Source organism: Canis lupus, chromosome 18 (genome assembly GCF_003254725.2).
Source record: "Canis lupus dingo isolate Sandy chromosome 18, ASM325472v2, whole genome shotgun sequence".
In the NCBI taxonomy this organism is placed as follows: Eukaryota; Metazoa; Chordata; class Mammalia; order Carnivora; family Canidae; genus Canis; species Canis lupus.
The window spans coordinates 47,080,726-47,201,089 of record NC_064260.1 but is presented as its reverse complement, the minus strand read 5'-3'; the positions used below and the strand labels follow the sequence as shown (position 1 = coordinate 47,201,089).

Genomic DNA, 120,364 nt, shown 5'->3' with positions numbered 1-120,364 from the left:
AACCCACCAGAAATCCCCTTTGCCTTCAGATTTGCTGCTCTGAGCGCTGAGGGCTGGGAAACAGAACTCTGTGTACAGAAAGAGATAAAAGGTCTTACACAGGGGCCTGCAAGGAGGGAGAACTCGGGTGCGGCGCTTCAGCCCAGGGTCTGGAGCAGGTGGCGTGGCTCCCTGACGCCCCTCACCTTTGCTCTCACCCCCCACTGAAGCCTGAGAAAAGCACAGACTCGGAGCTGTGCTTCCTCCCACGGGAGGGGCAGGAAGGGGAACACCAGGCGGCTCTCCTGGGGTTGGGGCGAGAACCCTGTGAGCCAGCGCATGGGGAAGGACTTGGAGGACAGCCTGCTCCGCACTTACCGACAGTGCGCAGGCTCCGGGCCATCCTTCCGCCCGCCTGCCCCACCGCCAGCTCCCCCTGCACCCAGAGGGTCCCTACAGAAGGAGCGGCGGCAGCTGCCCCTGCCCAGCCTTTCTCCAGGGGCTCAACCACACAGCGTCACCCTCCTCTGTTGGCTCACGTGGATGCGCGCCTGCCTTTCCCCTTTCTTCGTGCAAAGATGTAACGCACATAGGATAAAGTGCATTCACTTGAAGGGCGCCCTGGCACATGCTCTACATTCGCCTGCACCTGTGTGATCGGATCTGACCACAGGGTATCCCCAGTCCCCGGAAGGAGCTGCCTGCCCCCTTTCACATCCCCCCATCAGCCCCCGCTGCCAGGCCCCGGAGGTCACCGCTCTTCTGCTGCTAGTGCAGTGAGTCTTGCCTGCCCTTGGAGCTGCTACAGATGGAATCACATGGGGTAGGATCCAGGGTCTGGCTTCCTTCACGTGAGAGCATGACGTCGAGGCAGGCGTGTGGCTGTGCTGGCTTCTCTCCACGGCTGCGCACTCTTCGGTTGCCTGGCTGCGCCGCAATTCATCCCTTCTGCTTTTGACAGACACTTGAGTCGTTTCCGATTTTATGTTTCCTATGTTTGAACAGTGCTGCTGGGAACGCTGTTGTGAGTGTCTTTGGGGGAACATAAATGTTTTGTCCCCGGGAGAGCCATCTGGGCTGCAGTGCACGGATGGCCCATAGGACACACGACGCTTGGTGCTGAGGGATGCTTCCCCCAGGGGTCGGACCACCAGCACCCCATCCCACGTGAGCACGTGCCTACTGCTTCACCTGCACATCAGCATGTCATCTCTCAGCCCCTGGAATCTTTGCTCCTGGGGGAGGTGTCCTGGCTCATGGGGGGTTGTATCTGCATTTTTCTGATGACTAATGATGTTGGGCACATTCTCACAGGTCCATTGGTCACGCTGCTCAAGTCCCCTTGGTCAGTCATTATCCTGATGGGTTTGTGAGTGTCCCTCACATACTGTGTCGTCGTGAATGTCTTCTCCCTCATGGGAGTAGCTACTTCACTCTCTTGGTTCCCTGGGATAGGAAGAAATGCTTAATTTCATTGGAGCCCAATTTCTTTTTTATTTGTGCTAGGAGCCTCCTTTGTCCTGTTTAAGAAATCTTTGCCTTAACCAAGATCATTCCGTTACTTTAAAAAAAAAAAAAAAAGATTCTATTTATTTATTCATGAGAGACAGAGAGAGAGGCAGAGACAGGCAGAGGGAGAAGCAGGCTCCCTGTGGGGAGCTGATGTGAGACTGGATCCCAAGACCCTGGGTCATGACCTGAGACGAAGGCAGACGCTCAACCACTGAGCCACCCAGGTGGCCCATTCTGTTACTTTTTAAAAGGATTGTATTGGTTTTCATTGTACATCTCATTTTTTGGTATGAGGTGAGTGGGAGTTGATTTATTTTTTCCCCATGTGGGTATTCGTATAACCCAAAGACTTGTCTATTACTTAATTTATTAAAAATTTTTTATTGAAAAAGCCCCTGTCCTTTCTTGACCACCTTATCACCTTACAGTTCACCTAGACATGATAAATCCCTTTATTGTTAAGACTCTTTATCTCAGAAATATTTCGTAGTTTTCAGTATACAGAAAGTGTTATATGTTCTTAAATTTTATTCTGAGTGTTTTGTGGTTTTATATGCTTTACTAATTTGTATAAAAATCTTTATTTCCCTTTTTTTGGCTAGGATAGGAATATACCAGGTTTTTGCATATGGACCTGGTGACCTGTAATCTGGCTAAAGTCATTTAATAGTTCTTGTAGCTGTTTTGCAGATTCTGTTGGATTTTCTACATACACGGTTGTGTCATGGGTGTTCCCAGATCACCCTCAGGTTCCAGGACTCCCCAGGAGGACTCACGGGGGTTGGCACATAGCAGTCAATGGATATAAATCAAAGTCAGTGAAAGAAGAGGCACACGGAATGTGGGAGAGACCAGGGGAGACCAGATGTGAGCTACCTCCTGGTGAACAGGAAGAACAAGCTGAGCCCTGCCAGCAACGGGTCATGGCGACACCACGAAGGCGGCCACCCAGGGAAGCTCGTGAGGGACTCAGTGTCCAGTGTTTTTGTTGAAGGCTGGTGACATACACAGCTTTTGCTTGGCACGTAAGCAGAGTCCCAGACTTCTAGGAGGAAATGTGTCCAGCAAAACCCATATTTCATTCTACCAACAGTTTAGGTGCAGCCACTCTTATCAGAGCGCTGGGAGCCCTGCCCAAAGCTAAGATGTCACTCTCAGGCCATATCTGCAGCAGGCTTTCCAGAAGGAGCCGTCCAGGCTACTGTCGTAACTCTCTTCTGCACAACAATCTTAGGAGTTGTGCTAATCTACTTAACTTTCTCCAATCTGTGTATTTATTTTTGTTCTTGTCTTATTTTAATCTCTAGGATCTCTAGTATAATGATAAATAGAAGTGACAGTGGCCGGGACACCTGGGTGGCTCAGTGGTTGAGCATCTGCCTTCAGCTCAGGTGTAATTCTGGAGACCGGGGATCGAGTCCCATATCGGCTCCCAGCAGGGAGCCTGCTTCTCCCTCTGCCTGTGACTCTGCCTCTCTCTCTCTCTCTCTCTCTCTGTGTGTGTCTCTCATGAATAAATAAATACAATCTTAAAAAAAAAAAAGTGACAGTGGCCATTTTGACCTTCTCCCTGATCTTATGGGGAAAGAATTTAATATCACACCATTAATCCTGATGCTGGATGTAGGGCCTTCCTAGATGTATTTTATCTATTCCCAGTTTGCCAAGAGTTTTTGTCATGAACTGGTGCTTTATTTTGTCTATTTTTTATCTGTATATTGATATGATCAAATGCTTTTTCTTCTTTATTCTGTTAATGTGATTGGTTTTCAAATGTTAAAACACTTTAGTGATCCTGGAATAAAACCTAATTTGTTGGGATGCCTTAGCTATTGCTGGGCTCAATTTGTTAACCTCATGCAAGGGGCACATTGTATCAGGTGCTATAATTTTCTTTGTTGCTGTTGTCATACCCTCATCAAGTTTTTTTCCTGAGAGTTACACTGACCTCCGAAAACGAGTTGTGAAGCGTGCTCTCAGTCCCTGTGGTGTGAGAGATTTGGTGTAATAGAGGTATAATTCCTTTAAAAGTTTGATAGAATTCACCAATCAACCTCATCTCGGGTCTGCTGGTTTTTTTGTGGGAATATTTTAAAATTAAGAATCCAATTTCTTTAACAGATAGAGAAGCTAGTCAAATTTTTGGTTTCCTCTTGTGTCCGCTTTGGTAAATTGTGTTTCTCCAAGAACATCTACTTTTTCTTCTAAGTCACCAGCACTGCTGACAGTGAGCCAGGGCACCCAGAAGGCTTCCCACACATGCGTCCTTTCTCTTGGAGACTTCTGTCCTCTCTGCTCCATCCAGTGTCTGAAAACCACTGACTTATATATATTGTAAAGTTTCAACTCAATCAGAACTGAATTTTTTTTAAGTATTTATGTATCTATTTATTTATTTATTTGACAGAGAGAGAGAGATCATGAGCATGTGGAGCAGCAGAGGGAGAGGGAGACTGAGCTACCCAGGTGACCCTAAAAATTTATTTTTGCTCTTTTTTTCCTGACCTAATAAGAACTCCTGGAGAGGCAGGAGATCCTTCTGGAAGCAAGGGAAGCACTCTGGGGCTCCCTGTGCCAGGATCCTCCACCTTGCAGACCTCCCCCTCCTCAAAGGGTGCTTGTGACCAAGTGTGTGCTGCTGGCTGCAAACCACCGTGCCGCACTCTCAATCCGCGTGCTCTTTTGTCACCTGCAAGTGCAGGGCACCAGGCTGTGAACATTTCTCATTTGCTACAACTTTGAGTTCCTGGAAAATGGGCTTCCTCCTCCTGCCACCTGCTGCCAGGCTTCTCGCGGCTTGATTGTTGGAGCAGGACGGGGTCTTTCTGGCTCCCTTTCCTGATTTCCTGCCATGTGGATTCCAGTAGCCAATCACTAAACATTCCCCAGCCCATTGATTAAGGGCCAGGGACTGAGCCGGTGCTTCACCCACATCAGCTCACCAGGGTAAGGTGTGCGTTCCTTCCATGGGGGAACGGAGAACGTGAGGTCACTGTCTCACGGTCGGAGGCCAGGGTTGGGAGAGCCCATCAGAAGTTGTTCCTCAAAAAAAAAAAAAAAGAAGTGGTTCCTCATCTGGAAAAACAAGCCTTTCATAGTCCAGAGCTTAGCTCCACTGAGCCCATGTCCCTCCTGTGGGAGAGGCCTAGAAGCCTCGGAGCATGCAGGCCAGGCAACCCTGGATCCGGTAACAGGCTTCTGCCAGGGGAGGCTGAGTGCTGTGCTGTCAGGTGCTTCTCCAGCGCAGTGACCCTGACCCAGTGTCTCCACTCTGCCCCTAGCCTATTCCAGGAAGGCCAGGAGTTTCTCGGTGAGACCTGTGTGCATGCCCTGGGGTCCCCAGCCCGCCCCCCTACCACCCCTGTGTCTCCTCTCGTGCTCTGGGGGCCACCCACACTGCCCACACAGAGCTCCCCGTCAAGGCCTGCAGCACCGCAGCAGCAGCCTCCTACACCCCAAGCAGCCCAGTCCATGGAAGCCCAGTTAGCATTGTCGACAGGGGCATTTCCAAAGCCAGAGCCATCAGGGCCTTGGCCTCCAGGCTTGGCCAGAGAGGGTCCGGTAGCAGAATTGCCACCACACAGCTGTCGTAGCAGCTCTGGTTCTGGCCACGCTGTCCTCCAGGGCTCCCGTGGGCCTTCCCTTCAGACTCGGGCGTGAGAGGGTCCCTGTCTTTTCTCTAACTCTGCATTCACAGACACAACTGCAGATTTGGAGCGGGAGTTGGGATGAAAACAGCTGTTTTTACCCTAAGTCTTGGAGGAAGGGCAGCAAAGGTGTTTTCAGGAGCCCTATGCTGTGTCTTCCTGGTCCCAGGGGCAGTGAGCTGCACCAGGGGGCACGACCCTCTGCGCCTCAGAGCACCCCCCAAGTGCCAGAGGAGCCCAGGACCTGACGGAACGGTGCCCCCCCACACATACACACACCATGCACACGGCTGCAAGTTCAAGGCTGTGCAGCAGATGGAAAACACTGGGGACAGCTCAGTGCGAATCCAAGCGTGGCGCAGAACAGAGGGTCTGGTAAGCTTTCATGTGTTTTTCCAAAAACGGATCCAATCCATGTGTTTGAACACACCCAGAATATCTCCGGGAGGGCCACACAGCAGAGGGGCACCAGGTGGCGGGGACCAGGGGCAGCCATGTGACATATTGCCTATTTTTTTAAATCAGCTTTTTGCTTTGAGATAATTGCACATCCACATACAATTGTAAGAAATCGTACAGAAGGACTTTAGCCAGTTTCTCCCATGGAAGCACCTTGCAGATCGGAGGACAGAGTCCCGGCCAGGGTTTGACACTGACACAACCCGCCAGGCTGGCCCAGATTCCTGGTGTGCACGTGCATGTGCGTGTGTAATCCTAAAAGATTGTGTCACAGTGCAGGCTCGTGTGTCCACCCCCACCCACAGGTGGGCTACGGAACCCTCACTATCTCCTCTAATCCCAACTCCCTCCAACCCCCGCCCCCCCACATGCCATCCCATTGAGGGTTAGGGTTTTAACATACACATTTGGGGCGACAAAGACATTCAGTCCTTGGCCCTGGAGTATGGACGGACCCGCTAGTTCAACTGTTCGCCAGGGAAAGACTTCTGAGTTATTTCTGATTTTCAACAAGTATGAATAAAGTTGTAGTGAACATTCATGTACATGTTTTATGCAAACATAATTTTTTATTTCTCTGGGATAAATGTCCAAGTGTGAGCATATTGCCTATTTTAAAGCATTAATAATGGAAAATAGTGCTGTTCAGAAACGAACAAGGTGCCCCCATGGATCCTGCCTGGAGTAGGTGCTCTGTGCAGCGGGGTGCTGCAATACCGCCTCCCTTCCCCTGGCATCCAGCCTGCCTCCCGTGGAGCCTCTTCCACAAACATTATCATGATCATCTCTGACCTTGATTTATGTTTTAGGATTTGCAATGTTCCTTCTCCTGCAATTGCCTGTGTCTGGCAGGGGTGGGGCCCAGGCTTGCCTGCAGTCTCTGTGGCCTCCCACATTCTTACTTCACTGGCCCATTGCTTGTCCCTAGGCTGCTTCCTTCTCTTAGCTCATCAAGCAACACACCTTCACAAATACCTCGCTGTCAGGCCAAAAGGCAGAAGCCAGGCGGGGGCCACCAGCAATAATGCATCTGGACCCGACACAAAGGACTTTGGTCAGCGGAAGGTCTGCTCTTGCCTTGTAGCAGAACTCTACCACCAGCCAGATCCCCCAGTTTTGGTGGATCCCTCCTCCCCACGGGCCTCTAGGTGTCCTGCTGCTCGTGTCCTGTGTAGCTCCCTCCCACATGGACTGTGTAACCAGAGGGAGGTCACAGGAATGATGAAGCACGGCTCCCGAGACTCTGCTATATGTCTCCTGGGTCGCTCACCCAGGAGGGGTGAGAGGAGGCCGACCATCCTGCAGCAAGGATGCTCATGCAGCCCCATGGAGTGGTCCATGTGGGGAGACAGCCAAAACCACCCAGCTGAGCTGTCTCTGTGTCCCTGAGCCTCCAAAATTGTCTGAGATCATGTTTATTATTGGTTTACGCCAAGCAGTTTGGGGGTAACTTGTAACACCCTTCCCTTCTGGGAGGATTTCATGACCCACAGGTGGGCTGCCATCCATCGTGTGGAAAGCACTGTTGGAAAGCTTTCCATCTGCCCACCCCGGCATCAGGACACGGCCTTCCTGGTTATTTCAGCGTCCCCTGAGCAACCACCTGACCAAGCTCCACAGAAAGGTGGTTAAGGGCAGATATTGAATCCCGGCTCTGCAGTTGATTAGCTTAGAACCTCGGGCAAGTCCCACTATTGATCTGTGCCTCAGTTTCTCCACCTCTAAAGCAGGGGTGGTAACAATAGTGCTTGCCACTGGGATTATTGTGAGGATCTGCTGGCACACGTCACGTCCTTGCGACAGTGCCCCACGCATTTTGGGAGTGTAGAGCTGGGGACTGATGTGTGGCAGACTGTGTTCCGAGGCTGGGGATGCACCAAAGAGCAGAGTCATTAGAGGGTGGGCCTGCCTGAGGTTGTGTCTACGTCTTTCCTGCTTGCATTTCATTGAAAACTTTATTAACCATACGTGTCGGTTCCGGGCTGAATGGGAAGGCTGTGGAGGAGGAAGATGCTGAGCTCACCTCCTCCCACGGACACACTAGGGCTGCATATAGCTACGTATAGAGTACTCCTTTCCAGGAAGAACCTGGCAGCCAGCAAAACAGGTCAGCTGCAGTTGAAGAAATGCAGAGGAAACCACATCCATAAGGGTAGCGAGGGCAGAGACGCAGGCCCTCGGGAACCAAACCCCCAGCATGGGGACCTGCATGTACGGGTGATGCCTCAGCATTGAGGTCCTCCCTCGAAGGGTTCAAGCCCCAACCTGAGGTACCCCTCTAGGTATCTGTACTGGAAAGATGAGCCCCCATAATGTCTCACTTTGAAAATCAGCAGGACTTAACTCTGGGAGAGCCAGAGGTCTGCAGGAATCGAAGACCCCAGGCCTATAAGGCCAGCGTGCTATGTCACTGTGTTCAAGACCCAGCACCGGAATGCCTGGGTGGCTCAGTGGTTGAGCATCTGCCTTTGGTCCAGGGCATGATCCTGGAGTTTCAGTATCAAGTCCTGGGTCGGGTTCCCTGCATGGAGCCTGCTTCTCCCTCTGCCTGTGTCTCTGCCTCTCTCTGTGTGTGTGTCTTTCATGAATAAATAAAATCTTAAAAAAAAAAAAAGACCCAGCACGGAGGCAGCAGTCTGAAAAGCACCTAGGGCTGTTCACGAAGGGCATCGATATATTGAGTGATTTTAGGACGTGTGCTGGAGGAGCAGGGATCTACAGGAACTTTCTCCAGGAACGAAGCAGGGGCAGTCACCATATCCCTTGCTGGCCCTGCCCGCCCTGCCCTACCGTCCCTCTGCAGACCTGTCCCATCCAACTTGCTCACCCCTGCCACCCTCCCTGCAAAAAGCAGCTCTGCCCTGGAGGATGGGCATCCCCACCCACCTAGTAGGCCTGCTAGGTGGCAGCCAGCCCCACCCATCAGCACACCTGCAGCACCTGAGGACTCAGTCACAAAAGGAGGACTTGAGAGCCCACACAGGGGACAGTTCCGGAACACCTGCTACTGGCGACAACACTTGAGACCCATGGGACACCTTCATGGCACACCTTCCACGGCAGGCCACGACCTGCAGGGAGATGTGGCTACCTTCCTGATAACAGAAGCAAGCAAGTCGGCCACAATGGGGAGACGGGAGGTTATGTTCCAAACTGAAAAAGAAGACACCACCATAAAAAGGGACTTGAGGAATCTGTGGAGCTGACTTCACGAGTCAAACAGTATTTATCTCTTCAAGTTCCTGCACACGCATGTCGAAACCGCCCTCCAGAACGCTCACGTTGTTTGTGCGGAGAGTGCTGGCCTCCTCCTGACCTTGACGGCACTCGGACCGGCATTTTGCTGACATCTGCCTGTGGGGTTAGCTTTTATTCCTTGAATCGATAAAAACACCAGTTTCTCAGATCCTCCTTGGTCACCTGCAGTTTTTATTAGCTGCCAGGCATGCTGTGTGCTTATCCGTGTCTCTGAGAACATCCTGGTCATTTCACCTGTTATAGACAGCAAGCCGTGGTCAGACGGCCGCATTGCAGATTTCTTCCTTAGAAATCGAGGTCTTAACTCAGCACCTGGGGTTTAGTTTAACAACAGGATTATTGCCTTAGTAGTGAATACAGAAGAAAAAGTGAGCAAGGCTTGATGGAGCATGTGGTGCCTGAGGTGGGGGGGGCCAAAGACATCCCCAGCCTAATCTGCAGAACCTGGGAATGTCGCCGGCCCAAGGCACTGCCTGCGTGATTAGACCAATTACCTTGGGGCCAGGGATTCTCCAGGTGGCCCCGTGTAATCACAGGTGGCCACGTGAGGCAGGGCCCACGTGGCTGCAGGATGGGAAGCAGGGGCTGGAGGGACCGGGCCACCAGCCTGGGGATGCCAGGAGCCGAGAGCTAGAAGACGGGGTAGGACCCTCCCCAACAGCCTCCAGAGGAGCGTGGCTTTGCCGACCGATGCCTTCATTTTAGTCTTATAAGACTCATTTTGGATTCTTAAATCCAGAACTGTGATAAAATAAATTGATGTTGATTGGTCACAGGACTGGAAGCAAACGCCCCTGGGTTTGAATGCGGCCTCTGCCTCTTGCTGGTTGCATCACTGGGGATGAGTTGCCTCAACCCCTGAGCCTGTTTCTTGGCAGGATCAGCCTCTGGAAACAGGGCCAGCAGCCTGCCAGCCCTCAGAGGGTGAAGGTGAGTGCCCACAGAGGGCGTTCTCTGACTAGAGGTCAGAACGCAGGCTGGGCTAACATTTCATGGCACGCTGCCGGAGCCAGTAGGATGGGCTCTGGGAGAGGGGCCGCTGCCTCCCAAGGCCCAGCGGGGAATGGGATGTGCTACGTTTAAGCTCCTCGTGGGCAAGGACCTATCTGAATGTGGCCACGCAAGTTCCTGCGCCAGCCCTGTCCCAGGGGCTGCTGACAACTGGCAAGGCCCAGAGGACAGAAGGAGCCTTTCCCAGAGTGGCACCACCTTCCCGCCCCCCACTGGCCACGAGGCTTCACCATCTCTGCTGTGCTGTCCCTCCTGGCTCTGGGGGTCCAAGCAGCCCCTCTCTCTTGGGGAGGAGGGAAAAGGCAGGCCGTTTGCCCAGAGGCCCAGGGTCTGTGGCTTCACCCTGCCCTGAGAATTTCTAGAACTTTGTAACCAGCACCTCACAGAGGCCTCAAAGGTCCTAATCTCACTGTGCCCGGAGCTAGGGCTCTTGGGCTCATCTTGGTCTTGCCAGAAGTGAGCCTCTCCTGCACAAAGTGGGGGCAAGCCTGGCTTGCATTTGCTGAGCACGCTGCATACAAGTGTCAACCTGCAGCCCTGCCCAGAAGTGCTAACACACACATACACATACAACTGGGCTCGTGGACAGACAGATCCCAGGTGTGGACACACAGCTCTTCTACAAATTCAGCCTGAGGAAGCCCTCTCAAAGCAAGGCAGGAAAATAATAATTGCCCTTCCTTTTCAAATGGGAAAAGCCAAGGCACAGAGAAGGCAAGTCACCGGATCTAGGTCCACAGCTGTTTGGTGGAGCCAGGGCCGGAGCTCACAAGCAGCACCCTCCAGTGTCCTTGAAATGAATTCACTTGGTGTCAGAGAAGGAGAGGTGCACTCTACTCAAGGCCATCCAGGGCAGTGGCTCTCCAGGCTGGTCAGTATTCCAGTCACGTGACTTGTGACAAACACAGATGCCTGGGACACCCTCAGCGTGGGGGCTGGAATGAATGGGCAAGAGAGCAGCAGCCTGGGTGAGGCCCGTGTTCTCATCCCACTGGGCTGTACAGCCAGTTCCTTCTGGAAGCAGGGGAGGTGCTGCCCGGCACCGCCCTCCCTGCCCACAGCTCGCTCCTCCCCAGTCTCTGCAAGCAGAAGGCAAGGCTCACTGCTACCCAGCATCTCTGTTCACTGCCGCAGGCAGGCAGCCAGGCAGCCAGGCTGGGATTTCTTCCTTTGGTGAATGTGATCGACGTCCACTCCCAACCCAAGAATAGCCCCAAGAGCGGGCAAATGGTGGGGGAAGGCTGGCACCGGTCCCCTAAGTCCCCTGGGGAGCATTCACAGCTTTGAAGCAGTACCCAAGCAGCTCTTCAAACGCATCTTGGGCACCCCCTCTATGTACCAGAAACCGAGCCCTTACGTGCAATCAGGCCCAATCGAGAAAGAGAAGTTTGATCAGGGCAAGTTTAATATAAAGAATTATCAAGTCTACTAAGGCAATAATGTTCAAAGAGAACTCTCAAGAAAACCCTAGGGTTAACGGCAAATGCCCAGGGTAAAAAAAAGTTCACTTGAAAGGTACCCCCTCCTGGAGGCTGGGATTCACATCTTGCTGGAGAAGGCTCCCTGGACAGCACACAGGTTTGCTGGGCTGCCTGAGCCAATGTGTGCAGTCACCAGGCAAGCGGGATGCACCCCACAGAGGGGTGGCAGGCGAGGCTGGCGGCCGGACGCTCAGAGGGTCAGACCCTGGGAGCTGCGGCCCATGCTGGGACCTCTGCATGCTCTGGGCAGGCACCTTGGCTGTCTCCTCACTGCAGCCCTGCAGACGTGAGCAACAGGGAAGGAGATGTCACTGAAACCAGAAAGAGAAGCCCCCTCGTCCGTGCAGTGTCCCTCATATATAACATCGTGCATACAGCAAAGAAGAGATGTCCACAGGGTCCGGCTCAGGATCACAGAGCAGGTAAGGAAAGCGCATCTGGGGCCGAAAGGCAATAAATTGGTAATTGGAGCACCTGCTATATCCACGTCCCCCCTTTATTTCGTGAGGATGAGTGATAGCAAGCAGGTGTCTGCTCCAGGTTGGACACCAGCATGTCTGGTTCCCAACACACAGGAGAGACACAGGTCATCGTTGGGGGGGGGGGGGTCAAAGGTGAGCAGGCCCTCCACCTGCCCGCGGATCACTGCATAGAGGAATCTGCTCGCTTCTGCTGCCAGGGAGGCAGGTGGCACGAGCCCTAAGGACTCCCCTGGGGCCAAGGGGGAGCAGCGCATCCTGAGCACCAGGCTCATTCCATTTCAGATGAGGGACTGGAAGCTCCTGGGTGGGGGAGGGCTGCCAGGAGCCCCAGCAGACCAGCCTCATGTGCTCTTCACCGCCCCTCACGGCTCCTCCTACCAGGGGACGGTGCTTCAGAAGATCCCGGGCAGCAGGCGGTGGGGCACGGCAGCCGTGTAGCGCTTCCAGTCACTGCCGTACTTGTTGGCGCAGCGGTGCTCATCCCGGAGGCAGCGGTGGGTCAGCAGGATGGTCATGTAGATGATGTAGAAGTACGGCAGCAGGTGGCCCCCGCCGCAGGCCAGGCAGTAGGCCAGGCTGCCCATCAGGTCGCCCGTGTAGTTGAGGTGGCGGGCCACGCCCCAGAAGCCCGACACCAGGAGCTTGCTGTGATGCTTTTGCCCATCTGCCGACGTGTACATGCACTCGATGACCTTGGGCTTCCTGCCCCAGATGAGGCAGCGGCCGTCCGTGCGGCGGAACAGATCCTTCTGATGGTTGGCCATCCGGAAGATATAGTAGCCGAGCAGACCCAGCAGCAGGATGCCGGTGGCATGCAGGGTGGACAGCTGCACGGGGTGGTAGACCAGGTACAGGCCCTGCAGGGCGACAGGGAGCACGGCCGGGGTTCCGATCCCACTCTGCCCCAAACAGCTGCCTACCCATCCCGTGTGTCTGCAGGGCGACAGGGAGCACGGCCAGGGTTCTGATCCCGCTCTGCCCAACTAGCTGCCTACCCATCCTGTGTACCTGTTTCCTCCTTGTAAGCAAAAGCACCTGTGTCAGAGGGTGGTTGTGGGGGTCAAGTGTGCACAAGAGACAAATCTTTGTATCTACCTGCCTTCCTCCCTTTCCATGTACCTATATACATGTGTCCACATACACACATGTATGTCATATGTGTAGCGTAACTGTAACTTACAACACAAAAAAAATATCATCTGAACACAATTTCATAAAAAAAAAAACCCACAATTTTATGATGGTTGACTTTATGTCACCTTGGCTAGGTCACATACCCAGACATTTGGTTGAACAGTGGTCTTGCTGTCAAGGCATTTTTTTAAGATAAAAGTAACACTTAAATTGGTACTTATGAGAAAAGCAGTGTATCCTCCACCATGTAGGTGGGCCTCATCCAATCAGTTGAGGCTTAAAAAAAAAAAGGTCAACCTCCCTTCAGAATGAGAGTGGATTATACCAGCAGATGGCCTTCAGACTCCAGCAGACCCTGACATCAACTCCTTGGACCTCCAGCGTGCTGGCTGCCCTAAAGATTTCAGACTTGCTGGGCCCCCCTGATCACATAAGCCAGTTAATATTTCTCTCCTCTGTGCATGTGTGTATGTGAATATGTATGTATATATATACAGATATATACACACATGTGTACGTAGGTTTATATGAGGCCTGGAACACAGTAAGAGACACGTGGGTATGATCCCACGTGTGATCTACTGTGTAGGCGTGTAGCTATATACCGACAATCCACTGCTATTGGCTCATGTGCCTGGAGCATGGAGCTCACAGAACCAGGGAACCCAGGGCGAGCAACCAGCCAGGTGGAGAAGCAGGTGCAGGTAGACCATGGCGGGACTGGGTCCCAGAGCCCCAGGCCAGGGCTCTCTCCCACGCTTGCTCTGCTGTGACTTTCCTGCTTGGGGACACTAGGCGGGGCTCCACCAGCCCAAGTCAGCCCCTGTCACTGCCTCATGCAGGACTGGCTGCCACCACTTGGCCCCCATGCAGGTGACCAGGCCTTCCTACACAACTGCCCAGGCAGCCGCCCTGCTCACTGCCAGCGAGGCCAGAGCCCTGGACTATGCTCTCTTCCCTGTCCCCAGCCTCCTTGCTCACTCATGGAATGAACAGGTGGCGTCTGGCCAACGCCTTCCAAGCTGCCACACTCAGCACGTCACGGAGCAGGGGTTCTTGTAGGAGTTAGGAGAGCATGGGAGCCCGATGACGAGGCCTCCCCTAATCCCCTACTGCCTCAGACACCCCGAGGCAGCTCTGCATGGAGTGCAGGGTGAGTGGGCAGCAGCAACCGGCCACCTGGCCACATCAGTCAGATGCCCCTCCATGGCTTCGTCCAGCCCTGCTGAGGGGGAGCTGCCCTAGTTTTCCAGAGGGGTCTGGGGCTGTGCTCAAGGCTGCCTCCCCTAACTGGTGTGAACCCAGGTCCCTGTGGCTCCTTCAGCCAACTCTGTGACACCTGAATTCTGTGGGGCAGGCCAGGGCTCTCCTGAGGACCCCAAGCCCCTTCCGAGCTGCCTCCTCTGAGCCCTGAATTCTCTCACTAGTAAGACTTAGCAGGGGCCGGTCCACCTGTCTGGAATATTCTCAGACCCAGCATCAGCACTGCTCTCAGCCCAGCTGTAATGGGATCTCTCAATGCGTCTGCCCACCACCCTAGGCAAGTCAGGGGCTCCTCCTGGGCCCTCTCTCGGAAGCCAGCACCCCTCCCTGCACCAGGCTGCCTTTCCCACTGACTGTGAGCCCTGAGGGGCACAGCCCACGCCCGTCTCCTTTGCTTCTGCATCTCCAGCACGTGCTGGCACTACACAGATGCTCATCACGAGTTTATGGAACAAACAAAGGTGAGAAGGAAAACCTCTCATCCTTCAACCACTAAGATTTGATATGAATATAAATACCCCCCTCCATCCACCCAGCTCAGCCAAATTATTCCTTTTAACCCAAAGTCTATACCATGTCATCTTTAAGTGTCACACGCTGTGTCCCCCAAATTCATAACTGGAGCCCTAACCCTGAGGACCCCAGAATGGATCTATACCTGGAGATGGGGTCTTTAGAGTGTATTCAAGGTAAAATGGGGTCACCAGCATGGGCCTGAGCCAGTGTGACTGGGGTCCGTATGAGAAGAGGGGATCAGGACACAGACACACATGAAGGGACAACACCTTGATGACCCAGGGAGAGCATGGCTGTCTACATACACACAGAGAGGCCTCAGGAGGACCCCACCTGCCCACACCTGCATCTCAGGCTTCTAGCCTCCAGGACAGGGGGACAGTGAGCATCTGTGGCCCAAGCTCCCCTCCCAGTCTATGGTATTTGTCACGGAGCCCAAGCTGACTAATACACCAAGCCTTCCCTTCCTCCTGGAAACAGGGAGTGGCTCCCCTGTCCTGTCTCTGCTGTCTCCCAAGCACAGCCCATGTGTGGGAGTGGAGCTCAGTATGTGCTCGGCCGTGTCTCCGAGGGCAGCCCTGGGCATGCCTAGGGCCCTAACAACTGAGTGTTCCACTGGGCCGCGCACCACATGGCTCCTCACCTGCAGTGTGTAAAGGTACGGCAGCCAGACACAATCCCCCCAGCCCAAGTACCACCCAAAGTGGTCGTGGCAGATGTCGATGGTCTTCAGGTACCACGTTTCATTCCAGAAAAAGTCCAACACGTAGATGGCCTGCAAAACAAGGAGAGCCGTGGACTGACCCAGGGGCACCAAGGGGCCCTCAGGAAGACCACATTTTCATAGATGAGGAGGTGGCACCTGGGGTGTTTCTGAGCTCCTCGGCCATGCACTCCACTGGGCTGCTTCCATGTTTCCACCATGCCTGGGACACAGGGGGCAGCTGGAGAACAGGTCAGGGGGCCCTATACGCAGAGAATCTGCACAAGTGGGGCACCCAGCAATGCCCTAGGAGATGCCACCTGGGCTGCGGAGCTCAGAGAAGACCAAGGTCACTCCAGCAGAAGAGCTTGGGACAGCCCACAAGGAAGGAGCACTGTATGCCAGAATCCATGTCAGCTTGGAAGCCCTTTACCCATGGGTACCCCAGGACATGCCCTGCCAGCTGCCCCTGCAGCTGCCCCAGCACCTGCCCCAGCCAGGTGACCTGTGTCCTTCCACACAGATGGAGAAAAGGTGGAAATGGATTACCGTCCCTCCTCCCAACCTGAGACCCACGGGGAGACCCGTATGGGAACACACTTCACAGACCATAAACTGTGAATACAGCCAGGACCAAGGAGGTTAACAAGTGTCCCCTGGGAAAGAGGCCCTGCACCAAAGGAGTCCCCAGGGCCAGCGTGACACCTGATACACTGTGATTGAATCTGTCCCCATGTGCTCCCTCACCCGCTCCCCAGAGATGCCCAGAAAGGGGCTGACTCCCTTCTAAATGCAGTGGGTTAAGGTTTTGCAAAAACTATCTGGCTTCCAGGTTTCCCTGCACCCAGCAAGCATCAGTTCTTCCACCCCTGTGGCTGCAGACAGGCTACCTGCAGGATGTTGACCAGGACCATGGCGTTGGTCACTTGGCCGTGGAGCTCCCGCTGCTTGGCCGCAAAGGACAGGTTGATGAGGGTCCAGGCAACGATCCCGGGGCGTCCGTTGAAGAACAGCTTGAAGTCAAACCACTTCCCAATCCGGGGGTTAAACTCAATGCCCATCATGTAGTTGTAAAAGAAATTGCCTGTGAATTTGCTTGAAAATAGAAAAAACACATACATTTAGCCAAAGAGCGTGTCTCACGCACAGGGCCTGTGTGTGCGCATGGACACAAACACCCCGCCTAACCCTGGCATCAGCTGCTGAGGTGCAAGCAGATGACACACCGGTCCCTTCATGTCCCACCGGCTCTCACTGGACACTCAGCTCCAGCTTGGCAGAGTCATCATGAGAAACAGGCACCTGGGCTGCCTGCTGCCTCCCTGGGAAGGTGGGCGGGGGGGGGAGGTCTTCCCTTGAGCTGCCAGGTTTCTCCCCACCCTCCTCCAGGCCCCCCTTGAGGCACGGCCCGCTGAGCTGCATAACTGGCTGCATAACTACATGAAGATCTTATTTTGCAGTCAAGCATAGTTGGAAAGTTGCAGTCAAGGTTGGAAGTGACTCACAGGGTGCTCGGGCCCCCACGGGCAAGTCAAATGACAAATCATGCCCAGATCTCTACCTGGGTAAAAGCAGCATGCTCAGAACCAGGTGCCTGGCTCCAGCTTCCCGACCCCAACCCTTGCTAGTCATTTGTTGCCCTGGTTCCTGACCCCACAGCCCTCTCCAGGGGTGACGCAGAATCAGCCAAGATGAGTGATATGGAGACCTTCCTCAGATATAACTTGTAGACACATAAGGATTTCTGTGTTAATGAGATAAAACATTTTCATGTTTGTTTCCCTCAGGATAAGTATTAAAAAAAAAAAGCAAAATATATAAAGTCTACAACAGGTGATTAATTAGAAAGCACTGAAAATGACTCACAGAAGACTAGCCTCATTACCTAATTACCACACAAGTCACAAAGCACCATCATCCAAAGATGTTTCCCAAGAGCAAGAGTTAAAAGAAACATATTTTGGGTTTTTTTGGGTCCCTAAATGTACGGGGGACTAAAATGTAGGCACCCAAGCACAAGGGTCTCATTCATGACTGCTTACATCCATCTATTGGAGGAACCCAACCAACATCTATTGGTGGAGGTAGAGATGGATGGAGGGATTGAGGGAGGCAAGGATGAAGGACGGGGGTTGGACAGGTAGATGAGTGGGTGGGATGAATGGAATAGGGTTGAATGGGTAGATGGGAAGATGGGTGGAGGGTGGGTTAAATGGAGGGATGGATGGGTAGATAGGTAAATGGGTGGGTTAAACAAATGAGTTGGTAGGTAAGTGGATGGATAGATGAATGGATGGAAGGATGCAGGGGTGGGTGGGTGGATGGATACATGGAAGGACGGGTGGGTGGGTGGGTACATGGATGTATGGATGGAGAAAGAGCTAGATGAGGAGATGGCTAGCTGGAGGGCTCACAACTCTCCAACCCAAAGCTTCCATGAGAAGGCACCAACCAGTAGGGCTCTCCCTGGGAGGCTCTCACATTAAAACTACTGAGATAACAATACTCCTCACTAAGGTTGTTTCAGGCCAGACTTATGTTCCAGAGATGGAGGCAATGGGCTGCCTTTTCCACTTTCCTGCTCCCATGATAGCCCTATAGGTGATGACTTGGCTAAAGATGGACTTGGCCATCTTCCACTGCATTCTTCCTAAGGCAGAAGAAGACCTCTGGACATTCAGAAAGGATGTTTCCCAGAATCAAACAAGATCTGTTAGGCATCTCCTTCAAGGATTCTCCTTCTTCAGGGCTTTACAACCTCCTATCCCAAGGTCGTAGAGAAAGGCAAGGGGTGGAAAGGCCACATTCCACTTTAGGCCTGACCAGCATGCTAAAGAACGTACCAGTCTTTGGCACTGGTGGGGAAGAAATAACCCTTGATCATGGCAAAGGTGGAAACCGCATAGCCGAGGATGTTGGCGCACCACAGCAGTGGTATCCAGTTGTCGAAGATGATGGTGGGAGAGAACCAGGACAGGACATGAGAGTTTGCAAACCAGAGAAGGTGTGTAATGAGCCACGCTTGCAGGCCATTGATTTCATACTTGTTGACAATCCCTGCAGACAGAAGATTCAACAGTCAAAGTGTTTTCCTGACTGAAACAGCAGCTGGTGCAGACCCTCCCTGCTTTGTGGGCCTCGGCTGCTCCGGGCCTGTCTGGGACACCCAGGTCACAGCCCTGAAGCTGCACAGCTTCTGCTATAACATGGGACCCCAGGTCAAAATGCCAGTAGCACACACCACACAGTCCAGGAATTAACTGCTTGTGCTTTCAGAGTCCTGGGAAGAGGCAAAGGGCTCAGACTAGTCCTCTGGTTCTGATTCTCCTTAGCCAAGCACAGGCTGGGTCACCGGCCTGTAGTTTGCTGGAGGGAGAGGATGCCTCCAAGGTACTTGTCGGGAAGCACCACAGCCTCCCTGCTGCCCTGGGAGCCCCATGCAGGCAGGGACAGGGCGGATTCCACCTGTGTTCTCCCTGCGGGGCTCCCCGGGTTCTCAGTGACGGTGGGGAATGCACGGACCAGGCAGCTCTGCAGGCCCCTAGTCCCCCTGCCTGGATGCCAGGGGCCAAAGCAGTGCTCTGGGTCGGGAGACGCTTCAGGAGCCCCAATTATGTCAACCAATTGCGAGGGCCAGGGCCAGTCAGTTTCCTGTCCGCTGAAGAATGGGATCTCCAACCTCGGGCCGGGTCAGCCCTAGGCTGTGGCAATGTCCCAGCAAAGTTCACTTTTATTTTGTCAGTGAGCACACTCCGGAGTGGAAGCAGCAGGGGATGGACAGGCCCCATGAGACAAAGAGGCAGGGAGAGAAGAAGGACCCACGGGCTCAGCTTACCTGCGGGGGTCACGGCACCCTCTTGAACACCTCCCACGTAGCCCGGCAGAAACTTATGGCAGAAGTCAGGAAGTGCCATGTACAAAAGCACCTGCGGCAGAGATTTTAGGCTGTGTCACTGGTGGCCTGGAGGGTCTGGCTGTTTCCATACAACCTTGCTTTCATTCACTAACATGACCCACGCAAAAGCACCGCATGAACGGCAGAAATGCTGATTTGGGTCGGTCATTCCTTCCAGAAGAGTCCGTGGCCCTGGGAGGGAGTGGAGGCCGCAGGCCTGGTGGGGCTCTGAAGGGAGCACAGCCCTGAGTGGGAAGCTCATTACCACATAAAGCTGTAGAGCAGTCTCCCCCCAGCAGAGCCCACGAGTCCTCCCCACTCACATTTCTGGGGCCATTTAAGAGAGTGAAAGAATTCACATGCCATGCAATTCACCCTTTCAGACCTTTTCAGGCTCATTTCGTACATTCATAGGGGTGTGTAACCACTGCCACCATCCAGTTCCAGAACATGTCCATCACCCCAAGACAGAACCCCAGCCTCGCCATAGCACACATGAGTGCCCCACTCCTTCTCCCGGCTGGGTAATGTTCTGCTGCATGGAGGGACTATGTTTGGTTTTATCCACTTGTCCACTGGCATTTCTACTTTTAGGTCTACTCATGCTGCCCCTTCTTGTTTTTCACCCAAAGGGACCAAGAGACCGGAAATAAGGGTGAGCCTGAAGCCCAAAAGTTGGGACCCTGAGGAAAATCTACTACAAAGGGTTGGAGCTATCCTCAAGGGAAGAAGCCTGGGATGTGAGGGGGGAGCCTTTTCCCGGCTCCATTTCCCTGGATTCAGATAATAAACAACCCTGCCTGTTCACCAGGTTGTTTGTGCCCAACAGCGCCTTCCTGGTGAATGCCTCCTGGTCTCAAAGGCCAGTGTGGTCACAACAGAGGTGAGGCTGTCATTGGCCAGGACTGTGAAGCCACCTACTGGGAACACAGGCTTTGGCTTTGCTGAGTGGTGTCTCTTGTAACAAAGAATATCCTTCTGGGGTCTGGAATGTTCCTTCCCATGAGCTACCTTTTTTTTTTTTTTAAGATTTTATTTATTTATTCATGAGAGACACAGACAGAGACAGAGAGAATCAGAGACGCAGGCAGAGGGAGAAGCAGGCTCCAAGCAGGGAGCCTGATGTGGAAACTTGATCCCATGACCCCAGGATCACGTCCTGGGCAGAAGACAGGCACCAAATCACTGAGCCACCCAGGGATCCCCCCATCCCATGGGCTACTGATGAGAGAAGCTTCCTGTTGTGCACTGGGCTTCCCTAGGCCAGCCCTGCCTCACACCCTCCCACACGGTCTTGTTCCATACGAGTATGCATGTCCCTGCAGGGCTGCACGTGTTCCTGAACTGTGGGGAGGCTCCCACCCCACGTGTGTTAGACACCGTGATGCCACCAGGTGCATTCTATTAGAAAACAAAGCTAAGTGGGTCAGGCTCCAGGTAATGCCCTGCTGGGGCCTGAGAACAATGCCAACCTAAGCCAGGGTCCCGTTTCCCAGAAAAGTAGCCATCCCAGCAGAGGTACACTTGGCACTCACTGTGCCCTGACGACAGTAGCCAGGGAGGGCTGACCTGGAACGTGACCCATAAGGCATACAGCTGGGCTGCTTTCTTTGTCACAGGTGGTGTCTTGGCCCAGATGTCTGAGAGATGAGCACGCCCAGTGGCGACATCCATCACGGGGGCAGTCAGAGAGCAGCTGTACTGGTCACACGCCATGATGAAGTAGTACACAATGAAAGGTGCAAAGAGCAGCAGAAAGATGACGCTCGCTAGCGAAAACCAGTCCACCTCCCTGCAATGGCAGACAACAGACAGTCATGCAGGGCCTGGCTGGCCCCATGACCTTGCAGACAATGTTTTGCGTGTCTGTATGGGTTGCCTTGTTCAAACCGGCCAGTGTCTCAGACAGCTGTTCGCTCTCTGTGCGGAGGCCTCCCTGTTGCCTGGAAGAGCCATTTAACGTGTGTGCTCTACCGTGAGCAGCAGAGAAGTTGATGGCTCTGTGGGCACCCAAAGAAAGCCCAGAGCCCAAAGACCTTTTGCAACCCACAAGGCCAGAGGCTTCCTGGTTCCTGGCAAGGGGGCTGCTCACCCACTCCCAGGTTTCAGGAGAACAGAGACAACAGCGAGCTGCACAGCCAGGGTCAGCCTGTTTTGGGCAGTTTTTCATTTCTTCTTCAACTCCTTACTTTCTAAAAGGGAAAACTGCTTACTTTTCATTAGTCTGGATGATAAAAATTGTATTTAATATAGCCCCTAAAATCCCAGAGGCTGGCCACCTCTCACTAAGACCTCCTTTTGTTTTCTAGCTGGGAAGACTGGCAAGATCCTTACCAGGCACGACCCCACTGCCCTTGAGTCTCGTCCCTGCTGTTGGCGATGCTGCCCGGACTCTTGGTTTTGGGAACGCTGGGTGGAGATTTTGCAGCCATTGAGCCCTGAGAGAAGAAGACATATCCCGCTCAGATCATCCCATGAACAACCACCACATTTCCCTGCCACATCTGTCACTGCTCAGACTCCGCAGGACTCGCCTCTTTCACTTGCCTACTCACTACCTTGTCCTCAATGGCAGATTCCAGGCAGAGGAGAGATCATGGATTGTTCTGCAGCCTTTCCTTCCTAAAATCTGCAATAACTTCCCACGTGGCCCTCCTACTTCTCTTGATTCAGGCTCAGATGGAGGCAGAATGCCCTCTTGCCATGTGAACTAACCCAAGGCTCAGAGCTCTCTTGCAATCTGCTCCTGTCTCCTGTCCTCCCCACTCTCTACTCATACCTTCTAAACCAGACACATTGGGTCTTTAATGATCCTTGAATATGGTTCATCTCATTCATGATTGCTGCAACTTCTGCTTAGAACATGCTTTGCAGGTCTCCTCATTCAAGTCTTTTGTAAAATGTCCCCTCCTTAGTATGACCTTTTATTTTTCCTGGAATTAATTATCACTAATTTTTTTTCTGATTGCTTTTATAGAGGTATCATACGCATTGGCCATTTTTTTACACACTTGAACACAATAAAATTTATCATTTTCATTCTCCCTCTCCCCTATAGCCATTCATCTTGAACCAATCTACAAGCCAATCAGCCAAACCATATTGCCTGCACCCCAAACCCCCTGCCAAGGCACTCTACCTGTTACTTTATTTTCTTAATAACTCTTCACATCATGTAGACTGCTTTTTAAAATTTGAGTGCATGTCTATTGCCTGTCTCCCTCCATTAGAATGCTGGCTCCCCAAGTTCAGGAAACATATGTCCTATTCATTGCTCTACTACCAAATCCTAGAATGTAGTCTGGTTCATACAGTGCATTCAATACATTATCACTCTACAAAAAAAAAAAGAAAAAGGTAGAATAACTGAACTTGTCTATGGGGGAAGCAGTGATATCTACACTTCCAGAATAAGTTCTAATTATAAAGTTTCAAAATATCAGGGATAAGAAAAAATTACTTTAAAAGTTTTTACAGAAAAATCCTGAATTAAGAATCCTACCAGCAGCAAGTTGGATTCTAGAAGACAATGGCGGAAAACTTTAAAAACTCTGAGGGAAACTTTTTTGCAACCTAGAATTCTATCCCTGGATTAACTATTATTCAGAGAATACACAGGATCCAAGAGAGCTGCTTAAAGGAAAGCCCAATGAAAGGACAAAGGGCTGAGAGCTGTGCAGTGCACCAGACAGTAACCAGGCTACACTGGTACAAAATGAATAGCTATAATGGGAAGGAGAATGGAAATGATGAATTTTATTGTGTTAGAGCATGAAAGATTACTGATATGTATGACAGCTCTGTTAGAGTATTCAGAAATAATAGAGATAGATGCATAGAAACTTTATTAAATGGGAAGGAAGGAAGGAAGGAAGGAAGGAAGGAAGGAAGGAAGGAAGGAAGGAAGGAAGGAGAAAAAGAGAGAGAGAAAAAAAAAGTCATATAAGGGGGAAAAAAAACCCAAACCATAATTATAGTACATTATTTGGCCTAACAGTAAATAATAGCAACTTTGTTATAACAACGCAAAATCTGGTTATAGACTGAATACTGGATGTATAGAAGGATACATAAAGTTAGGAATGGCAAAAGCAAATTATTTAAAAATAAGCAGGTAAAAATAAAATAAAATAAAATAAAATAAAAATAAAAATAAGCAGGTAAAAACAACAACACAAAAGTAACTAAAAGAATGAAAAGTAAAAAAGAAAAAAGAATGAAAAGTATTTGCTTCTGGGAGCTGAGACTATAGGATGAATTGGGGAACTGTTTATTCTATATATAAGCCTTAAAACCCATTAATTTGTTTAAAAATGTAAACACGAGTTACTTTAACACAAATGTACATTAAAAAAAGTTTCAGTGACAAAACAATTTTCACTTGTGGTGTGGGAACCGTAGCAACATCACTTAATTTTCACAGGTTAGTTAGTTGGAACATCTATCCATGATGTACAAAGTAGGATGAGCAGTTCTTTATAGACCATCCATCTTTACAGCCCCGAAACAGAATACAGAGCTTGGTGTGTGGCAGTCACTTTGACTGAACATGGTAGAAAACTGTAAAAGGGCCAGAAACATACAGGCTCAAAGCCAAACGGAGAGTGCTGCCAAAAGGAAAAAGTGTATCTTCTACAGATTAAAACAAGCCCAAGTAAATATTTTGAGATTACAGAGTTCATTCACCCAGGAGTCCCCTCTGTCATAAGCATTGAATCTTATAATAAATGTGTAAGTTATATCCTTGGCACTAGGCAGCCGGAAACCTGAGAGAGGGAGGTGCTTAGGGTATATTTCATTTTGTTCCTAAGACTCACAGACAGGAGTAGATGTACCAGCTGTCTTTACCTGTTCAAAGTTAGAAAGTCACTGTCTATGCCCATGAACAACCGTGCTAAGACATGCTTACCTCCAACGTCTTGTCTAAGGGTTTCACAGCAGAATGGAAGTGTTCCTTCTGGAATGGGCCACTCTAAAATCTCTAGGCTCTCTTGATTCAAAAGGCCCACTTTATCCTTCTCAACCCACTGAGCAAAGTCCTGTAGGGACACAAAGATGATGAAGACACTCAGGGAGCTGACATTTCAGGATTGAGGGCAGATAAGGACCTAAATGGCATTTATTCAAGGCTCACTGTTGGAACCAAGTGAGAAGTGCAAGCTCAGCATTTGGGGTTCAAAAGCAGAAGATATGGGAAGCATGGGAGAGGAGGGAGAAGGCACTATTACCACCCAGCTTCTTTGCCTGGCACACACAGCACCAGGCAAATAGTAAGTACTTAATGATACCGGGGGGATTGAATGGAAGTCTTCATGGAGGCGTCACTTGGGCATGAGCCTTGGCACACGAAGATGCAGACCTGACCAGTAGCGATGAACAGAAAGGCGTTTTCTTTGAAGACTTACACCAAGCAGCCACATAGGCATCTGAAACATTCCCTGAAGCTTTATAGTACCACAAGCCTGAATCAAGCCCCTAGAGTTATCACATTCCATTGATACATTCTAGAAGCCAGTAAGAGCCTAAGGACATGAAACAGCAGTGAGAGTGATATGGGCTTGGAGCCTGGCTCTCTGCAGACTTGTGGGACCTAGTGACCTTCCTCCGTGTCTTGGGTCATGAGTGTGTATGCATGGGAGGGTCTGCAGCAGTTGTTAAAGCTGGGTGAGGGAGAGTTAGTGTCCCACATCTGGGAATAAAGACCAGCCAGGGAAGTGGATGGGACTTTCTGGAACCCTGGTCAGGTCCTCTGACTGGTCTTTGAGTACCCCAGGCCAAAGCTAAAGGGACAAGGCCCCTGAGGGTTTGAGGACGACGTAGGAGAAATGCCTGACCCTAAGCTTCTGATTGCCAAGGCATCCCTAGCAAAGACATCCATCTCAAATAAACATATTACCAGCTGCTTGACCTGGCTAACAGCCAAACAACCAGAGAAGGATCAGGCCACTCCTTTCCACAAAAGTCTGCTTTCAGAAAGCCCTCGGTGACCAAGATAGTTGATCGCTGCAGTGATCCCACTTCTTCCTATGCCCTAATTCCCACTCTATGCTTTAAACTGGCCAATAAAGAGTGAACCCATGAAACCCCAGGCTCCCAACCCTGACCCTAATGAAGACAGAGCACCAAGCCCATACACTCTCTTTCTCCATGACCCACTGTGGCTCTGGGCATTCTGTGTACCCTCCAGGACCTGTGAGTAATAAGCCTTGCTCATTGGACCTCCCCAATGGTTGTTGCTGAGGAGCATCCTGCAATCATCCAGACCATAAAGGCTAGGCCAGCCCTGATGGACCTGGGTGAGGGGAACTGGGGGTGGGAGGGTAGGGGTGGTTTGCCACAGTAATAGGAGCCCAGAAGGGTGCCTCAGGCATTCCCAGCCCACAGTATCACCATCTATAGGCTGAGACCCATACAACAGATGACTTACACCCCTTGGTAGCTTTTTAACATCCTGAAAGTTTAGAAGTTTGGGGATGCACTAGATGCCCAGGAGCACAGCAGAGAAATCTGGGGGCTGGCACAGGGACTACCCCACAGGTCCCATAGTCCCCATCAAGGCTCCAAGTTCTCAGCAGGACCAATTCCTGCTGCCTGCATGGAATCCAAGTTGTGGAACCACCTGCTAGGCCTCAGCTTTCTCATCCATAAAGCAGCTATCACCTGCTTCCTCGAGGACACAAGGTCATGGCACCAAGCGCTCAGAGCCCTCCCTGACCACAACAGAGTTCACCTGAAAGAGCCAGCTATCACCAAAATGACTATCAGCACCATCAAGTCTCAGGAAGGCCCAGCTGGGCTCATGCAGGGCATCAGGGCAAGGCTCAGGCTAGCAGAGGTCTAAGGGCCATGCATCTGCAGTGCCCAGGCGCAAGTATTCTGGTTATGCCCTGCAGCTAACCGTGCTGCCACCTGGTGTCTTAAAACAACAGCCTCTTCATCCTCTCTCTCTGCTTCTGTGGTCAGGAATCTAGCTGGCTAGGCAGCTACGGATTGGGATATGCCAGAGCGCCTACCTTCACATAGCCTGTGTGGGCCAGCCTGGGCGTCTTCACAGCCTGGTGGCCTCAGTGCAATGGGAAGAAGTTCAGGAAACCAGTAAGGGTTCCGACAGACCTGACAGAGTTGTAGCGCCCTGTCTGCGGGCCTGAGAAGACTAGTGACAGCACTCCCCGCACAGTCTGTAGGTTACAGGGAGTTCCACACCCACCTCCTTTCCAGGGGAAAGGAGTCAGGCTCCACTCCTTGAAGGGAGGATCGCCAGATACTAGATGAACAGGAGATAGTGTTGGGGCCGTCCTTGGATGATGCAACCTTTACAGACAGTGGCTATTTACTGAGCCTCCACGGAGTTCCAAGTGCACAATATCTTCCTGAGTTCTTGCACCGGCCCTGGAAAGTGGACATTACGATGTCCGTTTTACAGATGAGGTTGACGTGAGGAAGGTGGAGTGCCTTCTCTGCTCACACACCGACCGGCCTGTGGAGATGGAGGTTAATGACTCCTGGGAGTGGGCTGGAGGAAGAAGATAGGCAAGGACCTCCACATTTGACATCTAAACTCGTGTTACAGCGAGCATCTATTTGCAGCTTTTGGAAGGTAGATTCCCCGGAGCCACAAAGATGCAGCTTACTCTTTAGAATCAAGGCTGTGTGAATTGAGGGAGCGACCACCACGGCAAAGGGCCCAGGGGCAGCAGGCGGGGCTGGGGGTGTGTTGTAAAGAAGCGGCAAGTAAACCAAGAATTACCCCAAAGGTCAGTCTCATCACGCCTTGGGGTAATTGGGGTGAGGTAATTGGGGTGAGGGGAGGCACAGATAACTTCCCTGACCCCCATTCGAACCACAAATGTTCCCACGATTGTGGGTCTTAGGATTCCAAGACTTGTTTAAAAACTCTTTCCGTTGTTGCTAAATTATTTTATGTTTTCTGGAAAATAGGAAAAGAACACCTGTATTCCCGTCACTGGGTAGGGTTCCGGCGTAGAGCTTTTCAGTCTTTTTGACGGCAGACTATCTCTTACTGCCCCTTTTGCCGTGCCACGCTTGGGATCGTGTTTCCAGGCTGAGTCGATTTGTTTTCACCGTCTTCACCGTCGCCGCGTATCTCACTGTAGAAGTGTGTCAGTATTTACCCGATCTTCTTACTGATAGTCAGCAGTGGTTTCTGGTGTTTTGCAAGTATATACAGGAAATCACAATGAGAGTTCTTGCATCTGCCTGTTTACACAGCCGTTGGAATATGTCTCAGGATACACTCCTCCAGGTACATGCCTGGTAGGTAGGTAGGTCTACCTGGCTTCTAGGACTGTCTTCATCCCCTCGCTGATTCTGACGGTTAACATTCTTTCTCACCTTGGGTTCAGGTCGACAGGTCTGTACTCTTCCGTTCCTACTACTCTTATATTATCGAACTCCCAAACCAGACCTGAGCCGTTCGGATAAGGTTCCAAGAAAGGTTTCTGCAGTCGAATACTGCTACCTGGCATCGCCCTCGGAAAGATTAGCTGTTCTCATCATAGTTATCTGAATTTTACCACCAGACTTCTCCATGCCCGGTGGTGCTCAGCTCCCCCACCCCAGGCATCCATATATTTTTTGAGAAAATACACAAGCCTACTCGACATTTCATTAAAAAGAAATCCTTCAAATTGCGCTCAGGAGGAGCGGGTCATATTCTGCTCCCAAGAGCACGCAAAAGGTTTTCTTTTCACTCCACTGTGCAGGCCCTGGCTGCCCGCGTCTCGAACCTGGGCACCCATTGCGGCGCCCGGGGTGGGGTGGGGGTGGGGGTGTCTCTTCACCTAAGGAGCTGCAGGAAGAGCTCAGGTGGGCCCCCGCCGTCAGCCCGGGGCGCCGGGGACCAGGCGCTTCTGAGAGCGGACCACCCGCGACCGCGCACCTGCGCGCCCAGCACCGACGCGCCCCGCGCCCACTCACCTGCACCTCCGGCTCCGCACCCGCCGAGCCCGCCCGTCCCGCCCGCTGCGCGCCCCGCTGCCTGGAGGGGCCGCCCCAAGCCCCACCCCCGGGGCCCGGCTCCGACATGACGTGATGCCACAGACGACCAATCGGAGGCGGGCCCTGCGCGGCCGGCGTCCCTGCGCCCTGCGATTGGTCGCCCGCTTCGCCCCACCCCCTGAGCTGACTCCGGGCCACGGAACGGGCCACTCGGCGCCGCTGGGGCGCGGGATTGACGGCCGAGGGCCCGCCCCGCGCGTGGCTGGCGCAGCTACTGGGGGTCCCCGCACCCACCGGAGCGCAGAACGCAGAGCACGCGCGAGGCCGGGAGCTCCATCCACCCGGTGGCCGCATGCAAGCCTCTTCCCCTGAGCCTCAGTTTCCTCTTTGTGCAAATGGGGCTTCCTGAGCATCTGGTACATCAGGCGCTGGGTCCTAAGCAACTCAAAACGGACATCATCCCTGCTCCTAGGGCTCACGTCAGGCGGGAGATGGGGGGAGGCGGGGGAGGCGGAGGGACAAGTAATCAATAAACGATTATCAGATAAGTGGAGTGTCACATAGTGTGCAGAGGAGCAGAGCAGGGTGGAAGAGGTTGAGCGTGAGTGCTGCTTCACTGGGGGGAGGAGATGGGAGTTTCGCGTTGGGATCACACCTGTGCAGAGATAGGAGGGGAAGAAGCAGCAGGATTGGAAAGAGGGTGTTCTACTGCCTTGCAAGCCCTGCTGGGGCCAATGGCATGGGGCAGATTTGGTGATAAAAACTCACAACAGTTGTCCCGCTTGGCAAGAACGCCCAAGCCTACATACTCCTGCCTCAGCCATCAGCCCCTGGACAGGACCATCCTTGCAAGGACATACCTTGGACAGGGCAGCTGTGCTACCCAAGCAGCCCCTGGAGGAGGGGTGATTGAAGGTGTCTGCTGGCCCCACTCCCAACATTTGGGACAAAGGCCTTGTTTGCAGAAGGATCTGGTTGGCACATCTCTGTGTCCCTCAGAGAGATATTTTCCTGCAGTTTTTTGTTTTGAAAGACGTCAAACATAGAAACCTGTTGAATATATACTAAAGTGGGCGCTCAGCGACTGCCAACAGTTGGCCACGTCGAGTTTCTCTTTCCTGCTTTCTCTCTGTATCCACCCTCCACTTTTTTTTTCCTGAACCATTAATTGGCAGCAGGTAATGTCTTCTTCCTAAATACTTCAGTAACCACCTCTTACATTAGCAAAATAAAACACATTATAGTCTGAAAATTTTGCATCAATCCAATGCTATTATCAAATATATTGTTCACATTTGGTATTCCCCAATCATCCCGTTTATGTCCTTTATAGCTGTTTATTAAAAGCCAAGATCCAATCAGGGAACCACACACACCATGCATTAGGTGTCATGGCTCCTTAGCCTTAATCTAGAGCACTGCTGCTCCAGCCTTCCTTTCTTATCTTCCTCTTTTTTTTTTTTTTTTTAAGTTTGTGTTTTTGGCCTTTTGTGACATGACAATTTTGAAAAGTCAAGACTAACTTTTCACAGCTTTTCTCTCAACCTGGATATGACTGTTTACCTCACTTTTGCATTTAGGTAATGCATTCAGGGCAGGATAATGTACTACAGAGATGATGTGATGTCTTTATGCACCATGTCAGAAGGAACATGATGCCCCTTGGTCACATGCTGATGATGAGTTTGATCGAGGGACTTTTGCCAAAGGTCTTCCATTTTTCCTTTGGTAATTAAAAAGTAGTCAGTGGACTGGAACTTTGAGACTGTGTAAATATGCCTGTTCCCAGATAACCTTTCAGCCAGTCATCTTGCATTTAACGATGACTCCTGCCTGAATCACTGACTTCTTTGTGCAAAGGGGTGATTTTTCTAATTTTATCTCTCCTTCCACATTTATTAGTGGGCATTTTTCTGAAAAGAATTTCTCTTTCTTGCAGCACCTGGGTGGCTCAGTGGTTGAGCATCTGCTTTTCAGGTTGTGATCCCTGCTGATCAGACTGTGATCCCAGGGTCTTGGGATGGAGCCCGCTTCTCTCTTTGCCTATGTCTCTGCTGTCTCTGTGTGTCTCTCGTGAATAAATATTTTTTTTAAAGAATTTCCCTCTTTTAATTTTTTTGTCAGTATGGATTAATGGATTTTTTTTTTACTCATTGACTTGTGTTCTATCTGTGCTATTAATCTTTTTTTAAAAGAAGTTAGTATCTTTGCATATTATCCCATATTTAGCCAGTGGGAGCCCCTTTGGCATGATTCCTTTTTAAAAATAACGTATCTCCATCCTTCTTTGAGCACTTCCTTATTTCCTGCGACAACCAGATGTCCCAGGTGTCTTTCTTTCCTGCCCTGGGCCTAGACTCAGCCGTTTGGAGCAGGAGGTCTTTGAGCAGAGACCTGAAAGAACTGAGGGGTCTCTGGGAATGAAACCTACCAGAAGGAACAGTTGAAGCGAGGAGTAATTCAATTAGCACGTGCTGTTCTCAAGTTTCAAACTGTCCATCACGCACAAGTATTACTTTAGAGGCTGGGGAAAATGTCTTTTAAATGTGAGCACGTGTATGTAGCACAAAAGCAGTATCCCAAGTCGGGAGAAAAATACGGACTATTCAAACAAGGACAGTGTGAGTTCCTTATTCGTACAGGAAAAAAATTGGATTCCTACGCCAAATGGACTACAGAATGAACTGTTAAGAAAAAGTGAACACTCGCCTGCAGCAGTTCTCTCCAAGCAAGAAACGTGGCACCAGGGCAGTTGCACACTCGCCTCCTACTGCTCCACTAGACACCTGCAAGGCCTAGGGAACCGCCAGGCGGCCCCACAGGAGACACCTGGTGGCGAGGAAACGGCAGCGAGCGCCCGCGCGTCCGCACTGGGCTGCTCCAAGCCCCCCCGCACTGAACCGGCAGCTCCTGCTCTATTCCCACAGCGCAGCCCTAAACTGCAGGAAAAAGAAATGAAAACAACGTGTGTGACATTACAGGTATAGAGCCGAGGTGCGGAGCAAACCGGGTGCGGTGTGTGGGGAGGGCTGGAATGAATCAGAGGCGCCCCGCCCCACCTTCCTCCTCCTGCTGCTTCCACCGCGCTGCGGGAGCTCCCGCGGCTTCTCGGCGGCGCGGAGGGGCGCCTCCTTCCTGCGCAGGCGCGGCCGCGAGCTCGGGGGGAGGGGCGGGGCGGGGCGGGGGCGGGGCCTGCCGCCGCGGCTCTGCGGCCCGGACCCGGCGGACCCGCGCGGCGACCCGGAAGGGCCCGAGCTGCCGCCGCCGCGATGGGCCGGAAGGTGACGGTGGCCGCCTGCGCGCTCAACCAGTGGGCCCTGGACTTCCAGGGCAATCTGCAGCGGATCTTAAAGAGTGAGTCTGGGGCGGCGAGGTGGGGGCAGTGGTCGGACGGGGTGGGACGGGGCAGGGGGTCGGGCGGGGGGACGGGGGTGCAAGGGGGACGGGGTGTGGGGGAGCGGGGGTGCAAGGGGGACGGGGTGCAAGGGGGACGGGTGCAGGGGGGACGGGGTGCAAGGGGGACGGGGTGTGGGGGAGTGGGGGTGCAAGGGGGACGGGGTGCAAGGGGGACGGGTGCAGGGGGGACGGGGTGCAAGAGGGACGGGGTGTGGGGGAGCGGGGGTGCAAGGGGGACGGGGTGCAAGGGGGGACGGGGTGTGGGGGAGCAGGGGTGCAAGGGGGACGGATCCAAGGGGGACGGGGTGTAGGGGGGACGGGGTGTAAGGGGGATGGGGTGTAGGGGGGATGGGGTGTAGGGGAGCGAGGGTGCAAGGGGGCCGGGGTGTAGGGGAGCGAGGGTTGGGACGGGATGCAAGGGGGACAGGGTGCAAGGCGGACGGGGTGTAGGGGAGCGGGGGTGCAAGGGGGATGGGGTGCAGGGGAGCGAGGGTTGGGGGGACGGGGTGCAAGGGGGACGGGGTGTAGGGGAGCGAGGGTTGAGGGGACAGGTGCAAGGGGGATGGGGTGTAGGGGAGCAGGGGTGCAAGGGGGACTGGGTGTAGGGGAGTGGGGGTGCAAGGGGGACGGGGTGTAGGGGAGCGAGGGTGCAACGGGGACGGGGTGTAGGGGAGCGAGGGTTGGGGGGATGGGGTGCAAGGAGGACGGGGTGTAGGGGAGCTTGGGACGGGGTGCAGGGGGACGGGGTGTAGGAGCGAGGGTGGGGGGATGGGTGCAAGGGGGCGGGGTATAAGGGAGCAAGGGTCCAGGGGATGGGGTATAGGGGAGCGAGGGTTGGGGGATGGGGTGCAAGGGGGACAGGGTGTAGGGGAGCGAGGGTTGAAGTACAGGATGCAAGGGGGGACTTGCATCCGGTACTGTTCAAGGGGAGGGGTTGTGCGGGGGACTACGGAGGGGGGCAGGTGAAGGTCCTTGTGATTCACACACTTACCTGCTCTATGGAAAGTCACAGCCCTGGGTTTGGAGACAAATAAGATGATGCATAATGACCACTCCCTGCCCCCTCAAGTGCTCAGGGCCCCTCCTGATTGCCTGGTGAGGACACTGGAGGTAGGACAAGGATGCTGCAGAGACAGAGATGGAGGTGAGAGGCTGAGGCTTACCTGTCTTCAGATGCCCTTGGGGTCCAGTGTGGCTTAGCTAGCGCTGAGCTGCCTGAGAGTTGCTGAGTTGCCCTGTTTAGAGGCGCTTAAGGGGAGGGTTGGCCAGCCACTGGCGAGGAGGTTGTGAAGAAGTGTCCCACGAAAGGTGGTCTTGTGACCAGACAGAGAACTGGTTCCTAATGCAGGTTCGGCAGCTTGCCATCAACACTTGAGAGACACATGATGAGGGGTAAGGAAAGGTGGCTCTATTCAGGAACCAGGCAACCAGAGAAGATGGTGGACTGACCTGTCAAAGGCCATCTTCCCCGGTGGGGGGGGGGGGGGGGGCAAGTTTTCAAAGAGGAAGTTGCAGGAAGAGGGAGGGTGGCCTTATGCAGGAGCAGCAGGTTTCCAGGCAGGAGGCAGTGGGGCAGGAGGCTGTCGGATGTGACCCTGAGCACACTCAATGGTGCGTCCCCCCAGCTGTTTTCAGATGTAGTGAGGCTCATCTGGGAGAGTTTGGTCCTTCAGTCCTCAACGCCAGTGGTCTGCAGATCTTGGGGAAAGTAGGTTTGTTCTGCTACAGATCCAGGGATTTAGGTCAGCAAGCAAGGAGCGTGTGAGCTTGAAGCAAGTCAGACTTTAAGACAGTGGGAGTGCTGTTAATAGCATCTGTTGCCTAGAGAAAGGCCTGATGGGGAGAAGCCGGCCCCAAGAGGGAAGCAGAGTAAGGGGTGAGCCTGCAAGCTTAGAGACTAGGGTGAGGTTCTAGCGGAACCACCATATAGTGAGCCTTGGCACCAGCTCATCTGTAAGCATGAAAGACCTGACTACTTATACCTCCAGCTACAGCGGGGCTGTCCTGGGCAACCCTGCAGGTGTGCTCACCCCAGGCCATCTTGTTCGGAGCTGCTCCCCGCAAGAGGGTTTGCTAAAAGCAGGAAGAACAGGATGATGCAGGGGAGGGCATGTGCCCCAGACCTCCAACCTCTTTTTTTTGTGACATAAACCTGCTTTCATCTCATCAGAGCGCAAAGTGTATGTAGTTAGAGCGAAGGCGGTCAGTGGCCAGAGCTCGGTCTCCATTCGGGTGGCCTCTTCTCTGCAGATGCACACTGGGGCACTGCTGGCCCAAACCAGAGGTCGCTGGTGCCACTGAAGGCTGTGGTCCTCTGAGTCCTGCTTTCTCTCTGCACTTGTTCTTTCACATCTGCCTGTTAATGAACTACCAGGGTGTGGCTTCCTCCTCCTGCCCGTGCTAAGGGTCAGCCCTGCAGGCTCTGTGTCTTATTGCCTGCAGGGTAAGCAGGGCCTGTGGGAGTGCCTGTCCTTGGCTGCATGGGGTCAGGGAGACCACTGAGTGCTTTTGTTTGTGGTTTAGCTTTTTATCACACCTATTACAGCAGTGTTTTATCTGCCTTTGACTATGTTATAGATGCTGAAATTGCTCTCTGTCTCTCTCTCCCTCCCTCCCCCTGGACCTGTAGGTATTGAAATTGCCAAACGCAAAGGAGCAAGATACAGGCTGGGACCAGAACTGGAAATATGGTGAGAGCAGAACGCACAGACCCCGCAGGGAAGGCAGGTGGAGGGATCCGTGTCAGCTCCCCACCATGGAAAGGCAGGGAAGGGGGTCGGTATGGAGAGGTGCGGATGTGCAGGACTGTTGAGGGGCATCAGAAGCCCCTGTGTGGGCCTGCTTTATGCCTCTGAGCGAGAGTGCCCAGCCAGGCTGGGCAAGCCTGGAGTCCCGTGTTGGGTCACTAAAGTTGCCGAGACTTGCCAGCCGGGGCTGACGTCAAAGCCGTTCTGCTGGCTACCACCCTCCCCAGGTCCTCCCTTTCATGTTTGGCCCACAGCAGGTCTCTCTGGTTGTGGCCTCTCCCCACTCTGCCTTTTCACAATGATAGGGAAGCCAGTTCCTCCTTGTCCCTTATTCAGAATTAAGCAAGAGGCCACCACAGGCAAGTCCCTTACAAGCTATGATTCTTTTGTCACACGTGTCAGCTGCCCTCTGTGCCCTTCTGGGTCCCCATGTGTGCACAGTCCTGGTCATTGGTGGAATCAGAAGTCCCTCCTCAGGCTGTGATCCTGCCTCAGTTTCTGGGCTTCATGTAGACAGAATGTCTCCTCCCAGTGGTCCTCGAGGCTACTCCTGTCATTTTCTTCACTAGCTAGACTTCTGTTCTTGGAATCCTGACTTTTCTTGGGCTGTGTCTCCTGTAATTCCAACAGCATTTGTCCCCTCACTTAAACTGGTCTTCAAGACACTCCTCGGCTAGCTGCCAGGGCCCTGGGGTGTCTCAGTGATCTCTACCATCAACAGCCCAGTCCCCCTGGCATAATCGCTGCTCAGGCACCTCTAGGTTAGGTCTTTGCTCCTTGTCCTGTTCTCTCCCCACACCTGGCCCCCAAATCCGGACCAGTCACTTTAGCTACAGGATCCCAGGATGGTACTTTTGTATCTGTTGATAATCTAAGGAGGAGGCTCACATTTATTATTGGTGACTGTTTGCAGAGAGGAAGCTGGGGCAGGAGGGAGCCGGGCCCATTCGCTGAGCACACCTACTCCCTGTCTCTGGCGGCCAGGTCTCCAGCTCACACCCCAGAGGGGGCACTTGGAAAGGGAATGAGAGGCCAGTGCCACCGGGGATCTAGAGGTCCTTTGCTAGAAAGCCTGGCTGTGTCCTTTGAGCCAGTTCTGTAGACTTTGCAGATGGAAGGCTGCTACCTAAAATGGGCCGGGGGCACTTACAGTCCCTGTTACAAAATGCCCCTCCAGTTGTTGGCCAGCCAAGGGAGCAAGGTGTCAGCTGATGGCCAGATGTCAGGCATGGGACATGTGGCATCCATTGCCATTAGGTATCGTGGGTGGACTGGGAGCTGCCAGGGCATAAAACCTCCAGAACAAGACTCTCAAGACTCTGCCCGTTGGAGAGGAAAGGCTAGCCCAGGTCTTGAGCCCTCAAGGGCGCATCTCCTTGACCTCCTTTGCATCTGAGAACCTGGGCTTTCCTTCTCAGAACTGAAGGCTGAGAGTCATGCTTTCCAGACATTAAACATGCAAATGCCAATTGGGGGTGGGGGGCGGTGGTGCTCTATGTCCGTGTGCACAAAGTTTGCTCAGGACTTGCAGCATTGCTCCTAGGCCGCCGCACAGGAGGAAGGGAACATTTTTGAAGATTTAGAAGTAGTTTACAGTCACTGTGCGTTGTTCCTGGCACACCTGTGCCTGCAGACTGCTGGCAAGCTCGTCTTCACACTTTACAACATCCCAGAGCACTGTATGAGTTTTCTGGGGCTGCTATAACACAATTCCACAAGCTCAGTGGTTTCAAACCGGTGGAATTAACTCACAGTTCAGGAGTCCAGAAGCCCAAAATCAGGGTGTGGGCAGTGCCCTGCTTCCTCCAAAAGCTCCAGGGGAGGATCCATCCTGCCTCCTCCAGTTATCTCTCCCAGTCCCTCTTCCTGTGGCCACATCCCTCTGTGATCTCCCTCTTCACACGCCCCCTCACTGGGTCTTCTCATCCTTCTGTTAGATTCAGGACCTGCCCTCATCATTTGGGCTCATTTCCTCTTTAGATCCTTAATTCCCTATGTAAAGAAAGACCCTTTGCCCAAATATGGTCATATTCATGCATTCTGGGGGTTGGGATGTAGACACACATTTTGGGAGGACACCATCCTGCCTGCTCCCAGCACAAGCATGTGTAGCAAGAACTAAGAGTCGCTCTGTGAGTGGTAATGGAGTGATATTAATGATCATCCTTGCCTGAGGAATGCAGTCTGTGGGTCTAGTTTTGCAGATCTATGTGATTTTGGCTCCATTAAAAGTTTAAAAAAAATCCACAGCCAGACACACAGACAAGAGAGAATTTTTCATAGTAACTGAAAGCTTGGAGAAAGAGCCTGGGGCTGGGGGTTTCTTAATTTCCAGGGAAATGCATCCTCTTCTGTAACAGTGATCCTAACTCTGGTTGCGTGGTGAAATCACCCAGGAAGTTTTGAAAAGACACCAGTGCCTGGTTGCACCCCTGCACATTCTGACCCCATTAGCTCATCGGCCCCTGCTGACCCTCCCCAGGGCTCCTCTCCTCCCCAACTCTGATGTGTCTCTGGGGTTCCCCTAGTACGTATCCAGGGCTCACCTGTCTGCTCCCTTCCTCTGCAGTGGCTATGGATGTTGGGATCATTATTATGAGTCGGACACCCTCTTGCACTCGCTCCAAGTCCTGGCTGCCCTTCTTGAATCTCCAGTCACTCAGGATATCATCTGTGATGTGGGAATGTAAGTGCCAACGCAGGCATTGGGAAGGCAAGCTCAGAAGATAAGGCTCGAGTGTGAGCTCTCTGGTACCATCTGACCCTCAGGGACCTGGAATCCGCACATTCCAAATAGGAAAGACCTGATGTTGAAAGCGGATTTTGTACCCCACCCCCCACCCCCACCAGCCTGTAGACCCTTGAGTCTCCATGGAGAGGCAGCTCTGGGACACAGTTTTTGCAGGTTCCCCCAGAAGCTTCTGCATGTGTGGGAGCACACTGCACAGGTGGGAGGGCAGTGTTCACCTTGTCACACAGATGGCACTTTCTTCCCTTAATGCTAACTCCTGGGACCATATGGTTCTGGATGGTACAGCTTCCACAGGTGCAGGTATATACAGCTTGAGTAAGTGGGGAGGGTATCCACAGGAGCAGGTATATCTGGTGTGGGTATGTAGGGGATGGGGTCCCCAGGTGCAGGTGTATATGGTGCACGTATGTAGGGGGCAGGTCCCCAGGCATAGGTGTATACAGTGCAGTTACACAGGGGGCAGGTCCCCAGCCACAAGTATGTACAGTGCAGGTATGTAGGGGTCAGGTCCCAGACGCACGTGTATATACTGCAGGTGTGTACAGTGCAGATACATAGGGGGCAGGTCCTCAGGCACAAGTATGTATGGTACAGATACATGGGGGGCAGGTCCCCAGGTGCAGGTGTGTACAGTGCAGGTACATAGGGGGTATGTCCCCAGGCACAGGTGTGTATAGTGCAGGTACATAGGGGGCAGGTCTCCAGGTATAGGTGCGTATAGTGCAGGTAAACTAGGGGGAGGGTCCACAGGCGCACATGTGTATAGTGCAGGTACATAGAGGCAGGTCCCTAGGTGCAGGTGTGTACAGTGCAGGTACTTAGGGACAGGTCCCCAAGGGCAGATGTGTATGGTACAGGGATGTAGGGCCAGGTCCCTAGACACAGGTGTGTGTGGTGCAGATGTATACAGTGCAGGTACATAGGGGGGCAGATCCCCAGGCGCAGGTGTGTATAGTGCAAGTGGGTACAATGCAGGTACGTAGGGGCAGGTCCCCAGGTGCAGGTGTGTATAGTGCAGGTACATCTGGGGCAGGTCCCCAAGGACAAGTATGTACGGTGCATGTATGTAGGGACAGGTCCCCAAGGGCAGGTGTGTACAGTACAGGTACATAGGGAGCAGGTCCCCAGGCACAGATGTGTACAGTGCAGGTACATAGGGGCAGATCCCCAGGTGCAGGTGTGTATAGTGCAAGCACATAGAGGCTGGTCCCCAGGGGCAGGTGTGTATGGTGCAGGTATATAGGGACAGGTCCCCAGGCACGGGTGTGTATACTGTAGGTACCTAGGGGGCAGGTCCCCAAGGGCAGGTATGTACAGTGGAGGTACGTAGGGGTAGGTCCCCAGGTGTAGGTGTGTACGGTGCAGGTACATAGGGACAGGTCCCCAAGGGCAGGTGTGTATGGTGCAGGTATGTAGAGACAGGTCCCCAGGCGTAGCCCCTGGGTGGGGTTCCATCACTGCTCCTGTGCGTCTGTGCCATCCCTACAGAGTGACAGCGCATCAGTGGGCTTGTGTATGTTTCCTGTTTGTGTCTTCAGGTCAATTCTACCTGGTGGGAATAGAGCCAGGTGTGCCTTCTCTACCTTAGCACGGCCTTGCGTGGGCCCAGCCCTCTTTCCCACCTCACTGTGACTTGCGTTGATTGGGGCCTCATTCAACAGCACACATACGGGATTTTTAACCCACTTTGTTCACGTTTATCGTGATTCTGACATGTTTCCATCCTATTGCTGCTGTGAGAAATTATTACAAATGTAAGGCACGAAAACACCACCAATTTTTTGTCTTATATTTCTGCACATCAGACGTGAAAACTGGGTCAGCCAGGCTGGCTCCTGGAAGTTCTTGGGGGGATCCCGCTTCAAGAGGCTCCTGCATCCCTCGACCTGTCACCCACCTTCAGAGCCAGCAGTGCTCCCCTGCAGTTCCGCTCCACACTCTTGGCTCCTGCTCTGACCCCCTCTTCCCACATGGAAGACCTTGTGATTACATTGGGCGTCCCCAGGTCGCCCAGGATAATGTCCCTGTCTCAGGGTCTGTAACTCAGTTATCACATCTGCAAAGCCCCTCTTGCCATGTGAGGTAATATATTCACAGGCTCCAGGGGTTAGGACGTGGATGTCCCTGGGCGTCCTGGTGTAGCCACCACGGCCGCTCATTCCGGCTCTTGTCCTCCCCTGCTTCCTTTCTGTGCTCTGCGTTCTTCTCTTGGCTTGGAGTTTATAATCCTATTTTTAAAAATATTTATTTATTTTAGAGAGAGAGAGAGAGCAGGGAAGGGGCAGAGGGAGAGAGAGAAGCAGATGCCTCCCTGAGCGGGGAGGCCGATGTGGGGCCCAGTCTCACAACCCCAGGATTGTTTCCCAAGCTGAAATCAAGAGTCAGGCACTCAACGTTCTGAGCCACCCAGGCGCCCCTATAATCCTATTTTTATTTTTCTACTTCTCACTCTTAGAATGTAAACAACCTGGGGCAGCCCAGGTGGCTCAGTGGTTTAGCACCGCCTTCAGCCCAGGGCCTGGTCCTGGAGACCCAGGATCAAGTCCCACGTCAGGCTCCCTGCCTGGAGGCTGCTTCTCCCTCTGCTTGTGTCTCTGCCCCTCTCTCTCTCTCTCTCTGTCTCTGTCTCATGAATAAATAAATAAAATCTAAAAAAAAAAAAAAAAAAAAAAGAATGTAAACAGTCATATTTATAAAGGTATTTTGTTTTCAAATCTAGCATTTATGTGGACCTCTAAGCTTCTGAATGAAACAGCAATTATGTCATGATGTCCTTGGTACCTGCCCAGCTCTGCCCTGGCAGAGGGCCTGGCTTCCTGCAGACGGGGGGACACGTGAAGTACCATGTGGGAGGGGTCCAGACACAGTGCTGGACTAATGTATTCAGCTCCCCCGCCCCACCCCCAGCCCCAAGACCTGCCTCCTAGAAGGGGTGCGGGTCACAGGTCAGGAGGCGCTCTGAAGGGGAACCTGGAACCAGCACAGGGGCTGGTGCTAGAGGTCACTGGGGATGGAGAGGTGATACAGTGACGGGGCTGTGTGCAGAGGCAGGGGCGGCCCCTGCGAGGTATGAGAATGGTGCAGGAGGAAAGGAAGAGCCCTGAGAGGGAGCGATTGCGCTCCATTTACAAGGGTCTCTCCTGTTTAGAACTTATATCATGGCGGAGGCCCTTTGAGAAAGCCCCAGAGGAACCTTCTGACTCTCTTACAGGCCCGAGGGTGCTTTGTACTAAAACAGACATGTGATTTTGCTGCTCACAGACACACGTGCATGTCCCCTCTCTTCACAGGCCAGTGTTGCACCGGAATGTCCGCTACAACTGCAGGGTGATATTCCTCAATAGGTAGGTGGCTGCTGGGAGGGAGTGCCCAGGTGACACAGGCGTCCCTCCTCCTCCTGGGCTCTGCCCACCACGGACGCCTGCAGGTGTTAGAAGGAGAGAGACCAAAGCATAGGGCTGCTGCCCAGAAGTCGCTCGAGGCAGTCTTCACGTTCCCTGGGGTCCCTGGACCTCAGCCACCCACATAGCACACTTGCTGGGTCTAGTGGCTCTGTCATCATCCACTGGCAGGGGAGGGTGGTCCTGTGGGCTGCTCCTTGTGACCAGGTGTTCATCTCAGGAGCCATCCTGTTTTTCTGCCTGTAGGAGGATCTTGCTCATCAGGCCCAAAATGGCCTTGGCCAACGAAGGCAACTACCGGGAGCTGCGCTGGTTCACCCCGTGGTCAAGGAGCCGGTAAGGCCCTGTGCCTGGCGCAGGGAAGCACAGTTTGAGACTACTGCGTGGATGTTCCGTTCATGTCTTTCCCACGCAGCCTCGGTCCACATCATGGGGGGGATTTGTAAGCATTTGGGACAAGTTCCGGCCATTTAGGTGCAGCTGTCTTGAGGCAACTGGTTACAGTACAGCCAATTTATCACAGAAAATTTATCAACCACTGGGCATCTTGTGTCTGGAGCCATCCTGCAGCCCATTGCTTTGGGCTGTCGTCTGCACGTCCTCTGCGTGGCAGCCTCCCTGGCACCTCCCATTGGTAGTCCATGTGTGACAGCCTCAGATGTCTCCAGACTTTGCCAAGCATCGCCTGGGGGCATGATCACCCTTGGGCAAGAAACCCTGCCTTGTTCTGTTGTGGGGTTACTGGGGCTTATGTACCACTGCTGCTACTACAGGTAGAACTTTCAACATTTTACCTTCAAATGGTCCATATTTTTGCGTCGGAGAACTTTGGGGTTTTCTGTACGCCCGCTTCCTGCACAGTTCTTGGGACTTCTCCCAGTCCTGAGCCAAGCAGCCGCCTGCCTCTCTTTCTCTGACAAGTTGCTCATTCCCTGGAACACGGCTTCCAGTAAATTCCAGAGGTTCCCACCATGCCCTCCTGAGGCTGATTTCTAAATCATGGCATACTCCTCAAGGATATAATCAGGACAGCCAGGTGGGAGAGAGGCACGGGGCAGGCCATGGGGGTGTACCACTCTCCCCAGGTCTCCGTGTGGTCGCCAAACCAAGAGCTCCCCGAACCTCGTTCTTTGCAGTTTTCTGGAAGCTTCATTATAGGGCACGAATGATTAAATCACTGGCCTTTGGCCACTAACTTAACCCCCAGCCTGGCTCTCTCCCCAGGTCTGGAGGATCTTCAACTGCCAGACTCGTGGCTTGGCTGCCCTGGCAACCGTGAGAGCTTTCCCTACCAACATGTATTAATGTAACAACACCTTTGTGGCTTTTATCTCTGGAAAATCCCAAGGGCTTTGGGAGCTCAGTGCCAGGAAGACCAAATGTTTCTTATGATAAATCATAATTTCACACTTTGTAAGCAGCGACCCAAGGAAACTGAATTTTTGGACACCTTCCCTGCCTTCAGATGTCTTTATTGGACCCTTACATGTGATGAATAGTTTTACAGAATTTAAAAAAACAAACAAACAAAAAACCTAGCTTCAAAATAACTTTTGTGCATAGTTTTAAACATATCATTTGAAGGATTGCCTTTGGCTCACGCCCTTGCTGGGGAGAAGCCTGGTACTACTCCATCTTCTTTGCTCTCATCTCATTATTTTCTTTTCCCCAGGGCACATGGAGAAACTTCTCGGTATCCTTAGTGTTTTTCAATTTTGTTATATGGGCCTTGGGTGAGGTCTTCTGTGGCCCCGTAACCCGGAGACCCCAATCCTGTAGTTTTGAGAAAGGTCGTCCGTCCTTTCTAGGAAGTTTCTGTTCTGTTTTCTGTTTCTGAAACACCTCTTGTTGGGGGATTGGACTTTGTAGACTGTCTTCTCTGCTCTTATCTTTCCTTTCCCACATTCTAGAAGATTTTATCATCTTTCTATCTCTACTAAAATTTAAGTTTCTCATTTTCTCATATTTTCTTATGTAAAGCACCTTTTTTGAAGACCCTCATTGATCCGGGCCGCACAGTGGGGTCTGTAGCGCTTAAAGAGCAGGTGGTCACTTGGAGGTGGGAGGTCGAACCCTGACTCTACTGTTTGGCTGGGCCACTTCAGGCCAGCAAAGCAACCTGACTTTCTGCACCTTGGGGACGGTCATGGCAATGATCCCATGGGGTTGTGGTCATGAATGACATGAGGATGACATGAATCTGTGTGTAAAGCGCTGAGCACAGCATCTGATGGATGTTAACATGGCACCCATGTATTTGTGGTCTCTTTAGTTCTGAGAAGAGAGCTGGCAGGTGGTGGGGACCCAGCAAATATTTGTCAAATGCCCAAAGGTTACTGCTTAGGTGTATAAAGGACTCACAAATCAATAAAAACCAGAAAAAATATTCAATCAGAGAAACTCAAACAAAAAATAAAGGTACAAAGAACAATAGAAATTGGATAGAAGTGAAAAACAAATGTGTGAATAGATGCTGAATGTCACTAGAACTCAGGTTGATATAACCTGGCACCACAGCGAGATTTCTTTCTGCGCCACCAGAGTGACAAAATTAAACGGTTGGAGAGCGCCAGGTCCCGGCAAGGATCCCAGGCCAACTGGGACTTTGGAAAAGTTGGGTGTTGCCTTGTGAGGGGCAGCAGTGTCCCCCGTGCACCAGCAGAGTGGGGACAGAGGGGGTCACAGCGAGGCCAAGTGACGGGGGTCACTGGCTGTTGGGGAGCGCAGCCAGTGGCACGGCCGTTCCTCCGCGGGTAGAGCTTCAGCCAAGTGTGGCCTCTACCTTCCTTGTCACATACACCCAGTGGTTTTGAACTACCAGAGGGACTTGAGTTTTGTGAACATTTCTCTTATTTCCCAGTTTCAGAGGCTTTTGTTATTTTGCTGTTGTTGTCCAGGAGCCTTTGCATTCGGGCATCAAGGGTCCGTGGTCTTATGGGTCTTTCCTCTGCTCTCTGCCCACTTACCGCATCTTCTCCTGTGGTTTGTTGCCAACCTGACCTCTGTGCCATGCTCCCCGGGAGACTCTGTCCTGCAGATCTGTGCCCGTCCGGTGTTTCAGACCCTTCTCATCCTATGCAAGCTCCCTTTCTGTCTTTTTATATTCTCTGATCATCTCTTCTTTGAGATCTCCTACTGAGATGTGTTATCTCTGAATTTCCTGGGAGCATTGCATCTCTTGTCTCTGCCATGTGGATGTGTGGGTCTCACGGTGGCTCCTTCAGACTGTGGCTTGTGTGATTATGCCTGTGGAAGGGGTGGCTGCAGACACCAAGCTGGAGCAGCCACCTCATGCTCTGGCACCGTTGAAACGACAGAGATTTTTCCTTCTGAGCGCTGTGCCAAAATGGTCACAATAGTTGGGCATGTTACCATGTCCCTGCCTTAGTAGTAACCACATGACTCGTTCAGGCCTCTTAAGATATTAGAAAAAAATAACCCAGTTCTTGACTGCAGATAATTTAAGAATCTACTCATTTTCATTATGTTCTTAGATGCACCCTGAGATTTAAGCATGGTAAGACGGGGGGCACAGGGGACTCTCGTAGCTCCTAGGGGGCAGAGAAGGCTTTTGATCGACATGGCCAAAACTGGTTTCTTGGCAGGAGTACGCATCTAGAATTTTTCCCAAGGATGTTGGCTGGGAAGAAAGGGCATCCAGCCAGAGAAGGGCACAGGCCATTCAGAGGAGGCGGGTATGGGAACCATGGGAAGAGGTCGGGCCAGCCTGAGGCAAGCGTTGGATGAGAAGGTACAGGGCGGACTTTTACTCATGCTATTCTGGCTCTTGGCGAGCCCTGGCAAAGCTCACCTGCCACATGCAAGGTGACCGCCGGCCTTGGAGCAGAGACTGAGAGCAAAGGTGAGCACATGCTGTCTCCTGGCGTTCTTGCTTTGGCCTGGTGCTCAGTGGGTCTTGGTGGGGGTGGAGGGCAAGGAAAGGAAGGGGCCTTGGGTGGGGGGGGCTCTTCTCTTTAAAGTGAATTTTGACGCAGTGATGTGGCCATCGGCAAACCTGCAATTGATGGATTTGAGGGCTTCCTGTGGGGTGGCGGGGTGGCTTAGAAGTCAGCAGAGTGTCCACATGTCCCCATCCCTGTTCTTAGTGTGGGCAAGAAGGCAGCGTCCTCCAATGGCCCAGCCTTATAGTTATACCTAAGTAAAAGCACTGAAGTCATCCTGGAAGGCTCTTGTGAATTCTGTTTGTTTCTTGAAAAAACAAACATACACAATTAAACATCTCGGCAGTATGTCTTGTAATGGCCTACATGCGGACGGGTCTGTGAACCTTCGATCACCTTCTATCTCTCTGTGCGGCCCCTTGGGAGGCCTTGTACTGTGTGTTCTACTCTGTCCATCTTGTACACTTTGGAGCATAATTCAACCATTTCAGGGATAACGTAGGTTTGTAATTGTGCATCAGGCTAAGGCGGTGTGGTGTGATCCTTTGGACCCAGACATTCCACCTAGATTTCCCCCTGGGGAAGTGTAACCACTGTTGAGAGAATGCCCATGACACATGTCTCAGGAGCCCTGGACACCAGGGCGTGGGGAAGCTGAGGCGGTTGAGCTCCTGGGCACTGTGGTGTCACTGAGTAAGATGCCCCAGAGCTTCATCTGTCCGTCCTGTACGCCTGTTTCCCTGATGTCGATCGCAGTGGCTGGTGTGAGTGCCTGACAGCCCTCACCGAATCATGAGCTTGCAGCCCCCAGTGTGCTCATCCTTAGATCTGTGGTGTTTCCCTCCCCAGGCAAACAGAGGAGTATTTTCTCCCCCGGATGATACAGGACGTGACAAAGCAGGTGAGTGTCTGGATGGATCTTGTCTTCCAGCCAAACGTCACTGCTCTAGGCTAATGGTGTGGCACGTGGAGGAGGACCCTTTGGGGCAAGGCTACCAGAACTGCCCCGGCTGCCGAACAAACAAAACCAAACACAGGGAGAGATTCCTGCATACTGAGGGAGGATGGAACCCCCAGTGGTGGGGGCGCCTCCATTCTCTTGCATCGCAGATGCTCTGCTTGTTCGTGCCTCGCCCTCTCCTCTGGCTCACCCTGCCAGGGTTCCCAGGGGGGCTGGGACTCCCAGGGAGCTGGGGAGGAGTCCCCACCTTGCCTTAGTGGGCTGTTTCTTGCTGGGGCTGCAGCTTGGGCCCAGGGGCCACCCTAGAAGCCAAATTAGCGGGGGCAGGACAGTTCAAGGAAGACTTTACCCCACGGCCTATTCATTCTGTGAAGACCCAGCATCAGAAATCTGTCTTGTCCATTGGACCTGCCGGCCAGGCCTTCAGAGCTTTGATCATCCAGCCTTGTCTGGCGGCCTCGTCCACCATCTTCCTACTGGAAGCTGCAGGGCTGATGGCTGGAACCTTGTTCGACCCACTTCTCATGGGTGCTTGGAAGCTGGGGGCACAGAAGGGGTGTTTTAGCAGGGCTGTGACTTCTCTAGTTTCTGCCTGAGTGCCCATTCTGGTTGCCAAGTGTATTAATTTCATAAGAAAGCACCACAGATGGAGGAGACGTAGTGGAATAACAGATACTTACCTCTTAGTCCTGGAGGCTAAAGCCCGAGGTCCAGGCACAGGCAGGCGGGGTCCCCCTAAGGCCTCTCTGCGTGTGTGTGGATGGCTGTGCTCTCCCTGGGTCCTCATGCGGTCGGCCTCCGGGCATGTCTGTGTGCTTCTCCTGGTAGGGAACCTGGTTGTATGGGATCAGGGCCACCCTGGTGACTCCATTCTTACCGTAACCACCTCTTTGAAGGACCCAGCTCCAGATACGGTCACAAGTCTGAGGTGCTGGTGTTCAGGGCTCCAACATCGGAATTTGAGTGGGATGCAGCTCAGTCCACAACACCAAGTTCTCTCTACCCCTAATTACTACACTACCAGGATTTATAGAATCTCTCCAGTGGCGGAGCTGGCAGGGATTCAGCCGATCATAGGGAGGACTGAGCTGAAACACGGTCCCACTCCCCTGCTTCCCACCGGATTCCGGCTCCATTTGCCTCTTGGCTGTCAGCATCTTCCTCTGTCTCTTCCCTGGAGGACAGTGGCTGCCCTGGCCCCTGGACAGAGGTTACCTCCTCTCAAGAGCCAGACTGTGTCTCTGGCATGGGCTTTGATTTGTGAGCGAGGCTCTTCCAGGGGCCAGCTTGGGCTCAGCACCTTCTCCATGGATAGTCAGGGTCAGGCAGGCTGAAGCTTGGGCAGGGACTCGCAGCCAGGTCTGGTCACCTCCAAGGTGACCTGGAAACTCATCTGACCATGAACTGCAACAGCGAGCACATTTTAATATGGTCCTGACCCAGGATAGACTATGTCTGTGTGTGGATTTCCGTGTGTCTGTGTCTCCTGGGGTGGGGGTCAGGGGGCGCTGTCTCTGGAACAGACCTGTCTGCAGTAGTCCTGAGTGAGATGCTCCCCATTTCATTCCGGGATTGTAGCATCCTACAGACCATCCCAACAGAGACGCACTAAGCTGGTGTGGGACATAGTCTGTGGTTGGAAGGATTTTGCTTGGTAGTTGGTTGAAGCTGGCTGTGTGAATTGGTCCCAGAAACTGGATTAAAGTGTGTCCAGGAACAAGGGACGGACAGCCCAGGACCTGCCATGCGTGTACACTTTAGGCCGGGGGTGGGGTGCGGTCAGTGAGCATGCATTTGGGTCTGTGCTTTACCAGCCTGTTGCTCCAAGCCCTGGCCTTGTCACGGCAAGATGGTGTGTGGAATCCAGCCGTGCCAACGTGCTCAGATTTGCAAGGTGCCAGGCAACCCCACGGTCCCACAGCGGCCAGTGGGGGTCCTGGGTGAGGGCTTTCCTCACAGCCACAGTGAACCGTGAGCTTGTCCTTGGCAGGAGGCATCAAAGAAGAAAGAGCCAGGTTTACACAGTGGTTCTTGCCCTCAGCAGTAAAGGGTGTTGAACTCACACACTCCTGCAGTCATGGAGCCTGACCAAGTGCCCTGGGACACGCGCGTTCCAAGCCTCAGGATTATTTCTTGTCTCATTGTAACTTTGGGTTTAAGAGAGGTGGCCAAGTTGGGCCTAGGACAGCGTGTACCAGAGAGGTCAGCATGCCTGTCAGAGCATTCCACGCCCGCACAGCCAGTCAGCACACGGTTGTCTCAGGGCCTCATCACACCTGTCTGGCAGCCTAGGGAGGGTCCACCCCTGACCCCTGAGCTCCTGCCACTTCTGGCCCTGCCACCCAGGAACTGGTGGATTTTCCTCAGGTTTCTTGAATGAGACTCAGGTCATGGCAGACCTGGGGCAAGGGGTGGGGACCGAACCAGTCAGACTGTCAAAAGCGTGGGTGATGCAGAAAAGTCCATAGTGCCACAGCCAGCGTGGAGTGGCCCTCATGAAATGAAGCTTTTACTCTTTTTTTTTCTTTTTTTTTAGATTTTATTTATTTGAGAGAGAGTATGTGTGCATGAATGGGGGGAGCAGCAGAGGGACAGGGAGAAGCAGGCTCCCCAGTGAGCAGGGAGGACCCCAGGGAGGACCCCAGGACCCTAAGATCATAACCTGAGCCAAAGGCAGATGCTCCACCCACTGAGCCACCCAAGCTTCCCAAGACTCTTTACTCTTAATAACAATGACTATAGGAATGTATGCTGATGGAAACTTCAAGAGTGGAGTGCCATTTGTCACAGCCATAGTGAGCCCTGTGGCCACGCCAGAGCACAGCCACCAGCTAGTGAACGCTGTGACCACAGGCCATTCGTGTTAGCAGAGATGTCAACATGGTGCTGGGCCACCTGGGCTAGGAATGCTCCCAAGCTAAGGAGGGACTCACTAGGGCTGGAAGCAAAAGGGCAGCAAGGTTAGAACACATCCCAGATGGGGCATGACTAAGGGATCTCATGCACCCTATCCTCTGCAGGAAACTGTGCCCTTTGGAGACGCAGTGCTGGCCACCCGGGATACCTGCATTGGGAGTGAGATCTGCGAGGAGCTCTGGACACCCCACAGGTCAGCCCAGCCCCATGCACACAGCAGCACTGTCGGCGTGGCCATGAGCTATGGAGATAACGGGGCTGGGAGGGCAGGGTCAGGCACACAGCCCTCTTCTTCCTGTCAACTGCCTCTGCCCACAGCCCACACGTGGACATGGGTCTGGATGGCGTGGAGATCTTTACCAACTGCCTCGGGCAGCCACCACGTGCTGCGCAAAGCCCACGCCAGAGTAGACCTGGTGACCATGGCCACCACCAAGGTAGGCATGGGGCTGCAAGGTGGCCGCTCTTGCTGGGACAGCACGACTCAGCGAGGTGCTGTGTCGTCTGGTCACTCACAGGATGGGTTTGGGTTCAGCAAAGCCAGGTTTGGGTCTTGGCTTTGTCGTGTGGGGTTTGTGTTCCATGAACCCCCCACCTTCTCCAGTCGTATAAGGCTGCTGGGAGGCGATAATGGACATTGGGCCTGATGCCTGGTGCTTTGGAAGGCCCGGGGGTCCCAGCCCTAGGCCTCCGGCTGTGTGCATGCGGTTTCCCTGCAGGGAGCTATTTATGGCATGGTGGGAGGTGACACCTCTGCTACCGCTCACATTTTCCAGAATGGTGGGATCTACTTGCTGGCCAATCAGAAGGGCTGTGATGGGGACCGGCTCTACTATGACGGGTGCGCCCTGATAGCGATGAACGGCCACATTTTCGCACAAGGGTCTCAGTTCTCTCTGGACGACGTGGTAAGAGCGGACTCGCATGCCTAAGGGAGCGTCTACTCGGTTCTGTGACTGTGCTCTTGCTCAGGACTGTTTCCTCGAGGACCCCCAGAGCCAGGGGGGCTCATGCGGCTCATAGCAAGTCCTGCCTGCTGTGATGGCTCCACCTTGGCCACAGTCAGGAGATGGGCCCCCACATAGCATGCAGCCCAACCTGGACAGATGAGACCTACTGCAGCCTGTGAGTCACCCATGTGCAGCACATGAGGGACCCTAGCCTCACAGAGTCACCTGTTGGGGACAAGCCAACAGGCAGGCGATGTGGCGGGCAGGCTGTGTCGTGAGAGCAGAGTGGGTGACCCCCGGATCCCCCCAGGAAGATGTGGGGTTGGAACCCTCCTTGGGAATAAGCAGGAGCAGGTCCTAGTATGTGCACAAAGAGGGTCCTCATTCACAAGAGTGGAGCGGAGGAGAGCTCAGTGAGGCCCCTTGGGACCCACTCACTCTTCCCACACATCCAGGCACATGCGTGTTAACTGTAGGCTCAGTGCTACCGTGGCCTGAGTCCTGGGAGCCCCATGCTCCTCAGGGGGAGGCCTTGCTCCGAGGGGCCATGTGGTCTCACTGGACACAGCCAGCTGGCTGGGGTTGGTCGTGTCTGCACAGATTGCTGTGGGATGCACTCAGAAGAGGCGTCACTGCAGCCCCGGGGCACAGGGACACGGCAGGGGCAAGGTCACAGTCAAGAGGGCAAGCTGAGAAGCCTGGCCTGTCTTCCCCTTGCTGGGGCACAGGCCTCTGCGAAGCTGATGGAAACTCGCCCCCCCTACAGAGAACATGGGTGTGGGCGCCGTCTGTCCAGTTGTCCGTCTGTCCAGTCGTCCGTCTGACCATGTTTGACACGAATGTCCCAGTGTCCCTCCCGGGGAAGGCACCTGAGGAGAAAGTCCTTGGGGAGAATTGTTTGCTCTCCCTTTTGTTTTGGTTTTTGCTTTTAAATTCAAAACAAAAGGATACTGCTGTTATTGCCAGAAATGGACATGCAGGCCAGCCCCACCGCAGGTTCAGATCATCAGCCCCAGCTTCACGGTGGGCCCTCACGCGGCATTAGCCCCCTATCACTGAATCCACCTGAATTGGGGGGCAGATGGGTAGAAATGCTAATTCATTTTTTTTTTAATTTTTATTTATTTATGATAGTCACAGAGAGAGAGAGAGAGGCAGAGACACAGGCAGAGGGAGAAGCAGGCTCCATGCACCGGAAGCCCGATGTGGGATTCGATCCCGGGTCTCCAGGATTGCGCCCTGGGCCAAAGGCAGGCGCCAAACCGCTGCACCACCCAGGGATCCCCAGAAATGCTAATTCAGAGGCAGCTAGTAGCAGCGCAAGCTCACAGCGTGTTGTAAATTCTCCGTAACTCTAACATCATTCACTTTTTTGTGCTCACGTCAGCGAGGCCAGGTGACGCCTGGTTCCTTCACAGCCTTGCTGGGGTTGTCGTCAGGGACCTGGTTATAAAACCAAACTTGGTTTCAAAGTGGAGCAAGTGAATTCCATGATGATTTCTTACCCGATGGGCAGGAGTTTGGCGGCAGGGACACCCCTGCCATGGTCGCCCAGGCCCTGCTTGCCACTTGATGGCATCCCCAAAGGCCTCCAAGTATTCAGCATTAGCCACAATGAAGACGGAAGGGTTTGACTGGAAAGGTCAAGTTCGTGCAAAAGGCAGTGAGTGTGTCTTCCTCACCCCAGTGGACTGCCGGCCGTCCTTAGGCCCGGTCGGTGTGGCCAGACCCTGGGCTGGGTGTCAGAGACGTGTGCACCTTGCCAGGGATTGACTGGCATGGGTTGAGGGTCAGCTGCACCAGGAGAGCAGGTTCCGGGCCCAGCAGGCCTCACAGCTGGACCCTCGCAGACCTGCATTTGAAGCACACACCCAGGTGTTGGCAAGCACGTCTCCCATTGGGGCCCCTCAGGCTAGAATTCTCTGATCTCGTCCGAGTGTTCGGGGAGGGACGTGGCATCCCTGCCCTGCCACTTCCTACATGATCCAAAAGAATTGTGTGGCACACGGAGCCATCGCACAGAGCCACAGGTCCGTGGACCCTTCCCTAGGACGCGCTTCTTGGGCTCTTTGAACCTCACAGGCTCTCTGACACCGAGGGACACCTCGGTCGGGCGTTCGGGGAAGAATGGAATGGGGCCATCTGCTCATGAAAAGATTCACACCATCTCTGTCTTTTTATCTTTTGTGGCCTCACACTTCCCTTGGTTTTGTCTCGTGGGAAGCACCATGGCTTTGGTGGTCCGTCACTCTGGGAAATGATGAGAGAACTGGAGGACAGATAAGCTCCTTTTTCTCTTTCTCTCTGGATGTGTCCAGCTTGGGTTGGGCCCAGTGCTGACAACGGCAGCTGCCCACAGGCCTCTTGGTGGGAGGGGGTGGCTGCAGCTGCCTCGCATCATGCGGTGCTGCACAGGACCAGCTCTCACTGCCCCCGACTTGCATGCAATGACACAATGTTTTCGTGACATAACTAACGGAGTTTTTTGTTTGTTTTTTTTCATAAAGAAAGGGATCATGTATATGAATTAGAACCTTCTCTTTTTTGCTCTCTATTGAGATTTTATTCTTTTTCTATATTGTGGTATACTTGGACTCTTAATACTCCTGTCTGAGGTTTGAAGACAGTGAAGTGTCACCCGCGGTCACACAGGCAGCACATCCAGGCCCTCACGTGGATTGCCGGGGCTCTGGCTCCACCCACCTCTCAGTTGTACCCCGGCTTGGCCTTCCCCTGCGTGGGCTTGGATTTGGGGTTGCCTCTCCTCCTGATCACAGGGTGGCTGCAACACCTCCAGCTATCTCATCTCCATATAACCACGCATAAAGCAGAAAAGTGGCCCTCCCATGCTTCTTTTTAAGAGGGAGACACTAAAAAAAAAAGAGGGAGACACTGTCTCAGAAGTCTGTGGCAGATATGGATTGGTGGAATCGGGTCCTGTGCCGGGATTAAGGTCCCACTGCCCCGTGTCTGAGTTCACTGGAGGCTCTGGTGGCAACAAGGAGAGGGAAGGGCTTTGGGTCAGTAATGCTGGCTGGACCCCTGGGAACCCACAGGTCCCTAGTCCCTGCCTTAGAAGGTGTGACTTGCATGTGCAACTTGGGACACCTATGAAAACAGCCAAATCACACGTGTGAGTGGGAAAAACAGGAAATCACACTTTCTCTCCGAAACCTCTTCCCCAGGAAGTCCTCACCGCAACTTTGGATTTGGAGGATGTCCGAAGCTACAGGGCGGAGATTTCATCTCGAAACCTGGCGGTGAGTTCGTAAAGACATATGCGGGTGCTCGAATGCCCCGGGGGCTCTTTAAAAAAAATTTTTTTAAGAGAGAGAGCAGGACAGAGGGGTAAAGGGAGAGGGAGAAGCAGACTCCCCGCTGAGCAGGGAGCCTAATGCGGGGCTCGATCCCAGGACCCCGGGATCATGATCTGAGCTGCAGGCAGACACTTCACCGGCCACCCAGGTGCCCCTAAAATGGTTTTTAATGACCACATTGTGGAGCTGTTGTTCCCATGCCCCCCTGGGATTCGGTGGTTTTTGGCACACTCATGGGGTTGTGCAGCCACCAGTACGTCAGCACAGAAGGAACCCAGACCCCGCATCCCCCTCCTGGCCCGGGAACCACAAGCCTGCCTTCCGTGTCTGAAATCACCTGTTCTGCATCTTGCACAGAGACGAAATCAGGTTGGCATCTGGCTTCTGTCGCTGAGCAGAACGTTTACGTGGTCCAGGTTGTAGCAGCTGTCAGGGCTTCATGCCTTTTTACAGCCAAAGAATATTCCATGAGAAGGGTACACCACAGGGTGACCATCCACCCGTCCACTCAGGACACGTGGACGTGTCCACTTGCTCTCTGATGGATGATGCTCTGGAACGTTGTGCAAGTTCTCATGAGGACATTTCCTCTTTGTCTTGGGGGCGCACCTGGGAGGGGAACCTTCTGTGCTTTCATCTTGAAGGGACTCCTGACTGTCCACAGCAGCTGCCCCTACCATGTATGAGGGTTCCAACACCGGTACCATCTGTCTGTCTGACTCCAGCCATCCCGCTGGGAGCGAGGGCACCGCTGTGGCCTCGATGTGCGTTCCTGCTGGCTGACAGAGCAGCAGCCCCCGAGGGCTTGGGGTGCAGGGGCGTCATGTCCTGAATCTCCATCAGGCCAGCCGGGTGAGCCCCTACCCCCGAGTGAAGGTGGACTTTGCTCTCTCATGCCGCGAGGACTTGCTGGAGCCGCCGTCTGAGCCCGTCGAGTGGATGTACCACAGTCCGGCTGAGGAGATCAGGTGGGCTGCCTCTTCGTGCCCGTGGGGGTGGTGCTGCTCCTGGGGCCACAGGGGCCGCAGCAGTGCGGGCAGCTGGTGCCTAGGACCTGCCCGGGGTGGGCGCCCAGTTAGGAGGAAGCCGTGCGGCCTCGGGGTTGAAGGCATGGGTCGGTGCAGCCAGACTGCCTGGCTTCCTCAGCCTGGGGACTTGGGTACAAAGGCTCTGCCCCTCCTTTCCTTTTTGTATCTCAGTTTTTCTGTTTTAAAATGGGGCCAAAGAGATCACCTACCTCCCAGGGCTGTTTGGAGACCAAAATGCATTTATTCACATAAAATGCTTAAAACAGAGACTTGGTGTATTGGGAGGGCCCCCACCACTGGCAGGTGTCCCCAGTGCTGCTCCTACCTTGGCACCTGCCCCCAGGTAAACTGCTGACCAGGTCAGCAACTACCAGACCTCACACTTCCCCTTGCTCCCCAGCCTGGGACCTGCCTGCTGGCTCTGGGACTTTTTAAGACGCAGCCGACAGGTAAGGTTTCCCGCGTTTGTGTCTGATTCTGTGGCAGACTGGTGATTTTTTTTTTTTTTTAAATGCAAGCATTTCTTCAAGCTGCCTCAGTCAGAAGCTTAGTCTACATTAGCCAGAGGCCAAGAGGCACACAGGGGCTTGACTCCGTCTTTGGAGTCTTGTCTGATGACACTCAGAGTGACGAGACACCATCTCCCACTGGTTCTGTGGTCATGACATCTGTAACTTATTGTGGAGAACTAGTCCTAAGTGCTCTTCACAGTGAGAGGTTTCTTTTCCCTCTAGAAAGTCCTTCTGAAACATGCAGGGCATCTTTCTTCCTCCCCATGTTGTGGCTGGAGCTGGGCTAAGTTTGGGGCACACAGCTCCTTCGAGGCTCAGGAGGAACCTCACACCCGCACTTGGTTGGCCCATTGCAGGCCGGGTTTTTCTTGCCCCTGAGTGGTGGGGTGGACAGCGCAGCCACCGCCTGCCTCGTCTACTCCATGTGCCGCCAGGTCTGCGAGGCCGTGAGGAACGGAAGTAGGTGGCATCCGTTGGTCTGAGCGAGGCTCCAGGGGGTGAGGACTGGGCTGGGGGACCCCAGGGTATGGCCATCGTGGGTGAAGGAGGCTGTGCAGATGCGCTCAGATGTCACAGCAGGACCTGGGGCAGCAGGCCATCAAAGTCCTTTCATGGGGCTTTGGGCCAGTGTGGCTGAATCCATTGAATCAGATGCCCACTGCCGCTGTGTGCTGGCAGTGTGGCCCAGTGGGAAGACCCGGGTCAAAATCCTCCCCGTGCACTGTGTGTTGACTATCCCCTTGGTGTGCACTCCAGGAAAGTGAAGGGGATGCTACGTACATGGAGATGTTGCCGGGACGCAGGGGAGGGACTGGGTGCTGAGCACCGCGCACAGTGCACAGCAGCTGGCCACTACCTGTTACTTGCCATCTGGTGGTTTTCAGACCAGGAAGTGCTGGCTGATGTCCGGGCCATCGTGGACCAGCTCAGCTACACACCCCAGGACCCCCGAGACCTCTGCGGGCGCCTGCTGACGACCTGCTACATGGCCAGCGAGAACTCGTCCCAGGAGACATGTGACAGAGCCAAGGAGCTGGCCCAGCAGATCGGAAGGTAGGGGAGGCTGCCGGTGTGGGGCATGGGCAGGCCCCAGCAATGGGATCAGAGCCCACACCCGTGGTTAGATGTGCATGTGGGGGTTGAACAGATTGCTGCAGCCCATCGTGAGCCAGGTTTTAGGGAAACGGCTTCAGGTCCCCCCAGACCCTGGCTCTATTGGATTATCACCCCTCCTCCCTGTCTTCCTTGTGTCCCAGGCAGCGGCCACCAGGGTCATGGGCTCCCCCAGTGTGGGAGCCAAGACCCCACTCACAGCTCAAGGGGGGTGGTGGCGCTGGCTCTGTGACAGCCTGCTACTCTCTCTACCCAGCTGGTTCCCTGTACCTGAGGAAGGTGGAGACGGGGAGACTCAGTCCATTCGGGGTCTTCCATTTGTTCTTCTGCTGGGGGAAAAAATGAGGAGTTGCCTGTCTATGCACTGAGGTCAGCTAAAGCCTGCCCCCTCCCCAGCAGCACTGCTCCTGGGTATGTCCCCAAGGGAACAGAAAGCAGGGGCTCAGATATTTGTGCCCACATTCATGGTGATGCCATACACAGCAGTCTGAGTGTAGAAGCAGCTCGAGTGTCCGGCAATAGATGGATGAGGTCTGTGCACAGAATGGGGTATCAATTGGCTTCAGAAAGGAGAGATGCTCAGATACCTTGTACCTTGTGATAAACCTGGAAAAGTGTTGCTCAGTGAAATATGCCAGGCATCAAGAGGCACAGAGAGCAGGAATGTCCCCATGGGCAACCCTGCAGACAGAGAGTGGGGTCATGGTCAGGGGCTGGGACGGGGGCTGCAGGGCAGGTTCTGGAACTAGACAGAGGGACGGGCTGCATAGCACCTTGAGTGCACTCACTGAGTATGCACTTTCACATGGTAGAAATGGTGTATTTGGGGCTTTGTGTGTTTTACCACACATGCACGCACACACCTTGAACACACCGACCCTGTCCCCTACAGCCACCACATTGGTCTCAACATCGACCCAGCAGTGACAGCCGTCGTGGGGATCTTCAGCCTGGTGACGGGTAAGAGGCCTCTGTTCGCGGCTCACGGTGGAAGCAGCAGGGAGAACCTGGCGCTACAGAACGTGCAGGTGAGCCTCCCAGCCGGGCCGCGGTCACCGCATGGGGCCTCGTGGGCAATGCCGCGGGAGTGCATGCACACGTGTGTGGTTGTGCATGAGCATGAGTGCATACGCGTGTGAGTGTGCGAGAATTGGTGGGTGAGATGTGATACGCAGGTGTGCGTGTGGGGTTTCTGCATCTTCCGGGAGTGGCTCCATATGCCCGCCCTCCCTCCCAGGTTGCTGAGGAGCTGGAGCCCGGCCGGTCAGTGCGGAGAAAGAGGACCCTGGGATCCAGCCGCTGGGCTCTGGCCCATCTCTGTCCCTTTTCTTCCAGCCAGAGTGGCTGTCCATCCTCCGGGGGACAGCCAGCTGTGAAGAGGGTGGAACAAGGGGCCGGGATTTCCTTGCAGCCCCGTCCCATGACTGGAGCTCTTGGCTCCCCAGCTCTGGATCACCCCATCTTTGATACAGGCGCCACTCGCTGAGCAGCTCTTAGGCCAGGAGGACCCTGTTTTCTCTGGATGCTAGAAAGCTCCTACACCACTTGGGCTCCCTTTCTCTGGAGCTGTGCGAGGAGCGGGTTGTCAGTGGGCATGTGCCCCCCTGTGTCCAGCACAGGGTGACATTTCCTGTTGTGTCCCCTAGGCTCGGCTAAGGATGGTCCTGGCATATCTGTTTGCTCAGCTGAGCCTCTGGGCCCGGGGCGCTCGTGGTGGACTGCTGGTGCTGGGGTCAGCCAACGTGGACGAGAGGTGCGTGTATCCGACTCCTAGCACCCAGATCTCCAAGGGTGTGTGCTCCCTGACGGTGTTTCCAGGCCCCAGCCAGTTCTCACTGCGTCTGCAAGACATGGTGTGGGGGTCACATCACCCCACGGCTCAGGCCACGTCTAGCACCCATGGGACATCATTGCTCCAGACCTTCATGATGACTCGGTGTGGAGACAAGTCAACACCACTTCCCTCTGGCGCCCCGCCCACCAGCCCGGCTCAGACCAGCTGCACCTGCTAGGAGCTCTTCCATTGTGCTGGGTCTGGAATCTATCTCCCTACCCCACCTCAGGCAGTTTTGCCCATTTCTTTCTCCTGGGCAATCCCACCACATCCTACATCTAGTTTTCACTCCTAACCAGACAGCTCTCCTCTGATGTGGACCAGAAATACTTTGTCATGAATTCGCCAGTGAAAAAAAACTCAGAGCCTCCCTGTTGTTCCCCAGGTAAATTTCAGCTGACCTTTAGGGTGAACAGTGGAGGCTGGGAGGCTTCTCCAGCCTTGACATCTCCAATTCTCTTAGGCAGGCCCCGCTCAGGTGTTCTCACTGCTCCTTGTTAGCGGAGGGGGGGCAAGAACTTAATCTGTCATTTGTTTATCTGTTCATCTCTACATCAGTCCATCCATCTACCCCTCCATTCATCTGTCTACCAATCCATCCATCCATCCATCTGTCCATCCATCCGTCCACCTATCCATCCATCCATCCATCCGTCCATCTGCCCATCCACCTATCATTCATCTGCCCATCCATCTATCAGCCTATCCATCCACTTGTCCATCCATCTGTCCACCCATCCATTGGTCTGTCCATCCATCCATCCATCCACCCATCCATCTGTCCACCCATCCATCCATCCATCCATCCATCCATCCATCCGTCCACCTATCCATTCATCTGTCCACTAATCTATTCATCTCTCTGTCCATCCATCCATCCATCCACCCACCCACCCATCCGTGCACCCATCCCTCCATCTGTCCATCCATCTTTCTATTTGTAGCTTGAATATCTTGGATCCTGCATGTCTCTCTCTCTCTCTTTTTTTTTTAATATTTTATTTATTCGTGAAAGACACAGAGAGAGGCAGAGACATAGGCAGAGAGAGAAGCAGGCTCCCTGTGGGGAGCCTGATGCGGAACTTGACCCCAGAGCCCAGGATCACACCCTGAACCAAAGGCAGACGCTCAACCATTGAACTACACAGGCGTCCCTCAAATGTCTTCTCTGTTAAATATTACTTTGGACTTTTGGTATTTCCTAATTATGATAATTTGAAATCAGTGCCCTGTAGCTGAGAGAAAATTCTCATGGTTCTCATGCACATCCTGTCAGTTTTCATTCTCTTCTATTGCCTGCGGGGCTTCCATAAGGCAGTGATACGTCAGGAAGGATGTGACGGCTGGTGCATATCCTGAGCCTGATGCCATTGAGAATATGGGTGTGTTTTGTTTTGTTGCTTTGAACAAGAGGTGGACTTGTCATGTGATTATTTCATTGCAACATTTCCCCTCACAACTCTTGTCCGTTGTCTTCTGGGATTTAACATTTTAGCAAAAAATAACGATGATTTTGTCCAGCGTGGGAGTGGGCTTCTGGGTGCTGAAAGGTTTCTAGTTGTCACTTCAGAAAGTAAGTAGTTCTCTCTGCCATTTCTTCACGTACTCACGTCTTTTCATCACTTTTAGCTGCCCACCTTTCCTCATGGGTATTTAGAAGTCTGTCTGCAGCAGCATAAACCTTGCAGTCATGCTTCCTCTGCCGTGTTTGTTTCCTGTTCCCGTAGGAACGGTGGTCACATACTGCACCCCCGTTGCTCACATGCTGAGGTAGAGCCTCAGGTCTACGCACTCTGCCCTGCTGGTTCTTGTGAACAGGTTAACCTCTCATTCTAACTTTGGTCCTGTTGCACTCTGATGTGCTCACCCCTCAAGGAACAGTTGGCTGGGTACCACGTGTCAGCATTGCTCTCGGTGCCATGAACAAAACAGAAAAGCAATTCCTGTTTTACTCTAGTGGGAGGGGGCTGGTAATAGGAAACTAATCATGTGTGTAGGGTGTGGAAAGTCTACGGAGAAAACCAGGGCAAGCACGGGGAGAGTTGGAGAATGTGGGCTTGTAACTGGAATGGCCAGGGACAGCCTTTTTGAGAAGTTGGTTTATAAGGGCCTGAGGAGTCCAGAGAACAGTCTGTGCAAATGTCCTGTGGTGAGAGCTGACTAGGACAGGGAGCCATAGTCATCTGTCTGAAAAGCCCAGTCTTGTCCGAGGGAGATAACTGGGAGCCCAGCTAGGACAGGTTGGAGGAGAGTGGGTGGTGGCTGAGAGGACTGGGGGTCAGCTCTTTCTGGAAGTTTGACACTGCAAGAGAGGGGAGGTACAGCATGGTAGCTCGCAAGAGCAATGGGACAAGGGCAGGTGTTTTAAGGGGCGATGAGAGAGGTCTAGTGGGGCGGGAACAGAGTCGCCAATGAGGCAGGAAGACGTGGCTGAAGAGCTGGTGTCACGGGGAGGTGAGAGCAAGTGGCCAGGCAAGCAGTCGGCTTTACTGGGAGTCCAGCCAACATGTCCATGGCAACAGGAGGCCGCAGAGTAGACGGCACAGATGCCGTCAGGGGTGGTGTAGGGTCAGGGCAGTGACTGTCCTCGGTGAAGCAGGAAGCAGGGTCACCAGCCGAGCAAGGGTGGGGGGCAGGCATTGGATGTTTGAGGGGCGTGGTGACGAGCGAGAAAGATCAGGGAACTAGTCGGGCAGCGCAGATGCTAAGGACACCCTGGGGGTGGGGCCACGCTCTGTCACTCACACGTGTAGTGCAGGGGAGCCAGGCAAGGGTGCTGGAGATAGAGGGGCCCGGGAGCTGAGGAGCTGTGAGGAGAGGTGATCGGGGTGAGCATGAGGCAGGGGACAGGTGGCCCACAGATGCCAGGTCCTGGTGCAGTGGGGGCTGTGGGAATGAGGTGCCCCCCGTATCCTGTGATCTGCTGGGATACAGGACCCAGCATCGGGTGGCACTCATGGCTGCGGTTGACTACAGCTGAACAATGCAGAGCGGGGGCATTCGGTTAGGGGGTGATGGGAATGCCCCCCCAGATCCCTGCTGCCAGCTGAGCCCCAGTCGTGCAACAGGCCTTTCTGGGGTCACTGTGCTCCCTCCTTCCTGCACAGAGCCTGCCATACAGGAGGCCCTGAGGTGTCTGGGAGGGGCCCCCAGCCCCTGGTCACCTACAGCAAGAGGTCAGGGCAAGGTTGGAACCCTGATTGGCCAGGGGCATGTTGGTGGTCAGTGCTGAGTGCAGAGGGGCTGGAGGAGCCATGAGGCCAAGCACTGTACCTCGAGCCGTACCAGGAGGGCAGCCTGTCCCGTCGGAGGGGCTGGTAAGCTGGGAATGCACCATGAGGGGGCACGGAGCATCCCCTCCCCATCTGCAGGCTCCTGCTTGCTAGCTGACCTCCTGCCCCCGCGGGCAGCAAGGTGGCCGGTCCCTGATTCTCCGGTGGCTTGTAAGGTCCAGTCGGGGAGTGTGATGGGGGACCCGCAGCGGGGCCTCAGCTGGTATCCTAAGGACTTCGCCTTTCCCTACATGAGGGGGGACATCCCTGGAGGGTTTTGAAGAGTGGTGCAGCAAGTTCACCTCCTATCAGTCCAGGTCTGGCCTGGCGGGGGCGGCCTGGCAGGGTGGGGCGGGGTAAGGCTGGGGACAGCGAGGCGTGCTTGGCTCCTGGTATTGGCAGGAGAAGCGACAGGATGTGCTGGTGGACCAGACGTGGGGTGAGGACGCCTGGCCAACCCAAGCAACCGAAAGGATGGGCTGGCCTTTGGTGGGGTGTGGGGTCAGGGCCCAGTGTTGGGAGTGTTGGCTCTGACACATCTTCCAGACACCCCCGTGGAGGTGCATAGTAGTAGGCAGTTACACGGGGCCCTGGAGTCTAGCCGTGAGTCACACGCCTGAATCTGGAAGTCCCCAGGTGACACAATGCCCTTTAAAGCTGCGAGACCAGCTGGGACCAGCACGGGACTGAACATGGACAGAGAAGGGAGAGCCACAGACGAGGCGGGGCAGCCAGCGGTGGGAGTGACACTGAGAGTAGAGGCCCCTGGAGCCAGGCAGAGAGGCTGTTCTGGGGCTGCTGGTGCTTGTGCTCAGGTATAGGGGGCCTTGGGGCTGGCCACGGGGCTAGGGGACTCTACAGGAGGGGCCAGGGCAGGAACCTGGTGGCAATGGCTGGAGAGAGAGCAGGAGGGGAATGGGCATGTCCCTGAGAGATTTGGCTTGGGGGGCACGGGGGCATGGGACAGGAGGATGGGGGCCTGGGGCATACTTAGCTCCCGGGAGTGGGAGGGCTGGGGTGGTGGAGTTTGTGAACACGCCTGCTAGCTGACCGTCCCAGTCCATGGGCACCACAGCAGGACAACTCAGAGCCTGGCTCTGGGGGTGCAGCTGGCTGTCCACCCCACCACGGGGTTCCTGGCAGGCCCCCCCCTCCTCGCCTGCAGACGTGCCTTGTCCCAGCGCCCTCCCTCGGCAGATGTGGAGAGCCCTGGGGTCTCCTCTTCTAGTGAAGATGCCAGGCCTATGGGATCAGGGCCCCACCCCAGTGACCTCAGTTAGCCCTACGACCTCCTGAAGACCTACCTCCAAACAGTCGCCTTGGGGGTTGGGGCTTCAACATGTGAATTTGGGGGACACACGGACATTCGGCCCAGGACATGACTCCTTCAGCGCAGCTGTCCTTTGAGTCCGGCCAGCGCACTACCTGGGGCTGACATCTGAGCAGAAGTCTATCCGTCTTTCATGCGTACACGTGGCCGGCCATCTCGAGGCGGCCACCTCCCTTCTGGACTTCTGCACCAAGTGGGTCTCCTAGCTGACCAGGGTGCCGCACCTGTCTGTCCCCAACACCATCAGCTCCTGATGCGTCTCAGTGGCAGGAGGAGGCCTGTGGTAGAACGGAGATGTCGTCTCTCTGGCCGGTAGATCGCTGTCTCCCGGAGCTGCCCCTCCCAACAGGACGGAGCGGCGGGGCGCCCACCCCGGGGTGCAGGAGAGGGGCTCCCGCTCAAGGCAGCGACCAGGTGTTCTCTGCCCCTCTGTTGGTGCCCTGGGGCTCTTAGACCCAAGGCCTTGCTCCCTGGCAGGAGTCTGAAGGGACGAGCGGTTAGTCTTTCTCTTGAACGGAAGGCTGGTTGTGTGGGTGGAGGTTGGATGGGGCCCATGCTGTCGGGGCAGGTGCATCTTCAGCCAGACCAGGCGTAGGACAGCCTGGCGGAGTGAGCAGGTGTTTTGCCGCTGGTGTGGAAGTGTGATCTTGGGAGCAGTGACACATGTGCCTGGCGACACCAGCAGATGCCAGGCCCTGAAGGCCAACACCGAGGAGGTTCAGGGGTGGAGGGCAGGGTTGGGAGTCACCCCGTGGGGGCCAGGGCTTGGGATGTGAGTGGAGACCTGCCATCACCCAGAGGTCCAGCGAGAGAACACGGTGGGTGGAGAGGGATGCGTCCCCTGGAGGGTGTGTGTAATGAGTGCCCAGGAGTTGGTGTCAAGGGCACCGTGCCCGCTGGCAGGTCGGTAGGATATGACTTCGGTATGAATCTCACTGGGCTGAACTCCAGGTGTCGACAGGGCTGGCTCCTTCTGGAGGCGCCACATCCCTCGGCTCAGGACAAAGCCAGTGGGGCCACATCTGCGCCCCTCCCCTGCTCGCAGCTCCTCTGGCTCTGGCCCCCTGCCTCCCTGCTGTACCTCTAAGGACGCTTGTGACTGCATCAGGGGCCCACCTGAGGTCCAGGATAAAAACCTCACCTCAACGACCTTAGCTTAATCGCATCCACAAAATCCCTTTTGCCCTCAGAGTCACCTGTTCACAGGTTCTGGGTAGAGGCTGTGGTATGTTTGGGGCCACTCTCTGCCCACCACAGGACATCTCTGGGAGGGGGAGTCAACAGGCCCGGAGAGGTGGCCCTGCTGCTGCTGACTCAGCATCCACGTGCTCGGAAGTCCGGCCCCCCCTCCTAGGGACCCCACCCCTCGGCCCCACATTCTGCTGTCCCCGGCCCACCCTGCAGACACGCCGCTCCCAGCTGGATGCGGGTCCTTCCCAGATCTGTGTGCTGGTCCCATTGCCTTCTCGGGTATACTGAGTACCTGCCCTTGGTCCGCAGCCTCTGCCTCTTTGCGGACGGCTCCAGTGTGCCAGGCTTCTCCGAAACCCTCCAGCTTGCCAAGCTCTGGCCCCGCACCCTGAGGACTGGGGACTGGGCCACAGGCAGGATCTGTAGCCCTGGGCTCAGCCTCGTTGAAACCACACGCTCTTTCCCTGCAGTCTCCTGGGCTACCTGACCAAGTACGACTGCTCCAGTGCAGACATCAACCCCATAGGTGGGATCAGCAAGACGGACCTCAAGGCCTTCGTCCACTTCTGCATGGAACACTTCCAGCTTCCCGCCCTGCAGCGGTGAGTGCTGCCCGCCAGCCGGTGGCTGCACCCTCATAGCCCCTGCCACAGCTCCCTTCTGGCTGATGAAAACCATCCTGCCCTTTAGTGGGCACATGGGGTCCTGTGACCAGGCTGCCCCCTTCATGCCGGGGCTCCACCAGGCCCCCCAGGAACACTGGGCGACATCTCACAGCAGAGTGTGCTCAGCGCCTCTCAGGTAGGTGCTCTTGGTGGCCCACATGCCCAGGATGGTAGATGCTCCCGGGTGGCCCGCACACCCAGGATGGTAGGTGCCCCTGATGGCCTGCACGCCCAGGATGGTAGGTGCTCCTGGTGGCCCGCATGCCCAGGATGGTAGGTGCTCCTGGTGGCCCGCATGCCCAGAATGGTAGGTGCTCCTGGGTGTCCTGCATGCCCAGGATGGCCCCACAGAAAGCACCACCGGCCCTGAATGTGGGTGGTGCTTTGGTGGAAAAGCCCCGTGTGGTGGCTCCCAGCCATCACCTCCTGCCCCTGGTCCTGAAGTCCCCTGGACATCCAGGTCCCTCTCCCCGAGAAAGCCCAGCACCACTAGCCCTGGCTCGGCAGTGCTGATAGAAGTGTGTTGACAGGGGCGTTGCTGGAGACTGGGACAGTTGGGTTGGGGATTTTCTCCCCAGGCTCATGGGCACTGTGGCAGCCATCATGACTAGCCTCTGTGTGTCTTGGCCACAGCATCCTGGCAGCACCGGCCACCGCAGAGCTGGAGCCCTTGACCGACGGACAGGTGTCCCAGACTGACGAGGTAGTGGTGGTGGCTTCGTCACCATGCTTCTTCCCCGTCCCCTCCTCGTCGCGTCTGTGCTGGGCTCTCCTGCTGCTTCCTTTCTGTCCCGAGCACCTGTGCTCTATCTCCAGGCTCCTGGCCGGGGACCCCAGGGCTCAGTGCCAGTCACAATGCTTTGACATTTCAATTCAGCCTTCTCGAGGCTGATGCCTAGGAGGCGGGGTGAGTGGGGCAAGTCCCTTGCAGGTGGCAGGGGTGTGGCCTCAGAAGAATCGCTCTTGATTCCCCCATCCCATCCCACATTGGCCTACAGCACTGAGGGCTGCTCGGGACCATAGGCTGTGGTGTGCAGCTCTGTGGACCAGGTGGGGTGGCCGTGAGCTGTTGCAGTCTGTGAGCTCCTTTGGTCACAGAGGTTTACCTGTGCTCTTTCCAGGAGTTTATAGTTTTACTCTTAGATTTAAGTCTGTGACCTGGTTGAGTTAGTTGTGGTGTATGATGTGAGGAAGGGATCTAGCCTCGTCCTCTTGCATGCAGAGAAACAGATGTCTCAGCACCATTTTGTCAAAGAGGCGATTCTTTCTCCCACTGAGTGTCTTGGTATCCTGGTGGGAATCACCTGGCTGTAGGTGTGTAGATCCTCTCCTGGACTCTGTCCCGCTGACCCGTGTGTCTGACCCTGTGTCTGTGCCTCACTACCTTGGTCACCACAGCCTGGTAGTAAGTTTGGTTATCGACAAATGTGACTCTTCCAACTTCATCATCCTTTCCAACATAATTTTGGCTGTGCTGGGCCCTCTGAATTTCCATCTGAATTTTGAGACCAGGGAGTCATTTTCTGCTGCACCTGCACCGCCAGCTTGGATTTCCACAGCAGGTGCACTGAGTCCTTAGCTCAGATTGGCAGGTGTTGCCACCTGAGAGCATGAGGTATTCTGAGGCCTGGACATGGCATGTCTTCCTCCCTCCTCACTCCAGGCTTCTTACCATCTTCCAGTGTTTTGTTGTTTTCAGGGTGTGAGCATGCACTTGTCTTGTGAATTTATTTCTAAGCGCAGATAATAATCTGCGTCCAACTGTAAACGGAACTGTTTTCTGAGTTTCCATTTGGGGTGGCTCGTTGGCAGTGTCTGGGAGCACTAGGCTCTCTGCAGCCCCTTCCTGTCCTCTCTTTTCCTGTCCTGCTGCGTGCTCGAGGGTCGGTTTGCGCTTCTCCCCATGTGGCATAAGGTGGAAAGTGAGGTCTTCTTTCTGAATGCAGGGGTTCCCAACTATAAATTCCTCCCCTACTGCCATGCCCCCTGCCCCACACTGTAGGCTGCATCTGCATCCTGCTTCTCCAGGCATGCTCTCCTTTTCCTCGTGGTTTCTCCTTCACCCATTGGTGACTCGAGAGTCTGCAGTTTGATTCTCACACATTTGTGAGCTTCTGAAATTTCTGTCTGTTACTGAATTTGTAATCCTGGTCCTTGGTGGTTGGAGAGCAGATGCTATCGGTGTTTAAAAATTCACGGAGGCCAGTTTCATGGCCCAGCAGTTGGTCTGTCCTGTGCAACGTTCTGGGTGCCTCGAGGAGAATGTGCGCTCTGTAGGTGTGGGCAGAAGTTCTAGAGAGATGTGTTAGATCTAGTTGGTTTGTACGGTTCGCGTTTTCCATCCCCTTGTTGGGGGGATGCATTATTGAAAGTGGGCTATTAAAGCTTCCAAGTATTATTGTTGAATATAGGGAATCAAGATGTCACCCTGGAAAATATCCACCTCATGCAGAAGAAAGCATGAAGGAGGTCCTAGGCAGGACCCACTAGGCCCTGGGGCATGGCCATTTATGTGAGTCCCAGGGACAAACAAGCGGGAAGTAACCATGAGGTCCCCAGGTGGCTCAGAGTGCTGCCCACACGATCCACCCAGGTGACCTGATGATGGCAGTGTCCCTCCGATAAGGGTCAGGACAGGCCTCCTCAAGCTGAGGAGTGAAGCAGGGAAGGCCAGGGTGAGCAGTGGGGAGCAGGAGGGAGGGCCTGGTCACTGGTCACAGGGGGTCCTGCAGACCCTGGTTGGAGGTGAGGGCTGTCCTGTTGTGCCACAAAATGCCAGTGTCACCATCTGTCTCTCTCATCAGGCTCTGACTATATATATATATCCCGGGGCACAGCAGGAGTTGAGCAGGGGTTAGACCAAACACTAGAAATGCACAAAGGGCTGGCTCGTGGGAGCCTCGGTGTGAGGCTGGCATCCTGTGGCCAGCGTGGCTTAGGTGCCTGTGCTGAGCTGTCCACCCTTGAGGATAGCGGGCTCCCTGGGACAGGGCACAAGGCCAGTCTGAGGGGGTGTCGTGCCTGACACTGGTCCTGGCATCCTGGGGCTGCCAGAGCCAAACACTACTGGCCAGCAGCTTAAATGAGAGAACCATACCCTGTCATCGTTCTGGAGGCTGGGAAGCCGAAATCAGGTCATCTGCAGGGCCACGCTTCCCCGGGGGGCTCCAGGAGAGGGTCCTTCATCTAGCTGCTGGGGCTTCCTGGTCCGCGGCTACGTCCCCCTACCTCTCTTCACGGGGGTTCTCCTCCCCATGTGTTCCATTCCGTCTCATATAAAGGCACCCCACATCCAGGGCCATCTCATCTAAAGACCCTTGGCTTCATTATATCTACAGAGATCTTTGTTTTCCCAAATAAGCCCACAGCTTGTAGGTTCTGGGCTTGGAACCTGGAGAGATATCCTGTCGGGTCCACATCGCAGTCCATCACAGCCCTTGAAGCCAGGCTGGTCCCTTTCTCCTGCTGCTGGCTCCATGTCGCCAGGCAGTGACGGGGAGCATGCCCGTGTACCTGCTCCTGGTCCCAAGGGGGGACCTGTCCCTCTCCCAGGTGTCAGGCCCCAGCAGCACTGGGGGCCACAAGCATCCTCCAGCACCATCCCGCTGCCTCTCCTGCAGGAAGACATGGGCATGACGTACGCGGAGCTCTCTGTCTACGGCAGGCTCCGGAAGATCGCCAAGGCCGGGCCCTACAGCATGTTCTGCAAGCTCGTCAACATGTGGAAAGACGCGTGTTCCCCAAGGCAGGTAGGACACACACGGGAGCCGGCAGGCACGGTCCCTTTATGGGGAGAGTTTGGCTGGGAGCGAGTCTGCATGACATGGCCTTGAACATGGCTCTCTGTCCCCCGTGACACTACTGCCCAGTGGTCAGCTCCTCTGAGTGGGGCCTGGCACCTGTCACACCGGCCCTGCCCGCTGTCCAGCTCCAGTCAGGCCCACTGGGGCTCACCTGGTGGCCCCCAGAGAACCACCTGGAAGCCTCAGGTCTGCAACCACGGCGTCCTAAAGCACTGGGGTCAGGAGCCCATGTGTGACAGCCCAGCCGACTGCCCTTGGGGAGGTTCACACACAGTGCGGCGGCGTACAGGCGAGAGCCCTGCCCTGGGTCCTGGCAGCTTCACCAGCTTCCAGCCCATGTGTCCCTTGCCCACCAGGTGGCTGACAAAGTGAGGCAGTTTTTCTCGAAATACGCCATGAACAGACACAAGATGACCACGCTCACGCCCGCCTACCACGCAGAGAGCTACAGCCCCGACGACAACAGGTTTGACCTGCGGCCGTTTCTGTACAACAGCAGCTGGCCTTGGCAGTTTCGGTGCATAGAAGATCAGGTGAGTTAGGCGCCAAGTGGCTTTTTGCCACGTCCAGCGTCTATCGGGGAATCACCGGGTCTCTTCTGTTGAGGACGAAAAGCTTTCCGTTCACGGCCATGTTTTTTACTGGCAATTTCCGCAAAGGGATGAGTGTGTTTAAAGCCTGTCGACGGGGCGTGTGTGTCTTTATGCCGTGGTACTCACACAAGCAGCCATGTGGCTGCGGGGCCACCCGCTGTCGCTTCCAGACAACCCGTGTATCCGGACGGTGTTGCGTGTCTAAAGCACCTGCCTTGCCTTGCCTTTTCTCATAAATAATAGTAGGATGAAGGAAGGGTTAGTAAAATCAGTTTGAAGAGCAAGTCCAGGCCCTTCCCGCCTTCCCTCTCCAGGGCCAAGCACTGGAGCCAGGGCACAGGGCACATGGGACGCGTCGTAATAGCCATGGGAGGGAAGGTGCCGGCAGGGAGCCCTCGGTACACTGGCCGTGCTGGGCTGTGATGAGCACAGCGTTGCACCAGTGAACATGGCAGGCCAGACGGACGCGCACTCTGGTAGCTGAGAGAGGCGTCTCTGTCGAGGACATGGATCTGGAAGACAGACACTGAGTCATACTGTGCATCCGGGTCACAGTTCTCGGGGTGGGGGGCAGGTCACCTCAGGGTGACAGGGCAGGCCTGTCTGAGACGTTCCCCACTATGGCACCTCAGGTAGGGTCTGCACCTCTGGCATCTGGTGGGCAGAGGGCTGGGACGCTGCCGCACCTGCCATGCCCAGGCAGCCCGGGTCCAGACAAGGTGTAAGTGAGAGGCGGGACTCGGCTGGCCCACATGCACTCAGTGGTGGGTCCCCCCGCATCAGGAGTGGGGTTTGGAGGCCATGCAGCCAAATACAGACAGGTGCGGACCCCTCAGCAGGCCCACGCAGGCAGAGATACAACCCGCCATGGTCTCCTCGGACAGCCAGGATCGCCACGATGTACTGAGGCATGTCCTCCCAGACTTGTCCAGTGCACGTGCTTATCATCCTTCCCACACCCTCGCACACCGTGGGGACTGCTTCCTGGGCTGCTTGTCCAGTCCCGTGACCTCCACTCTTATTTGGTGCAAACCAGTGTGTTTGGACTGTGTGGCTGTTAGCATCTGTCCATGGACATTCGTGTGACTTCCCATCTAGGTTCATCAGCTGGAGAGCAGAGGCCCTCAGGACCTGGATGGCGTGGACTGATGCCGGCTCCTGCACGGGAGGGCCCCCCACCACCAGGGTCCCTGGTGTTACGTCGGCCTCGCCAGTAATCTGCCCAGAGAGTGCACCAGCATCCTGTTTCACGTCTGATGGGAGAGGGGTCTTTTCATTCTAGTTCGTTAAAAAAGACTCAAATAAAGAGCATGTGATTTCTGGGAGCGGAGTCGGTTTATGTGGTGGGGGAGAGGAGCCGCCTCTTCCATCTGCTCCTAAACCCCCTCAGTTCCCAGAATCCTCTCTCTGAGGCTAAGCCCCAGGGGACTGCAGCCTCCCTGGAGCAGAGTGAAGTTAAGAGGGGGGTGGCCACTCACACCCACAGGGTGGGATCTGTGCAGCTCCCTCTGCCCAGAGCCTTACCCGAGAAAAGAAACTTGTAAACAAGAAAAGGAGTTTATTGGCTAACATATGGAATGGTGCAGGGCTTGTGGCGACTTCAGGTCTGGCTAGATCCAGGGTGTGCACATGTCCTTAGAACTTGACTCTTGCCCCCCCCCCCCCCGCCCTGCTCAGCTCCCCTGCCTCTGCTGGCTTTCCTCATGCTCCACATCGGGGTGCTATGGCCCCAGCCTTGCAAACCCCCAGGTTTAAACCCAGCAGGAAATTAGGGCTTGTGTTTTCCTGCTGGGTCATAACCCCCATCCCTGAACCAGTTATCTATAGTGCAGGGGTCCCCACTAGGACCAGGAGGGTGTGAGAGAAGCAGGAAGAGTGGATGGTGAGTGGCCAGACAGCCCACGGCCCTCCCATACGTTCTGGTCCAGGCAGGGGTCTGGGCCTGCAAAGCCTCGCCTTCCCACAGTGACGGCAGGGCTGCTAACTAGGGATCAGGCTGCACTAAAGCCATGCCCCAAGCAGGGGGACTGACACATTTCTCTCCTTCCCCAAAGGCTGCCACCATGAGATGGTGTCCGTTCCTGAAACCCAGGACCCCCTGTGGACACAGGAGCAAAACAACCCCTTGTCCCCCTGCCCCCAGGAACAGGTTAGTGGCCTTCTAAGGAGGCGCAGAGAGCCCCTCACCTGCCAACATGTGCGGACACAGCAGGAAGGCTGCAGCCTGGCCAGGGGTCCTCACCTGAGCATGCTGGCACCCCGACTTCCGGCTTCCCAGCCCCATGACAGGTTCCTGGCGTCCCCGAGACACCGATATGGTGCTTTTCCTAAAGCCAAGAAACAGTTGACTCCTTGAGCGGGGTTCAGTCCTCCCCCAGGAGAATGCAGAAGTAAAGACCCAGCAGTACCAGCTGCTCCTTGAGCAGACAGGCCCCGGGGGCACCTCCGGCTGTGCTCCTCCTCCAAGGATGGTTCCCGCGGAGTGGGCGGAGCAGGCGAGCCTGCTGTGTGCACCCCTGGCAGCTCTCCTGACCCTGTTGGCCTGGCAGGCGGTGGTGGCAGGACAACATCCAGGAGATGTGAATGTGGGATCTGGCAGCTGAGGTGGAAACCCTGATGTCACCCCACCACCCTCTAGATGACTGTCAGCAAGGGGGATGCCCTAGTGCAGGCCTTGTCACCCCACAGGCATCCCAGGCAGGATGGCCACCTCGCTGACACCCTGGGGAGGGAGTGAGCACACCACGTGACATCTTCAGGCCCCCCCAGGTACAGGGCAGTGTCCCTCCAGTTATAGGGCAGTGTCCCCCCCCCCCAGTTATAGGCAGTGTCCCCTCTAGTTATAGGCATGTACCCCTAGCTACAGGGCAGTGTCCCCTCCTGTTATAGGCAGTATCCCCCTAGCTATGGGACAGTGTCCCCCTAGTTAAAGGGCAGTGTCTCCCAGTTATAGGGCAGTGTCTCCCAGTTATAGGGCAGTGTCTCCCCAGCTATGGGACAGTATCCCCCTAGGTATAGGGCAGTGTCCGCCAGCTATGGGGCAGTGTCCCCCCCCCAGGCACAAGGCGGTGTCCCCCCACTATGGATCAGTGTCCCCCCAGGTATAAGGCAGTATCTCCCCAGTTATAGGCAGTGTCCCCCCAACTATAGTTGGTGACCCCCAGCTACAGGGTGGTGACCCCCAGTTATAGGGTTGTCACCAGAGCTCAGCGTGAGAAGCTGGCAGTTTCTCCCCGCAGCCAAAAGCATGTCTGTAAGGGGTCCTAGCCCTGCAGACATGCTGCACACAGGACCCAGTCTGCTTCCTCGGGGAGAGAACGAGGCCCCATGGTAAACACAGAGCTGGCTTCAGATCCCAGGGACCTCCTGGCATCCAGGAGTCTGTCCTGAACACCGAGACCCCTTGAGCCTTTCTCCTCCCTGCTGGACGGTGCTGCAACCTTGGACAACAAAAGCAACGTGAGGCTTTATTGAAGCAGCCCCAACCCATGACCGGCTTTATGTTGTCCTTCCAAACAGAACTCTGTCAACAAAAATTCATTTCACTGGAATTCTAAAGATAAAAATAAGGTTTTGGAAGACATTGCACCCAACAGGATGAATCCCTCAGAAGTCTAGGAAGAGACCTTGGAACATGCCAGAAAAATGGGCAAAGTCACTGGGCACCCCATTTCCAAGGGACCCACCTACACCCAGAAGAGTTTTAGCAGCATTACATATGCCGGATGCAAACCAACAGAATTTTAAGGCAAAAGTAGAAACCATCGACTCTGCATGGGTGACCACCGGCATGACTCTATCAGCCTCCTTGACGAGCCTTCCAAAGGATAAGTTGACGATAGGCTGAAAAGGCCCAAAGAGGTGTATTTCACATGGAAAGTCGGCTCCAGTGATTTATCCTCAGTATCTATGTAAAGAGGCTGTGACAGGATTTATTCTGCAGGTGCTTGACTTGGAGGCGCTGCCTCTTGCTGCCCGGAAGGCGTGACTTCCGCCAGCTAATCACCCGTCCCACTTGGGAACCCACCACCCGGCAGGGGGCCGTCCCCACTGTTCGGCTGGGTGGGTGCCTCTCCCTGGCTCTGGGTCCTCACCTGGGGCCCTCTGGAGACCCCCGCCAAGGGCTCCCCCGGCTGCCGCCTCCCACTGCCTCTGATGAAGAAGTAAATGGCAGGGTTCATAGTGCTGTTGATGGAAGACAGGAGAATGCAGATGTCGTCAAAGGTCTGGTTTCCCACTTCCGATACCAGGAACCTGATGATGCTGAGGGGTACGCCGCACAGAAAGAAGGCCAGGGTGGTGAACAGAATGACCATGAAGAGCTTTCTGGGCAGATGCAGCTGCGTGTTCTCCCGGACCCGGAGGAGTAACAGCAGGCTGGACGTGCCCATGACAGAGAAGAGGAAGAGAATCCACACGTCGGTGATGGTGACAAGTGCAGGGCAGAAGCTAGTTGTCTGGATGGACAACTGACCGCAGGCGTAGCCTCTCAGGATATTCATCAAAAAGTTCAGGAGCCAGAGGCAGACACTCACGCAGGCTGGCAGGTGCTTAGGACAGTGGCACCGGTACCATACAGGGAAGAGGACAGAGAGACAGCGCTGGAAGCTGATGGCCGTCATGATACCCAGTCCAGTGAAATAGGAGAAGAACCTCAAGATCATCAATATACTGGGAAGCTGAAAGCAGGACCAGAGGAAAATTCTCAGGATCCGTCGCACACAGAACACAATTTGCAAACCCAGGTGCATGAAATCCGCCACAGCAAGACTGAGGGTGTAGACCCGGAAGGAGTTCTTCCTGATGGATGAATGGACAAGCTGGATTACGACCCCATTTCCCACCAACCCACAAAGGGCCACGACCACTGTGATGGACCGGAAGAGCACGTGGCCAGCAATCTCCACCTTCAAGTTCATCCCTGTGATGTCATTGCTGGAATCGTTGATGGCTTTGCGGTACTGGTCCATGCTGGGGAGGACTGGGCTCAGGAGGGTCAGGCCGTGCTCCCTTGGCCAGCAGGTCCTGCGCACCCCTGGGCAGGCAAAGACAAATGCAGAGTCTCAGGCAGGTTAGCAGGTGCCTCACACCTCCTCCCTCCCTTTGTCTCTGTCTTCCCCTTCCCTCTATCCTCCCCCATACACACCCCTGGACACAAATGTCCTGAGTGAGAGGCCTTCCTGCTGTTCTTGGCTCTCCCTAGGGGAGAGAGCTGAGATAACCTCTCAGCTTCACCTTCATGAGCAGGGCCCCCGGAGCATCAGCGTGGCTCACTCCCATCAGTTTGCTGGGTGTCGCCTCCAGATGAGGCTCCAAGCTGAATGCAGAGGCAGGGGCAGCGGGAGTTGGGGAGACCCAGTCTCTGCCCTCAAGGAACCTCACGCGACAACCATTTAGAGGACAGCGTGATAGTGTTCTGGGACTCATCTAGGAGAAAGATGGAGCCACAACTTAAGTGATCTAAAGACAGTAGAAGTCATCAGAAGAAGGGAAGCATGACACAGAGAAACCATCCCAGGAAGGGCCTGAGGCATGAGTGAGCAAGTCCCCCGGGATACGAGGGAAAGGACGGTGGTGTAAGGGTGGGTGGAGACATCTGGTCTACCTCATTCCTTGGGTGCAGATGGTGAGTTGGGTGAGCCCCTGGGGGGTCTCATGCACTGCCTCTCCTCCAGTACCACCCATATGCTGATGACCCCAAAAAGACAGCCAGCCCCCCAAACGTGCTCTGTGGGCTCTCTGTGGGCTCTACTCTGTGAGTTTGAGTATCCCAGGAGCTGTGGTAGACAGAAGATGGGCTCCTCCCAGAGACACCCATGACCTGATCCCCAGAATCTGTGACTATGTTAGGTTGGCAAGAGGGAATGAAGGTGACAACCAGGTGACAAACACACATGGTTTGAGGCAGCTAAATTTGTTGGGAACCTGCTTCAGGGCAGTCGGGACCCTCATGGTGACCCATTCTGCCACTGGAGGGCTCAGGCTCCTGCAATTTGGGGCTGTTTGTAGCACGTCCAGGTAAAGATGTCCAGATGGCTGCTGGACACATAGGCTGGGATTTGGGAAGAGTCATGGTCCGGAGGCATGGGTTTGGCCAACATCATGATGTGAGGGTTGGCCGACGCCTCTGAAGAGGGTGATATCTATCACAGAGCAGAAAGGATAGAGCTGGGGGAGAACGTGTCCAGCGTGTAGGTGGACAGGGGCCAATGGAGGTACGTTCAAGAGGGGAGGGTGCAGGCGAAGAGAACTGGAGAGCTAAGGGCAGAGCCCGGACGCCAAGCGGACCACGGCTGCAGTCACAATTCCTTGGAAGTTTGAACTTGTGAGATAGATTGATGGCATGAAGGATTTAGCATATTTCAGGTTGTCTGTCTGAGATGATAGGTCTCTAATGCGCTAAAGAAACATTCTAATAAAGTGGAGGATGGATCACTAGGGGAGTGATGTCATCAAAGAAAACTGACTTAGCTCACCAAAACGTCCCGGGGCGCTGCCTGCGAGGGGACCTGGTCCCGGAGGCCGGTCGGCAGGTCTGGTGGCTGGAGGAGGTCAGGACATCAAGGCCACATCCACTGCCACATGCTTCTCCTGGGTCCAGGCCTCCCCTCTCAGGAGCCAAGCAGCTGTCGGGCTCACGTGGTGTAAGGTCTCCTGGCGCTGCGGGTCCGGACGTGGCAATGGCGCACGTCACTCCATCGAGTGATGGGGAGAGAATGCCGGGATGCTGTGGCTGGACGGGGAAGAGACACAGATTGGTAAAATCTAAGGAAATACACATTGGAGAACTGTCCGGAAGGTTTACAGCTGAGGCATCAGTGCTGCCCACGGAGGCATGGGGCCCAAGCCCAGACGCAGGGAGCACGGTGGGGTCAAGGACACAGTGATGGTGGGTGGGAAGACACCACAGACACAGGAGGGATGCGGAGGAGACACTGGGGCCCACCACATCCCGGCCCGACTTTCTAGGGGGACACACACGACAAGGAGAAAGTGCCCGACGACTGACTCTCACCTGGATGCGGGTGCGGGAGCCGGTCGGTGAGGGTAGGAAGGGCCTCCCCGAGTTCTGGGGAGGCAGCAGGGCCTCGGGCTTATCAAGGTGCCTCAGGTCCTGCCTGTCTTCCTGTGTCGCGGCCACAGCCAATCAGAGTCCAGGCACCGTCCCAGGAGGGTATCTCGGTATCTGTCCCCGCATTTCCTCCCGTGTGCTCAGCGCCGTTGCCTCCCCACCGTGACGTCCTCAACAAGTTTCCACCACGTGTTTACAGGGCGCCAGCAGCGCTGCCGGTTTGCGCCATGACCTGGGATGACGTTGGAGACTTTGCAATATCGCGTGTGTTCTGGAGGCGAAGCCTTCATTGAGGGTCCCTTGCAATGGGCTTGGTGAGATGTCCCTGCAGGCCCCCACGCCGCGTTCGGGGTCTTCCCCCCGAGTCACCCCCAGACCTTCCCCGATGCTCTGCCCCGTCAGCTCCTGCGGGTCCTGCCTCTCACACAGACGCCCCGCACACGGGCACCCCAGGTTCAACATCAACGGGGTGGGCCCCAGGGTGCAGAACGGCTGCGAGCCGCGTCGGGGGCGCCAAGGCCACACACACGTTTGTGCTGCGGACGGGCCAGCCCTCGGGAGGGACAGCGGAATGGCGAAGGAGAGAGGACCATGTGGCCCAGCTTGCTGGGGAGGAGAGGTTGGACATTGAGGATGAAAGTCGGCCCTGGGCAGGGTCAGCAGGATCCCGCCAGGGCTCCCGAGCCCCCAAGGGACAGACGCACCCAGAAATCACTCCATCGTCGTGTTCCCCAGACTCCCCAGGGTTTTTCCACAGTGCTCAGTTTTGCTGAACAATCCGACATCTGGGAAGCCTGGTGAGAAAAGAGGACAAAGGTGTGTGTCTTGCTGGCCACGGGAGAGGACGTCTGTCAGGCCTGCCCAGGACATAGTTGCATTTCCTCCACATGGGGGCCTGTGTCAGCCGCCTCCAGCCTCTCAACCGAATACCGCTCACAAAAAAGTCACCCACTTTCCTTCTTTTCCTTCCTTTCCAAGCCTTTTAGATCTCTATGGCAGTGAGGTGCAAACAGCTCCATGCTAAGACCCCAACGAGTCTTCGTGGAAGCAATTTATAGCTATAGATTTTTACCATCCTAGAAATTTAAAAATACATTTATTTCGTGAAGTCATTAAAAAAAAAATAATAAACTCATTGCATGTTAACATGAATAGCATTTTTCAATTAAAAAATAAATGACTTTATTTATTCATGAGACACAGAGAGAGAGAAAGACAGAGACACAGGCAGAGGGAGAGGCAGGAGCCATGCAGGGAGCCCGACGTGGGACTCGATCCTGGGACCCCGGGATCAACGCCCTGAGCCAAAGGCAGGTGCTCAACTACTGAGTCACTCACACATCCCTAAATGATTTTTTTAAAAACAAAAGCTTCCAGAGAGAAGAGTGGCATTGTTGTGCTTGTCATGCACATCTTTCTAGTGTCTGGTTTGGGGGAGGCTGCTGGACTCCTGCGTCCGTTTCCGTGTGCACCCTGTTGCGCAATGTTCTTTTGGTTGACGTAGAGGACAATCTAGCCTCACACCAATATGCTACAGGAACAAGAAAGAGGATTTTGAAAGATCTTTTATTTTTTTTAAAGATTTTATTTATTTATAAGAGAGAACGGCACAAGCAGGGGGGAGGGGCAGAGGCAGAGGGAGAAGCAGGCTCCCCACTGAGCAGGGAGCCCAACCTGGGCCTTGATCCCAGGACCCTGGAATCACAATCCAAGCCCAAGGCGGAGGCCTCACCGACGGAGCCACCCAGGCACCCCCTTAAAGCCCTTTAAGACACTGTCCTGTGAAATGGAAAATATTCTTTCCCTAAAGTACACCAAAGCCCTAGAAGTGTTAGCCTCTGAAAGGTTAGTCACAACGTGGAATCTGAAACTAAATCAATACAGTTTTCATACTCTGTTTGATTAAAATCTATCGTCTAAACTGCACTCTGATGGGATCTTTGATTCATGTGTGATTTTGTAACATCACACGTTGGTTACTTGGAAACACCGGTTCGCTGAGTTATAAGCTGTCGGTACATCTGTGTGTTGCTCACATTTGTTAGCCACAAATTTGACATCCACGAATGTCCTCAGAGAGCTCTGGAAGCCTTGGGAAGCTCTGACTGCCAGCACAGTGGGCATGTGCGTTTTCAGAACTGTGATGTTTTTCTTTTCCCTTGAAAGCCCACGTGGCATCATTGGTGATAAAAACTGCCAGTCATTGGGGCCCTGGGGTGGCTCAGCGGTTGAGCATCTGCCTTCGGCTCAGGTCATGATCCCATGGTCCTGGGATCGAGTCCCACATCGGGCTCCCCACAGGGAGCCTGCTCCTCCCTCTGCCTGTATCTCTGCCTCTCTCTGTGTCTCTCATGAATAAATAAAATCTTGAAAACAAAAAAAAAAAACAAAAAAAAACAAAACCTGCCAGTCGTTTTCCTTGAAATGACAAGGTCACTTTGTTCTGTTTGAGAAAATGTCTCCCAGACCTCCAACTCCGAAGGCCCACAGCATGTCAGTCAGAAAGTCTTTCAAGACGGTGATCCGTGGAATAAACAGGCTAGTTGGGTCATCGACTTGAAGCCACCACGCGGCGCTTCCATGCGACAAAGCCGCTGCGCTCGGACATGGAATAAAAGTACACACGTGTGCATGTGTGCTCCATGTAATCAGTCAGAAAGTCATGAACTCCACGTCCGTGAAATTAAGAGTTCCTGCTTCATCGGAGACCCAGGACGTCCCTAGGTGAGGCTGGCTTCTCCAACAATCCCCGTGCCCCCGAGCCGATGGCACAGAACACATTCCACTGGAGCGTGTCCTCACAGCCTGGACTCGAGCCGCGGCGTCGGCTGTGTTATCCAGCACCGCGCAGGCATCCACTCGTGCAGAGCTCGACCGAGCTGTTCCAGAAGCAGCCATGAGACCCAAAGGAAGTGTTCGATGCTTTAAATATTTCAGCAATTTTTTAAAAGATTTTATTTATTCATGAGAGACATACAGAGAGGCAGAGGGAGAAGCAGGCTCCCTGCAGGGGGCCCAATGCGGGACTCGATCCCAGGACCACGGGATCATGACCTGAGCCAAAGGCAGATGCTCAACCGCTGAGCCTCCCAGGTGCCCCTATTTCAGCCCTTGTGTTTGCTGCCAAGCATTCACATAAAGATGACATGCTTCGGTGATTGGATTAATGCTGGGCGTTCAGCAGCATCTGCACCTTTGTCCAAGTGTAGGTGAAGATTGTGTATTAACTCGGTTTCTATGCTGAAGCTGAGTCTTCAGTAGGTCACTATGTCACCGCTGGCCCTCCCGCTCCAGTCAAGCCCTGCTCAAGGGCTGCCCAGCTTCTGAGCTGCCCACTGCGGTGGCCTCCATTGAGACTGCAGAATATTCCTGCTCTCCCGCTGCCAACCCCCCCTTCCTTCCCCAGGAGCACCCCCTGACTAGCTCCCTACACACTTCCCTGGGTCACAGAGACTGCTTCCCCAGGGCCCCTGGTTGGTCAGGGCCGGTACCAGGAGGGTGGCGGAGGGATAGGGTTTGGGGCGGGGTCACCCACTGTCTGCTGGCACAGAGTCAGAGGCCCTGGCCAGACAGGGAGCATGACAGGGAGACCTTCCGGCAGTGGGTGGGATGCGGCAGATGCGCTGCTGGTGCAGCGTGTCGGGTGTCTGAGAAATGCGGGGAGGCAGAGTGCCTATGCAGGGGGGCAGCGGGGACCTGACCTACAGCAAGTCCAGGCTGTGTCTCTCATGAATAAATACATAAAATCCTCTAAAAAAAAGATTTTTATTTTATTTACTATTTTAATTTATTTTTAATCCATTTCACACGGGCAGTTCTGCCAGCTTCCCAAACATGACCCACACACCAAGCTTCTATAGCAAAAGCGAGAACTACTTCTAGAAACTTCACTTTGCTTTGTCGGGGACAGAAAACACGCAAAGTTCTGTCTGGCACGACCTTCGCGTCAATTCTCCGCACCACTCCGCGGCCACACATGTTCTCACGTGTCTTCAGCTTATGCCTCTGAAAACGATACGCTTCAACCTGATGCCAAAACCATCAACTTCCGTTTCTCGTTGCCTGCAGGCTCCCTGTTTATGCTCAGCAAACCCCTTGTTAAGGGGCTGAGTTGCATCTCCTCAAACTTCACGTGCCGATGTCCTAACCGTCCCCCAGCATCTCAGCACGTGGCCTGGAGTCGGGACCTCCACAGAGGTTGCCCGGGCCCTGACCTGGGATGGCGGTGTCCTCACAAAAAGCGGGGTCAGCGCCCCAGACGTGCCCAGAGGGACAGCCTGTGACGACACATGCTATTGAGGGAGGTCCCCAACAACGGCCTGCATCCCCCGCGGAGGCACTGTCGTGGCAGGTAGACTGACCCATGCAAGCAAGGCAGCTGCCAGGGGACAGGATAGTGAGAGAGCAGGGCTCAGGGTAGGGGTACCTGTGAGGACCTGTTGGGACCTATGGAGCAGGAGGGGAAACTGAGGCTGCGTCCCTGCGACTTATTCCTCCTGCAGCCGCGAGTGTCGGCTCTTGGTCTCTGCCGTCCTGCCCATCCTGGTAACCACCAGTGCGGTAATGCGCCCTGTGGCTCACCCCATAATGTACAGAAATATCGAATCATGGGACGCCTGGGTGGCTCAGTGGATGAGCGTGATCCCAGGATCCTGGGATCGAGTCCCATATTGAGCTCCTTGCAGGGAGCCTGCTTCTCCCTCTGCCTGTGTCTCTGCCTCTCTCTCTCTCTCTGTGTCTCTCATGGATAAATAAATAAAATCTTAAATATATCAAATCACTCTGATTGCATAGCGGAAAACGACAGGACCTTGTATGCCAACACTTCAATTTTTTAAAATAAATAAAAAGGGAAGTGTGACAAATGTCTCAGGCCACCAGACCGCAGGTGGGCCGGACGCCAGGAAGCCAGGCTGGGTGGTCATCGTGGCACTGTGAACGGAGTCCGGTGCGCTGGCGCTGCGGCCCCGCCCTCGTGGGCAGGCTGTCTGCGGACTTAGCACCCTGACCCCACGGCCCCTGCCCGGTGGGCTCTCAGGTTTTATCACAGTGTTCCGTCTGTGTGCGTGCACGGGAAAGAACTCTCAGATTAGATTTTAGGAATTTAGATGAGATTAGATTTAGGAACTTAGATTTTAAAGTGCTGACGGATTTCTGCCAGGTGTCACACGGTGTACAGGACACCGGGCTTTCAAAGTCGAGCCCCGCCCTCAGTGGCCTGGTAGGGGACATGCGGGGACACTGCAATTTTAACGCTATATGAGAGTGTTTTCCAAACCGCAGACTGTAACTCCTTGGGGGATCATGGAATCAATTCATTGGATCAAGAGCAGCGTTGGAAAATGGGAAACAAAATAGGCATGAGACAGTAGGCGTGACTCTGAGGGCAGGGCGGTGGCGCAGGAAGGGTGGGGTCGGGGAGGCCGAATGTGTCTGAATTACCGGGCTGAGCTGTTCCAACGACGTCAAAGTGCTGGTGGTCAGATTTTAAGACCCAGTCGATGAAGTCAAACCCTGAGGTGGACACACGTGTACCACCTGGATCGTCCCGGATGAAGGGATGTCTCCCGCAGGGAGCACCCCCTGCTGGAGGCCCCTAGCTGTCAGCCCCTCGCACACAGACCCGGCCAGAGAGAGTGTCGCCCCCGGGTCAGGGCCATCGCCAGCAGCCTGCATGGGACCCTGGGCGTAAACTGGGTTTTCTGTCTGTCTCTGTCTCATCCCTGCCCCCAGTATGTCCCCAGTTCATCAAACCGTGGGTCAGGGTCAGCAGGTGCTCTCAGGGGCACGTTGGTGACGATGGTGTCCAGAGCCAGGATGCACACACCTTGTAGGAGGCAGAGGATGCGAACAGACATGCACCTCTGAGTTCTGAGTTTTCACTCACGTCTCTTCCAACGTCACTTCTTCCTGACTCTACGCAAGCACGGAACCCTTCTCGGCCGGGCTGAGCACGTCGCAGCTGCTGGAGGCCGCGGTCAGCTCACGCCAGGCGTTTCCCCCTCCCGCTGTCACACCTTGCTCCTTACCGAAATCCCCAACAAATGAAGGCAGATTCCTTCCACACGTGTCTGAGTTGTGGGATTAGGTTGATGTGTTTTGCTCTCACGTGTAAGGGAGACATTGTGGGTTAAGGTGTTTCTGATAGGGTGAGATGGGAGGAAGAGAAAATCCTCAAGAAGGCGGTCTGCCTGCCCTTGGCCGTTGAAGTTGGCTGGGGCGGAGAACCCACATCTCGCCTGGGGGAGGCCTTGCTTAGTGCAGGTGCCTTGGGTGCTACAGAAGGCAGCAGGCCGCTGGAGCCTCAGTTTCCCCTCCTGCTCCATAGGTCCCAACAGGTCCTCTCAGGTACCCCTACCCTGAGCCCTGCTCTCTCACCATCCTGTCCCCTGGCATCTGCCTTGCTTGCATGGGTCAGTCTACCTGCCACGACAGTGCCTCCGCGGGGGATGCAGGCCGTTGTTGGGGACCTCCCTCAATAGCATGTGATCTCTTCAGGTCAGGTCCCGTTCACTGCATGACACTCCCTGAGGACAGCACAGTGAGAAAGGAGCCAGGTTGTCTAGAGAGGCCAGGACTCTGCTCCCTGGCCCTCCGTCCGTCTGTCCATCCATCTCAGAGCTGCCAGGACACAATGAACAACTGGAAAACCATACTCCGAATTATGCGCCTGGTGAAAGGAATAGCCCAGAGGGTCTCACTCTCAAGTCACCCTGCTTGAGGTCTGCACGGTGTTCTGGGCTCCATGGTGGGACATGTAGGGTCATCAAGAGCTGGTTCTCAGAGCCCAGCCGGCTCACCAGAGATGTCCAAGCTCAGGCTGCGAGGTCTGGAGGAAGTGGTGGCTCCTCCCAGCAAAGGGCTCCATACATCTTGTGGAGACTCGGAGAGGCCACAATGACCCCCGGGGAACACGGGTGAAGTGGCCCCTGGTCTGTAGCCATGGTCTGGCGACCGTGTCATGTTAGCCCTGCTCTGCTTGGCATGTACTGTCGAGGATTTCCTCCCAGCCACGCTCCTGGCATCTCTCAGAGCCCTGAAACAAGGAGCAGAGCTCTCCTGCCTCCGGCACGCACCTGCTGTCCAGCAGGATCTTCATTCCAGCAGCTCTTGGCCTCACACATGGGGCTCCCACCACATGAGCAGCTCACCTCTGAGGCTCCATCTTCAATAAAATGTCGATAAGGAGTCAAGGTGGAAAGAGGAGGCTGTGCTCAGACTCAGCACCCCTGGAGTACCAGCTCGGCGCCGTGCCATGGGCTGCCCAGCTACCCCTCTGTCTGCAGTGACTGTTTGCTAAGACCAGAACATTCTCCAGACCGGATGGTGCTTCTGAGCTCTCACCACCCTGGAGTTCCAGGGACCTCCGCGGGGTTCACTAACTCTCTGGTTAGAAAAAAAAAAATCAATCAAGCTCAAATTGTATGGAAGGCTGTCTGTGGACACAGGCCTCAGAGATGAGCCACAGACAGAGCCGTCTGCACCCCGGCCAGCAAAGCTACCAGACGCCTCCCCCTCACCCCAGCCCCACTTGCTCCATCGGGCCCCTCAGATCTGTTCCACCTCCTTTTGTTTTCTTTCTTAGCAGTTACCACCACGTAAACTCAAACTGGAGCAGAGACAGGTCCTGATCTACTCACTGTTCCATCCTCTTGCACCAAAAAGTTTATGTGACAAGTGGTGCTTACTGAGCATCTCAGGCCGCTTCCATAGGGTGGAGAGAACTGAACATCTGTGGACAAGCTTCAATGGAGGGAGACGGCTCGCAGGACCCCCCTGAGCCTCTAGGTCCAGGCCCGGAGGGAAGCAACAGGGCATGAGGGCTTCTGAAGGCATCTGTCCACGGCTCTTGCTTCAGTTACTGTATTATTAGTAGTAGGGCTATTCCTCTGCCCTCTGCCCATGGGTTGAGAGAACAGCAGTCAAGGACGCCTGCGTGCATGCTACCAGAGTCTCCTGCACCTGGAGAGAGGCACATCTCTCTACTTCTCTTCTGTAAAACTTCAGCATGAAGGGAAAATAGTGTATAAAATTTGTGGGTTTTTTCTAATGATTCTTAAGTCTTCAGTTTTAATTTTTTCCTTTTCAGCTAATTTCTTATTTTATAAACTCTCTTTTTTAAGTCGTTTCATTTTTACATTTACATTGCATATATACATATATATATGCACACATATATATTCATTTTTGGCTTCCTTTCGTTATATACAACTTTATATTTGTATACATATGGTTTTCTCTCTTTATAATTTTGGGATCTAGTTTCTTCGAATAAACCAAAGCACACCCAAGATCTAGTGTATTGTCCTGTTCTGTTTATCTGTTTGATTTTATTCTCTTTTTTTTCTTTTCTTTCTTGGTTTCTGGTCTCTTTTGATTTGTTTAGTGTCTACCTTTCTGGAGTTATTGTTGCTATTTTTGTACTTTGTTCTCCTATTCATCTATTCTTCTTTGGACATAATGAAAAGGTGGAAGAGCTTACCCTAAGAAAGAGAACAAGAGGCAGTACTCACTGCCAGGGACTTAATCAATATGGATATAAGTTAGATATCAGAACTAGAATTCAGAAAAAATGATTATAAAGATACTAGCTGGGCTTGAAAAAAGCATAGAAAACACCAGAGAATCCCTTTCTGGAGAAATAAAAGAACTAAAATCTAATCTAATACAAAAGGCTATTACTGGGATGCAATGAAAAATGGAGGCTCTAACACTAGGATAAATGAAGCAAAAGAGAGAGTCAGCGATCTAGAAGACAAAATGATAAAGAAACAGAAAAAGAGGGATAAACAACTACTGGGCCATGAGGGGAGAATTTGAGATATAAGTGATTCCATAGAGCAAAACAATATTAGAATAATTGGGATCCCAGAGGAAGAGGAAAGAGAGAGGGGGAAGAAGTTTCTTTGAGCAAATTATAGCTGAGAAGTTCCCTGATCTGGGGAAGGAAACAGGCATTCAAAATCAAAATCCCTCCTGGGAGGCACAGAGAACCCCTCTCAAAATCAATAAAAATATGTCAACACCCCAACAAATAATAGTGAAACTTGCAAATCTTAAAGACAAAGAGAAAATCCTGAAAGCAGCTCAGGACAAGTGGTCGGTAACTTACAAGGGTAGAAACATTAGACTGGAAGTAGACCTGTCCACAGAGACCAGGCAGGGCAGAAAGACTGACATGATATATTCAGGATGCTAAATGAAAAAAAAATATGCAACCAAGAATACTTTGTCCAGCAAGGACTGTCATTCAAAATAGAAGGAGAGATAAAGAGCATCCAGGACAAATAGAAAATAAGAGAATTTGTGATCACTAACCCAGCCCCACAAGGAATATTAAAGGGGGATCCTTTAAATGAAGAGAAGGCCCAAAAGTAACAAAGACCAGGAAGGAACACAGACAATATACAGAGATAGGGACTTTACAGGTAATACAATGGCATTAAATTCATATCTTTCAAGAATTACTCTGAATGTAAATGCACTAAATGCCCCAATCAAGGCTAGGGTATCAGATTGGATTAAAAAAAAAAGACCCATCAATATGCTGTCTATAAGAGATTCGTTTTAACCCAAAGACACCTCCAGATTTAAAGTGAGGGGCTGGAGAACCATTTATCATGCTAGAGGATGTAAAAAGAAAGCTGGAATAGCAATCCTGATATCAGAAAAATTAGATTTTAAAGCAAAGACTTTAAGAAGAGATGAAGAAGGACACTCTATCATAATGAAAGGGTCAATCCAACAAGATCTAATGATTATAAATATTTATGCCCCTAACTTGTGAGCAGCCAATTATATAACCAATTAATAACCAAGAAACACTTTGATAATAATACAATAATAGTAAGGGATTTAACACCTCACTCATAGCAATGGACAGATCATCTAAGCAGAAGATCAATAAGAAAACAGGGGCTTTGAATAACACACTGGACCAGAAAGACTTCATCAATATAGTCAGAGCATTCCATCCTAAAGCCACAGGATGCACATTATTCCTGAGTGCATGTGGAACATTCTTCAGAAGAGATCGTTTGAAACCTATACGGTGTCACAAATCAGATCTCAACTGGTACCAAAAGATTGAGATTATTCCCTTCATATTACCAGGCCACAATGCTTTGAAACTTGAATTCAGTCACAAGAGAAAATTTGGGAAGAGCTCAAATACTGGGAGGTTAAAGAACATCCTACTAAAGAATGAATGGTTCAATCAGGAAATTGAAGAATTTCAAAAATTCATGGAAACAAAAATGGAAGCACAACTCTTCAAAACTTTTGAGGGGCAACAAAGGAGGTCTGAAGAGGGAAATATATAGCACTAGAAGCATTTCTCGAGAAATAAGAAGAGTCTCAAATACACACCCTAACCTTACACCGAAAGGAGTTACAGAAAGAACAGTAAATAAAGCATAAATCCAGCAGAAGAGAATTAGAAGATTAGAGCAGATACCAATGAAATAGAAACCAAAAGAACGGGATCCCTGGGTGGCGCAGCGATTTGGCGCCTGCCTTTGGCCCAGGGCGCGATCCTGGAGACCCGGGATCGAATCCCACATCGGGCTCCCAGTGCATGGAGCCTGCTTCTCCCTCTGCCTGAGTCTCTGCCTCTCTCTCTCTCTCTCTGTGACTATCATAAATAAATAAAATTAAAAAAAAAAAAAAGAAACCAAAAGAACAGTAGAAAAGACCAACAAAACTAAGACCAGACTCTTTGAAAGAATGAATAAGATTGATAAAACCCTAGCACCAAGTATTAAAAAGAAAAGACAAAGGACCCAAATAAATGAAAATATGAATAAAAGAGGAGAGATCACAACCAACACTGAAGAAATACAAACGATTATAAGAATATATTATGAGCAACTATATACCAACAAATAAGGCAATCTGGAAGAAACGGATGCATTTCTAGAAACATATAAAATGCCAAAATTCAATTAGGAGAAAACCTGAACAGACCCATGACCAGCAAGGAAATTGAAGCAGTAATCAAAAAATCTCACAACAATCCAGGGCTGGATTGGTTCCCAGGGGAATTCTAACAAATATTTTTTTAAAAAGAATGAATACCCATTCTTCTGACACTTTATTAAAAAATAGAAATGGAGGGAAAACTTACAGACTCATTCTGTGAGGGCCGTCATTCCCCCAGGGATCTTCAATCACATACATACACATTCCTAAACACACAAAGTGCTATTCCCTGCATTGTGTAATGTGTACAAATAGTGCACTGGGTTGATCCTTCCACACGTTGCTTTTTATCAGCACATTGATAAAACTCTAGCAAGACAGAATAAAAGAAGAAAGACCTAATTTCCCAATATTAGGAAAGAGATCTCAATAATATTCAGGAACAACTGAGAAGGGTAAGAAGGGAACCACAAACAACGCTACACACAGAAGAAATGGAACAATTCTCAAAACCACACACTTGCAAACTCCCTCAAGATGAAACAGAGAACCAGAAGAGTCCTTACAGTGTGTGTATGTCTGTGTGTGCCATGCACACATGTTTCCACATCACCCAGGAATTAACAGTTCTCACAGACACGAGGGGAGCCACCAAATAAACTCGGTTCTGACTCCACCTGCCTGAAGAGAGCACCACCGGGGAGGACACACTCCCGCATGACAGGCCCCAGTGTTGGCACCACCCAGGTTGTCTCCTGTACTTCTGACTGACCAGCTATTAGTCAGAGGTCCCCACGATCATGTCCTCTGGTTCCATTCATTTGCTAGAGCAGCTCACAGAACTAGGGAGGCCAGGTGACTTAGTAGGTTACAGGTTTATGACAAAGGATGTGAAGGGACACAAATGAATGGCCTGATGGAGAGACACATGGGGTGAGGTCTGCAGGGGTCCTTGGGCCCTTCTACCGGATGGAGTTTGGGGCCAGGGGCCTGGCACGTGGTTCACCCACCTGGAAGCCCTCTGACGGCCCTTCCTTTTGAGTTTTGATGGAGGCGCCAACCCTCAGGTCACATTTGGGTCCTCCTGGCCCCAGCCCCTAACCTTAGGGCTTTCCCGTAGTCCCCTCATGAATGTAAACCCAGCTGTGGTGGAGTGGGGCTGGGAATGCAGAACAAGACACCACCTCACCTTCACGGCTCTGAAGGGATTTCAGCCACTGTGGACAAGAGACCAAGCTATGCAACAGAAGACGGGCCCTTTGCTCTCAGAAATTCCAATGTGTCTTGTGAGCTGTGAGCCAGGAACCTGGATGAACATACTTATTATAAAGCACAATATCACAACCCTATAACAATTTTTTAAATGGAATTTGTAGTTCCCCAACTGAAAAATCCCCAGATGCTTTCAAAGGAAAATTCTACCAGACATTTAGAGAAGAAAGACCACCAGTTATATGCATCTCTTCCAGAAAAAGAGGACAGGAGGGAAGAGGTCTCAACTCATGAGCACAGTATTACCTGATACCCACACAGAAGAGCAAAAGGAAATAGAGAGGGAAACAGAGTGTGAGAGAGAGACAGAGAGGAAGAGAAGGACAGGAGCAGGGATGAGAGGAGGGAGGGAATTAGAGAAGGAAGGAAGAAGGAAAGAAAGAAAAAGAGAAAGAGAAATAAAAGTGTTCAACAGACAAACATCCTACGAGCCACGTGAATATCCTCAGAGGGTGCCTGCGTGGCTCACGCAGCTAAGGGTCTGCCCTCGGCTCAGGTCATGATCCCAGGGTCCTGGGATCGAGCCCTGCATCAGGGTATTTGCTCAGCTAGAGCCTGTTTCTCTGTCTCCTTATGCCTCTCCCCAGCTCTTGTTGTTTCTTGCTCTCTCTCTCTCTCTCAAATAAACACATTTTTAAAATCTTAAAAAAAGAAATACAGTGAATTCAAATGCTATAATATATATTTAAACACACACCTCGCCCAAGAGGCATTTATCCTGAACACGCAGTTGAACGTGTATCATTATATCCTGTCATGCTAATAATCTAAAGAAAAAGGTCACAGGGGCACTGGGTGGCTCAGTGGATGAGCATCTATCTGCCTTTGGCTCAGGTCATGATCCTGAGGTCCTGGGATCGAGTCCCGCATAGGGCTCCCCACAGAGAGCCTGCTTCTTCCTCTGCCTGTGTCTCTGCCTCTTTCTCTGTCTCTATTGAATTAATAAATAAAGGAATCTTTAAAAAAAAGAAAAAGATCACAGATCATCTCACTTGATAAGAAAGAGCACTTGGTAAAACTCAACAGCCATTCATGATAAAAATATCCCAGAAAGTTAGAATAAAGGGAACATCCTCAACCAGTCAGGGGCATCCATAATAACAGACAGAAGCACACACCGTGGGTAAAGGAGAAGCCTGGGATGTTCTCCTTAACACCAGCAACAAGAGAGAAATCTCTTCTGTGTCTCATTCAACACCATACTGGAAGCCAAGCCTCTCCAATGAAAAATTTAAAACTGGACCCAGGTGGGAAAGATAGAAAAGTGTCTGTGTTCACAGAGGACATGATTAGAAAATCCCAAAGAAACTATAAGAAATACTTGTAGACTAATACGTAAGTTTGGTGAGGTCCTGGGATGCAAGAATGCAATAGAAAAACCATATTTAGAAGGAAGAAATGGTAAAAATATTATCTACAATAGCTCCAAGAAAAATCAAATACTCTGGAGACATCTACACAAAGCTTGCATGGAATGCATAGGTTGAAAACTGCAACATTTTGAAGAAAGACCCCTGGAAAGACCGAAACGGATGGGGACACATACCATGCTCAGGGATCGACAGGTCTGCTGCAGTAAAGCCATCGGTTGTCTTTAAACGGTGTTCGGGTCAACAGAGTCCAAATCAAAATCCCAGGGAGACTTTTTGTAGGTAGAGACAAGCTGATTCTCAAACTTGCATGCAAAGATGGAAAGCGTAGGACAGCTTAAGGATTCGGGAAAAGGAGAATAACTGTGTGAGCCCCACGTCACCTGATCGCAAGTCCAACGATGAAGTATTAGCAGTGGAGCCCCTGCAGGGTCAGTGACGGATACACACACCGATCAGTGGAACAGAAGAGAGAGCCCAGAGGAGACCCTGGCCGGTCAGGGGCATTGATTCTTTTACAGAGGAAGAGAGGTCACTTCCTAGAGAATGGGTCTTTTCAACAGAGTGTTGGAATAACTGGACAATCTTATGCCAAAAAACGGGAAGAATCTTGTTCTGAATTGCAAAGATTAGCTCAACATAGACCAGAGGAGTCAATATAAAAATGTGAACCTTTTCAATAAAAACTGGGGCATCTACCTTGGCCCAGTCAGTGGAGCATGCCACTCTTGACTCGGGGTTGTAAGTTCGAACCCCATGTTGGGGGTAGAGATTACATAAACAAACTCTGGGAAACAGGAGGGAATTTGCATTACGGGTATACATCAAAAGGGGATCCGCGTTTTCGAAGTCAAGTCCAGAGACCACTACAGGTAAAGCAGACCCGAGGTTTCAAGTGTGCTGTGACACACTTGCTTGCGGGGAAGGGTGTGGTGAGCGGAGACCCTGGGGTGGACCTGGGTGATCACATATGGGGGTTCGTCATACTCTTTATCTTTACAAACAATATTACAAATTCTCGTCAAAATTACAATTACACGTTACAAAACTGTCAAGAACCCTAAACACGCTAGCTCTGACCAGCGTGTGACGTCCTGATGCCGCCCCAGGGAGACTGTCCCTCAGGGGGAAAAGCCATGCACAAGAAGGCGATTTACACGCGTGATGTCCTTCTCAGGCTCCCCATAGCAGTACGCACAAGGTAACCGTTGAAAAGCAGCCACCATTGTAAGGCCAATGGGACAGCGACCCTCCAAAGGCGGACGGTGGGAAAATGGGATCTGGAACTTGCTCAGCGTGAAAGAAGGCAGAAGAGTAGAAAATTCTTGAGCATAGGAAAGCAAGGGGGAAGGTTTCCTCTGCCTTTTCTTCTCAGGGATTTACAGGTTCAGGACTTAGAGTCAAGCATGGTGTCCGTTCTGAGTCGATTTACAGTGTGGGTGGTGTCAGATGAGGGTCCAATTTCCTTCTTCAGCAGGTGGATGCGGGGATGTCAGGCTTGCCCAATGAGCATTCTGGGAAGTTGCATCTTGTCTCCACTGTGTGTTCCTGGCACCTGTGTTGGTGGGTTTCCTTCTGGGCTCTCTATTCTGCTCCATGGGCTTATGCCAGAAACACACCACCGTGGGCTGGTTTTGTGTTTTGTTTAGTAAATAGGCTGCATGGCCCCGTGGAGCCCAGCCTGGGGCTTGAACTCAGGACCTGGTGATCGAGACCTGAACTGAGATCAGGGGTTGCATCTTTAACCCACTGAGCCACCGAGGTGCCCCAGAACTACACGGTTACTTCTGTAGCTTTGTAACATGGTTTGAGCTCCGGAGGGTGCTGCGTCCAGCTGTGCTCTTCACCTCTGTCCTGTGTTTGCTGTGCAGGGTCATCTGTGGGGGCGTGGGAACGTGAGGGTTGGTTTCTCTACTTTGAACAACTGCCATCGTGATTCTGGCAGGAATCGCAGTGACGGTGAGGCTGGCTACGGGTACTATGGACATTTCAACAGTATGGAAACCTTCCAACCATTGGGCACAGGGTGTCTCCCCAAGGTTGGGTAGTTTTTGGTGCACAAATCTTTCACTTCCTTGGTTACCTTTCTTTCCTTTTGATGCTACTGAGAGTTTGTTTTCTTAAATTCTTTCTGGATAGCTTTTTGTAGGTACATAGAAAGGCTAATGATTTTTGTATGTTGATTATATATCCTGCAACCTTGCTGAATTCGCTCAGGAGTCGTAAAAGTTTTGGAGCAATTTCTAGGGTTTCCTATTTATAGTACAACGTCTCAGCGAATAAGGACAGTTTGACATCCCCCTTAGCAGCGGGATGACTTTTACTATTCTTCTCTGATTGCTGCAGCTAGGACTCCCAGTGCTGAGAAGGGACTGGCTGGCTTGTCTTATTCCTGCTCCAAAGCGAAGTAATTTCAGGCTTTTACTACACTCTGATGTTAGTATGGGCTTTCATACATGGTCACTTTCTGTTGATGTGTCGTCTAAACCCATTTGTGTTTTAAGGTGTACTTGGTCAGATGCTCTTTCTGCAACGATGCAGATGACCATAAGGGTTTTTGCTTTGTCTTCTTAATGTGAAGTATCACCTTGGTTGAATTGCCAGAGGGGAAGTGGGTGGGAGATGGGCAACAGAGATGAGTATTATGAGGTATAATCTTAAGTTTATAAAACAAGTCACAGATATTTAAAAAGTAACCATCGGGAATACAGTCAATAGCATTATAATAAATCTGTACGGGGATATATGGTGGCTACACTTCTATACGGGGAGCGCTGAATGATGGACAGAATCATCGAGTCCCTACGTCGTACTCCTGAAACGAATGTAACATTGCATCTCAACTCTACTTCAATAAATATTAAACAACAGGGGCTTCTAATAGAAATGAGAGTGGATCCATGAAAGGCGGTAAAACAGCCACACAAATAAGAAGGCACCTTTGCAGAAATGATAGAATAAAGATTTCTCAAATGTTCTTAAATTTAAATCTGTTAAAGTTTTTATTTGATGAGGGCTCACAAGCAGTGGGGCGGGGGGTGGGCAGAGGGAGAGAGGAATCTCAGGCAGACTCTCACCCAAGCCCAGGGCCCCCGAAATGGGACTCAAGCTTTAGAATCTGAGATCTCGATCTGAGCCGAAATCAAGAGTCAGATACTCAACCAACTGAACCACCCAGGTCCCCTCAAATGTTCTTAGTGCAATAGGCAAGCTGTGAATGCTTAGGAGCTGTAGGACGTGTGTGACACCCAGGATACCTAGAGGGCAGGAGGCCTGGAGGACCTGAGGGTGGGAGGGAAGGATGCTGGGAGGGTGCCAAGACCCTTCCCACCTGTGTGGTGCCAGGACACTCTCATGGGACCGTTGACCTTCACTGTGTAGGGCAAAGGGCAAAGTGACCCAGTGACTGCACTGATGATGCGGGACCCCACCATGGGCGGATATGTGGTGACCCATGGTTACCACTGCCTGGCACACTCTGTGCTCTGTGTCCTCAGGCCTTTGGAGGCACTTGTGCTCTCTGTACCTGCCTCTACCACACTCCCTCCCCACTCTCCCCAAGATCCCAGGCTTAGACAATAGGTGCAACTCACACATCGACAGGTCACAAGTGAGTAGAAGTGGCTCCCTGCTCCCCTCCAACATTGTGGGGACTATGGGTGCCAGGTGGGGGCGCTGGCCTCCCAGACTGGGGTCCAGACACCCCGAACCTCAATAGAGTAGCCTGAGGCAGCTCCAGCAGCCCTTTCGCAGTCACCCTCCACCCCCCTCTCATTCATGAACCCTGTGCTGTGCAGGGGAGACTCAAGCCATGACCTCTCCAGCCCTTCCTAGACCCATGGACAATGACAGGTGATGAACCCACATCCCACTGGCCCGTGTGGGCCAGAGCAGGGCTTCCTGGGACCTCCTGGCTCCTAAATGGGCACACTCCTCACAGGCAGGGAACACAGAGTCCCTCCAGCTGCCCCCAGACCCATCGCCAGGCCATTCACATCTCGTTGCATTCATGGCGGGTTGTATTTTCACCCTCTTGCAGGCATCAGTTTTTAATTTTGATGAAGTCCAGTTCATTGCTTTTTCCCTTTGGTGCTTGGGCTTGTGGCATTGAAGGGAGACCATGCACGGAGGAGCACTAGCTCAGTGGCTATGCCACCGGCTCCCGGTGCTGCATCGGGCTGGGAGTCGTCACCCCAGGCATCAGGTCAAGAGTTCCCCGGAGACTCATGGGCCCCTGGTGCTCCGAGGTCTCAGCATGACAGCGTGTCCTGGGACAGGGGCTCGGAAGGTGACCTGTAGGTGGGCGAGCTACAGAGAGCGAGTGCCTGCGTGTGATGTGCCAGCCCAGCATGTCCTCCTCGGAGCTAGAGGGTTGTGTCCACGCTCTGGGCAGACAGATGGGGATCTCAACAGGGAGCAGTGACACCCGTGTGTTCTCTGAAGGGTTTCCTGGAGTCACACTTGGATGCATTTTGCAGCACCATAAAGGAGGACCTGGAGACCCTGCTGGCCTCGGAACAGGCCAATATAATAGCCAAGTACCATCAAGGTGAGGCCCAGAGAGAGCGCAGAGACGCTGGAGCGCACACTAGAGGTGAGGACCAATACCTGCAAGAGCAAGTGAGGCCTAGCTGGGCATCAGAGCCAAGGATGAGCCAGGTCAGCCGGGACAAGGACCACAGTCATCTGGAACAAGTGAGACCCAGGGGACATTCCCGGGCATCAGGAGGAAGTGATGGGATCGTAGTGATCGGCAGCGGTAGAGTCCAGGTGGGATCACAGGCAGAGTAGCAGGTGAAGCCCAGGTGGGGATCATAGTCACCAGGTCCAGGTGAGGCCCAGGCAGGCTTCACAGCCAGGGATGAGGTGTAGGGCCCAGTGGGAATGATCAGCGGCAAAGGCAGTTATGTACCAGGCGGGGATCATAGCCAGAGTCCTGCAGATGAGACCCAAGTGGGTTTTGTGGCCAGTAGGAGCAGGTGAAGGCCAGACGGGGATCATGGTCCACAGGAGCGCCTGATGTCCAGGTGGGTGTTTTAGCTGCCAAGTATAGGTGGGACCCACTCAGGGATCCTAGTCTAAGCCGAGCAGGTAGGGCCCAGGCAGGAATGAAGACAAGAGGATGGGCTCAGGCAGGGTGTGTAGGCATCAGGGGCAAATGAAGCACGACAGTGATCACACAGCGGGTGCAGGGGAGGCCGGGGGGTGGATCGTCGCTGGTCGAAGCAGGTGAGGCTGTCAGGCTGCTCCCATTGGACAGACAGGCCCTTCCTGTCGTGGGGGGCCAATCTCAGAGGGTTCTGGGAGCCCACGGTACTCCGGGAAGAGAGGAGCCACTCAGCTTCCAGCCCCATGTTCCTGGATCTGATTGGTCCCCACCACGGGGCCCCTCTGGTGCAGGCTCGCCAAGCAGGGTCTCCACGGGGCCCTTGGGACGACGCTGACCTCTCGCTGTGCAGAGTCACGGACCATCACGGCTCTCTGCACAGTGCCCTGGACACGCCTTCATCCCTCTCAGAGGTGGTTTGCGTTTGCAGGAACGTCTTTCTGGAGGCTGACCCATCCCCCAGGTCAGGGTCTCGGCCTTGAGGCCTCTGAGAGCCATGTCTGCGCTTGGCTGGTGCTGAGACACCAGGAGACACAGCGGGGACGTGGGCAAGAAGGAGCTGACCTTGGGGGAGGCCACAGGGCCCTCAGAGGAGTGGCGTCCAGCCTGTTTGGGGGAGAGCCTCGTGGCTGCATTCATCGGGGCGTCCAGTCAGGTCAGCGGGGGCTGCAGGGGGTGAGGAGCTCGGGAGAGCGTTGTCCTTTCTGTCGGAGGCTGGTCCGGTAGGGCTGAGGACAGAGGGTGCTCCTCACTGACCCCCAGGCCAGGGCCCCAAGGCCCACAGGGTCAAGGCCGGTTCAGGGAGTGACGGTGGGTAGCAGAGGCAGGCACCAGCCTCCATGTGGGGCCAGCAGGGCAGCTCGCAGGCCCCCGAGTCCCTCTCACCACCCAGTGACAAGGGACCCTTTGGATGGGTCACGGTGGGGCTGGTCAGGGGCTCCAACAGGACAAGAGGGAAAATGGGCCCAAGTGACAGAGTGACAGCAGGGGGGGGGGGAGTCAAGGGCCAGCAGGGGGCACGGCCAGGGTGCGGGAGAGGCAGGCTGGACGCTGGGCAGTCAGGCCCCGGGAGGCGGGGGGACCTCAGCCAGACGGTCACGGGGGTACTCGGGTGGTGCTGACAGCTCTCAGGCGGGTCCCCCCAGGACAGTGGCCGGTCACCTCAGGGGGTGCCGGGGCCCCCACCCAGCCACCATCTACACCAACCCTCTCAACCCCAGAACGCCTACCCCTCCCGACCTCAGCACTGGCAGCCCCTGCCCTCCCTGGGGGAGCACTCCCCCCACCGAGACCCCCGGGCCGAGACGTGGGGGCTGTGGGGCCGGGGCCCGGTCCTCGGGGCTCTGCTTCCCTCTCCTTCCAGGGAGAAGGAGCTGCCCGGGCCCGGGCCCGGCCCCCACGGGGCCAAGGTGAGAGCCTGTCCTGGGCACCGTGCAGGCCGGGGTTTGGGGGTGTGGGGCCAACTGTCTGCAGACCCCATCCCCCAGGCCGTCCCCAGGGGTGTCTCCTCACCCCCCTGTCCCAGCACTACATGTGCTGCCGTTAATGTGCCACAGCCCCGGAGGCGGGGTCAGTGTGAGGGGCCCTGTGTCCCCCTGGCTCCTCTGGGCCCCGCAGGGCGCATGGACGTGGCACCAGGCACCCACCTCCCACGGCTGGGTGCTCCTCTGCCCCACACGTGTCCTTTCCAGCAACATTGCTGGGAGATCTAGTGAGCAGACAAGTGGAGACCCAAGGAGGGCAGTGAGGGGTGCGTCAGGTCAGGGCCACGGTGTCCTGCTCCTTGTGGGGACACCGGGGAGCTCAAGCTGGAATCTTCTAGATCCTTCTTGCTCCCCGGGATCCATGGTACCGCCTGGGGCCCATCTCACCAGCACTGCCTTCCTCCTGCACCTCGTCATGGGGCTGTAAGGGGTCCCCCAGGTGCGGGGACAGGTGTGGTTGCGTCTACTAGACATCGAGAAGGTGAAATCCAGGAACCCAGGGAAACACCAGGTCGGGCCCTTAGTGGAGGCCTGGGCAGGAGCTGAGGGGAACCTGTGGGGAGGGTTGAGGCCACCTGCCTGGGGACCCAGGGTGGCCCCAACATCTCCCAGAGCCTCTCAGACCTGAAGGCCCCCCCACCTCCCTGCTGCCCCCAGCTCATCTCCTCTGTCCATGGAGCAGTGTAGGCCCAGGTTCCAGAGAAGGACAGGACTGCGGGGCTCTGAGCTCCTCGTGGACAGAGTTAGCGTCAGGCTGATGGGAGCTGGCACCCTGGACAGGCCTGGAGCCCAGAGTGGGGCCGAGCAGGTGGTTGGTGCCAGGTTCCCGCTGGACGAAGCAGAATGAGCTCTCAGGTGGGGACAGGGAGTGGAGGACAGCGGGCCGGGCCATGCCCCACCTGGGGGGAGGGGATCAGGACTCAGGAAGGCACCAGGACAGAGACACCGACTCTCCAGGCACTCAGGTGCCCTGAGATGGGACCGCGCCCTGGGAGCAGAGTCCAGGGAGCAGCCTCCCCTGCAGGCAAGGTCAGGGCCCAGCCTGGTGTTCAGTCTTGGAGAGGCCTCTGTGCTGGGGGAAGAGGAGAGCCTCAGCGTGACCCGTGGTGTCCCCTCCCTGCCCGGGCTGACCCCCGTGTCCCTTCTCGCCCAGGGCTGACCCCCAGGAGAACCTTCCCTGCTCACAGCACCTGGGCAGGAGCCGTGACCCGGTCCCCGGGCTGGTGGGCACCTGTGCCCGTTCCTGGAATCACAGGGAACAAGGAAGGCCTGTGAGACACCCTCACATGGTGGTCAGCAGTGCTCCCTGCTAGGATGGCAGTTGGTGACAGTTAGGGTTCTGAGTCCCTCACAATGTCCCCCCCCCCCGGGTTCTCCCCACAGGAAATGAAGGAGGAGCCTGAGGTCTCTTCCCCAAAACCAAACAGATCGCCCTGGACGTGAACAAGACCTTCCGCAGCCACATGGTGTTCTGGGACCGCTGTGGGGTCAGGTGAGGCTGCCGGCCAAGCTGGGTTCTGGGGGCTCCAGGGACACTCCGGGGTCCAGGGGATGCCCAGGGGGCTTCTGGGTGAGGAACACGGGGCTCTGAGGAGAGGGGGAGGGAGGGCAGCAAACCATACTGTCTCGTGGTAAAGTGATTGGGACGACCCTGTGTCCCCCGGGTCTGGTGATGGCGAGCGGGCCCTGGCAGTGCTATGTGGGCCCCCAGCCACTGGCCTGACCCGTGAGGAGCAGGCCCTGCCGGGTTGTCAGTGAAGCCCGGGTGAGCCCGGGGGTCGGCTCTGGACCCCCTCTGCAGGGTGGTCAATGTGCCCCGGGTGTGATCCTGCTCACTCAGCCGGCAGCTCAGTCCCGGGTGTCTCGGGGGTAGCCCCAGGTCACCACCAGTTCGTCTACCCGCCTCGGGGTGGTTCTGCTCGGTCCTGTCACCTGGTGAGCAGCCCAAGGACATCCTCAGCCCCTGGAGCTGACACCTGCATCTCCCTCGCTCTCCCCTGAGAGCCAAGCCATCCCCACCACCACTCTCTGTGCCTCCAAACGCCCCTGGACGTCCTGGGCCAAACCTCCATGCCCTTCACACGCGAGGGATGCCCCTGCTCTGAGAGCCCCCTGGGAATCGGGGCCCGAGGGACAGTCTGCACAGTTTGTAGGTCTGACGGCGCCACGTCTCCCCTTGCTGGCCCTAGGGCTCCCAGAAACAAGAGATTTTGGGTGACTTTGAGCTGAGCAGTTCAGTTATTAGAGGGGATCAGTGTCATGAAGCTCTAGGGAGGTTGTGGGGGCTCCTGGGGTGTGGTGGGGCTCCAGAAGGACAGGGGCTTCCTGATGGATGAGGGAGGTTGGGGGGAGCTCCCAGGAGTCCGCTTCTCTGGCAGCAGATTCTCCCTAGGCTGGAAACCCTCCTGGGGAGGAGAAAAGGGGAGACTGTGGGTGCCCCCCCTAAGTTGGGACTTAGAGCCCTGAGGAACACACAGCACCCCTCTCGCTCTGAGGGTAGTGGCCCAGTTTCCTCAGCAAATCTCCACTTTTCTGCTTGAAGATCTCCCAGCAATGTTGCTGGAAAGGACACGTGTGAGACAGAGGGGCACCCAGCCGTGGGAGGTGGGTGCTTGGTTCTGTGTCCATGCGGACTTGATTTCGAAAACGCGGATCCCCTTTTGATGTATACCCGTAATGCAAATTCCCTCCTGTTTCCCAGAGTTTGTTTATGTAATCTCTACCCCCAACATGGGGTTCGAACTTACAACCCCGAGTCAAGAGTGGCATGCTCCTCTGACTGGGCCAAGGTAGATGCCCCAGTTTTTATTGAAAAGGTTCACATTTTTATATGGACTCCTCTGGTCTATGTTGAGCTAATCTTTGCAATTCAGAACAAGATTCTTCCCGTTTTTTGGCATAAGATTGTCCAGTTATTCCAACACTCTTTGTTGAAAAGACCCATTCTCTAGGAAGTGACCTCTCTTCCTCTGTAAAAGAATCAATGCCCCTGACCGGCCAGGGTCTCCTCTGGGCTCTCTCTTCTGTTCCACTGATCGGTGTGTGTATCCGTCACTGACCCTGCAGGGGCTCCACTGCTAATACTTCATCGTTGGACTTGCGATCAGGTGACGTGGGGCTCACACAGTTATTCTCCTTTTCCCGAATCCTTAAGCTGTCCTACGCTTTCCATCTTTGCATGCAAGTTTGAGAATCAGCTTATCTCTACCTACAAAAGTCTCCCTGGGATTTTGATTTGGACTCTGTTGACCCGAACACCGTTTAAAGACAACCGATGGCTTTACTGCAGCAGACCTGTCGATCCCTGAGCATGGTATGTGTCCCCATCCGTTTCGGTCTTTCCAGGGGTCTTTCTTCAAAATGTTGCAGTTTTCAACCTATGCATTCCATGCAAGCTTTGTGTAGATGTCTCCAGAGTATTTGATTTTTCTTGGAGCTATTGTAGATGATATTTTTACCATTTCTTCCTTCTAAATGTGGTTTTTCTGTTGCATTCTTGCATCCCAGGACCTCACCAAACTTACGTATTAGTCTACAAGTTTTTCTTATAGTTTCTTTGGGATTTTCTAATCATGTCCTCTGTGAACACAGACACTTTTCTATCTTTCCCACCTGGGTCCAGTTTTAAATTTTTCGTTGGAGAGGCTTGGCTTCCAGTATGGTGTTGAATGAGACACAGAAGAGACTTCTCTCTTGTTGCTGGTGTTAAGGAGAACATCCCGGGCTTCTCCTTTACCCACGGTGTGTGCTTCTGTCTGTTATTATGGATGCCCCTGACTGGTGTTCCCCTTATTCTAACTTTCTGGGATATTTTTATCATGAATGGCTGTTGAGTTTTACCAAGTGCTCTTTCTTATCAAGTGAGATGATCTGTGATCTTTTTCTTTTTTTTAAAGATTCCTTTATTTATTAATTCATTAGAGACAGAGAAAGAGGCAGAGACACAGGCAGAGGAAGAAGCAGGCTCTCTGTGGGGAGCCCTATGCGGAACTCGATCCCAGGACCCCAGGATCATGACCTGAGCCAAAGGCAGATAGATGCTCATCCACTGAGCCACCCAGTGCCCCTGTGACCTTTTTCTTTAGATTATTAGCATGACAGGATATAATGATACATGTTCAACTGCGTGTTCAGGATAAATGCCTCTTGGGTGAGGTGTGTGTTTAAATATATATTATAGCATTTGAATTCACTGTATTTCTTTTTTTAAGATTTTTAAAATGTGTTTATTTGAGAGAGAGAGAGAGAGAGCAAGAAACAACAAGAGCTGGGGAGAGGCATAGGGAGACAGAGAAACAGGCTCTAGCTGAGCAAATACCCTGATGCAGGGCTCGATCCCAGGACCCTGGGATCATGACCTGAGCCGAGGGCAGACGCTTAGCCGCGTGAGCCACGCAGGCACCCTCTGAGGATATTCACGTGGCTCATAGGATGTTTGTCTGTTGGACACTTTTATTTCTCTTTCTCTTTTTCTTTCTTTCCTTCTTCCTTCCTTCTCTAATTCCCTCCCTCCTCTCATCCCTGCTCCTGTCCTTCTCTTCCTCTCTGTCTCTCTCTCACACTCTGTTTCCCTCTCTATTTCCTTTTGCTCTTAGGTGTGGGTATCAGGTAATACTGTCCTCGTGAGTTGGGACCTCTTCCCTCCTGTCCTCTTTTTCTGGAAGAGATGCATATAACTGGTGGTCTTTCTTCTCTAAATGTCTGGTAGAATTTTGCTTTGAAAGCATCTGGGGATTTTTCAGTTGGGGAACTACAAATTCCATTTAAAAAATTGTTATAGGGTTGTGATATTGTGCTTTATAATAAGTATGTTCATCCAGGTTCCTGGCTCACAGCTCACAAGACACATTGGAATTTCTGAGAGCAAAGGGCCCGTCTTCTGTTGCATAGCTTGGTCTCTTGTCCACAGTGGCTGAAATCCCTTCAGAGCCGTGAAGGTGAGGTGGTGTCTTGTTCTGCATTCCCAGCCCCACTCCACCACAGCTGGGTTTACATTCATGAGGGGACTACGGGAAAGCCCTAAGGATGGGGGCTGGGGTCAGGGGGACCCAAATGTGACCTGAGGGTTGGCGCCTCCATCAAAACTCAAAAGGAAGAGCAGTCAGAGGGCTTCCAGGTGGGTGAACCACGTGCCAGGCCCCTGGCCCCAAACTCCATCCGGTAGAAGGGCCCAAGGACCCCTGCAGACCTCACCCCATGTATCTCTCCATCTGGCCATTCATTTGTGTCCCTTCACATCCTTTGTCATAAACCTGTAACCTACTAAGTCACCTGGCCTCCCTAGTTCTGTGAGCTGCTCTAGCAAATGAATGGAACCAGAGGACATGATCGTGGGGACCTCTGACTAATAGCTGGTCAGTCAGAAGTATAGGAGACAACCTGGATGGTGCCAACACTGGGGCTGTCATGCGGGATGTGTCCTCCCTGGTGGTGCTCTCTTCAGGCAGGTGGAGTCAGAACCGAGTTCATTTGGTGGCTCCCCTCGTCAGTGTCTGTGAGAACTGTGGTAATTCTTCGGTGATGTGGAAACACGTGTGCACGGGCACACACATACACACACACACACTGTAAGGACTCTTCTGGTTCTCTGTTTCATCTTGAGGGAGTTTGCAAGTATGTGTTTTTGAGAATTGTTCCATTTCGTCTGTTGTTTGTGGTTCCCTTCTTACCCTTCTCGGGTGTTTTTGGATATTATTGAGATCTCTTTCCTAATATTGGGAAATTAGGTCTTCCTTCTTTTATTCTGTCTTGCTAGAGGTTTATCAATGTGCTGATAAAAAGCCACGAGTGGCAGGATGAGCATCACATACCATTTTCCTGGTTTACAACATACAGAACAGGATCTGTGTTCTCTGGAACGTGTACGTGTGTGACCAAAGATCCATGTGGGGTACCGGACACAGATCAGGCTGGAAATGACCTTCCTGGTAATCCCACTGCAGGTGGGATTGGAGAAGGTACCCCAGGGGCTCCCATCATATCTCCTGAGGTTGGGCTCAGCCTGGGTGTTCATTATCTAAAGATCACTGTGTATGTGTTGAAAGACTCGATACTAAAGCATATCTGCACATCTACATTCCATATATGTATGGAAACACCAAAATCTAGGAATGTTTGCTGCTGAGCCATAGGATTGCAGGTGATTTCCTTTTGTTGTATGTATATGCTTCCTAAGTGTTTCTTCTAGAGAGTATATTATTATCTTTGAAAATGTATTTTGGTTACAGGAGTGTCCTGTCCCAGGCAGACATTGCCACTCCAAGTCTCCCGCACTTCCTGTTCTTACACCAGGACCCTGGACTCAAATCATCACCCAGGACTGGACAATAACTCAGCCAGCTCATCAAAGTTCCTCTTCCCACCACTCCACTGGCCCATTAGGTTGTGGGAAATAAGGTGTTATAGTGAGTTTTTTTTTCTCTTTCCAGGATCAGATGAACTTGGGGAAATGTTCCAAGTGTTCCCCAAAACCTGGAGCTGGGGGAGCGCACACAAGGATGTGTGTGCTTCTGTGCTGAGCCTCCTGTCCACAAGGAGGCTGCCAGCTTGTGGCCAGGAGAAAGCCCTGGCAAGTCAGATGTGCTTGTGCAGGAGGCAGCCCTCAGGGGCCCCAGCCACCCACTGCTCCAGCTTCCACAGTTGGAATACGCAACTGCTTCATTTCATTTCTAGATCGAACCTTTGATCCCCACTTGCACCCTTCTATTATGAGAGTAGAAGTCCCTACATCTAATGTTATGGGTGCACGTGGGCACACACACAACCATCTGGGAAATGCCTACACTGCACTGTCCAATAGGGTGGCCACAACCCTCGTGGCTTGAGCACTAGCTGTGGCTCCCATCGTATTTCTCCAGGGTAGCAGCTTATTTAGAAAGAGTGGTTCTAATATGTCTCCCTTCGTGTTGTAAGAGCACAGGCTGCTACTATCACATTACTTCAAAAAACCTTACAGAATACATAAAACAATGGTTCTTGAGACATGGGACACTAGAAGACGAAGGACTTTGACCCTGAGAGACCAGCAGCCTTTGAGGTAAGACCTATGACAGCCCGGGTCCTTCCTAGACAAAGTTTCCAAACCACAGCAGAGGGAAGAAAACCCACACAACGCCCGGAGGCCTTCCTGGTGAAGAGGACAGAGCCTGGAGGCCAGAGGCCAGGAGGCTAGAAAGCTAGAGTACCAGACAGGAAAGGGTCTGCTCAAATTAAGGAGTCCAGGCCCACAGGAGCCCCTTGACTGTCCAGCAGATACTAGTGAGCACTCGCATGTGCAGGAACTACCCAGCAGGGCAGAGAGAACCCTCCAGAAGAACCAGAGGGAACAGTCCCCAGGAAACCCTCACAAGGTGCTGGCAATACTGCCTGTTCCCAACAGCTTCAGGGGGCCTCACCCCATGGGGTGGCAGACGGAACATTCAGGAGGGGGTTCCCCTGACAGTGGGGAAAAATTAAGCCTGGACAAAGTGCTGCTCTCCTTCACCCAACAAAGTGTAAGAGTAAGACGTGAATGGATCAAATTGTCCTCAAGTAACTCAATCTTCAAGCGGAGAAAGCTGGAACAGACCAGAGAGCCCAGAAATAAACCCACGTGTACAAGGTCAATTCAATTATAGTGAAGGAACCAAGAACACCCAATGGGGAGAGGACAGTTTCTTCAACAAATGGTGCTGGTAACACTGGACAGCCACGTGCAGAAAGAGTCTGAACCCCTTCCTCACACCACACACACGTCAACTCAGAATGGATTCAAGTGGGAATGTCCGACCTGAAACCCTACAAGTCCCGGGAGGAAACACAGGCGGTAAGGTCCCTGACCCTGGCCTTGGTGATGTTTGCTGGGTTTGGCAGCAGAAGCAAAGGCAATAGAAACAAAAGTAAACCAGCAAGGCTATACCCAACGGGAAAGCTTCTGCACAGCCAGGGAAGCCACTGAATGGGAGAAAATAGCTGCAAATCATAATGTGATGAGATGGATATTTAAAATACAAGAACTCACATCACAAAGGACCAGAAGACAAAAAGCACCAGATTAAAAATGGGCAGAAGATCTAGACAGACCTTTTTCCCAAAAGACTGACACATGGCCAACAGGCACAGGAAAAGATGCCCTACATCACTGATCATCAGGGTTTGCAAATCAAAGTCCCTAGGAGTTGCCACCTCATGCCTATCAGAATCTCTGGTATCAAAAAGACAAGAAATATCAAGTGGGGGTGAGGATGTGGAGACAAAGGAAGCCAGACGCACGGTTGATGGGAAGGCAAGTTGGTGCAGCCAATGTGAAGCCATCATGGAGGTTCCTCGAAAAATTAAAAAATTAAAAAATTAAAAAATTAAAAACGAAGCAGCCCGGGATCCCTTACGCTGATGAACAGATTACCAAGAGCTGATATATCTACACCGTGAATAGGAGTCAGCCATGAGAAGGAACAAAATCCTGCCGCCTGTGACCATGTGTCCCCACACCCAAGGGTGTGATGCCCAGTGAGAGAAGGTACAGGAGAAAGATGAATACTGGGTGCTTTCACTCATATGTGGGATCTGAAAAAAACAAAACAAATGAACAAGGATAAACCAAACGGAATCGTTTTTTTTTTTTTTTAACACAGAAAAATATATCTTTCTTTAAAAGAATGATATTTTCCAAAACAAACACGCAAAAAGAGTAAAGTGACAAGTGTGGCACTGATTTACAATTTGGCAGATCTCTTTAATATCTGGATTCACAGGGACGCCTGGGTGGCTCAGTGGCTGGGCGTCTGCCTTTGGCTCAGGTCGTGATCCTGAGGTCGTGAGATCGAGTCCCACATCGGGCTCCCTGCACAGACTCTGCTTCTGCTTCTGCCTGTGTCTCTGCCTCTCTCTGTGTGTCTCTCATCAATAAATAAGTAAATCTTTTTAAAAATTCTGGATTGTCAGAGGACAGAAGACGTTTCATATCTGCCTCTGCATTGATTTCGTTTTCAATTTAAATTCAAGTCAGTAACATATAGTGTATTATGAGTTTCAGAGGTACAGTCAGGGATTCGGCAGTTGCACAGAACACCCGGTGCTCGTCCCATCATGGCCCTCGTCCCCATCCTCCCTTCCCCCGCCCCCTTCAGCAAACCTCACTTCCCTAGAGCAGACTCTCTTGTGCTTTGTCTCTCAGTCTGATTTTTCTGATTCTACTTTTCCCTCCCTTCTGGTCTTGACCCCGGCGTCTGGTCGACATTGGCACGTGGAACCTCAGCTTTGTCTGCCTGGCGGACACCTGCCACGGGCTGGTGGGAGCCTGGGAGCGCCCCCTCTTCCTTGCTGGGCTCTGTCCCCTGCTTGCACAGAGCTCCGGGAGCCCCAGAAACAGGCTGGCTGTGCATTTTGACACCACAACACCTTATTGAACTTTCAACAGCAAACGGGCTCGGAGCCGAGGGTGTGATCTTCCACTGGGGAGGGAGACCTTCCTGTCTCCTGGAGAATGCCGAAATCACATGGAGGTGCGGGTGCTGGGGTCCCCCACCTTGGAGCCTGTGCTGACTCCAGGTGGGGGCACATTTCCTGGGGTTGGGGCCTGAGAGGCAGTTCTGAGGACAGCAGACCTGACCTGGACCTGCCGTGTTTGGGTTCCTGGGCTGGGTCCCAGCATGTCTGCCGGACCCCGGCCCGTGGCCCACTGGTGCCAGGTAACTGACTGCTGGAGACCCAGCACTGGGGAGTCTGCCTCCTAGTTGGGTGAGGGTGGGGTCCCTCGAGTCCCCTGCTGCCCCGGTACCGGGCTGTCCTGTTATTCCAAGTGTGGCCCTAGGTCAGAGACCTGGATCTGTGGGGCACGCCCAGGTCCCAGGAGGCCACATACTGCTCCGGGATGGCTCACCTAGCCTTGGAGCAGAATCCAGGACTGGCCAGGGCCACAGGGGGCTGGACCTCAACTTCATTCTGGCCCTGGGGGGTGCATGTCATCTCTGCCCCCACAGAGTCCAGGACCAGACCAGCGCAGGTCCCTTTGGGTCCAGGGCTTGTGTCCTGTGTGGAGGGTGCCTCCCTCCAGGAGAGACAGTGAGGTGAGGCAGGGCACGGTGCCGGCTGGCCAGAGCCTCAAGGCCCCCACACTCACCATCACGCTCTGCCCCAGAGGCCCACGAGCATTCAGCTCCCCTGTTGACACAGAGGTCAGAGGGTCCCAGGCGTGAGCGGGCCCGTGGGGCAGGCGGCTCAGCGTTGTCCTGCCTTGGCCTGGCTGTGCCAGTCACTGCCCAACGGGGGCATGGGCTGCAGTGGCCCCAGGCCAGGAAAGGTGTCCTGATCCCTACAGCATCATCATTAGTGGGATGGGTAGGCCCCGTGATGGGGGACGCCCCTCTGGGGAGGCCCAGGCAGATCCTGAAGGGAACAGGACTCAGTGTTCTGGCTTCAAGCCCATGTCCTAGGGCCACCTGCCTGTACCCTCCTGGTTCACTGGAGGGTGAGGAGGGAGTTCCATCGCTGTGGGGGCAGCCGGGCCAGCGAGGAGCCCCGGGCTGGGGGCAGCTGGCTCAAAACCCGAGCCCCTGGACTTCCCGGGCAGATGTACAGACATGGACTCTAAGGAATTTCCCTCCTGCAACAGTTCCTCGGCCTTGAGGATGGCCTGGCCGGAAAGGGTCCAGGCCGCTCAGGTTAGGTGGCTGGGACTGGGAGGTCAGTTCATCCACCCTGGGCAGCATCTCAATGCTAGGAAAATGGAGGAGAGGCCTGGGCGCCGGGGACACTTGCTCCAGGCACAGGGGCCTTGTGGGGAGCCCTTCACGTCCCTCTGGAAAGATGCAGACAAGGTTAGCGTCTCAGGCAGGCTGTGTGTCCCCAGCTGGGGGACCCAGGGGTCCTCATGGCCCCTGCGTGGCCCCCCCTGGTTGACCTTGTCCAAAGCCCTTCACCCCGGGGATGCCCAGCCCCTGCAGTGAGTGCCCGCATGCCCAGCCCTGGCCTAATTCAGGGTTCCCTGAATTAGGAGAAGAGGAGAGGTCCAGAGATGAGGAGGAAGGCCCTGGGGGCTGTGTCCACTGTGGCTGCCCCAGGAGGCTGAATCGGGAGGGGAAGGGGCCCTGAGCCCACCCGAGGGGCAGGACACACTTCATCCTTCAGAGCCGGGCCATGGAGGCCCAAAAGTGTCTGAGCACCCCCTCATCCTCCAAGGCCAGGGCTGGGCCACGAGTCCTGCAGAAATTGCCCAAGACCTTCCAGGAGTAGCTTCAGGAGGCCTTCTGGGCAGTGGGTGTGAGTCAGACCCAGAGGGGCCCTCCTGTGGCAGGTGTCCCCCAAAGGCAGCAGCTCAGGGTCCAGCTGTGACCAGGAGCACCACAGGCAGTGCCATGACTGGAGAGGCCTCATGCCTGCTGCTCCACTCAGGGGCCCCTGCTCAACCCACCTGCCTGGCCGACCCCCTCCCAGGCCTGGGTGCAATTCAGAGCAGTGAGCCATCACCCCTGGGTTCCCCCAGACACACCTGGGCTCCCAGGGGCTCACTTACCACTGTGCACCTTCAGGATTCTGTAAGCCATGGCTGTAAGCATGCGTTCCCCGTCCAGGATGTAGGCGTCCCAGAGCTTCAGGGTGAGGGAGAAGGGACTCTAGGGAAAATGGGGTGGGAGAAGCTGCCTGAGTAGGACTCGAGGGGTCTCAGCAAGGGTTAGGGGCTCCCATTGGCCCACATCCCCTGCCGCCGCCCTGGCTGCATCAGACAAGGCCCCCGCTTGGTGACCACATACCCCAGGTGGACCCCAGGCTGGGTGCAATGGGCCAAGGGCTCATCCACACCCCAGGCTGACCTGGCCTTCCCTGGGGAAGCTGAGGCAGAGATAGTCTGGCCCCCAGGAAACTCCTCAAGGGACCCTCCGGGCTTCTCCAGGGTGGGTCTGGGCTGTGAGCCTCAGACTCCAGGGTTCAGGGGTCGGACCTGACTTGTCTGGAGGCTGGGGCTGAGCTCGGCCCTTCCTGGGGTCAGACAGTTGGTCAGGGAGTAGGGGTCCTTGGGTGGCCTTACCTGGTCGATGAAACACTGAAGGAACTCCCTGGGGGTGTAAATGCCAGTGCACATCTATTCCTCGTCCTGGTGGAAGGGCAGCAGGTGCTCAGGACCCACCCAGCGGCCCCATAGAGCCAGGTGGACACACTCCCCATGGCCCCGCCCAGCCCCGAGGGCACCCTGAGTCCCCCAGGAGCAGGAACATGACACCAAACTCTGGCCAGCTCAGAAGGCCGCTGCCCCCACCCTGCCCCGGGTCTTGGGACGGAGCCTCCAGGGAGCTTCTACTCGCCATGTGCTTCTGCTTGGGGAGAGCTCTGTCAAGAATATACTCATGATGGGCCTGAAACCTCAGCAGTTTGGGTAACTCTGGAATGAAGGAGCCTGAGCAGGCCGCAGGCCCCCAACAATCAGGGCCTCCTCCCCAACCAGGCATGGGAGGGGGGTGTCCTGGCAGGTGCCTCCTCCCCCACACCCCTGATCCCATGTGTGCCCACAGCCCTCCAAGCCCTGACTGGACCTGCACTTCCCAGAGAGCAGGACTGACTTCCAGGCCTGGGGGTCAGGCCCCCAGGGCCCTCATCCTCACAGAGACCCGCTAGGTGGGGGCCCTGGGCTGAGGACGAGGCCTGTCTGACCAGCACCCTCTTTCCTGCTATGGCCTCTGCGGGGGCAGGCGGGTCTCAGGCACCCAGGGGCAGGGAGTGCAGGCCATGCGGAGGGTGATGGGTGTGCGGGGCCATCTCTGGGCTTGGGAGTCAGGCTGGGGGCAGAGCTAGGTGTGGGGAGACCCTGCCGCCTGGGCTTTGTCTGGCTGGGGTGGCACGGGCCTGGGGGCATGCAGGCAGCCAGACAGGAGGCTCAAGGGGCAGCGGGAGGGCTAGACTGGCTACAAATAGTGGAGTGGAGTGGGTGGCCATAGCTCCAGGACCCCGAGGGGCACCTGGGGAGGTGGAGCCCTTGCAGGTGGGGAGGTGGGCTGGGTGGGGTCCCTCCTGTCCCACGGCTGCAGCAGCCCTGCAGGGAGGCTCTCCTGAGCTCCAATCCATCCAGCGGCCAGTCCAGCCCCTCCCGTGCATGGCGTGCAGCTGGGCCAGCGGCCAGAAGGCTTCCTCCTCGCTCAGGTACATCAGCAGGACGCCCACCAATGGCTCATGCGCTGGCAGCAGCCCACCTCCTGCAGGAGCCAGCCCCCCCTTACACCCCCAGGGAAGGTGTCCACCTACAGGTGGTAGAGTTGGGGGATGGGGGCTTCCTCCCGCCCAGGTTGTGATTAGGGCTCTGGTCTCTCCAGGATCCAGACCCGAGGTTTAGGAGCAGCGGTGTCGCAAGAGCCCAGGCAGCCGAGCACTCAGGCACCCGGGGTACCCTCCTCCCACAGTGGGGTCTCCCCCCAGCCCCCTGCCCGAGTCCCAGAGGAGAGAGCCCATCCGTTGCATCTTGGGACAGCGGAAGCTGGGGTCCTAACCGTGTGTCCTGTCGGGTCACCAACATTCAGAAAAGGACACGTGTGGGGCAGCAGGCCTGGGGGCAGAACACTCACGGTGTTGTACGCGGAATAGGCCGACAGCACGTGGAGAAGGGCTTGCAGCCCAGGAGGCGGCCGGCAGGGTGGTCTGCTCAGTGTGGCCCTCGCCCAGCAAGTCCCAAGAGGTGCGGACCCCAGCCTCACAGGCCCTGCGGTCCTCAGGGCACGTCAGTGGGGACTGGTCTCTGGGGTCAGGTCTGCACCCGGTGACAGCAGCGACCTCAGACACAGCCTGCTGGGCGGTTATCTGCGTTCTGGGGTTTTCCGTTTGCCTCCAGGAGACAACCCCAGAATGCAGCTCCTGGGCTCTCCCAAGTGGACAGCTCCCCCTCCAGCGCCAGAGCAGCCCCCCACGCTCGATGTCCCCCTGGGAGCCAGGTGCTCCCCTGGCCCTTGCTCCCCTCATGCCTTCTTCCCCCTGCCCTGGCGTGTTCCCGCCTCCTGTGAACACCACCGGCCACCATCTGGCCACCTGCCTTGAACAACTGCAGCAGGTGCATTCGGGCCCTGAGCGCATCCACAGCGCCTTGCCTGTGTCCTGACCTGGCCTCTGTGTTAAGGACCTCGTGCCGCTCATCCAGGAGCATCTCGGGTGCCTCCGGGTTGCAGCCGTGGTGAGAATGCCGGGAGCGCTCATGCAGGTTTGACACAGATAAAAGATTCGAAGCAGTTGGGTCACTATCTCTGAGCAATATGGGTGAGCGGTGAGGTCCCGTTTCAGCATTTCCTGACCCCCGCCTGCACGAGTCTGTACCCCCAACTCCCACTGCCCCCCTGCCAGGCCTGCTGGAGGCTGCCTCACCGGGGACCAGGGGTCACAGGTCAGCCTGACCCCGCCGCACTCTGAGGCCCAAGGGCGACACAGGGTCACCAGGTCAGGGGTACAACACACCCCCTCAGTGGAGGAGCCTCGGTGTCTCTCAGTGAGAGGTCCAAGCGGCCCCCCGGGAAGCTCAGGCACCCCTGCCGGCGGCTCCTCAGCCCGTCCCCGCGCCCCTCTGACACGCACCGCCGGCCTCCGCACGCTGCACACACGGAGCTCCAGCCTCCGCTCCGTGCACCTGCACCCACCCTGTCCGGGCGCCACTGCTGTCCTCTCCCTCCTACTGGGTCCCTGGAGACTAGCAGGACACCCGGGCTTCTGATGGGACAGGTCCTCAGAGGCTGTAAGGTGGCCAGGGAGGCGCGAACATGCCCCACACTAAGCAGCTGCACCACATTGTTTGAGGGGGCAGGTAATGATGTGGGGGGATGGCGTGGGGGATGGCGTGGGGGATGGTGGGGGGAATGCTCTGGGGGATGCTGTGAGGGATACTGTGGAGGGGATGGTTTGGAGGGAATGGGGGTGGATAGCGTGGGTGGAGTAGGGGGGAACACATGGGGAGATGTGGCGTGGGGGATGGCAGGGGGATGACGTGGAGAGGAAGGTTTGGGGGGATGGTGGGGAGATGGTGTGGGGAGGAGGTGTGGAGGTGATGGTTTGCAGGGATGGAGGGGGATATCATGGGGGAGGTGGGGGGAGGGAGAGGGGGGATGGTATGGGGGGATGGCGTGGTGGGGATGTTGGGGGGATGCACACACAGGGTATCCCTGTTTTCTAAGATACATCCGAGAACGACCATAGGTACATCCCCCCAGGTCTGGGGTTTCTGTAACACACTTGCAACTAGGGGACCCATGAAGTGAGCGCAGGTCCCCAGGTGGACAGGGACGGCATCGGGGGGTCATCACACTATTCACGCTAACAGACAATGCAGATTGTCTAAAATAAAATTAAAAAATTCAAAATACATAGAAACACCAAATGTGGTCACGTTTACCTGTCTGACCTCATTTGGTCCACCTGTGTCCTGGTCCCTCTGCAGCTGTGCTGCCCGCCCCAGGGTCCCTCACTGCTCCCCTATGGCCCCCGACCCTGAGCCCTGCTCTTCACAGGGTAGTTCTATGTCACCCGGTGGGGTTCAGCTCACACAGTGACACCGGGAGGCCTGTCCTGCGCCCTCGTCATCAACAGACCCCGAGGGGATAAGGGGTCGTCCTAATCACTTTACCATGACACAGTATGGTTTGCTGCCCTCCCTCCCCCTCTCCTCAGAGCCCCCGTGTTCCCCACCCAGAAGCCCCTGGGCATCCCCTGGACCCCGGAGTGTCCCTGGAGCCCCCAGAACCCAGCTTGGCCGGCAGCCTCACCTGACCCCACAGCGGTCCCAGAACACCATGTGGCTGCGGAAGGGCGATCTGTTTGGTTTTGGGGAAGAGACCTCAGGCTCCTCCTTCATTTCCTGTGGGGAGAACCCGGGGGGGGGGGACATTGTGAGGGACTCAGAACCCTAACTGTCACCAACTGCCATCCTAGCAGGGAGCACTGCTGACCACCATGTGAGGGTGTCTCACAGGCCTTCCTTGTTCCCTGTGATTCCAGGAACGGGCACAGGTGCCCACCAGCCCGGGGACCGGGTCACGGCTCCTGCCCAGGTGCTGTGAGCAGGGAAGGTTCTCCTGGGGGTCAGCCCTGGGCGAGAAGGGACACGGGGGTCAGCCCGGGCAGGGAGGGGACACCACGGGTCACGCTGAGGCTCTCCTCTTCCCCCAGCACAGAGGCCTCTCCAAGACTGAACACCAGGCTGGGCCCTGACCTTGCCTGCAGGGGAGGCTGCTCCCTGGACTCTGCTCCCAGGGCGCGGTCCCATCTCAGGGCACCTGAGTGCCTGGAGAGTCGGTGTCTCTGTCCTGGTGCCTTCCTGAGTCCTGATCCCCTCCCCTCAGGTGGGGCATGGCCCGGCCCGCTGTCCTCCACTCCCTGTCCCCACCCGAGAGCTCATTCTGCTTCGTCCAGCGGGAACCTGGCACCAACCACCTGCTCGGCCCCACTCTGGGCTCCAGGCCTGTCCAGGGTGCCAGCTCCCATCAGCCTGACGCTAACTCTGTCCACGAGGAGCTCAGAGCCCCGCAGTCCTGTCCTTCTCTGGAACCTGGGCCTACACTGCTCCATGGACAGAGGAGATGAGCTGGGGGCAGCAGGGAGGTGGGGGGGCCTTCAGGTCTGAGAGGCTCTGGGAGATGTTGGGGCCACCCTGGGTCCCCAGGCAGGTGGCCTCAGCCCTCCCCACAGGTTCCCCTCAGCTCCTGCCCAGGCCTCCACTAAGGGCCCGACCTGGTGTTTCCCTGGGTTCCTGGATTTCACCTTCTCGATGTCTAGTAGACGCAACCACACCTGTCCCCGCACCTGGGGAGGGACCCCTTATAGCCCCGACAACAACCCAGCTGCAGGAGGAAGCAGTGCTGGTGAGACGGGCCCTGGTGGTACCATGGATCCCGGGGAGCAAGAAGGATCTAGAAGATTCCAGCTTGAGCTCCCCGGTGTCTCCGGAGGGGCTGTGTCCCCACAAGGAGCAGGACACCGTGACCCTGACCTGACGCACCCCTCACTGCCCTCCTTGGTCTCCACTTGTCTGCTCACTAGATCTCCCAGCAATGTTGCTGGAAAGGACACGTGTGGGGCAGAGGAGCACCCAGCCGTGGGAGGTGGGTGCCTGGTGCTGCGTCCATGCGCCCTGCGGGGCCCAGAGGAGCCAGGGGGACACAGGGCCCCTCACACTGACCCCGCCTCCGGGGCTGTGGCACATTAACGGCAGCACATGTAGTGCTGGGACAGGGGGGTGAGGAGACACCCCTGGGGACGGCCTGGGGGATGGGGTCTGCAGACAGTTGGCCCCACACCCCCAAACCCCGGCCTGCACGGTGCCCAGGACAGGCTCTCACCTTGGCCCCGTGGGGGCCGGGCCCGGGCAACTCCTTCTCCCTGGAAGGCGAGGGAAGCAGAGCCCCGAGGACCGGGCCCCGGCCCCACAGCCCCCACGTCTCGGCCCGGGGGTCTCGGTGGGGGGAGCGCTCCCCCAGGGAGGGCAGGGGCTGCCAGTGCTGAGGTCAGGAGGGGTAGGCGGTCTGGGGTTGAGAGGGTTGGTGTAGATGGTGGCTGGGTGGGGGCCCCGGCACCCCCTGAGGGGTGCCACTGTCCTGGGGGGACCCGCCTGAGAGCTGTCAGCACCACCCGAGTACCCCCGTGACCGTCTGGCTGAGGTCCCCCCGCCTCCCGGGGCCTGACTGCCCAGCGTCCAGCCTGCCTCTCCCGCACCCTGGCCGTGCCCCCTGCTGGCCCCTGACTCCCCCCCCCCCCTTGCTGTCACTCTGTCACTTGGGCCCATTTTCCCTCTTGTCCTGTTGGAGCCCCTGACCAGCCCCACCGTGACCCATCCGAAGGGTCCCTTGTCACTGGGTGGTGAGAGGGACTCGGAGGCCTGCGAGCTGCCCTGCTGGCCCCACATGGAGGCTGGTGCCTGCCTCTGCTACCCACCGTCACTCCCTGAACCGGCCTTGACCCTGTGGGCCTTGGGGCCCTGGCCTGGGGGTCAGTGAGGAGCACCCTCTGTCCTCAGCCCTACCGGACAGCCTCCGACAGAAAGGACAACGCTCTCCTGAGCTCCTCACCCCCTGCAGCCCCCGCTGACCTGACTGGACGCCCCGATGAATGCAGCCACGAGGCTCTCCCCCAAACAGGCTGGACGCCACTCCTCTGAGGGCCCTGTGGCCTGCCCCAAGGTCAGCTCCTTCTTGCCCACGTCCCCGCTGTGTCTCCTGGTGTCTCAGCACCAGCCAAGCACAGACATGGCTCTCAGAGGCCTCAAGGCCGAGACCCTGACCTGGGGGATGGGTCAGCCTCCAGAAAGACGTTCCTGCAAACGCAAACCACCCCTGAGAGGGATGAAGGCGTGTCCAGGGCACTGTGCAGAGAGCCGTGATGGTCCGTGACTCTGCACAGCGAGAGGTCAGCGTCGTCCCAAGGGCCCCGTGGAGACTCTGCTTGGCGTGCCTGCACCAGAGGGGCCCCGTGGTGGGGACCAATCAGATCCAGGAACATGGGGCTGGAAGCTGAGTGGCTCCTCTCTTCCCGGAGTACCGCGGGCTCCCAGAACCCTCTGAGACTGGCCCCCCACGACAGGAAGGGCCTGTCTGTCCAATGGGAGCAGCCCGACAGCCTCACCTGCTTCGACCAGCGACGATCCCCCCCGGCCTCCCCTGCACCCGCTGTGTGATCACTGTCGTGCTTCATTTGCCCCTGATGCCTACACACCCTGCCTGAGCCCATCCTCTTGTCTTCATTCCTGCCTGGGCCCTACCTGCTCGGCTTAGACTAGGATCCCTGAGTGGGTCCCACCTATACTTGGCAGCTAAAACACCCACCTGGACATCAGGCACTCCTGTGGACCATGATCCCCGTCTGGCCTTCACCTGCTCCTACTGGCCACAAAACCCACTTGGGTCTCATCTGCAGGACTCTGGCTATGATCCCCGCCTGGTACATAACTGCCTTTGCCGCTGATCATTCCCACTGGGCCCTACACCTCATCCCTGGCTGTGAAGCCTGCCTGGGCCTCACCTGGACCTGGTGACTATGATCCCCACCTGGGCTTCACCTGCTACTCTGCCTGTGATCCCACCTGGACTCTACCGCTGCCGATCACTACGATCCCATCACTTCCTCCTGATGCCCCAGAATGTCCCCCGGGTCTCACTTGTTCCAGATGACTGTGGTCCTTGTCCGGCTGACCTGGCTCATCCTTGGCTCTGATGCCCAGCTAGGCCTCACTTGCTCTTGCAGGTATTGGTCCTCACCTCTAGTGGGCACTCCAGCATCTCTGCGCGCTCTCTAGGCCTCACCTTGATGGTACTTGGCTATTATATTGGCCTGTTCCGAGGCCAGCAGGGTCTCCAGGTCCTCCTTCATGGTGCTGCAAAATGCATCCAAGTGTGACTCCAGGAAACCCTTCAGAGAACACATAGGTCTCTCTGCTCCCTGTTGAGATCCCCATCTGTCTGCCCAGAGCGTGGACACAACCCTCTAGCTCCGAGGGGGACATGCTGGGCTGGCACATCACACGCAGGCACTCGCTCTCTGTAGTTCGCCCACCTACAGGTCACCTTCCCAGCCCCTGTCCCAGGACACGCTGTTATGCTGAGACCTCGGAGCACCAGGGGCCCATGAGTCTCCGGGGAACTCTTGACCTGATGCCTGGGGTGATGACTCCCAGCCCGATGCAGCACCGGGAGCTGGTGGCATAGCCACTGAGCTAGTGCTCCTCCGTGCATGGTCTCCCTCGATGCCACAAGCCCAAGCACCAAAGGGAAAAAGCAATGAACTGGACTTCATCAAAATTAAAAACTGATGCCTGCAAGAGGGTGAAAATACAACCCGCCATGAATGCAACGAGATGTGAATGGCCTGGGGATGGCTCTGGGGGCAGCTGGAGGGACTCTGTGTTCCCTGCATGTGAGGAGTGTGCCCATTTAGGAGCCAGGAGGTCCTAGGAAGCCCTGCTCTGGCCTACCCGGGCCACTGGGTTGCGGGGTCATCACTGTCATTTTCCATGGGTCTAGGAAGGACTGGAAAGGTCATGGCTGGGTCTCCGCTGCACAGCACATCACTTACAGGGGAGTGGGGTTCCCAGTCGCACATCCTGTCTCTTCCCTTGGACTCAAGCAGCATGTGACAGCCCTCTTCCCATGGTGTTGTGGAAGGACTGCAGGAGCTGCCTCAATATCAGATATGGGTGTCAGTGCGGTCTTTACCCCAGCTTTGAGGCCAACACCCACACCTGGCACCCACAGATTCCACAATGCCCTGTGAGGAGCCGGGAGTTGCTCCCACTCACTTGTGACCTGTTGCTGTGTGAGACGCACCTAATGTCTACACTAGGTTTGGAGGAAAGTGGGAGTGTGGTGATCCAGGTAGAGTAAAAAAGCCACCAACTGCCTGCGGACACAAAACAGAGTGGGCCATGCAGTGGTGGTATCCGTGGGGCACCACAGTTCTGCCCACAGTGGGGTCTCGCATCATCAGTGCAGGTTAATGTGGTCCAGTCAGCACTTAGCCCTTCACCTTGAAGGTCAAAGGTCCATGGGAGGGCCCTTGTACCACACACGGTGGGAGGGGTTATCAGGACCCTCCCAGCATCCTACCTCCCATCCTCAGGTCCTCCCGGCCTCCTGCCCTCTAGATATCCTGGGTGTCACAGATGTCCTCCTGCACCCAAGGATTCTCAGCATGTGTTTGGCACTAAGAACTTTTGAGGGGCACTTAAGGGCTGAGTAGGTTAAGTGTCTGACTTGATTTGGGCTCAGGTCCTGATGTCATGGTTCATGGGACTGAGCCCTATGCTGGGCTCTCAGCTCAGCTGGGAGTCTTCCTGAGATTCTCCTTCTCCCTCTGCTTCTCTCTCTCTCTCTCTCTCTCTCTCTCTCTCTCAGTTAAATCTTTTAATGGGCAGCCACAGTGGTGCAGCGGTTTAGCACCGCCTTCAGCCCAGGGTGTGATCCTGGAGTCCCGGGATCGAGTCCCATGTCAGGCTCCCTGCATGGAGTCTGCTTCTCCCTCTGCCTGTGTCTCTGCCTCTCTCTCTCTCTCTCCCTGTGTGTCTCTCATGAATAAATAAAATCTTTAAAAAATAAATCTTTTAAAAATTTAACCTTTAAGAACATTTGAGAAATCTTTATCTCTGCAGACCTGTCTTCATATTTGTAATGACTGTAGAATTGCCTTCGTGAATCTGCCATGATTTCTATCAGAAGCCCCTATTCTTTAATATTTATTAAGGTATAGTTGACACAACATATATTAGTTTCAGGAGTACAACCAGTGATTTGACAATTGTGTACGTTACTCAGCGCTCCCCACGAGAAGTGTAGTCACGGTCTGTCCCCATACAAAGTTATTACAATACTGTTGACTGTATTCTCTATGCTTACTTTTTCAATTTCCTTGACTTAATCATTTTATAACCAGAAGTTTACAGATCTTCATATTCTTCATCTATATTCCCCATCTCTCACCCACATCCCCTCCGGCAAATCATCAAAGGGATACAGGACACAAGACAAAGGACAAGAATCACATGATCCTCTTAATAGGTATAGAAAAGCATTTGACAAAGTGCAGCATCCTTTGTTGATGAAAACTCTTCACAATGTAGGGGAGGAAACATACCTCAATATCATAAAAACCATATATGAAAAGCCCACAGCAAATACCATTCTCAATCAGGAAACCTGAGAACTTTTTTCCCTAAGGTTAGAAACACAAAAGATGCCCACTCTCACCACTGTTGTTCAGCTTAGTACTAGAAGTCCCAGCCTCAGCAATCAGACAACAAAAAGATATAAAAGTCGTGTGAGTTGACAATGAAGTGAAACTTTCACTCTCCCAGGTGATATGATGCTGTATATAGAGAACTCAAAAGGCTCCACCCCAAAGTTACTAAAATTCATACAAGAATTCAGCAATGTGGCAGGATATAAAACTCAATGCACAGAAATCAGTTGCATTTCTATACCCTACCAACAAGACAGAAGAAAGAGAAATCAGGAACTGATCCTATTTACAATTACACCAAAAGCAATGGATATCTAGGGAAAAAACCTAACCAAAGAGGTCAAGGATAAGTATTCTGAAACTATAGAACACTCATGAAGGAAATTGAGGAAGACACAAAGAAATGGAAAAACATTCCATGCTCATGGAGTGGAAGAACAAATATTGTTAAAATGTCAATGTTGCCCAGAGCAATCTATACAATTCAATGCAACCCCTATCAAAATACCATCAATGTTTTTCACGGAGTTCGAACAAACAATCCTAAAATTTATATGGAACCAGAAAAGACCCTGGATAGCCAGAAGAATGTTGAAAAAGAAAACCAAAGCTGGGTGCATCTCTGCAATGGATGAATCCCTGACCTCTACCTCTGAAACTAGTAATACACTATATGTTAATTAATTGAATTTAAATTAAATAAAATAATTTTTTAAAGACCTATAAAGAAGTAACTCGGGTTAAATGAGGTCATAGAGTGGGGTCCTAATTCATTCTGACTGGTGTCCTAATGAGAGGACAGACACCAGCAGTGTGTGTGCTCAGAGGGCTGACCCCGTGGGGACCCAGGGAGAGGATGGCCGTCTACACCCAACACTTGATCTTAGCCAAAAGGCTGAGAAGTGATGGCTTTCCACACTCAAGCAGAGAGGACTCACAAGGAGCCTGCACTGCCCACGCCTAGACCTCAGGCACCGGAGCAGATGAACACACAGGGTCATTGCAAGGGCTCCAGGGCAAGAAGGTTAACTCCTGAGACTGGCACTTGTAGTGTGTGTGCCTGTCTTTGAGGGTCACACGTGGTTCTGGCCCTTCTGTAGATGCTTGATATGCACCACATGATACGGAATAGAGTCGTCACTAGCTCACAGGTCCCTCTCCTTCATAATCATCCTCCAAAGCAAACAACACAGAGATGGCAGAGGTTTGTTTTTTGTTTTGTTTTTTTGTTTTTTTGTTTTTAATGATTCTTGGTAAATTTTATTTGGAAATGGGTTCCAAAGAGCCACAGACATTAGGTGAAGCTCTATCAAGCTGGATAGAGAGCTTTAAATCGCAAACATTCATACATTCCCTGTGCCCACGTCCCCATCAGGAGGGGCTCCTCCAGCCAGCGTCAGCCACGATGACTTGCCAAGGCATGTGCTGGGAAGAAGGGCCTGGGCTCGGACGTGCTGTGGCTTCTGCCCCCTGCTCTTTGGAATCTGACTGCCTGCTGGGCCCGTATTCCCGGCTCTCTCCACTAAGTGATAAACCACAAGGACACATCTGGCCCATGTGTGCCGTGCCTGCAGTTTGAGGATCGAATCCACTCCTGGGGAGAAGGGCGCACCCACAAGCACTGTGAGCGACACCAGAGCACCGGCAGGTCGTCAGTAAGTAAAGCACGAAAGTGCTCTTTTAGTGGCCTCTGTTCTGATCCCTGAGTAGATCTCTCACTTGGCTTAGAAAGACTTACTCGAAATTAATTAACCAACTGCATGATCTATTGAAATTGATGGGAAGAGAGAGCGATGCCTTTTACTCGCCTCCTCTGGGGGCACCGCGGCAGGCAGACCAGAATCGAGAACGTCAGCCCCAGCCACACACAGCGGAATCACCCCAGCCTCAGTGAATCCAGTGTGAGCATCTCAGATTTGCAAGAACTTCCACATCTTTACTTCAAAAAAAGTCCAGCTCTGTTCTCGGCGGGAAAAACAGGAGCGTGTGGGAGCCTGCAGGAGAGCCCTGCTGCACAGCCCCCTCCCCACTGCAGCCAGCTGGGGCCCCCCACAGACCCCCCACCTGGAGATGGATGCGGGAGAGGCGGTGGCTTCTCTCAGAGGTCCTCCTTTATTCAGGGGTCCTGCCACTGGGAGCGGAGTGCCAGAGGGTCCAGCAGGCTGAGGCATCACGAGAGGTGGAGATAGGAAGTCTCAGATAAAGCCCCACATCGGGATTTGCAAGTGGCCTCCCCACAGGAAGACCCAGGGGTCACAGGGACCTTGATCACTCTCCGGCAGGACCCTGGGCCTAGAGCACTCCCCAGCTCCAGGGCAGGACTGTGACCTCTCGGGATACCGGCCACCAAGGCTCTGGCACCAGGTGAAGGGAAAGATCTACCTGCCTGCTTCCATCTCAAGTCCTCTTGAGATGCCTGGAGTGTCGGGAAGGTGTCCCCGAAGACGGAAGGACAGGACAGGGGGGGTCCAGACTTTCCCCCAAGCGCTGGAAGCCTCCCGCTTCTCCCACACCCTCGGACCGGCCAGCGGGTGTTCAGGGTCATCCCGTTAGAAGCAGTGTTTGAGGTCCCACACACCCAGGCTTGGGTTGGACCTCCTCGGGCCAGGGTCTTGGCTCCTCTGATTTTACTTCACGTGACTTCATCTGTTATGTTCTTATCACAACTGTGTCCACTAGTGCTGGCTGTCCTAACACAGATCCACGGACGGGGCTCCCACAGCAGAAGCTCACTGTCCCCTGGTCCTGGAGGCCGAGGCCCAAGGTCCAGGCACAGGCAGGTGGGGTCCTCCTGGGGCCTCTCTGCATGTGTGCTCTCCCTGGGTCCTCACAGGGTCATGCCTCTGTGTGTCTGTCCTGATCCCCCTTCCTGTAGGCCTCCCCGGTGACCCCATGTTACCTTAACCACCTCTGTAAAGGCCCAGCTCCAGGTACAGGCACATTCTGAGGTGCTGGGTACTGGGGTCTCTGCTCTCCAGACAGGCCCAGCGTCCTGCCACAGCCTCAGCCTGGCTCAGACCACCCGGTCCAACCGGATGTCAGCTTCCAAAGGAAACACTGGTCCTCACCTCAGATTCACAGGGTGGCTGGTCTTCCTGGGGCTGCAGGGCCTCCCAGGACGTGGGATGTTCAGAACCACACATGAGGACGCACCAGGCAAGACAGGACAGATTGCTCACTCTCCCCACAAGATCCAACAGAGACTCACACCTGGCAGTTTTGAGCCGGGTCTATGGAGGTTGCTCTCTCTGGTGTGGGGCTCAGGTGTGTGTCTTTCTGGGGACCCAGTATGCAGAGACCCCCCCCCCGCCTGCCCCCCAGTGAGTGTGACCCACAGTGCCTGCAGCAGGTACCAGACTTGCTAAGGTACCACACCTTTGTCTTCTCAGGGTGCATCCAGCCCTCCATGAACCAACTCAGCACCACCCCCTCCTAGGACCTGGATCCCCACGGGGAGGCCCCAACTGCTGTCTCCAGAGCTGCAGATGAGACAGGGAG

At 54.2% G+C, this 120,364-nt stretch overlaps 5 protein-coding genes and 2 long non-coding RNA genes across 29 annotated transcripts; 3 read left to right on the top strand and 4 right to left on the bottom strand.

The window, feature by feature from the left end:
* Positions 1-11,253: 11,253 nt before the first annotated feature.
* Positions 11,254-31,388, bottom strand: DHCR7 (7-dehydrocholesterol reductase). 4 transcript variants are annotated; one of them, XM_025451808.3, is made up of 10 exons: positions 28,278-28,314; positions 24,250-24,379; positions 21,675-21,778; positions 20,910-21,132; positions 19,281-19,371; positions 18,289-18,502; positions 16,336-16,540; positions 15,386-15,517; positions 12,208-12,686; positions 11,254-11,625 (listed from the first exon to the last, which is right to left on the bottom strand). In XM_025451808.3, exons 3-9 carry the CDS (start codon positions 21,770-21,772, stop codon positions 12,222-12,224), a joined length of 1,428 nt encoding a protein of 475 aa, XP_025307593.1. In that variant the 5' UTR covers positions 21,773-21,778; positions 24,250-24,379; positions 28,278-28,314; the 3' UTR covers positions 11,254-11,625; positions 12,208-12,221. The 4 variants fall into 4 exon arrangements, with proteins under 4 accessions (XP_025307593.1, XP_035557693.1, XP_025307594.1 ...); XM_035701800.2 differs by lacking the exon at positions 28,278-28,314 and adding an exon at positions 31,278-31,388 and having other exon boundaries at positions 11,254-12,686; XM_025451809.3 differs by lacking the exon at positions 28,278-28,314 and adding an exon at positions 26,548-26,817 and having other exon boundaries at positions 11,254-12,686.
* Positions 31,389-31,494: 106 nt separating this feature from the next.
* NADSYN1 (NAD synthetase 1) lies at positions 31,495-69,306 on the top strand. The gene is given in 22 exon segments (XM_025451811.3): positions 31,495-31,652; positions 34,324-34,384; positions 37,011-37,127; positions 40,484-40,537; positions 40,841-40,930; positions 45,346-45,397; positions 48,478-48,566; positions 48,692-48,737; positions 48,739-48,810; positions 49,150-49,281; positions 52,509-52,583; positions 53,484-53,608; positions 54,069-54,117; positions 54,537-54,639; positions 55,065-55,233; positions 56,186-56,321; positions 56,940-57,046; positions 63,391-63,522; positions 64,219-64,288; positions 67,206-67,334; positions 67,745-67,921; positions 69,080-69,306. Coding segments are annotated over 22 exon segments (2,121 nt in total). The 5' UTR covers positions 31,495-31,567; the 3' UTR covers positions 69,131-69,306.
* Positions 69,307-70,658: 1,352 nt separating this feature from the next.
* On the bottom strand, positions 70,659-72,951 carry LOC112663091 (mas-related G-protein coupled receptor member X2-like). The gene is made up of 2 exons (XM_025451679.3): positions 72,076-72,951; positions 70,659-70,703 (listed from the first exon to the last, which is right to left on the bottom strand). Exons 1-2 carry the CDS (start codon positions 72,949-72,951, stop codon positions 70,659-70,661), a joined length of 921 nt encoding a protein of 306 aa, XP_025307464.1.
* A 14,160-nt stretch (positions 72,952-87,111) lies between these two features.
* On the bottom strand, positions 87,112-97,561 carry LOC112663203 (uncharacterized). 10 transcript variants are annotated; one of them, XR_003139059.3, is made up of 4 exons: positions 96,657-97,561; positions 96,397-96,515; positions 88,792-96,273; positions 87,112-87,279 (listed from the first exon to the last, which is right to left on the bottom strand). XR_003139059.3 is itself a non-coding variant. In XM_035701803.2 (3 exons), the coding sequence occupies exons 1-3, from the start codon at positions 97,158-97,160 to the stop codon at positions 95,825-95,827; spliced, it is 1,011 nt and encodes a 336-aa protein (XP_035557696.2). In that variant the 5' UTR covers positions 97,161-97,561; the 3' UTR covers positions 90,993-95,824. The 10 variants fall into 10 exon arrangements, 1 of the variants encoding a protein (XP_035557696.2); XR_004806771.2 differs by having other exon boundaries at positions 88,792-96,278; positions 96,397-96,512; XR_003139058.3 differs by having other exon boundaries at positions 96,397-96,512.
* LOC112663204 (uncharacterized) lies at positions 95,847-103,898 on the top strand. 4 transcript variants are annotated; one of them, XR_003139061.3, is made up of 5 exons: positions 95,847-96,235; positions 96,590-96,698; positions 98,361-98,519; positions 100,027-100,143; positions 101,434-101,628. It is a non-coding gene; the product is annotated as an uncharacterized LOC112663204 (long non-coding RNA). The 4 variants fall into 4 exon arrangements; XR_004806775.2 differs by lacking the exon at positions 101,434-101,628 and adding an exon at positions 101,635-103,898 and having other exon boundaries at positions 95,848-96,235; XR_004806779.2 differs by lacking the exon at positions 100,027-100,143 and having other exon boundaries at positions 95,850-96,235.
* On the bottom strand, positions 103,899-111,035 carry LOC112663202 (uncharacterized). Of its 8 annotated transcripts, none has more exons than XR_004806774.2 (4): positions 110,911-111,035; positions 107,211-109,404; positions 106,698-106,797; positions 103,899-105,983 (listed from the first exon to the last, which is right to left on the bottom strand). XR_004806774.2 is itself a non-coding variant. In XM_035701806.2 (4 exons), the coding sequence occupies exons 2-4, from the start codon at positions 107,262-107,264 to the stop codon at positions 105,724-105,726; spliced, it is 414 nt and encodes a 137-aa protein (XP_035557699.2). In that variant the 5' UTR covers positions 107,265-107,276; positions 110,911-110,988; the 3' UTR covers positions 103,899-105,723. The 8 variants fall into 8 exon arrangements, 2 of the variants coding, with proteins under 2 accessions (XP_035557699.2, XP_025307597.3); XR_003139052.3 differs by lacking the exon at positions 110,911-111,035 and having other exon boundaries at positions 107,211-107,576; positions 108,736-109,989; XR_003139053.3 differs by lacking the exon at positions 110,911-111,035 and having other exon boundaries at positions 107,211-107,561; positions 108,736-109,989.
* On the top strand, positions 110,686-116,243 carry LOC125752913 (uncharacterized). The gene is made up of 2 exons (XR_007403523.1): positions 110,686-111,195; positions 111,319-116,243. It is a non-coding gene; the product is annotated as an uncharacterized LOC125752913 (long non-coding RNA).
* The last annotated feature ends 4,121 nt before the right edge of the window (positions 116,244-120,364 follow it).

Coding starts and splice junctions, on each gene's coding strand:
- LOC112663203 (XM_035701803.2), bottom strand. CDS start 97,160: ATGTCCTTGGGCTGCTCACCAGGTGACAGGACCGAGCAGAACCACCCC. Junction 96,450..96,656: donor ACACCATGTGGCTGCGGAAG/GTCTTGTTCACG, acceptor CTGTGATTCCAG/GAACGGGCACAGGTGCCCAC. Junction 96,279..96,396: donor GGGTCACGGCTCCTGCCCAG/GTGCTGTGAGCA, acceptor CTCTTCCCCCAG/CACAGAGGCCTCTCCAAGAC.
- LOC112663202 (XM_025451812.3), bottom strand. CDS start 109,444: ATGCTGAAACGGGACCTCACCGCTCACCCATATTGCTCAGAGATAGTG. Junction 107,277..108,735: donor CCTATTCCGCGTACAACACC/GTGAGTGTTCTG, acceptor CCCTTCCACCAG/GACGAGGAATAGATGTGCAC. Junction 106,798..107,210: donor TTCAGTGTTTCATCGACCAG/GTAAGGCCACCC, acceptor CATTTTCCCTAG/AGTCCCTTCTCCCTCACCCT.
- LOC112663091 (XM_025451679.3), bottom strand. CDS start 72,951: ATGGACCAGTACCGCAAAGCCATCAACGATTCCAGCAATGACATCACA. Junction 70,704..72,075: donor GGGTCTCCAGAGGGCCCCAG/GTGAGGACCCAG, acceptor CTCCCTCCCCAG/GGTGTCAGCGAGGTGGCCAT.
- DHCR7 (XM_035701800.2), bottom strand. CDS start 21,772: ATGGCTGCAAAATCTCCACCCAGCGTTCCCAAAACCAAGAGTCCGGGC. Junction 19,372..20,909: donor CCTTATGGGTCACGTTCCAG/GTCAGCCCTCCC, acceptor TCTCTGCCGCAG/GTGCTTTTGTACATGGCACT. Junction 12,687..15,385: donor CGTACCTTTACACACTGCAG/GTGAGGAGCCAT, acceptor GTCGCCCTGCAG/GGCCTGTACCTGGTCTACCA.